This window comes from Mastigoproctus giganteus, chromosome 6 (assembly GCF_048544385.1).
Source record: "Mastigoproctus giganteus isolate SK-2022 chromosome 6, ASM4854438v1, whole genome shotgun sequence".
NCBI classification, from domain to species: Eukaryota; Metazoa; Arthropoda; class Arachnida; order Uropygi; family Thelyphonidae; genus Mastigoproctus; species Mastigoproctus giganteus.
The window spans coordinates 60,165,540-60,304,899 of record NC_143580.1 but is presented as its reverse complement, the minus strand read 5'-3'; the positions used below and the strand labels follow the sequence as shown (position 1 = coordinate 60,304,899).

The following is a 139,360-nucleotide window of genomic DNA, read 5'->3' as shown; positions in this document are numbered from 1 at the left end:
AAGTTAAGCACCAAAATATCTATTCATGTTTAATTTGGCCCCTTTTTTTAGTTTCCTGATAATGAATTTATTATTGTATATTTCTTTTTTAAATTAAACTTCTCTTTTATGAAATTGCTGTTTCAAACCCAAATTTTTTTTTTTTTTTTCAAATATGGCTTAAATATTATTTCTTTTGTCATTATTTGCAATAGGAGATGCAACATGCAACTGCCCACTTGTACAGCTAGTTATTTGACACAGCTAAAAATGCTCAACCATTGTATGTTTTTATTATTTTTTTAACTTCAAATGAAATCATTTCAGTTTATGTTCATTTCAGAGGTATGCCAATAATGTTCTTAAATTAAACCAAAGAGGGGGGGGAGACTTTCCTATTGGAGAAAACAACAGCTGGTCGAGCAAATTTTTAATTTAGAAAATGCAAAATCTAAAGTCATACTTAGTCCAGTGACAAACAGCCTAAACATTAAAAAATAAATCAGATATATGCAGTTGTGAGAAAAAATGATGGCAAAACAAAAGTTTTGTCATTATTCATATATTTACGGCAATTTGAATACCTGGTTAAACAAGAAATTTCTGCCCTGCTACATGAAAAGGGCTCAGTAATTATTCATTTTGCTGCAATAAAGTTAGCACCTTCACACTAAAAATTACTACATACAAATTTTGGTTTTTGAAAAAAAATTTCAGTTAACAACTTATCACTGACAGTTTGGAAATAATTCCACGACATTATGCAACAAAATTATTTAGATGGATAGTTGTAAAAAAGGTTTTCAATTCAAAAATCTAATTTCCACAAATGTAATGTAATTCATGCACAAACTACCCTCTTTATGGTTCGTTGAACACTTTTTTTTCACACCAGAGCCATTTTTCATTGAACATCACCATTCTTTCATCTTTCTGAATACCATCTGCCACAGTGTATTTTGGGAGATTGGGATGAGGCATGATTGTGCATACACAGGAATATATCAAATTATATCAAAATAAGCCATGAGAGGTAAGCAAACCTTTAGTTATAAGTGCATTTAAGGGAGGTCCTTATAGGTTATGTAAATGTCTCTTGTTTTCATAAACAGGGATCAAAGGCAGAAGTGAAAAATTAGACCTGTAAGCTTGACTTCTGTACCTGGAAAAATAATGGATTTGAGTGGTTAAAGAAGTATTGCAAGATGTAAACCACAGCATGGATTTATTAAGGGAGTGATCTTGTTTGACCAATCTAATACTTGCACTTCAGTAAAGTTTTTGACATTTCTGCATGCATTTTTGCTATGGATAAAGGGGATGGTTGAGTGGCAGAAGACACAGGGTGGTTATAAATGGGTCTGCTCTTCTTGGACTATTATTAGTTGAGTCCCTCAGCTACAATCATGGTCCCTTAACATTTTCAATATTTATTAATGATATGTAATGAGCTTAATGCCTCAGTTTGCAGATGATGCAAAGATTGGCAAGATGGTTATTGGCAGGAATTAAAGAATTTTACTTATAGTACATTGATAAATACAAGGTACTGCATATAGGCAGCAGTAATCCCAGAATAACACCCCAATTGTGTGGTATAATTTTCAGAGTGGTGGTGAACAAAAAAAAAGACTTGGGGTAATTGTACAGTCTGACATTTTCTGAGCAATGCAGGCAGACTGCTTGGACAGCTCATTGGATTCTGTCAATGGTATACAGGAATTTTGCCAGCAGAGCCAAGACGATTATCCCATTGTATAGCCCAGTGGTTCCCACCGGTGTGCCGCAAGATTAGAACAATTCGATCACTATTTTGGTGTGCCGTTAATATTATGACTTATGGAAGTTTCACTTCCATAAGTCATGGTTGGGAGTATACATTGGTTCATTTTACGTTTCAGACAAACTGGGATATTGCTCTTCAGTATGTGACTATATTTCCTGAATGCTATACATCCAAAATTTATTCTTCTCTTGACTTCCATCCATTTATTATTATTACAGCTAATGACTTGTCCCAGATAAGTATATGACTCCACCTTTTCAATTACTGCTCCTTCAATAATTATATCCCTTTCTGTGGCATACTTGTTCATTACTTTTGTTTTAGCCATATTCATCTTTAGTCCAAAATCCTTACTAACTGTGCATAACTGATTAACATTTTCCTCTAATTCTTTGGGATTGTAGCTTATGACCACAATGTCATCTGCAAATTGTAAGTGGTTTAGGTACTCTCCATTCACATTGACTCCTTTCTGCGGCCAGTCTAATCTTTTGAAAGCTTCCTCAAGGTCAGCAGTAAACAACTTCGGAGATATTGTGTCTCCTTGTGGAACTCCTTTCTCAATTTTAAATTTATTAATGTCTTTGTCTAGTCTAATAACGGAGGTAGCATTCTCATATATTTTCTTCAAAATCACGATATATGGGGTATCTATGCCTTGTCTTTCCAGTGTGCCCGAACCATTGCCATATGCTGTATGGAGCCAAATGCCTTTTCATAATCCACAAATGCCAGGCATAATAGTGTTCTATATTCATTTGCCTTTTCCATTAGCTGTGACATTACGTGAAGGTGATCCATAGTTGAGAATCTTGTCCTAAAGCCAGCTTGCTCTTTCAGTTGATTCTCATCAAGTATTCTTTCTAATCTGTTAGTACTGACCCTTGTGAACAACTTGTAGATGTGGGATAACAAGCTAATTGGTCTATAATTTCCAATTTCTGATTTATCTCCTTTCTTATGCAGTAAAACTATGATTGCATTGTTCCACTCCTTAGGTACCACACACCTTTTCTAATGTATTTTGTGAAGAGTCTTGCCAGTTTTTGTGTCATGTCTCTTCCTCCCAATTTTAACAACTCTACAGTAATTTCATCTTCCCCCGGAGCTTTCTGATTCTTCATTTTCTTCAACGCGTGTTCTACCTCATCAGGAAGGATATCAGGTATGTTGTATGCATTACTAATTTGCGATGCATCTTCCCCACTGCTGGCATCATTCCCTAGCTTATCGTATGACTCTTTATAGTAGTCTTCTGCTATTTGAATTATGCTTTCTCTGCTATTCATAAGTACATCATCGCTGTTCTTCAGTTTCAGTATCATTTGTCTTTCTGTATTACTGCTGATTTAAATCCTTTGTTTTCCCTTAATGCTTGTTCTACTTTTCTTGTGTTCTCTCCGAGTCTCTTTCTAATGACTTTGCATAACTTAGTATACTCCTTGTCAGTTTCTCCTTGTCAGTGTTTATCTTGCTCTTCATTTGTTGTCTTCGGTTCATCATGACAAGTTTCTTGACTAATTTTTTCTTCTTTGGATTTCTTTTTACCTATAGGTTTCTTGGGCTTTATCACTTTCAGAAAGTTGTAATATTCCTTGTCGATATCTTGGTCCTGATCAGTCTGCAGAAGCTCAAACTTGTTCTTAAGTTTCAGTACATACTGCTTTTTCTCCTCTTCTGTTATCTCAAAGACCTTCGTATTATTTACTCAAGTCAATTTTTTCCTTTCTTTTCTTATATCTATATCAAGTGTGCATCTTGCCATTCTGTGATCACTTCCAACATTTACCTTGTTCAGGACAGTAACACCATTCACAATATATCTTCTGTTAGTGAGAATGAAGTCGATTTCATTAGTTGTTAATCCATTTGGACTCTTCCATGTCCACTTTCTGTTCACCCTTTTCTTGAAAAGTGTTCATTACTGACATTCCTCTAGATTCCGCAAATTCCACAAGTCTTTCACCAATTCCAAAATTCCTATAGTTCCTCTTTCTGCTCTGTTTTGTCTCTTTCCCACCTTAGCATTGAAGTCCCCCATAATGATAGTGTAGTGAGTTTTCTGTTCATCTAGAAGGCTCACAATTTCGGTGTACATTTCTTCAACCTCTTCATGGCTCGATGTTGGTGTATAAGTCATTATAACCTTTAGCTTATACCTCTTAGAAATCCTGAGTAGTAGTCTTGACACCCTTGGTGATGTACTTTTGAATTCCAAAATGTTTTTTATATCTTTATGGACCAGAAAGCCACCTTCACTCCTTTCACTGTTTCCTTTGGTGTACAGCAGATTTCCACTTGATAAACTTATAAGTGATTCATTTCTTCTTCTTGTTTCAGCCAAACTGATGATATTCCAATTTACATTTTCTAATTCCTTTTCCAGCTCTAGTATCTTGTCTTTACCGATGAGCGATCTTACATTGTAACAGGCCAAGTTCAGTTTCCGTGCAGAGCAGCCTGATCGTACCCAGAGGTTCTTAGCATACTCTGATTCTCTCGCTGCCGTAAGAGGGGGAGTGAAAGCTGCTGGGGACTGAGGGCCATTCGTTTCGTTGTGCTGTCATGTGCTGGAGGATTTGGTCTTTTCCTCTTCACGCTGACCAGGCGTCTTGAAGAGAACCACTCTACACGTTCGTTGCTACCTGAGTTACGTAACAGGGCTTACCATCAAGGTGTGCATGAGTGGATTTTAGGGAGGCAGGCCAACCGGACTTCTCCTAAAGCTTCTGAAATAGAAAGATATTGGATCTATCAGTGTTTTAGACTGAGAGTCTGGTAACAAACAGAATGCCTGTTCCCCTCTAATCCCCTATGAATATTTTTGATTTTTTTAAATCCTGCTTGCAACGTACCACTCCTTGACCATTTGTTAATGTAATGGCTTACATTAATTATTATAACCCCACGGGCTCACATCTGGTGAGTATGGGCTTGGCGTACCCAGAGTCCTGAGCTGGATATCATCATTCTTCTCATTCCTTGGTGATTCCCTTCTACTTCTTACTCTTGTTCGTTCTCTCTCTCGGGGCAACTCAAAATTTTTTTTTTTGCTGGTGCACTAAAACCTCAGGCTTCCTTGCGCCATATGGCTAATAATAATAATAAATAATAGGCAATATTTTTTTTTTTTTTACATGTCGTTTTCAGTGAAACAAAGTTTGAGTTCATTTCGCTCAAAATAAAATAAAATTAAAATCTAAACAAGAAGTATTTAAGCCTTTCCATTTTCAAATTTATAAAATCACAAAGGATGCAATATTTAAAAATTGTGAATGTGCACATATTCCTGCTTCATGTACTTGTGCTGATAAACATTTTAAATATATATTCTTATGTATATACACACATATGTTAGATACTATAAGTCGCTTCCAATTCCAAGTTTCTCCTTCTTCAGGTTCTGTTTTCAGTTTGAAACCAACATTTTCCAGCCAACTCTGTTCCTTGTTTTGTGAAATAGTTCTTGTGCTGAAAGACCCCCTGTCCATTCGTTGATGTTATCAAGCCATATTTTTCATGTTTTCCTTTTGTTCTTCTGCCCTTAATTTTCCCTTGCAGGGTTAGTCTCTGCAGGTCATATTGATGGGCCTCTTATATGCCTGTGGTAGCCAGTTGTCCTCCTTGCAGTTGTAGTTAGTAGTGTTCTTTTGGTCCTTGCCCTCTTAAGGACCCACTCATTGGTGACCCCATCTGTCCATGGAATTTGAGCATTCGTCTGAGAGTCCACATCTTGAAGGGTTCCAGCTTGCCTGATCTCCACTTTCTGCATGCCCCAGGTCTCACATCCATATAAGAGGGTGCTGCACTAGTAGCATTTGGCCATTCGATATCTTTTCTGAAAATACAGTTTAGTGCCGCAGAGGAAGTTCTTAAGATTCTTAAATACCTCTTTGGCCATACTGATTCTGATTCTAATTTCTGTGCCTTGGTGATTACTATTTGTAAAAACCTTCCCTAGATGTTTAAAGCTATTAGTTTGTTCAGTGGAGGAGTTGCCGCAGCATACCCAGGGTCCTGAGCTAGATATCATCATTCTTCTCTTTCTTGGTGGTTCCCTTCTAGATGTTTAAAGCTATTAGTTTGTTCAGTGGAGGAGTTGCCGCAGCATACCCAGGGTCCTGAGCTAGATATCATCATTCTTCTCTTTCTTGGTGGTTCCCTTCTACTTTTGACTCTCTCTCTCTCAGGGTTACTCGGGAATTTTTAATAAGCCTCAGGCTTCCTTGCATCATATGGATGATAATAATAATAATATTTTGATTCTAGGTGAGGTGAAAATGCTTATGACCATAATTTTGGTCTTTTTGGCATCAATTGGTAAGTCTATCTGTTCGCTGGCTGTTTATAACTTTGTTGAGGAGTATTTGTAACGTTTCCCCTGATGTTGCAATGAGAGCAGTATCGTCTACATATCGCAAGCTATTGATAACTGAACCATTAACAGTAATTCCTTCTTTAGGTTCTTGTAGTATATCTATAATGGTTTCGGCATAGAGATTGTACAGCATAGGAGATAACACACAACCTTGCTTCACTCCTTTCTGGATTTGTATCCAGTCTGTGTTTTCTCCCTCTACAGTAATTGCCACTTCTTGCTCAAGATATAATAGCTGTAGCATCTTTAGTTCCTTTGGATCAATGTTTAGTTTGTTCAAGAGCTAGAATAGAATATCATGTCTCAAGCAGGTGCCTCCGTAGCCAGGTGGGCAGGAACAGCAGTGCGTAGCACACACTTCTTGATTAGACCGGGGTTAGAGTCCGTGACCACCAAATACAGAGGATACGGAAAGGTCAGGGAATGACCACCGCATATCCCCGGGGCAATATGGATTTCGTTGCTAATGCTCCTAAAAACCAAATAACATGTCTCAAGCAGTCAAATGCTTTGTTAAAGTCAATGAAGCAAACAAATAGGTTCTGCTGGTGTTCAATTGCTCTTTCTGCCAGTATATTCAGAGCAAATATTGCTTCTCTTGTGCCATCCCCTTTTTAAAACTCATCTGGTCTTTTCCAATTTGCTCTTGTATCTTGCCTTCAATTCTACATAGAATCATCTTCAAGAGAACTTTCATGGTATGGCTTATGAGGCTTACTGTGCAGTGGCCAGCACATTCTGCTGCTCCTATCTTTTTTTGGTATGGGAATAAAGATGGATCTCAGAAAGTCCAGGGGAAGGTTTCCTCCATTGAGGATATTATTGAAAATATTGAGGAGCTGTTGTTTTCCCTCTTGTTCCAAGGTATTGACTTCATTGCTTGCCCCAGTTCTTCCATCAGAAAGTCTTGATGTGAATTCACCATCTGTTTGTGTGTTGCCATTTCTTAGTTGTCTGTCCTCATTGCAGTATAGTTCCCTCAGATTTTGCTTGTCCACTATTTTCCTGTTGTTTTTATCTAGAATATAACCTCTTGCACAGTTTTTCCTGATGTTGCATAGTTCCATCACTTTGTGGACTAGATGTTCCTTATGCTCATTTTGTAGATATTCAGTTCAGTTCTTTTGCATCTCTCCTCCATCCATATCTGTTTTGCTTTCCTTATTTCTTATTAGTTCTAATCAAACTGTCATACATCTCATATTTTTCTGTGCTCCATTAGCTCTAGTATCTCACTTGTCATCCATTGCTGTTTAGCTTTTCCTTTGGGCCCATCCAAAAGTTGCATTTGCACTGTCTGTCATTATCTTCTTGAACTGGGTCCGCCCTGATTCTGGATCTCTATTTAGCAGATCAAAATTACTATTCTCCATTTGCTCATCAGGCACCTCCGTAGCCAGGTGGGAAGGTAGCAGCAGTGCATAGCACACTCTTCTTGATTAGACCGGGGTTCGAGCCATCATCACCACCAAATATGGAGGATGTGGAAAGGCCAGGGAATGACCACCGCATATCCCGGAGCAATATGGCCTTAGTTGCTAATGCTCCTAAAAAACCAAATAACAAACAAAACATTTGCTCATCCTTGATTGTCTCTAATTTTATAACCAGTTTCCTTATTAGTGGGTGGTGGTCTGAGCTGACATCAGTTCCAGGATAGGTTTTGATGCTTTTAATTATGTTTCGGAATCTCTGATTGGTAATGTAGTCGATCTGATTTGATTAATCTTTGATTTGGCATCATTGGGAGCCTTCCATGTGTATAGTTTTTTGTCGGTGGTAGCTTGAACCAGGTTGTTTGTAATGACTATTTCATTCTCTTGGCAAAAGTCAACCAGTGCATCTCCCCCTTTCGTTTCTTGTTCCCAGTCCAAAAAGGCCAGGCAGTGTTTGTCAACCCTGCCCTGGTCCATCTTTGGCATTGAAATCTCCCATAATTACATTGATTCCTTTTATTTTGGCCCAGTTTAGGATGTATTTGAGGTCTTCCAGAAAATCTCTGTATTCTTCATCAGTGTATGATGTCATTGGTGTATAGACCCTTCTTTGATGTTAAGTGATATTGGAAGGGTATTAAATTGGTCTAAACAATTCTGCCTGAAAAAACCCAGTATCCATTTAGGAATCTAATATTTTCATCCCCACTCCTCTGTGATCGCTCTTTTCCAGCAGAGTTTGTGTCCTTTCACTGTACTCTTTTCGTCTTGTTCTGGCCATTGCACCTCCCCTAAGCCCAGGATATCAATGTTCGCGACATTTTCTAATTTCCCTGCTTGATACAGACTTCAGATATTCCACATAATGTTGCAATTTTAAGTGGTTGATCTTTGTTTTTAAATTTAGTTCTATAAGCTTGAGGAAATGAATCGGGGATTCTTTGCACCCTCTGGCCATTTTTGTTTTTTTGGCTAGCCATGTTGTATTCTTGGGATTGTTAATGTGGTAGTATCCCCTTGAGATTATTACTATATTTAATACCACATGAAATTAATAATATAATTTAAGCTATTTGCCTAAACTACTATACATTAAGGTGACATTTCAAGTATCTAACTGATACCATCATCAGACCATGTTGCTGACAGACTGATGGGTATCAGTAAGATACCTGAAACGTCACCTTAATGTATAGTAGTTAAGGCAAATAGCTTAATAAACTATGTTAATTTCACGTGGTATAAGAATGGTATTAAATAGAGTAATAATCTTAATGGAAAACAACCATGTAACATCCATTGCTAACTGTAGTAGTTTCCCCTTGCTTTCCACGTTGCAGTGCTGTAGCCATAGGCTTGCCCAAGTCTTGAGGTTTCCAGTCCTGATTCTAGTTGTCCAGGTTGGTAACAGTGAGTACTGGTGCCCACCACTATTGTTTTGTATTGCAGGCTTCCTTCTAAGTCTCTCTTAGTCTGGCTCCTATCCATGAGGATCTGTCCAACTTGGGTCTCTTCTGATAGTCACCATTTTCCACATCCCTAGGCTATTGCTGGTATAGCTCCGGTGTTATCAGATCCTGCACAATTGCTAAAGGATAAAAAAAAAAAAATTGCATGCAACAATAAGCCCAAACAAATTCATTGAGATTATTTAATGCTTGACAACTGGTATTCCCTGCAGCATGGTACATAAAGCTTTATAGTAAGGCCTCCACCTGTTTTCAAACATCTGCATTATTTGGATTGCAAGACTATCAAAACCATTGTGATTTCACCTAATTGATGATTGGCATGGTTGTACAGGGTCCAATGGATCTGCATTAGGCACAAATAGTTGAATTTGGGATATAAAAGCCCTTGTGCATGTTGAGAGTTCACTCCACCAGTTAAAATATGCTGTGGATTTGTTGGTCTACTTGGATCAAAATTATCCCAGAGATTAATCAATGCAGTTTACATGTAAAGTATTTATGTAGATGGTACTATTCGCCATATTAATAATTATGTCAAACAATGCCAAGAAACTTTCACATAAGAGCGAATTATTTGGTCACCATTTTCCATGGCCCTCACCTGACACTGCCTTATGTAACTCCAGCAAATTTTTGGTTGTGGGGATATCTGAAACACTACATTTACTGAGAGATCCATTTCAAATTCATTGAGATTATTTTAAGGTGGTGAACATCCCATCAAAAATTTTGAAGGCAGCTGTGGAGAATATACGTATTGCCTCATCTTAATTGCTTATTAGAAAATAACTGTGGACACTAGGTTTAATACAGATTAGTTAGTATGAACTAGAGCTGAAATGCTCTATACGTTCTACGTTGATATCAATATTTGTAAAAAGTATTGATATCAAAACTCCACTTATTATTTTACAAATACAGATTAGTGAAAATTTTACCTTCAGTATTATCTAAATTAATCACTTCTAGCCCCTCTGAAAGTTAAGATTTTACACTAATTTTTTATTGTTAAAAAAATCCCCCCATACTGATTCAAGTCTATAAAGATGACTTGATTTCAAATTTTAACCATTCTTTGGTTTGCTATCATATTACTGATTCAAATTGCAAATAAGGTTGAACTGAGTACCAATCCCTATGGGGCTCCTGAATTTGAGATGTAGCATGTTTTACAGCAGACCTAAAAGATACACATGCAGGGGAAATTCTAAATTATTCAAGTCAGATGGCCACTTAGCCCAAAATAATAAAGATCCATAATAACATCTTATTGAGTAGTGTCAACCTTTCAATATTCAAGTTAACCATAACCACACGTTTCACAACAAAGGCACTGCAAATAAGAGATTCTAATTATATGTAGTTGTATATAATCCCATGGTTATATATATATATATATTTTTTTTTTTTTCTTCTTTTCTTTTCTTTTCTTTTCTTTTTATCAAACCTCAAGCACTAAAGGTATTAGAACCTATGTGCATGAGTTGAAGGTTGAGAAGCTGAAGATACCTGTTGACATTACATTGATTTCTGTAAATTGTAGAAAATGCGTGTGAAGGCTGGTTGTTCCAGTAAACAGAAGTCAACAAGATAAATAAGGAAGAAGAAAAGTTGGTTCACATGAGATATACATGATCTTGTCTAGAACTCTGAGTTCATTGAAGATAAGCATAGGAGCAGAAGACTCCTCTGCTTATCTTCATTATTTTTGCAAAGTGTAAGATAGGAGACTAAGTTTTATAAGGACTGAAATTAAGTTATATTTGTCCCACAAGTTACGTGATTAGTGGAGTTGGGAGGACAATAGAGGCATTGAGTGAATTTGATAGAATGGGGTAATACATTTTAAGCCAGAGAAGACTGAAAGGGGCAATTTTAAATTAGCAAGTCCTTATCAAGAAATATCAGGATGGACACATGCACAAGTACCAATTTTCAAGCAAAAGGAATCAGAGTGAATAATTAGGACAACTAAGGTGAGCAGTAGTTAAGGTAACAAATAATTTGGATTCTATCAGAAAAAATAGAACCTACCAGACTGTAGGTGGAAATAGACATCAATGAAATTGGAACTGAGACCACATACATTTGTGAAATGAATACCAGCCAGTGGAAGAATGTCATTAATATACAAGGGGAAAATAGTCAGAGAAAGAATTGAACCCTGAGGAATACCAGCATTAATATGCATTATAATTACATTCTTCCAAAAGCTGTAATTATGAATAAATCATAAAGTGTTTTGGACCATCTTTTGACTGTAATGACTGCTTCTGCATGTTGTGGAAAACTTATCCTTTTAAATCATTTGCCTTCCCTCCGAGGCCAAGACAACCCTCTTCATTAGAAGAGGATTGTCTTAGCCTTGTCCTAATTTTGCATTATAATTCACCTTAAATATGTTCAATTAGGTTAAGCCCAAGTTTCTTTGATGGTCATGGCAATGTTCCGATGTTATTTTCTTCAAATCAAACATTCAAACTCCTTGCTGTGATGTGGAGCATTGTCATGCTGGAAAGTGTTAAGGCCACTTGCATAAAATTCCCACAACACAAGACACACAGAATTGTAGGAAGCAGCATTCTTAGTTCTATGCACTGTGACCACTGAACCTAATCCATACCACGAGGGCAAAATATGTTTCACAGCTGAGACAATATGCTCCAATAGTAAGCATTCTCCAGGCTCTACTTACAGATAACACATAAGCATAACTTGTAAGAACATGCTTTTGGAATAACTTTGTGGGATAGTTTGTTCACAAGGCTTATAGAAAGTGATGCCCAAAGTTTTCTGAATAGAGAGATGCAGAAAGAATTTATTCCCAAATTGTCACTGCAAACCAACCTTCAGTGACAGTCTTTGAACAAGATGGTGAAAGAATTGGCAGAGAATTAAGATTTGTAGACATCTGACTAGCATTCCATTCAACTAGTTGTATAAAAAATTATTTTTATGGGGCTACTACACTGAGTGGACGGAAATTATGGGATACCTAGCCCACCTTTTTCCTGGATAATGGCAGTCACACTGCGAGGCATTGAATCGAAAGCGTTCCACAGGTATTTCCATCCATGCTTGCTGGACTGCTCTCCATAATTCCATTGCATTCCTGGGGGGAGGATCCAAAGCTCAAATGGACCTTTCCACAGCATCCCAAATATGCTTCACAGGGTGTCCCATGAACAGGGGAGGCCATTCCATGGTGGTAAAATCTGCAGAATGCTCTTCGAACCATGTTCTAATCACCACAGCTCTGTGGGGAGGCGCATTGCCCTGGTGCACAATCACCACAGTACCGAAGGGATGCACATGGTCTGCAAGGATGGACACGTAACCTAGACCATTCAGAGATGCATCTAGACATAGCAGAGGTCCCAACATCTGCCATTTGAACACACACCCCAGACCATTACCGACCATCCACCTGCCTGAACAGTTCTTTGGTGACATTACAGGTGCATAGATTTGTGTGGTTTCTGCCAGATATACACCCTCCCATCTGTTCGAAATAACTGGAAATGGGACTCATCAGACCAGGAGACCCGTCTCCAATCATCCAAGGTTCAGTGCCGACGTTCTTTCGCCCAGTTGAGGTGTACAGTCCTGCGTTGTGATGTTAGCAATGGGACTCTAGTAGGTCAGTAGCTCTCATAACCTATTGCAGCTAATGCTTGCCTGATGGTCTTGATGGAGACGTTTCTGGCACCTCCCTCGTTGAAGTTTGCGGTGATTTGGGCCACCACTGCTCTCTGGTTGGCTGAAACAGTGCGAGATAGATGTCGACGGCCACATTCATCCACCACCTTTCTCTCCCTGCAATGAGATGTTATTCTGTAAATGTATTCCCAATACACTCTTGATACTGTCTAATGGGGATAATGCAATTTCTGTACCATCTCCCCAATAGAGTAACCCACATGTCAGGCACCAACAATCATCCCTCTTTCAAAGTTGGTTAACTCACGTTTATCCATACTGACATCGAATTACTGTCTACGTGAATACAGCGATGCAGTGTACCTATATACCTGTCAAGCAGTGTGTTCATCCACTAGCAAGAGGGGTGACAGTGTTGCATTACCCAGGCATCCCATTAATTCTGTCCTTTCAGTGCAAGTCCATATGAATAGGCAGCATCTAAGAATAAATTAGCCTGATTTCATCTGAAGCACTTCTTACATGAAAACAGATTTGCATACCACAACAAAATGCTTCTTTTTTTCCATAATAAACAAAACACAACTTGCTGTTAATGACGTATTCGAAAAAAAAAAAAAAAGACTCCCATGCATTTAAGTTTGAGCCAGTCAAGAAGTTAACATATCTGGGACCTTGTGAAGTGGTCATGGATATTCTTTGAGGGGAGTTGGGAAAAGATATCGGTGTCAGTCTCTTACCTAGAAATCTAAATGTTAATAGTCGATCCAGGTCTTGTACCTAGAAACCTAAAGTTAATAGAGCTGTTATTTTATACTACCTTTTTTAAGTTAGATGAAGAATTTCTGAAAATACCAGGTTATCCAAGGATGCATATTCTACACAAAAAGCATAAAAACAGGATTTCCAAATGACTGGGTCAACTGCAAACCACTCTAACCCCAATTAGTATTAGTAGTGAAGAAACCAAAAACAAACTTATAAAGCATCAGCCAAAAAAAAAAAAACACTATGCAGTTCATCCATCCATACCATTCAAGAATTTATCTTATTCTTTGAATTTATTTCAACTCCCACTTTCACAACAGATAGAAGTTTGTTCCAACAATAAACCAGCTGGTAGCTGAAGGTAAACTTCCACACATCTATCCTGCAACCATCCCTCCTCAACTTGAATTTATGCCTCGTGTGTTGTCACAGCAAGAGGAAGAATGCCATCAGCATTTGGCTTACTCAATCCATTCAAAGCCTTAAACACCTCAATCAGATCTACCCACAGGTGCCTAGTCTCCAGACACTTCAATTTAAAGAACTGAAGCCTTTCTAGAAAAGAGCCTTTTGTTCCCTTCACTAATGTGGTTGCCCTTCTTTCAGCAAATTAACATCCTTTCTAAAGTGAGGCTTCTAGATCTGTATACAGTACTCAAGGTGCTGCTTAACCTTGTACAAAGGGACAATCACCTTGTCCCTGCTACTGAAGTTTCTGTGTTATCATTGACAAAACCCCTTGAGCTGTCCTGGCATCCTGTCTGTACTGCTCAGAGAACAACATAACTAACTGCACAATTATCCCCAAGTCTTTAGTCTTTTTCATTCTCCACTTCCTTGATTATGGTACTGCACAGTTGGTACGTTACTCTGGGATTACTGTTACCTATATACAGTACCTTGCATTTGTCAATGTTAAATTTCAACTACCATTTCACAGCCCATTAACCCAAGTTTCCTAGATCCTTTTGCAGTAGTTTGACTTGTTTACTGTAATTAACCACCCTGCCAACCTTTGTATCATCTGCAGACTTAGACGGGAAGCCTGGTATACCTACATCAGTAACATTAATAAACATTGAACTCAGCCATCCCTTTATTCCTATAGCAGTAACTTGCCTTTAAGGTGACATTGCTCATCTTTACAGCAGTGTTTTATGTACAACAGTATCAACATACCTTTCTGAAATCCAAGTTATATGATATCAAAAGTATTTTTTGCATCCAGTTCCATGGTCACTGCATCATAGTATCCAATCAGATTGGCCAGACACGACTGCCCCTTAAGGAATCCATGCTCACTGCAGTACAAGTGCATTCCTGTCTAGGTGGTCCTACATTAATTTTTTAACCAGTGACTCCATTATTTCCTCAGAATAGACGTAAGCTAAGAGGACTGTAATTACACATCACCTTTTGATTCCTCTTTGTGAATTGGGGATACATTTGTACATAGGGACCTTCACTAAATCAAAGGATGCTCTCATAATTATGGCTAAGGGTTTGCTTACATCATTTGCAGCCTCCCTTAATATAACTGGATAGATGCAATCTACTCCAGACACTTTTATGTTTAGCTTCAACTTTTCTCTTCCACTTTCCTCTGTTATCACAAAATCATTTCGCTTCGTGTTAGAATTTGATAAACTTCTGGCACTCCTCTAAACAATTCCTCAAGTATGAATGTAGATGCAAAATACCTATTCAATTTTTCCAACCTGAGCAGGGTCATCAACAGTTGATGCACTGACTTCAAGTTGTCCAATGTGATTCAATCCCTTCCTTCTACTGTTAATATAACCATAGAAGTCTTTGCTAGAGACCTCATAATCTACCTTAGATTACAAACTTCCTTTGTGATAGACTAATTTATATACACTGTAGGTGTCTGTATCATCTGATAATTTATATGCATCTTTCTTCTCTGCTACGAGTCTCATCAGTTCATCTGACATCCATGTAGGTCTAAGCCTTGAACAGTATTTCTCTGTTGGCATGAAAAACTTAGTGGCTTCTATGATTACTTGCTTCCCATTTAGAATTGGCTATTAGTAACATCATCAGTTGGTCCCACTGCATAGAATTTAAAAACTGTATCCCTGTAGTCACTCTTACAAAAGCTAGCCTTTACAGTAGTTATGTCTTTAATTAATTTCCACATTATTGCACTGTGATTACTGCCACCCAATGGGTCTTTTACCTGCAGATTCTTAATGCACAAAGAAATACTGCTGATAACCAGATCAAGATTATTCTTTCTCTTGTTACCTCTCTACCATGCTGCTGTACAAAACAGCCATCCAATAAATCTACAAGAGTTGCTAGTGAGTGACCAATCTACAAATTCCAGTCATCTATAAGACATTCTGATTTACTCACCAACTCTATTTCTCTTTGCAGTTGTTTGTTATACTCATCACAATCATTAGGCCTATAGCACATTCCAACTCTCATTTTTGTTTTCCCAGTGATTATGTCACTAAATAACTCAACATTGCAGTGGTTCATTGCACTTCCTTAGATTTTATATGGTTAATTAAGAGCATAACTCCCCTACCATTCATCTCCCATCTGTACTTTCTGTACACATTGTACTCCCCAAATATCAATTCAACACTGCTTATATCTGTGTGACACCCCTCTCTGATATCACAACAATATCTGCCTTTGATGTCTTGACTAGCACTTTTAAGCTCATCAAATTTATTTACTATGCTCCTAGCATTGGTGTATATTCAAGTATAAATGCACATGTTCTTACTCTTAGTTACCCTAACACAGCCCATGTGTTTAGTTGTTCCATGATGATCCACAGCAGGGCTTGAAATCCCAGAGACCTTGCTTTCCAGGCTGCTGCATGTCCCAATAGAAGCAGTACACAAATCACTTTCACCTTTGCCTAGTTTAGCTTAGCTCTGGTTAATCTTTAGTCTGTGTATCTCCTCAAGCTACCAGTTTTCTGATCCACCTAGCACTACCTTGATAGTATCAGCAAATATTCTTACGCCCTTCTTATTTAAGTGTATCCCATACCTATGGAAGTAGTCTCTCCTATTAAGAAGCACAGAACACACCGAGAAAATTTTACCCCATGGGCCTTGCACATTCCCTCCAGGGACAAATTGATTGACAAGGCTCTCAACCTGTACTCCTATTGTGCATACGCATTTATGCATATGCACAATATTTATGCATTAAGTGAAATGAAGTGGAAGAAAAAATATTTTAAGAGTACCATTTTTCTATTTAAATCCAATCTCTGAATTAGGCAGGCTATTGTTTCCTTAGAAGGCCATTTCATTCATTAGCACCAGGTTAGTTGTAACAAGGAGCTTTGGAGTCTGTCTTTATGGAGATATGAATAGTAAGAACGAAAACAGACTCAAAAGCTGCTGACTTTATTATAATGAATGAAGTGGTCTTCTAAGAAAATGACCTGTTCCCCCTGAAGGTATGCATACCTTCAGGGGGAACAGATTTCAGTCTAGCATATTTTACTTTTTTCTCCTATTTCATCTTATTTAATGCACCATGCAAAATTGGAGGTAAGTTTTGTCTAAATATTAGATGCACTGGCTGTTTTTGAGGTATATTGGGGAAGGCTCTGAAAAAAAAAATTCCCAAATAGTATTCAAATTAATCACTGATTTCTCTTACACAAGGTGAAGTGAAAATGATGCAAGACATCAGTAATTAATGTAACCTCCACTTTTATTAACATAAATATTATTTTTGCTTCATGTTGCAAATATTGCCATTACCAGTGTTATTCAAATTCCATCCACCCAATTCATTACCATATGAGGAAACAATCACTCATTCCTAGATTAGTTCCACTCCCAATCTTTCTTCTTCATTCATTCACTCTGCTTCTGTTTTTTGAAGTAATTTTGAATGCAACAATTGCAAAAATATATTCGTTGCCATGTACATTTTTACCTCTCCAAAGTTCCAGTTCTTCATAAGTAAATCACTATCTTGATTTATCATAAATCCAATATATTCATACTAATTAAGGGCACAAAAGGTGATATAGTTGTACACATTGGCACTAATGATATCAAGAGTAGGAGACCGGCAGAATTACATAACAAGTACAGGTCACTGTTGAAAAAAAGCCATGAATTAGGGTTGAATTTGAAAGTGTCTGCAATTCTGCCCAGACACGATAGGAGGGAGTATATGATGACAGCCTTGTCGATCAATTCGGCCCTAAAAAGATTGTGCAAGGCTCAAAGGGTAGAATTTTTTTCAGCCAGGACTGTACTTGTTAACAGGAGAGACTGCTTCTACAGGGATGGGATACACTTAAATACAAAGGGTGCAAGAATATTTGCTGATGCTATCGAGGCAGTGTTAGGTGGGTCGGAAAACTGCTAGCTTGGGGGGAGACAAAGACTAATAGATTAACAGTAGCCACTGGCAGAGGTCAAAGAGATTCTTGCACTGCTTCTATTGGAATGAGCAGAAGCCTGAAAAACAAGATGCAGGATATTTCAGAGACTGCTGGGAGTCATTGCAGTACAAATAAACACATGGGTTGTGTTAGGGTAGCTAAGAATAGAAACAGGTGCATGTATACTTGCATGTACACCAATGCTAGTAGTTTAGTAAATGAATTTGAGGTATTGCTCAAAACATCAAAGGCAGATATTGTTGGGATATCAGAGACGTGGTGTCGCAGATATAAGGAATGTAGAACTGGAATTTGGGGAGTACAACATCTACAGAAAGGATAGACAGGATAGGAGGGATTATGCTATTAGTTAAGAAACACATAAAACCAAGGAAGTGAAGCCAGTCGACATCGCTGGACAGTGCTGAGTCAGTTTGGTGTGACATAAGCATTGAGAGTAGGAGTGTGCTATAGGCCAAATGACTCTGATGAGTATAATAAGAAACTGTACAGGGAAATAGAGTGGGCCAGTAAATCAGAGAGTCTTATAATGGGGGATTTTAATTTCTCAGATATTGACTGGAATTTGTGGGTTGGTCACTCACACACTAGCAAGGCTTTTGTGGATTTATTGGATGATTGTTTTCTACATCAGCATGTTCGGTAGGCAACTAGAGGGAGTAATGTTCTTGATCTGATTATCAGTAGCGATTCTTCATGCACTAAGAATCTGCAGATAAATGAACTACTAGGTGGGAGAGATCACAGCGTGCTGAAGTAGGATTTACTCAAAGAGGTAACTACCATTAGGGGTAAAGGGAAGGGCTATTGCTTTCGTAAAGGCGACTACGATGGACTGAGACAGTATTTAAATTCTATACAGTGGGATCAACTGATGATGTTACCAAGAGCAAATTCAAAACGGGAAGAATTCAGAGAACTTATTTTGGAAGCTACTAGGTTTTATATGCCAACTAAGAAATATTGTTCAAGGTTTAGGCCTAAATGGATGTCAGATGACCTAATGAGACATATGGCAGAGAAGAAAAATGCATGGGATACATGCAAATTAACGCATGACACAGAAGCCTATGACAGATACAAGTTGATCTGTAACCAAGTTACAAAGGAGGTTAGGCAGGCGAAGGCAGATTACGAGAAATCTTTGGCAAGGGATGCAAAGAGTTCTTTACTTATGTAAACTCTAGAAGGAAGGGGATGAATCAGATGGGTCAACTGTTGATGATCCTGCTCAGGTAGCTAACAAACTAAATGAATATTTTGCATCGACATTCACACATGATGAGTTATTCAGCGAGGGGAATGCCAGAGGTGTATTTAACTCTGGCAGTAAGCTAGAGAATCTTGTAATAACTGAGAGTAAAGTGGAGGAGAAATTGTTGAAGATAAACACAAGAAAGGCACCTGGGGTGGATGGGATCTATCCAGTTATATTAAAGGAGGCAGCAAACCCTTAGCCATAATTATGAGAGCTTCCTTGGACTCAGGGGAGGTACCCACAGACTGGAGATGTGCAAATGTGACTCCAATTCACAAAGGAGGATCAAAGACTGACACAAGTAATTATAGACCTGTGAGTTTAACTTCTGTTTCAGGAAAATTAATGGAGGCACTGGTTAAAGAAGCACTGCAGGATCATCTAGACAAGACTTCAGTTATAGCTCAGACACAGCATGGTTTTGTTAAGGGGAGAAGCACTGCAGGATCATCTAGACAAGACTTCAGTTACAGCTCGGACACGGCATGGTTTTGTTAAGGGGAAGTCTTGCCTGACCAGTTTGATTGGATACTATGATGCAGTCACAAAAGAACTGGATGCAGGGCATAACTTTGATATTATATACTTGGATCTTAGAAAGGCTTTTGATACTGTTGCACATGGAAGACTGCTACACAAATTGGAGCAGTGTGACATTGGAGGCAAATTGCTTCTATGGATAAAGGGGTGGTTGAGGGGGAGAAGACAGAGAGAGTGGTAATCAATGGACACTGCTCATCGTGGACTAATGTTATTAGTGGAGTCCCTCGGGGTTCAGTGTTGAGTCCATTATTGTTTTCTGTATTTATAAATGATATTGATGATGGTATATGAAGCTTAATGTCCAAGTTTGCAGACGATACAAAAGTTTGCAGGGTTGTCAAGGACACTACTGACACTATGCTGTTGCAACAGGATCTGGAAAGGTTGAGCAGATGGGCTGAGAGGTGGCAAATGAAGTTTAACATTGACAAATGTAAAGTACTACATGTGGGAAACAGCAATCCCAGAGCAACGTATCAACTCGGTGGTACTACAATGACAGTGGTAGAGAATGAAAGGGACCTGGGGGTGGTTGTGCTGGCAGATATGAAGTTCTCTGAGCAGTGCAGACTGGCTGCAAGAGTAGCTCATGGTGTATTGTCAATGATATATAGGAATTTTTCTAACAGGGATAAGGAGGTGATTATTCCCTTGTATAAGGCAATGGTCAGGCCACACCTTGAGTACTGTATACAGGTCTGGAGGCCTCATTTCAAGAAGGATGTAGAGCTGCTGGAACGAGTACAGAGAAGGGCAACAAGATTAGTGAATGGAACAAAGGGGTGCTCTTACCAAGAAAGGCTTAAGTTTTGCAAATTACAGTGTCTGGAGACTAGGCACCAGCAAGGTGACTTGATAGAGGTGTATAAAGCCTTGAATGGTTTGAGCATGCTCAATGCTGATGAGATTCTTCCTCTTGCTCAGAATAATCACCTGAGAGGGCATAAATTCAAATTGAGGAAAGACAGATGTAGGATAGGCATGCAGAAATTTGCCTTTAGCCAGCGGGTGGAACAGACTTCCATCCCTTGTCGTGGAAGTTGATAGCCTAAATAAGTTTAAGGCTCAGCTGGACAGGTATTTCGAACGAACAGTGGGGTTAAGTGGAAGTGGTTTTCTTTTTTTTGGCTGATGCTGCATAAGCTTGCTTTCTTGCGTCAAATGCCTCTACTAATGCTAATAACTGAGCATAAAGTTTGTTGTAATGTTAAAACACTTGTTTTATTTAGCCTATACTTATAGGGTAATAATACAATACTTATACAGTGTGTTCATTTTAAAAATGAACCCAAAAATCATCAAAAGAAAATACATTCATTATATATAATTAATAAATAATAGTTTATGAACAATGCTGACAGTATCCTCCATTATTAATCATACATAAATTCACTTTTTAGATGATGTTGCAAGCAATACACAAAGTGTATCAATATACTCCTCTCTGTATTTTGAATGCTCACTTTATCTTAACATTATCCTGAAATTGAAGCTCATGCATACCATGGATTCAGTATGAAAAAAATATTTTTGGTCTTCTCTTACAGCAAAATGAGCTGAACAAATTGATAACTATTCTTTGAAGCTGTTTCTGTAGATTTATTTGGAGACTGTAAAATTATCTGTCTAATGTCATCTAAAGTATCATGCATAAGAACACTTCTTTCATGTTCCTTATTTCCAACTAATCCACACTCAAGGAACTTCTTTATTATCTTGAATAACTGCAGCTTTGTATGGATCAGTTAGTACAAGAACTAACTCCCCAACTTACATATGGGTTGTGTTCCATAGAACTCTACATGTCGGAATTTCATCCATGCTTGTACAGAACTTGCAACTGTGCTCGCTGAATTGATTGAATCAAAAACAGAAATGTTCGACGAACATATAAATAGAATTACAGTCAGTCCTCGTATAGCACGATAGCTGTGTTCCTAAAAACCCTTGTGCAATATAAATAACAAGCCCTATGGGAAAAATAGGGTTAGGTGCCAACCACCCAAGATTGAACACACATTTGTAACCAAACCATTACCAAACAATAAATAATAGTAATAAAATACTTACGTATTTTATTAGTAATATATTAAGCATTAGCAGTATTTTATTACATAATAGTCGTAATAAAATATGTATTTTATTACGACTATTACGTAATAAAATATTGCTAATGCTTTTGGTTCTATCGTAAACAAACTTGTTCTTTGTTTGATTTTCTAACCAAACAGATGACAACCATTCCAATTCTTGTCTTGATCTAATAGATTTTATTACACTTTGAGTTGTTGCTGCTATGAAAGTTTTTATTTTCTCTGCATTCTTTCTAATTCTCGGCGTTGCCTCATTTAGGCCTGTAGCAAGTGCAATATCACGTTCTTCCGTTTTCCTCAAAGTGTTTCACAATTTCATATATTTTTTCTATAACAGAGGGAGACTGGCCATAAGCCTTACCGGGGAAACCCCGGTGGGCCAGAGGCCAGAAGTGTGATTTTGGCCATAAATGCTAGTATGAGGTTGCTACACATTTTCCCAGGTAAGGATTTTTGACCCAGTCTGCCTCTGTGTATCGATATTGCTTTCCTTTTTCTTTCTGAACCTGTAGTGTCTTCACTAGGACGCTTCCTTTTCACACCTTTTATGTATTTTATTGAGTTTTAGAGAATAAAGCAGAATTACAAAATGAGGATGCATGCTTGATACACATAAACAAAGCTGCGCACATGTAACAACTGAATAAACAACACAATAGTGTGTCTCTGCCATAAAGCCAGACACCTCACAAGCCCAATTTTACTAAAGCACATTTCTGGGGGTTACTACCATAAAACAATAAAAACAATTTCCAGTTGCATTTCTGCTAGTGGAATCTGTTATAAACTGGTAGCAAACTCGATCTAATTGCATTTGCGATAATACTGATAGCTGCAATTGTGTGGGTTTTTACGTTGTTGTGGTGAAATGTGTATCCGCTTCACTGATATAAAAAATATAAATACATTTTTAGAATAATATAAATACATCTTCTCTTCATTGCTATTGTGTTGCGTCAGTTGGGGCAATTCCACATTCGACTGCCGTTTCTTGTAAACACAAAGACGAATCGTGCATAAGCGAATTTGGTTCGTGTTATATACGATATCATTCCCCTATTTATAAATCGTGTATGATCAAATTCGTGTAGCGTAAACACATGTTATATGAGGACTGACTGTATTTATTCAATTTTTTATCTCCTGCATAAGAAAAATTACAAAAAAAAAAGAGAGGAGACAGCATAACATCAATAAGTTTTACCTCTCGAGCATCATTGCCAGAATCGACATCTTCGGCTGATAAGTACGCCACTTATCAGCCGAAAGATAGTGGAGATTTAGAAGGGTCGGCCACCCAACCTTATGAAAGAACATTAATGGTTGCTTTTTTCTTTTCATCGTAGATTTATTTGTAGCAAGCAAGCCCCTCTGTTAACTTTTAAGAATCATTCGCTGTCAGGATCCATCTTCTCAAACCTCGCCATTGCCTATCTGGTAGCAAATCTGATGAAGCCAAGATGCTTCATCACCATACTGGTAATGAAGCATCTTGGCTCTTCATTTGGTTCATCTTGAGCTTCGTCAGCATTTTCTTCTTTTACTATCACTACAAGTCAATAAGTTCTTTGTTAGATAATTCTTTCTCTTCCTCTATTAACTCCTCGTCTTTGGCATCAACCTCCAACTGAAGTAGGTCTGCAACCTTTACAATCTTATCTGTAACCTCTTCATATGATTAGTCTTTTTTCAAATTCTTCGAAGCCTTTTACGTGCCGTGGGCATATTTTCTTCCATGGGCCATTTAAACAACTTTTAGCAGTTTCTGGCAGGCCTTATTAATGTTTAAGATGGCGTGGTAAATATTGTAAGATTTCCAAGTCTCCTAACATAAAATTTTTCTCACCATCTACTGCAGACGATGCCTGAGCAAATGTTGTGCATAAATAGTATTTAAATTCGAAATAACACCCTGAACCATGGGTTGGATGAGTGAAATCCTGTTTGGTGGTAGAAATGACTCTCGTGTTCAAATTGAAATCATCTAGATGCATAGAATATCCAGGAGCATTATCGAATACAGGGGTCGCCAAACTTCTTTGACCGTCAACCCCTTCAAGAGTATCTTGAGTTTTTATTGACCCCCTCTATTTTACTATTACGTAATTATAATAGGACAAGCAAAAAAGATGCTTATGTGAGTTTTTAGATTATTTTATAGTTAGTGTTTATTGTATGTATAATATAGTATATATTATTATATTGGCTTAACATCAAAGGGATACGTTTTTGACTTCCTTCTTAACATTACATATTTGATAGGAGGGATAAATAAAATATAAAATTTAATTTAGATAACAAAATGACAATAATACAATCTTCCTTATATATATATGAAAATAAGACTTTTATTAACTTAGTATAATATTTACTAACGCTGTCAATGTGAAGGGTGTGCTTCGTGACTCTTGACAAGATTAGTAATGTTGGGTTCAAAATTAGTAAGTTTCAGCCTTAAATCGCCACAGAATTCTATATCTAGCTTATTTCTTTGTTTTTTTAAAATGGAATTAACATGGCTGAAACCAGCTTCAACCATGTACGAGCTTGGAAATGCAAGCAAAAAGGGGAGTACCACTTCAGAAAGTTTTGGATATTTTTCTACATTTATATTCGTCCAAAAGTAATTTAAAATCCTATTTTTAAAAAGCACCTTAGCTTCAAGATCAACTGACAATTCAATAAGTTCATCTTGTAAGTTACATTCGATATTTTCAATATCTGCAGAAAATGGCGTGTTAATCCAGTCTGGAATGTGCATGTTTTCAAAATCTGAAAAGCGCAATTTTTCTAAGTCTTCATCTTTTACTTCCAATTGCCGTAGATTCAAAAAGTACTGAAAATCTTTTCGTAACAATGATGATTTAAATAAGGCTAATTTAGCTTGGAAGCCTAAAAGAATTGTCCAAACTTGAATAATCGTGATATCTTTACCTTGTAGACGGGTCTGTACGTCATTAAATTTTGAAAATAAGTCCACCAAGTAGAAAATATGATTCTTATTTCTCTTCAGTTCATCACTCAAAAACAAATTAACATCTGTAAGAAACTCTAGGGTTGAGTTGAACAATTCAACAAATCTTTGTAGACTTGCACCTCTAGACAACCATCCTATTTCAGTATGCAATTGGTCTGATACTTCATTTTTTTCCGCAAAGTTTAGCAAAAAGTCGCGATTTAAGAGGATGAGCTCTAATTTGATTAATAGATTTAATACACACTCTTAGAGTATCATGCAGTTCATCACTGAGAGTTTTTGCCACCAAATGGTTTCGGTGCAACACACAGTGAATAATACGTACACTTTGAACTTTTTATTTCAGAAAAGCAGCGAAACCTCTATAACGGCCCACCATTGCAGGTGCTCCATCTGTGGCTACTGCTGTTATATTAGTAAATGGAATATCATACTTATTTAAATATTCCTCCAATCGCTGAAAAATTGTCAATCCCGTTCCATCACTTTCAAGATATTTTGCAAATAAAAATTCGTCAATAATTTGATATTTGGTTTTACTATAATATCTTACATAAGCCATAAAATGGAACTATCAGATGGAGAACTTACTATTTTTGAGTTCTAATATTACAGTTTTTTCTACATCTTCAGTCATTTCACCAATACGCCTTTTCACGGTATTCGCACTCAATGGTAAGCATTTTAAAACGCCAGAATCTTTTTTTCATTATGGTTTCAATTACTTCTTTGATTGTGGGTATAACAATGTCCTCTGCAATTGTATATGGTTTTTCTTTTTTTGCTATATTAAAAGAAATATTGTAGGAGGCTGTTAATCCTTGTTTATTGTCAGCTTCAGCAGGTGCTTTCATAAATGATTTTATAGTTGGTCGATGTGTGTATTTCTCTTTCAGTTCTTTAAAAAAGTCAAGATCTTTATCTTTCTTATTGGGATGGAGTCTTTGAAGATAATCTTTCATTTTTGCATCGTTACTAAAAGTTTTTTCACAAAGAAGACACATAGGCCTCGTTTCGTTTGTTAATGAAGCAATAAACCCAAGTTTCAAATATTCTAACAGATATTGTCTGCATTTCTTTTTAGAATCTGAAGCTGCCATAGTGGTTACTGGGGTTGTAACAAAATAATTAAAATTGAAGTCAGTAAGCAAAAGTAATAAGTTTAAAAAATAAACCTATTCACGTATTTCTATAGGATGTACAAAACTACCAGCCCTGCTCAACTCTTCAACATAGAAGTTTAGTTCGTGAATGAATAACGATTGAATTATAATATGTATGTTGATGAATTTCAGAACATTAACGCTCACTTGTATGTTGATGCTCAAAAATGAGACTGGGATCGAATACGTGTAAGTATACGTAAATAAATAAAAAAACCGCGTACGTGTTGCAATCTCGCTCCTGCCGTGCTAGCCGGGCGGGAACCACCAACGTCCAATTATTGGTAAATGCGTCATTTTGGCCTCCATAACTATTTTCGTGACCTTGCTCCATCTTACAGGTCCTATTCATATCACTGTTCCCAAGATTCGCTGTTAATTGCGTTGTCATTCAGGATGGAGATAATCCAAGTTAACCGAATTAAATATTACACGTACAACGATGTCATATTTTTCTATCAACCCCTGAGCCTGAATCGACCCCTAACAATGTTATATCGACTCCTGGGGGTCGATATCGACCACTGATCTAATAGAAGCAAAATCTTGAAAGGAATGTCGTTGTCTTTACAATAATTTTCAACCTTGGGAATGAAGCAGAATTTAAACTAATTCTCAAAGAGAAATACTGTTATCTACAGGCTTGATCAGAAATGCACGGGTAGGGTGGCTTTATTGATGCCCTTAAATGCACGAGGATTTCCAGAATGGTACACAAGCAGTGGTTTTAATCTGTAATCTTCTTCTACTGCATTAGCCCCAAGCAAGAGAGTGGCCCTATCTTTTGACGCCTTGTAACCTGGCACTGTTGATCTTAAATGCTTTGATACTTTAACATGTTCTTTTATACATGCACTGCTACCACTTGCACTTTTCGTTGGTCGCTTTCCCTTCATCATTGTAATACTTAAATAGGACTGAAGAGAAGTTTCTGAAAATTTGTTTTTTATATAATTGAAGATTTCAGTGAAAGGGAACACATTTCACCATAATAAAAACCACACAATTGCAGTTATCGGTATTATCGCAAATGCAACAGGATCGAGTTCACTACCTGTTTATAATTAGATGCACTAACAGAAAAGCCCAATAAACCGGAAAGTGCAAATTGTTTTTATTGTTTTTTGGTAGTGACCTCCAGAAACGTGCTTTAGAAAAATATCACAAAGGCATTCAAAATTTATTCTTATAATTATGGTAGCATATGATGACGATGAAAGGGTAGTGCAATTTCCATTATAAATATGACCTTTTAGAGAGATAAATAGCTTAGTAATACAGCAAAAATTTCAACTTCCAAGGACTTGGAACGAATTACAAAAAAAAAAAAAAAAACTGTTATTACAATATTTTCACAATACCTCTATTTATTCCTACGGGATGTAAAATACGTTTCCACGATTTTTTTAAGTTTGCACCATCTGGCAAAAACTTATATAAAGTCAAATTTCTATAAGTTCCTGTATTAAGGATTTTAACAAATTTTTGTTGGCATTCACTGTAAGACTTCATTTCCAAGTACAATTCCACTAAAAACATATTTCTCAATGTGACAATACAGTATGACATTTATTCAGCAATATGCATGCAATTTTAAACTGACTGTAAACTGAACATTTGAAATGCAAAATGTCCTCCAGTTATGTAACACCCTCCACTATTGCCCTCAAGACAATTACACCAATGACTGTTACGTGGTAGCATTTACTTACAAATAATGTGTGTGTGTGTGTATGTGTATATATATATATATATATATATATATATATATATATATATATATATATATAGTGAAATCCAAGACAATAACCTAATTAAGCTATTGGCTGATGTAATAGTCTGCTACTTACTCTACCGAATCAACATTAGTTGTGATTAGAAGCAAAGCAATTAATGTTTTGCTTCTAATCACAAACTGTAATTTCAAGTTTTTTTTTTTTTTTTTTTTTTTTAATATTTCATGGTTGAAACAATACAAGTTACAGTAATTCACCTCTGGCAGAAGCTGCAGATTATGTCTCCCCCCCCCAGGATGTTTGACATCAAATATGCCAGTTAGGTTCCCAACTGGCAGATTTTTCCAAAGTTAAGACAGAGATGAATCTTGCATGCATAATATAATCAGTTATGAATAGCAAGCATGGACACTTTATATATCCAAACAATCACAGTAAACTGGTAAGAGCTGGAATGTACAATCAAACTGCCAGCTTACTGGCCAGACAGTTACTCAAAGGGTCTACTCTTATTAAAAACAGCTTCCTTCACTCCTATCTTAAAATGAAGTCACATTTGAAATTTAAATGGTCTTCAAAGAATGAGTCAAAATATATGATTTCATAAATATTTATTGCTGAATTTAATCCATCCAACATATGTGCTTTAGCAATAAATTAAGAGCAATGATTAGTAATATTCTCTCTCTGAAAAGGGTTAAAATCTTGAGCATACAAAGCTGATTGCTGTTTAACAATACTACTAAAAATAAAGCACATGTAGAGCAAGTGAATAAATATTTTACATTTTTTTGCTGCAAAAAAATGCAGATATAAAAGGAAGACACAATCAATATGCAAAATGGACTTCTAACTTGTCACTGTACAGTACCAAACATTAAAATGACAAGTTCCAGTTGAAATGTTTTACATTTCTTGCAATTTCAAAAACAAGCAACACAAAATAAAAATGGTTCTCTAAATGTTGCTGATATATTTATTACAACATCCATTTTACTAAGGCAATTTATGAAATAATTTTTATTGTGTACATCAACTTTCTGTTACTTATTATCCCAGCAAAAAAATAAATAAAACAGAATGGAAATTGGCACTATTGTTGGCAACATTTCCAATTTTTTTGTGTATAAAAATTCATCTGAAAGAAAAACTAATTAATGAAAATATACATATTTTGAGTTAAATCCCATTAAAAACAAATCATTAAAGTACAGAACTCCTCTTAAAATCTACAGAAAGCAAAAACACATTTATTAAATTACTATTCAGTTGTATAAACAGAGTATATGAATATAGAAACACTATTTCCAAATTATTTTGTCAAAATAAAGATAACCTCTCTAATTTTACAGAAATGATGTACTTAACATTTCTGAATGTTTCCAACTTTAAAATGCATAAATATTTTTGGTGGATGGGAGAAGGCAATATGAAGAAAAAACTTTTAGACTATCAGTGTAAGGTAAATGCTATCAATGTAAGACAGATATTTTAGGAGCCTTCAGTGTAAGATAAATGCAGCCCAAGTTTACACTACACCAAAACAAAAAAGTTTAGTACCTTGGGCAATAACAATCTGGAAAATATGCATATAATATAGGCACAAAGGGGAATCAAAACAATTCGCCAAAGCATGAAATAACATTTAACTATAAAAATGCTTTGCTATGGTTTCTCCAACATTCATAGTTCTCTTAAGATTGCTTCCAGCTGCTGTCTTGTTTACATTATCAAACCACAATCAGTAGCAAATTTTGAAGTAGCCCTTCAAAGTTGGCTGAATATGCCATTTCTAATTTGGAGGGAGTGGGGTGGGGATCACAACATGGGAACAAAAGTAAAATTATGACAAAGAATTTTTTTTTTTTTTTTTTTTTATGAAAACCCCAAACACGAAAGGTATCAAACAGTATAGTACTTAGTACCATGCATGGGTTGGAGAAGTATGGGGGGAGGGGGATGCCGGAAACCTTGCTCTAGAGACTAAACATGGGTATACATGGGGAAGAAACAGAATGGACTGGCCAACAGACAAGAGAAATGGCATTAAATTAGATAATTGTTTAAGGTGGAAGATCAAGACTAATAGGAAAATATGCTGGAAAGCATAACATTTCATAAGTCATTCACAGGGGCAGATTAGGCTGCCAGAACGTGGGAAAATTTTCTGGTGCCCCTCCACCTGAAAATACCACAATGCAGGGCCTACTGTATAACACAAATTATACTTTATTTTAATCTTAAATTTATGAAAACATTCTGATAAAAGATATAAATTTGTTACAGTTGTTCTTGTTTCAGAGATTTTTGGTATGAAGTTGTACATCATAGTATGTATGTTAAACCCTATGTCTGTGCAAGTGTATATTCTTTCAGCCAGATTTGCATGTTGTGGGAGCTGAAAAATCCCAAACTGCAATATTATCTCATAATGAACTCTATCATCCACTCCACCCACAATTGAGTGGGCATATACACTTTAAAAAAAAAATATCTAAATTTTTAAATTCAGTTTGGTTTTGAATTTCCTTTTTATGTAATAATCAAATACATGTTTATCTAAGAATACATTTTTTTTTTTAATGAATATGTCTACTTCAGTGTATTCTTGTTGCTCTCGTTTTGTTATCAACAACAGAAGCACTGGATTTCTCGTGAGATCTTGTGGTCGTTCTGTTTAACTAAATGGGGATGGTTACTGCATAGCTATTAGGATTTCACTTGGCTTTCTTCTCATATTTAGAATTAAATAGGAAGTGATCTTTATGTTTTTAATTGCACAATGTTTCTAATATTAAAGGAGGACCACCACAGAATAATCCTAGATGAATTTCTTTTTAACTGTATAACTGAGACGATGGAAATGAACAAATTTGTTCTCCAAATGATAGTTTAGATATGTGGTACTGGTATTTAAACAATGAGTAAATTTTACAAACTGAACCTTAAGTTCTCTACATATCAATAAGCTTTGTAGATAAGAACTGCAAGCATTTAAGTGAAGTTTGGGATTCCAAATTTGGCTGTGTTTGTTAATAAAAAATATTTTATTTAATCTGAAAAATATAGCAACACTAAAAGATTTTGTGCCAGCAATTCCTAAATACATACACATATATGCTCATATATTGTAACGCTTACAAAATAAACAAATATATATATATAAAGCATACAGAAAAACGTATAATCAGTAATAAAGTGTATACACTTTAGCAAAGATGTTTCGGGTTTTTTTTTTTTTTTTACACTTCTTTAGTATAAGAAAAGTATACATTCCTTGCCACAAAAAGCATAATTCACCATAATAATATCACTAACCACAGTTAAAAAAAAGACAAATGTTTTCTTCAGAATTGGTGTATATGCAGGCAGGGTGCATCAAAATTTGCAATTTCATTTTTATTGCATTGAAATATTTTATTTTTTTATCTTCAGCGTTCTAATTCACAAGTAGACGTTTCATTGACACCCCTCCCTTGTATAACTGTTTTCAAAATAGCTATCCCATAACTGCAACTCAGTCAGTTTAATGAAGTAAAGTAAAAGTAAAGTGCAGCCATTATCAACCCACTGCAGGATGGAAGCCTCCTCAGCAATTCATGCTGAGGGAAATGGACCATAATCTGCCACGCTGGTCCAGTGCAGGTTGGCAGATCGACCGTATTCAGCAGTCAGGGGCTTGAACCCCGGTCTACTCAAAGAGCGTGTGCTACTGCACTCCCGCTCCTGCCCACTCGGCTACGGAGGCCGGTTTAATGAAGAAATCATATTAATTACTCCATATGAACAAGTCTACACAGATTCAGTGAGCACCGCTGCAAATATACAACAATCGGGTATGTTGCATCCCTCAAGCACTACAAGGGAAAACTGAAAAATGCAGACATGTTTCCTGACAAAAGTAAATTTGCCTATGAGATCTTTTGACCATTTTGTGCTCTTTAAAAAAATTAAATAAAAAAAAAAGAATGGGCGGTACAGGACCTGAAGAAGAACATTCAGGAAGTAATATGTAACATTACTCATGTCCGTTTAAAGAAAGACACTTGAAGAATACCAGAGCCTCCCGATTTACAAAATACAATATTCCTGAAAAGTAGTTTGTAAAGTGAAAGTTCACAAACAAGCAGCAAATTTCCCACGGTTATAAAGGTATAACAAGATGTGTTCCAAAAAAATAAAATCATTTGTGCCCAAAAATGCCTTACAACTGGATAACCACAAGTTACATAAGACAACAAAATATAACATTTTAACAATAAGATTTTAAAATATCTGTATTGCAATATACAGTAGAGTTGGGTTACACTTAAGGAACAACTATTACTGTAATTTCAACAGAAATAAACAATCATAGTGCATGCTTATGATTGGTTACCTCCCAACATACCTACAACCCCATTCTACAAGTCAAAATGTAGTGTGACTAACCTAATGGGCCCTGTTTGCACTTTGTGCAACGGCAATAAAATTATCAAAAAGCTGCTTATTCACTCACTAGAAATATGAAATGACTTTGGAAAGGACAGCAGTTTCCCTGTGAAATAAACTATTCTAAACAAACTACTTTTATTAATAGTAGACACTGTTGGTGATTTACACTTTCATCACATATGCTTGATAGTAAATTTTACCAAGAACACAATTTAATATGTTAGTTTAAATTGCACATACAGTGCTTTTTAATATACAAAATCAGCACGTTTTGCATATGCTAATTATGCAAAATACAACGCATAAAAAATGAAATCCTAATGGACCCTCTTTGCACTTTGTGCAACTGCAATAAAATTATCAAAAAGCTGCTTATTCACTCACTAGAAATATGAAATGACTTTGGAAAGAATAAGTAGACTCTGTTGGTAATTTACACTTTCATCACATTTGCTTGATAGTAAATTTTACCAAGAACACACTTTAATGTGTTAGTTTAAATTGCATATACAGTGCTTTTTAATATACATAATTTACAACATTAGTAATTTTGCATATGCTAATTATGCAAAATACAGCGCATAAAAAATGAAAATATTTCATTTTTATCCATTTAACTTTCAAAAGGCAATGCTTTAGGAAGTTGCAAAAAAAGTTCATAAGATCAAGATATAATTTGTAAATCAAATGTTCATAAACCAAGAGCTCACTATACAACAGAAAATGCCGACTGGGCTAGCTGGGTGGGTAAAGTGCCTGCCTGGCAACCCAAAGGTCATAGATTCGAATCCCGCCTCAGGCTTGGATCAGAGTAGAAAATGCAAAAACCTTGGGAGGTGCAACATGGCCACAGAAGCCAATGTGCCAACAACTAACAAAAAAAAAAAAGAAAACAACACAAAATGTTGTTCCATGAATTCTATAAGTGGGCCTTCAAGAAAGCTAAATAAAATTTCACTTAGTTTCTTGATAATCAAGTAATTTGCAGATGTTCTGAATTGAAACTGGTTTATAACTTTTGAGCACCCTAACAAGTATATACACACACAAACATGCAAACTGCTCAAGATTATAATTCCTACTGAGAATAACATAACTAAAATGTCAGAATCTGACTGAAATTCCTAAAATAACTTAGACCACTAAATATATTCATTTCATAAAATAACAAGTACCACACAATCTATACAAATTAAATGAAAATATAAAGCAACCTACACGAATGCAATAAATTATCTGTTAAATAGAAAGCTCAAATTAATTTACATAATACTTAAAAAATCACCAACTGCTTTGAGATGGCTAAGATAAAATCTGATAAAATAAACTATTAACAAAACACAAAAAGATAACAAATAAACATTAAATTGTAATAAATTATACAAAATCATTTCTAAATCTAGATAAAAATAGCACTTTCTAACTTGGTAATACAATAATCTATCTTATATTTTGTATTCAGAGAAATTTAAAAAAGCATTGTTATTCAGTGACTGGTTGTATATATCAGAACTTCTTTTTAATTCCCTATTTATGTATTTCAATATAATGTAAATTTATTAGTTATTTTTATAAAAAAATTTCTTTCAACATTTATTACAGTTATTTCAAAAATTTTCAAATGAAAAAACTACAACTAAAAATTTCATTTCCTCTCCAGGTATGTAATGTTGGAAATACATTAATGGTTGTATGGGAACTTTAATTTTATTTGGCCCACAAGCAATATTTACAGTTATATAAAGATTAATCATATCTTTCCTGATTATTTCATGATACTGGGAATTACCATGTCAAAAACCATATGAAATCTTGTAATTCAAAGAGAACCTTAAATCAGCAATTAACCTAGCTACAAATTTACAGTGATGCTAATGAAATTATGAAAGTTCCTGATAACATTTAAGCCCTCTCAACTTTAAAATTCACTAAAAAAAATAATTTCTTAAAACTATTAATGAATGCTACCATTCTTAAGAACATCTAAAATAATCAAATATCCGACAGAAAACCGTAGGTATAGTTACAGAAATTTATCATTGCATTAAATGATAACTTTCAGTTCAGTAAGTCCAGTGGCTGTACCAATTACTATATAAAAATCATATACAAAATGATTCTACACTATAATGGGATATTTACATTCATGGAAAGTGCAGACACGACAAACATCATTTTTGATTGGATGTTAATGAAGGATGTCATGGACTGGAACAAAGTTAATGAAACTATCAGATTTAAAAAAAAAAAAAAAAAAAAACAGCCATCTGTGAAAAATAATGGGCAAAAGAACAATAATAAAATGCAAAAAAAAAAAAAAAAAAGGTTGAATTCTGCTTAAGTGGAGATGATTTCTTCTGTTTAGAATGAAATGCAAATAATCAATTTTTACTTGCATGTTTTAGGAACAAATTCTTATGGGAAGCAGTTAGGGTTTTTTTTTTTGTTTGTTTTTGTTAAAGAACTTTTTGCTTCATGTAAAACCAAGGGGAAAAAAAAATCACAGGAAAAAAAAAAAAATGTTGAGTATCCAATACAATGCTTTATGAAAATTGATTAAAAAACTTGTAACAAAAAAAAAATAATGCATTAAAATAAACTTTTAAATATAAAAATTAGCAATTTTTTCTTTTTTATATATATATTTGAAAGAAAAAAGGTAGTCACTGCTTATTAAATTGCCTCAGAAACAACTTTTTTTTTATTAACTTCCAAAATTCTTTCTATATACCTCTAAACATTTTCTGATTTTGCATTTAGTCATAATGATTCATTAGTCCCAATACCGCTGAGTATATTAGCAACTGCTTATAACTAAGTTATAGCAATTTTAAACTTAGAAATAACTGCAAATATCTGACTTGATTTTGGCTTTTAGCTTCCTATCAACAATATTATTCACCAATGTGTTATGAAAATAAATTTATTCATTGCAGTTTCATTCAAGTTCATATCTTGAGCAATGCCTCAAGCTCAAGACTCACTAATGAAATACAAAATACAGAAACACCAAACAAACCAAGGTATAGAATGGTGACTATTAGCTGACCATATGAAACCTTTTGTCACTGCCCATTCAGCTGTTTAGTGGCAACTCATCAGTGAAAGCTAGGCATATACAAAAAAGAGCTAAGGATGAACAATCAATGTCTTTTATATAACTGGGTACAGTTATATAAAAGTACCCAGTACTTTTATATAACTATGTACGGCCATTTTAATCCAGATGACTGTTAGATTACATCAAAGGTGCATGGGTGAAGAGAAGGGGAAGGAAGGGAAACAAAAATAATCTCAATTTTAAACCAATAAAAACAAACTAATTTGTAAAAAAAATATACGTGAACTAAACCATAACATGAAGACTGGAACTGACAAAATCTTAGAGAGGCATCATATTAATGGAATATATAATGCCAAACTATTTGTTAAATAACCATAAAATAAAAGCACTTATAAGCTACTGTCTAGTAAACTTTTCTTTAATCATGGTAACTGCAGAAGATCTGACAGGCACCCTTTGAAAAGTATCTGTTGTGCATTAATCATTAAGTAATAATTAAAAATCTGAATTTTTTTTTTTTCTACCTTCCTCAATAGAGCCAAACTTTTATTTGGGATGTTTTGGAAGTGAAACATTGTTTACTCAGAATTTAAGAATCCAAAGAACTAGGGAAGTTCTGTGTGACCAATTTCATCACTTTCTGTGCTCTATAGTTGTGCAGCACTTCACAGGTTGCAACTGTATCTCAAGCAATTGCTGTTCTAGCTCAAAGTTAAAACCAATATAATAATAACTTCCTAATGAAAACGTTCTTTTACTTAACATGCTAGCTTTGTTTTCAGGGTCTTGTAAACAACACATTACTCACACGTGTAATTTGAAACTGGTACATAATTTGAATTTCACACATCCATTCCCTCTAAAAGTATGTCCAGTTCCTCCATGAATTTATTTAAGCTATCAACTTCCACAATGACGGATGGAAGTTTGTTCCAGCAATTAACCACAGGCAAATTTCCACACATCTATTCTACAACTGTCTTTCCTCAATTTGAATTTATGGCCCCTCAGGTTCGTAATCTGAGCAAGCAGAAGAATCCTTTCAAAATTCAGCGTGCTCAACCCATTCAAGGCCTTATACACCTCAATCAGATCACCTCACAGGTGCCTAGTCTCCAGCCACTGCAATTTGCAGAAGTTAAGCCTCTCTTGGTAAGAGGATCCCTCCGTTGCCCTTCTCTGTACACACTCAAGCAATTCTACGTCCTTCTTAAAATGAGGCCTCCAGACCTGTATGCAGTACTCAAGGCATGGCCTGACCATTGCCTTATACAAAGGGATAATCACCTCCTTTTCCCTACTAGCAAAATTCCTGTATAACGTTGACATAATCACACAGTGGCTTGCCTCATATTTGGTATTTCTCAAGCATCTAACTAACTTATGGAATGTTCTTGTTCACAAGGGTTCAAACTGTATGTGTGTGTGTGTGTGTGTGTGTGTGTGTGTGTGTGTGTGTGTGTGTGTGTGTGTGTGTGTGAGAGAGAGAGAGAGAGAGAGAGATTTTTAAAAAGGCTGCTAATTTCATGCACAAAATGCATAGTGAATCCAAGGACAACGGCAAACTCTTCTCACATTCTGTAAATCTATTTTGAGCGGCACAATGCTAATTTGAAAATGTAATGTTGCCATTTGAAAGAAGTAATGATTTTATCCCAAGCAGTTTTTCACTTTGTTTCTTCAGGAATCTGTAATAAATTTATTTTATTATTAGCAAATAATGTCTCAGTGTCCATGTGTGAGCATGGCTTTTGCATAAAGTCCCTATGCACCCACTTATGAGTTAGATGTGGGAATTATTGTTTTTCCGAAAGAAATTTTTCCAGTGGAGGGTGATGAGCACATTATAGTTTCATAAGTGAAACAAAGTTGTGCAAAGTAACAGTTCTTAATTCTTAACTTTCATCCCTCGACTATTAACAGAATTTCAGTTTATCACATACTTGCAGAGCAAAAAATAATAATAAAAATAATAAATATACAAATAAATATATATAAAATAATAGTAATAGTCATAGTAATAATAATAAAAAATAACAAAATATTGTAGTATACATATACTAAAATTCTAATACACTGTATATAATTTAGAGAATACATATTTCATCTATTTTAGGAGAATTTAAGTTTCATTTGCTGTCAGTTTACCCAAAAAATATTAAAAGTGAACAAAAGGATAAGTTAACTTGAAAGTTAAGCCAAAAAAAAAGGAATAACAAACACTATTTAAAGAACATTTAACTCTGAGATCAATTTTTAAGTAAAAGACTATTTTTTCACAGTTCTAATGACTGAATAACAGTCATATTTCATTGAAAAGATTTAGCAAAATTATATAATTTAAATGTCCTATCTATATCTTCCAGAACATTGTGTGTGTACAATGCAACCTCCAAATAATACAGTTTGGTACATAGTAGTTTATTTTAAACCATAGATCAAATCATGTTCAACTGGAAAACAAAATGCACTACTATAAAATAAACTCAAATTCAATTGTAAAGGTGGTTAAAGTGGCAATTCTATTCTTCAAACAAGGTTTGGTCCAAGTGAATTCCACATAATAGGTGTATTATTTTTCATTAGTTACAATGCCATATGTTAAAATGTCAAAGAGCAGGGTGGCCAGCCAATCCTTTAACTCTGTAACCAAAGTGTACAGATGGTCACAACAAAAATTTTAGAAGCTTATATAGAGTGGCCCTACATCAATATTTCTTTAAAATTATTTTTTCTTAGTGAAATAGAAATGGTTATAAGTTATTGTTATACTGGTGTTATTTACACCAGTATAAAGAGTAATAAGTATAAAATGTTTATCTAAAATTAACAGCTTTTTAGCCGTTGTATTCACTAAATGTGAATGCATTATATCATCTCAATTTCTTATATGACAACTTCGGCAATGAGAAACTCTCAGATTCTTTACTGTTAAATAAAAGATTCTAATCTTGCTCACAAAGAGCATTCTACAATCCTACAAATCTTCCCCATTCCATAACACAATTAGAACATTTAAAAAAAATAATTTGTTAACTTTCCTTAATTCCAGCAAAATTGTAATAAATACAAGGTGTTTGTTTCATAACACATGGAATGCAAGAAATTCTTTTTACAATCTTGAAGCGAAATTTTCGTCCATGACCAGTAAAGGGTAAAACTGCTGAATATCTTTTGTAATAATGGCTACAGTGGGTTGAAAAAGCAGTTTTATTATTATTATTAGCCATATGGTGCAAGGAAGCCTGAGGCTTATGCTGCACCAGCCAAAAAAAAATGAGTACCCTGAGAGAGAGAGAGAAGTAGGAAGGAATCACCAAAAAGGAGAAGAATGATGATATCCAGCTCAGGATCCTGGGTGTGTCAAGCCCATACTCACCAAATACCCCATACTTAAATTTTAAGTTTTTAGACTTAGATTTTAAAAAGTAAAGTACAAATAAAATAATATATCCAACTGAGAAAAAAAAAAGTTGACATTATAACAACTTAATTTAAGAGTTTGTTTATGCATGGGTACTGCACAATGTTATTTCTACTACCCAGGTAGTATGAATGCATCGTTTAATTATATCTCATACTGTGAATACCTTTACAATGAGTGGCTGAGGTATTGCACTGCTTTGAATAAGTAACGCTTCACCAGTGGAGAAGACTAATGTTACTTATTCTAGGCGGATACCACCACCCAGACAGCACAGTTTCGAAGCTTGTTGGCTTACTCATCGGTGGGTGGGCAGGTACCAGTTATTGCAATAGTGGCAACCCAGTTATGAAGAATAAGTCCACAATATGAGAGATGCTTGATGGTGTGCACAGTTTAATCTAAAAATATTTCTTGACTAAATGTCTAAGAGTATAAACCAACTCTTTCATACTCTTAGACAGTTAGTCAAGAAATATTTTTAGATTAAACTTTAATTTAGTTAACTCAGTGACACATGATTTGGGAAAAACAGAAGCACAGGTAGTGTACACTGGAAATGACTGTATAAAAACTATGCCATGATAAAAACAATAGATAATTCCTAAATTTAATTTATATCAGAATCTACCTTTATTCCATATACTTTAGCAAATTAATTTGTTTTGTAACTTGTATAACACAAGGTTTAAAAAGTTTGCTGACCTTTTATGTATATTTCATTATAAAGCAGATAGCTTATGAAGGTGCCATTCCACCCCCCTCCCCCCAGACATCCAATATTCTTAGGTTGCACTGTAAAAGAGAGACAGAAATAAGAAATACTAAAATTTTTCTTACTACTAAAATACTTTTGCATATAAATCATAACTATCATTAGACATAAAATGTGCAGCTTTTATTTCTCCTCCATATGCAAAAGATACTTATATCCCCCTAATATAATTTCATATTAATAACATAAAAATTTAGAGATTACATAAAAAAAATAATAATAATAAGTTTGTCAATATAAAATTCAAATTAAATTGGCACATTAAGCATAAAATAATCCTTAATGTTTACATAGCTGCCAACTTTTGAAAAGCTGGAGAACTGTCAACAAGAAGAACACAGATTTCTGGCTGAAACAAGTTTTTTGAAGTCCACACTACACTAGAAATTAAATTCCATTGGCAGCATACAAGTTTTATATTTAAATACACCATAAGATTGTTTACCAATGCAGTATGTTTTCAAACACTTCTGCTTAAACTGTCTGTTAGATACTAAGTGATTATGATTTCTTCAATGTACAGATTCTGCTACGAGTTTAAATACTTGAAGTTGTAACACTTCATTGGATCACATCAGGAAACAGCACCACGACAGCATAACACTGGTAGAACTGTACTACAACAGTGTGTGTGTGTGTGTGTGTGTGTGCGCGCGCGCCATATGTTAAAAATGCTTGGACATCACTATGAATGTTGGGCAACACTATCGATTAGTCCTTTATCCATCAACCTGTTTTGATGTTTATGACACTGTCTCTCACTGGTCTTTTATAACTGATTAATTTGGCTCTTATTTCTAGATCCTATGGGCAATGCAAGTTGGGGGGTTTCCACATTGTATATTTATTTATGTTTCTCTGAATATAAATCTTTAATTGTAATAGTTTTTAATAAACTTTAAGTTATTTTATTAATCTATTTTTATGCTTTCTAAACTGAGATATGATAGCATAACACATGCACTGTACTGGAAGTGCAACACCTGCAGAATAGTTTGCTTTTTTCCTTTTTCTAATGGCTAACTGAGCAACTGCAGAAAACAATTTTAAGGTGTTTATTATGTCTTTGTTTATTGTTAGCAAAAATAAGGAGAAATTCACAGAATTTTTTAAAAAAATTCCAATTTTAATGCAGTTTTATTATTTTGCTGCAAAATGAAAAAGAGTGAGAAAAACTTCTTAAAAAACATAGAGGAAACTAAGTTAAGACAGTGAGATGGATATGAGGTGAAATTCAGTCAAGAAGACTGATTCAACATTGTAAACCCACAGAGTTGGCAGCTATGTGTTTAAGATAACATAACAAAAAATAATAATATGGGCACTAAAGATTTACTGGTTAATATCTGAACTTTGTAAGTTCACTGTAAAAAAATAAAATAAAGTTATATCTGCTTAAAATTCACACTTATATTAAACTTCTAGAAATAAGAAAAATTTATAATGACAAATAATTGAACTAAAAAGCACTTCCCCTGCATAAAATTTTAAGAACTTTTTTTTTTTTTTCAGTGGTAATCCCACCAATAAATGAAAACACAAGACAATCAGTCCCCATAAATGCAACCTTCCTGTTCACATGTTCACCCAAAATTTTTAACACTAAACAATGTTAAAATTGATGTTTATCCCTAATGTGGGAAAACTATTATACAAACACATTAAAAGTTTAAATGTAAAAACTTACTACATAAAATATAGAAGTAGTGCAAAAGCTATAATGGGGGAAAACAAATTCTGGTTCTAAATTTATATAGAAAGAATAAATTCCCACAGTACAAATTACTTTTGACAGGTAAATCCCCTGTATAAGTATTCACAAAAGTTTTAAAACTCTACATAAGATTTATATATTCAGTTAACACAAGTTTTCACCCAACAGAAACATTAACCATGGGGCGGAAAAAAAAAGTTTTCTGAAGATTATATTTTACTTTATCACATGTTTTAGCATAGATGGAACTATGTTTAAGTGAATATTAAGCCTCAATGAAAGTCATAAGCAGGTATACTGTTGCATGTTTTAGGGGGAAAATGGTGCTCCTGATGATTTCAGTCTTTCTTCTGATACTATATTGGGGGGTACACATTTTCCAGCTACTCCATTTCTGACATTGTTGAAGCTGAACTCAAAACTATCAGAAATTAATATGCATGGGTACATGGTACATTTTTTATGCCATAGTATCTGCAATTTTTTTTGAAGTCATACATCTCCAATTAAAAAATGACAAAATGCAGTAGACTGAAATTGGAGATGATGCTGGTAGAATATTAAAATTCACACCAACATAATTATAACAGATATTTTATTTTATATTCATAATAACAGCACAATCATACACCAACCGTTATTAAAAATATAGTGTTATGTTATATTAAAATAATGATGTAGATAAATGAAATAAATAGAATGATATAATTCCACTGGATAAAACTGATAAAAAGGTAACTGACTGTACAATAAAATATGAAATTTTAAACTGCAAAAGAATTATTTACAATAAAACAATGTAGATAAAACACAAAATGATAAAAGCACTAAAACACCGTAGCTTTCAGAGGCATCCGCCTCCTTTTTCAACAGTGAGGTTTATCGTACGGCACATCCTTAAATATCAGCAGGCTCATGGTTCTCAGCATGTGTTTCTGCACGACCAGCTTATATCTATCATATGCTTCCATGTCACCCATTAATTTATATGTATCCCATGCATTTTTCTTCTCTGCCATATGTCTCATTAGTTCATCAGACATCCATTTAGGCCTAAATCTTGAACAATATTTCTTAGTTGGTATGTAAAGTATATGCAGAGTACAGTGTTTCTAACTAAATACTAATAAAATTATTTTACTGAATTTAATTAAGTTTAAGTTTTAAAAATGGAAAGTCTATGGGCCACACAGAATTTTTAAGTTTATATTAAAATGAACAGTATAAGGCAATTATCAGTAAAAAGTTTTCTTAGTAAAATTTTCTTAAAACATTAACCATTAAACTGAATGACAACTTTTATCAAATAAAGATAGTCATTATTCACAATGTTGAAGTTATTATTTTTTTCTCAACCTTAACCTAAAAACATTATCCTTAATTGGGGGAAAAAGAAAAAAAAAAAAAACATATCTTGGCTCTGCAGAAGGGCAGCTTTGTCTGTGTGTAACATATGCTAGAAGAACCAATTTGATAATTCCGATTTTCTACCACAAATCCAAATTACTGCCAATGCCTACCTAGTATCCAACAAACAAAACAATTATTTTTTACTTTCTAATGCTTCCAATTTTATTCTAATGCACAACAAAAATAAATAAATAAAAAAAAAATTAGAGAACATGTGGATATTATTTAGGCAATGGCATACCCCCCCACCCCATTCTTCAGCATTTTTGTTCCATTTCCCGTTAATACAAAGATTTTTTAGCTGCCTTCAACTGTCCATGCAAAAAACATAGTGATGTCAAGTCAACACTAACCTTACATGTCTGACATTGACCTTTTTTTATTGTCATACTAAAAGCAATTTCACAGGAAACCATGTTTGTTGAAAAATGAAGTTATATTCCCCTTCGTTTAAATACATATGAATCCGTGGAATATATGCTTTCGATCCAGCTCTGTCACCCGTGACATTCACAAATCAAACATTTCTTCCTCATTTCCACTACACAGTCTTGTGATATAAATATAGTCTTTCATTTTTCATCTTTCCTTTCTTAATTGTGAAGCCTTTAACTTAATTTCATCTTTTTCAATAATCGTTTTGTTTTCTTCGATATCAAGATTTTTAAGTGCTGCTTCATACTCAAGATCTTTTCTTTTCTTCTCAGCCTTTCTGATACAATCTTTCTCTTTTCTATTACTGCCATTATTAACAATATTGCTAATAGCTGAAGAAACTTTTGAATTAATTGAATCGTTGCCTTGAGACATGTAGAATTCTAGAGACAGACCTGTCAATCACTTTGTTGCAGTATGGCACAATAGCAATTAGCCCTGCCTTGAGACAGCCCTGTCAATCACTTTGTTATAGTATTACGCAATAGCAGTTAGCCCTGCCTTGAAGAAAGCAAAAAGTGTGCATGTGAAAAAGCAAAATATTCTTTTATATATAGACAGATAGATAGATGAATGATAAAAGCTCCTTGCATTATATTCAAAACAAGATAATATACTGTTAATATGTAGATGTATTAGTAATGAAATGGTTAAAAGTTTCAACATGATCTGATTTACTATGTAAATAACACAGCAGTATAAAATATGAGTGCAGCTGATAATGAAAAGGTAAGTTCTTTTACAACTGAGTATCATATTGTTAAAAAAAAAAAAAAAAAAAAAAACCTTATCAAAAGAAGGGCAGATTTTGCAGTGCAATTTAAAAAATTAGCTTTGTGGACCCATATACACACACTGATAACAAATACTCTTGTTATCAGTGTGTGATAATAAGAGTATTTGTTATCAGCGAAATATGAAAGATAACCAACTACAGCATTACCTGCCTATATAATAATTCGTACTTTTATTGCTATGCTGCTTATTTAACTATCTAGTAGATATATCAAAAGAAAAAGTTACATCTACAGACACAATTGTATTACACGGGTGGTTACCAATCAGCATTTTGGAAATACAGTAAACCCCCGTTACGTTCCTGAGAAATTCCGCAAATACCGAAAACGCGAATACTGAGGTATGGCTCCCATAGTAATAAAGGGGTTCCGTTCCAAAGTATGAAATATATAAGAAAAACTAGTCTAAAATTTTGTCTATGTATGTATTATATGTACCTTCATAATATGACTATGTACATAGACAGTACACAGTGAAATGCAAGCATAAGGCATCGAAATGAAAATAAGAAACAATTTAATATTAAATGTAATATTTATTAGAAATTTCAATCCAGCGCCCTTGCTATAGCTAAAAAACTTATCCCGCCAGTTCTATCACCAGTTTCACTAAAGTGTTGATAAAGGAGTTTTGCCTTTTCACGAATGATGAGTGAACTTAAGGGAATTTTATTTTGAGTTCGGTCTTCTATCCACTGATTTAAAGCTTTTTCCATTTTTTCTAATTTAACATCACGAGTTACAGAGCAAATTTTTGAAGCAATTAGCGCGTTTTCACGGACACTACAGCGGATTTTTACTTCCAATTTCTTTTTTTTTTTTTTTTTAATGAGAACCCCAAACACGAGAGGTATTATAACCTATAGTACTTAGTACCGTGCTTGGGTTGGAGATTGAGAAGACGAAAGAAGATATTTGTTGACATTGGACTTGAACTTCTGTAGATTGTAATTTTCAGAAAATACGTATGAAGGAAGGTTGTTCCAGAAAACGGCAGTTGAATGAATAAATGAGGAAGATGAAAAGTTGGTTCTGTGGGTTTGAAGTTGGACAGTAAATGGATGTTGGCTGGTGGCGGCACGTGTTCGGACTGTTTTGAAAGAGAGCAGGAATTATAGAAGCCAATTCAGAAGAACAGTGCCCATGGAAGTATCTGTAGAAGAGGCATGCAGCAGAAACAGTGCGTCTATGAGACAGCGAGTGGAGAGAGACTGTTAGAGATGAATCATAATTAACCTAACTGCCCTCTTCTGAATGGAATCAAGAAGCCTGAAAGAGGTTTTGGGGGCACCACCCTAGATGTGGGAACAATATTCCATGGCAGGGCGGATTTGCGATTTATACAGAGTGAGCAGCTGATTGGGAGAAAAGTAACGCCGAGAGCGAAAGAGAAAACCAAGTTTTTTAGATGCAGAGGAAGCAATATTTGTAATGTGCTTGTGCCAAGAGAGATTAGAAGTCAGGGTAATCCCCAAAAGAGATATATCATTTTGCCTAGAAATCGGAGTGTCACTAAAGATAAGCACAGGAGCAGAAGAATCCTTTTTGCGAGATATAAGACAAGATTGAGTTTTAGAAGGATTGAAATCAACTAAGTTGTCTTTGCCCCACTGGAGAATTACCTGAAGATCGGCATTTAAGGAATTGGCAGCAGATTTTCGAGAACTTGAAGCTGATTGAGCTGGACAAGGTTTCTCAAAATGGCAAGTTGAATGCAATGTGCTATCATCGGCAAAACTATGGATAGGATTTCCAGTCAATGGAAGAAGGTCATTGATATACAAGAGGAAAAGAGTGGGGGAAAGAACTGAACCTTGGGGGACACCGGCATTAGTGGAGAAGTTAGAAGACAGAGAGCCATCTACCATCACCCTCAGTGAGCGATCAGAGAGAAAACTGGATAACCAATTACTAAAAACAGTTGGCAAACCATAAGATGGAAGCTTGTTCTTGATTGATCGTACCATTGACTTATTGATTTTATAATGTTTTGCCACTGACGAGACACTTTCACCATTAGAAATTTTGTCTAATAACTAAATTTTACTCGCTAATGTAATCACCTTCTTTGATCTTTTCACAATTCCCTTGTTATTCGTAGCCATTTCGTAGGGGTTAGAAAAGAATTTGTCCACAATAAAGTCACTTTCTTCCATTAACACACTCGAAAATGCTGTTTACACTAACACACCGCAAAACGGTAGATTTTTCACTTTTGGAAGCATGTAAATTGATAAATTATTTATTCAATTTATAAGCATATAAATTAAAAGCAAACGATGAAACCTTCCATGACAAGCGCATAGCACATATTGAACAAGGATTAGCGAGAAATATCCATGCTTGCGATTTTGTCACCCCTCTCTCCCCACCCACTGAGCGCTGTTTTGACCGGGAAAGATGATTTTAGCCACGCCCATGTTTTTTTATGGTGGAAAATGTTCACGACGATTGAAAAATTCACATTTTTTTTAGGTTTCATTTTATATTAAATCAGCGAACGCGAATACGTGAAACGGCGAATACAGATACCGCGAATAGCGGGGGTTTACTGTATTTTAAAGCAGTGCACTTTAAAACTGTTCTTTATTCTGGCACTCTATTGGATAATAAGGTCAAATAATATTTTTAGTAATAGCCATCTTGTTATCCAAAAAAATATATTTTCTAACAACCTTATGGATAAATCCTAATTCCACAAAATGGGCAAAATTAAAACCAAAACCAATATTCTATGGAAAATGAAGTGTGGTCACCAACTGCATATTTTGCACAAACACAGAGCAGCACTAAAGAATTTTTTAGTCATATTTCTGCAACTAAAAAACAATCAATGGTGTAGATCGAAACAAATGAAGCCTATACTGGAGGAATAATAAAATTTAAAATTCTAGTATTCAATTCTAAAGCAAATATTTAGTTATAGTTTAATGTTATTTCAAAAACCCAAGTGGGGTTATTTTATTTTAGACCAATCAGAAAATATGGTGTCAGTAAAACAAATGTTTTGGAAATTTTTGAAACTGCAGCACTTCTAATGATCTGTGATAAGTAGCATTTTATGGTATTAAAAAAAGAAAGGAAAGAAAAGAAAATTAGTAATAAGAAAAATTTTATTTTTATAATACCTCAGTTAGTACTCAAGTTAAAAAATGTCGAAAACACTTGGTCTATATTTGATTTTGGCTCATTTTATAGATTTAAAATGTGGTATGCTATTTTTAAAAGTTTGGGAAATTTTTCATTTAAATTTTTCAATCTGTAAGTAAGACAATCTTGAAATGTATTACTTTTATTAACAACAAAATACGAAAAAAAAATTAAAAAAAAAAAAATAAATAAATAAATAAAAAATATATATATATATAAAAGGGAAATTCATGCTTACATTTCTCTGTCAAATCTTAAAAGTTTTGTGTTTAATGAGGATTTTTTAAAAATTTTACACATTATCATATTTTATTCTTTCATATACAAATTATGTTTGGGTAAGGACCAACATGAAGGTAATATAAACATTGGACAGAATTTTGGCAGTGGCCAAAACAGTCAAAAACAAGTATAATAAAGGATAAAAAAAAAAAAAAAAAAATTTGTATCAGTTTCCAACCTTATCCAGATAATTTTTACACCATATCTTCAAAAAGGCCTACGAGGTTGGGAAAGTTCACATACACAATAACTACACTCAACACCAACCATGCAATTAAATAGTATTCAATTTTACTATAAAATTAAAATATACATATAAAATAAATAAAAACTGATCTATTACAATAATTATAATAAAAGCGCTAAAAATTAAAATGATGTAACTAAAATCATTAAAATACCGGTAACCGTAGCTTTTGGAAGCAACAGCCTCCTTTCTCAACAGTGTACTATTATTGTACAGCACATCCTTAAGTAGCAGGCCCACAGCACTCACACACGTGGTTCCACAGGAACATGATCAGAATTCCCCGCCTGCGTACTGGGACCGGAAATGGCTCGGGTTTTTTTTTTTTTTTTGATTTGGTAGTTGTTGGCGCATCGGCTTCTGTGGCCATATTGCACCTCCCAAGGTTTTTGCAGTACTTTGATCCAAGCCCGAGGCGGGAATCGAACGCGCGACCTTTGGGTTGCCAGGCAGGTACTTTACCTACTCGGCTAGCCCGGTCGGCAAATGGCTCGGGAGCATGTTATACGGAACCGATTATCCCGTCTGAGGACAACGGCCTCAAAAAGGGGATGCAAACAAACACCCTTATCTCTATTAATAATGTTGTTAGATGCACTGATTCGCAAGCTCTCGAGGCACTTGCAGTCCCAGAATCCATGTGCATGGTCCACAATGACCGCTCCTTCTGGGGCTATCTATTGTTGCTTCTATCAAAAATGTTATAGAAGTGTTCTGTATAACACGGTGGAACCACGTGTGTGAGTGCTGTGGGCCTGCTACTTAAGGATGTGCTGTACAATAGTAATACACTGTTGAGAAAGGAGGCTGTAAGCTCTGAAAGCTACGTTTACCGATATTTTAATGATTTTAGTTACATCATTTTAATTTTTAGCACTTTTATTATAACTATTGTAAATAGATCAGTTTTTATTTATTTTATATGTATATATTTTAATTTTATAGTAAAATTAAATACTCTTTAATTGCATAGTTGGTGTTGAGTGTAGTTATTGTGAATTTTTACACCAGCTATGTAGGTACAGACATTAAGAACTCAAACATATGAAGACTGGGGCATTCTGAAGAATCACTATAAAAATGTTTTCAGAGAAATTAAATTTTCTGTATGTAGTCAGATTAGAGTAAATTATTGCGAGTGTTTAAAAAAAAAAAAGTGTGCGTGTGTGTGTGTTCACTGAGTGGTACACAATTCTGATAGAATTTTACTTTTTTTAAATGTTTTGCATTTGCTTAGACATTCAACTTTTATGTAAAGTACTCAAAGTAAAACTCGGTAGCTAAGGTTTCTAAATTTTAAACATTTCTTACTACAAATGAAAATGCACAGGTATGCAACTTGCAAAACATTTTCCAGCAGGTGATACAACTAAACTGACAGACAGGAAATGTTGTATACTCTGAAAAACTAAAAATGTAATGTAATGTACAATTATGCATCCAGCTGACTGACTAACAGATGGCTGTATCAGATGATAAATCAGCAGATGGCCAGAGGTTATAAAATCACAAGTTAAACTGATGAACTGAGACAAATTAGGATGTAGCTGAATGGCTAGTTAACAATAGTTTTTGCAGTCCCTATATCTCTTAATTAGTTTTAAATCTGCTGAAATAAGGAAACATTGAATAAGACTCCCAAACAAAACTGTTACAGAGACATCATCTCATTAAATAGAAATAAATGCTGAAATTATTCTGAAGTACAATTAATTTTCTTCAAAATTCCAAGGTTCATCAGAAAATTTTGCTATAGAGAAAATTTAATTATAAGGACGTTCAATATACAAGGGTTTGACTATTATTCTATAATGCTTAAATCAGAAAACGATGATTAGTTAATCATCAAAATTATTAAGGTTATTTAAACAGGCAGTGATTGCAACCCTGATCATAACAACTTGTGCAGCACATGACAGGTATATCCAATTTTTTTTTTTTTTTTTTAATTTCTGAAAAAGCTTCTGGTTTTCTTGAATTCTGCTTAAAGGACATCAATGTCTAATCTTTTACTAATGGATTGCAATATTTAATGTGATTTTTAATTTTTCTAATGAAATATTTGAAAATTTAAAAATATTCTGTATTTTTACACATTGTTTTCAATGAAACAAAACTTTTACGAATTATGCTGAAAATGAAAAAAATAATTTATAATCATGAAACTAACAGTCACTCCATTTTCCAGCTCAGAAATCCATTAAGATGCAAAAATTCAAACTTACACATACACATATATTAATATTTTGTCAAATAAATAAAGGAATACACAGATATACATAATAGCTAAAACCATTTTACATCATTAATGAAAACAATCAAGACAAAAAAACATTTTGTACATAATTAAACATAAAACAGAGTACCTAATTTCTGTAGCAAATGCATCAGCCAATGGGAAAGCAACATACTGTTTATGCTGAAACTAGTATGCTCAAGTGGAAGTGAAAAAATAGTGAACAGTTTCATGGGATCTGAAAGGTCCTTTATACATATAATTCCAACTAAAGGGCAAGTTACTGTTCTAGATAAAGGAATGGTTGAGTGTGACAAGACAGTTGTTATTAATGGCCACTGCTCTTTGTGGCCTAATGTTTTTAATGGAGTCCCCCGGGTTCAGTGCTGGGCCTTGTTGTTTTCTACATTTATTAATGATATTGATGAAGGTAAATCAGGCTTAATGTCTCAAGTTTGCAGATGATATCAAGGTTGGCAGGGTGGTTAATAACAGTATTCTACTGCAACAGGATCTAGAAAAGTTAGGCTGATGGGCTGAGAAATGGCAGTTGATAGGACAACTCATGGAATTTTGTCTATTACATACACAGGAATTGTGCTAGCAGGGACAAGGAAATGATTATCCCATTGTATAAGCAATGGTTAAGTTGCATCTTAAGTACTGCATACAGGTGTGGAGGCCTCATTTGAGGAAGGATGAAGGAAACGAAAGGGTGGTCTCACCAAGACAGGCTTCAGTTCTGCAAACTATATCTTGCGACTAGGTACCTGTGAGGTGATCTGATCGAGATTTTTAAGGCTTTGAATGAATTGAGCAAGCTCAATGCTGATGGCATTCTTCCTCTTGTGCTTGCTCAGACTACACACACAAGAGGGCATAAATTTAAATTGAGAAAGTATGGTTGCAGGATAGATATGAGGAGGTTTGCCTTCAGTCAGCAGGTGGTTGAATGTTGGAACAAACTTTCATCTAGTGTTGTGGAGGTGGGCAGTTTAAATAAACTCAAGGAAGAACCTGACAAATTATTGGAAGGAGAGAGTTATGGCAAGTGATGTGGAATTTTTTTTTTTTTTTTTTTCTTTTCTCCTTTTTTTGGCTGATGCTTTATAAGTTTTAAATTTGCTTCCTTGCATCATATGCCACTAATAACAATAATTACACACTTCAAAAACTGATCAAATAAAAGTATGACTATATTTAGGTAGGTACTCTTAAGTTTTATCCATTAACACTAAACTAACAATGTGCAACAATTATTCTGGAGAGGAACCTGCGAAGTCCCACACAACCACCACCAGATTAGCCATCAATAATAATGAATTTGGCAAACTAACAGCATCGATGAGTGTCAACTTCAAATTTGGAAGATACATAGTACTTCATACACCAGTCAGAAAAACATTTAATAAGAATTTTTTTTCTTTTGGTAACACATGGTATACGGTTTACCTCACTTTAAACACCCTGAAATAAGATTAAAATAATCAACTTTCTAGGATCAGTATATATCAAATTATCAAAAATTCAGTGTGCTGGCAATGGAAAAATTGCAATAATTTTAATTTAATTTTTATTTTTCTCCAATAAGGCAAAATTGTTATTAATTTTCACCCTTCTCTCACCTAATTTTGGTACTAAATCATGTCTGGTAAACAAGCTAACAGCAATAAAGTATAACTGTAGTTTATTTTCAATCTGTACACTAGCCAGAACAGTAAAGAGTATACTGATTAAGGGCTCAGATAATTCACCAGTTCTCCATTGCAATATGCTCAATTCAGCTCCATCTTCGACATTCTTTGTGTGAACTTTCATTTTAAGAGAAATTTAAAAATAAACTTCCTAATAGTAAAGGCACTTAATAAAAATACTAAGCTCTAATCTGTACTATATTTTTTAGATTCTTCAATGATGTCTGCAAATTAAATGAATTGCCACTATTCAAATGCACTTCTATGAGTAGCAAAAGTAAGCCAAGTGTAAACAGAAACATTTATAAACTGAAATTATACTTTATCAAAATGACACAAAGGCTGAAACTATGCATAAAATTTCTGTTCATTTCCATGAAAACGTTAGTATGTCTAAAAAATATGAAAATTACAAGGTCATCATAGCAGACTATAATCTCTAACTAGCCTCCTTCATGAAGGATGGTCTGAAGGTGAAGAGTTGTTTTGGCATACAGGGTTCAAGAGTACTGTATTTTATTTAATCATCAGTGTATACCTATATAAAATTCCTTATCAAAAAGTCCATACTAACACATAGCACTATTGTGTGTTAGGCTACCAAACTTTTGTCATTTAAAATAGAAAAACATAAGTATAATTTTAATAAAATATGGAGTTCACTTATTCAGACAGGCCATTTCACAAAAGCAACTTGCTGATGACACATCTGACGCAGCTGTAGCTCCAGCTTCTTCATGATCTATCAAAGCACCCATCTTTTGGAAGTTTAGAGCTGCAGAGTTGATACAGTATCGTTTACCTGTTGGCTTGGGACCATCATCAAAAACATGACCCAAGTGTGCATTGCAACAAGCACAAGAAACCTCAGTTCTGGCTAGACCAGGATTTAGGGCAAGGAGAAGCAGATTGCAACCAACTAAAATTAGAAATTAAAAAAAGTAATAATAAAATTTAAAAAAAATTAATGCTAATAAAAAAATACATACTCATCATTACAAACTACTATCTTTTTCTAAAATAAAATGATTAAAGAATATATCCGTACAATATACCAGCAGAAACCTTATCACCCTTTAAATGGCACTGCAAAGCTGTGGAACAAACTACAACAAAAGACAACACTCAAATAAAAATTATTCACTCTGTCTAAAATTCACTTTGAGCCTTCTCTGAATGTTCAATCATTATTTTGAGTAATAGTTGTACCAGTAATGTAGCAACCTGTTATGTGTGGGTGTGGGGGGATGAAAAATTCAACTTTTGGGCCCCAGACTCATGACCTTTAGATAGGCCAACAAAGAAACTTTGTTGCATCCCCTCTGGACTGAGGCTGGTGATGATTGCTTTTATATGTGCTCTTGCTAAATAGTTTATAAATATGGTTTTAAGGTGTTTAAATTCTTTTGTGAAACTCGAGTATGGTGTGATAAGGTTCATCAGGCTTCGCTATTTATAATTAAGGAAAGGTAATATTTATGCTAAATTTACGATAAGTCTGTTTTGGCATTAAAGCATTCTTTGTTCTTACTGTCAATTCCAGCTGCCTATGCTTTAGCATAATGCTGGTATTTGAAAATTTGAAGAGCTGCTTTTTAAATTCTATAAGTTATGGATGCAGGGGACTATAATTAGGTGGAGGGGTTTGTCACATTGATTAGTTGTACCTAATTTTGGGACAAAATATCATCTTGTCGGAAAAGATATAGATTTTTAAAGACTAAGTTTTAATTATTAAAGCCATTGTTATATTAAAAAAAAAAAAGTCTGTCAAATCTCCTCGGGTTCGCACAGGGGTGGTCTCGTGTGATGAAAATTGCGGTGTGGAACTGGAGGATATTGCAGATTTTAAGAATTTAAAAAAAAAAAAAAAAAGGAGTAATGTTGGTAGAGAGACCACTAAGACAGCAAATTTTACACATAAATTGAGGAAGAATTGAATTCTTCGTGTTAAGCTGGAATTTCAGGATCAAAATATATGTTAAAGGATGTAAGCAGAGAATCTTCTGAGGCTTCTGTCCCTGGAAGTGCAGGTGAAAAAAATGATGGGATGGGAGGAGGTTCTCTTGGGTAATGCTGTTATGTTTGCAGAACTGAATAGTGAGAATGATATGGATGATGAGTGCACTACACTTTTGACACCACATAGATCGTCTGAATATCCCATCAAAAAACGCCACCAAAGGTGGAAATGTTATGGTGGGAAAGAAAGCTCAGTTGGATCACTGTGTTCATTGTGCAGTAGGTCTCCTGTTTTAAGCAGCAATAGGAGAAAAGTCAAGATCAATACTCCTGAGAATGATTCAGATAAGAAATTAAGTAAAGTTAAGAGTTAAGTTATTTGTTCAGAGTGATATAGACTTGGCCAAGGAAAATAAAATTTCTTCAGTTAAAGTTGAGACAGGAAATGACACTGAAGTGAGTATTTTGTTGTTGTTGTCTTCAAAGGGAATCAGGAGCAAAAACATGAAATTTAATCCTAATGTCCACAAATATAACATGGCAGTCCTTGTAAATGAAGTGTCACCACAGTCTAGTGATCCAACAACCCAAAGCAATGAAACAATGTCGCAAGCTACACAGTTTCCTGAACCAGCACCTATTCTGGACCAAAAAATGCTGTCCGAGGGCTTCATAATTGCACAAGTCCAGGCCCTATGTTCAATATCAAATAAACCAATCTGATTCATCCTCTTCCTTCTAGAGTTTATATAAGTAAAGAAGTCCTTGCTGTTTTTCTTAGCATCCTTTGCCAAAGATTTCTTGTAATCTGCCTTTGCTTCCTTTGTGACTTGATTACAGACTAGCTTATATCTGCCATAGGCTTCTGTGTCACCTGATAATTTATATGCATCCCATGCACTTTTCTTCTCTGCCACAAGTCTCATTAGTTCATCTGACATCCATTTAGGCCTAAACCTTGAACAATATTTCTTAATTAGTATGAAAAGCCTAGTGGCTTCCATGATTAGTTCCTTGAATGCTTTCCCACTTAGAATTTTCTGTTGGTGACATCATCAGTTGATCCCATTGTACAGAATTTAAAAACTGTCTGAGACCACTATAGTTACCTTTACGGAAGTAAAAACCCTTCCCTTTACCCCTGATGTGGGACTTACTTAATCTCACATCAGTACACTGTGATCACTGCCACTCAGCGGTTCCTTTATCCGCAAATTCTTTATACATGAATAATCACTGCCGATAACCAGATCAAGAGTATTACCCTCTCTGGTTGCCTCTCAAACATACTGCTGCAGAAAACAATCATCCAATAAATCCACAAAAGTCTTGCTAGTGTGTGAGTGACCAATCCACAAGTTTCAGTCAATATCTGGGAAGTTAAAATTCCCGATTATAATACAATCTGATTTACTGGCCCATTCTATTTCTCTGTACAATTGTTTGTTGTACTCATTAGAGTCATTAGGCCTATGACACACTCCTAGTCTCATTTTTGCTTTCCCAGTGCTTATATCACACCAAACTGACTCAACATTGCACTGTCCATCTATGTCAACTGGATGCACATCCTTAGATTTTGATTTTCTTAATTAACAGCATAACCCTTCCTATCCTGTCTATCCTTTCTGTACACATTATACTCCCCAAATTCCAATTCTGCACTGCTTATATCTGTGTGACCATGTCTCTGTTATCCCAACAATATCTGCCTTTGATGTCTTGACCAGCATTTCAAATTCATTAAATTTATTTACTATACTTCTAGCATTGGTGTATATACAAATATATGTGCACCTGTTCTTATTCTTAGTCACCCTAACACGGCCAGTATATTTATTTGTTTCATGACGACTACAACCAGTCCCCAAATCCCCTTTCACCCTGTCCCCTGCTCATTCTAATAGAAGCAGTGCAAAAATCACTTTCACCTCTGCCTGTGAATCCCCCCCCCCAAGATAGCAGTTTTCCAACCCACCTAAAGCTGTCTCAACAGCATCAGAAAACACTATTGCACCCCTTCTATTTAAGTGTATCCTATCTTAATCTTTATCTCCATAAACGACTCCATGATAAACATTCTCCATGTTTATCAATAATGTGTCACAGTTGGAGTGTGAAGTTGCAAACATGCTCCAACATGAGAGAATGGGGGGGGGACATCATAAACAATTAAAACACCAAAATATGTACTATAACTCAGTTACACAACTCTTAAGCAAAACTGAAATTACAGCAATGAATCCAAATGCTAGGCAGTCATTATTTTCTTGGAAAAAAGTGAGTGATTAACTACTATATAAAGACTATCAATGAAGAAGTCTGCAGTCTTTTTATACTTCCAACTATATAAAACATATTCTTAGCTCTGGAATTTTCACATGCCATTGTACTGAGAAATTTCCTGAACAGTGGCACGTGCCATGGCAATGTTGGTTCAGCACATACTACTATTAGTAAGGTTGTTGTTATTTGGTTTTTAGGAGCATTAGCAACTAAGGCCATATTGCTCCGAGGATATGCAGTGGTCATTCCCTGACCTTTCCACATCCTCCGTATTTGGTGGTCACGGGCTCGAACCCCGGTCTGATCAAGAAGCGTGTGCTACGCACTGCCGTTCCTGCCCACCTGCTATTAGTAAGGAATCGCATATTCAAAAATTGCATGCTCAATTGCTGTTTGATGCATATACATGTCAAATGGTACCCAAGTATTGTGCATTGAAGCATATATACACCTTTCTTAAAACATTCAACAAATGACTGCTGTCATTTGTTGAATGTTATTAATAGCTGCTCAATATTGGCACACTGACCAAAGTTTGCACTATTTGCAGTGATGCTTGGATTTTGTTTATTCAACTGCACAGTCAAGGGGCACTATAAAGTCATACTTAGTACACAGTTTTATTTGTTCTTTGCTTGTGTTGTGTTTGTTTATGTACATACAATAATAAACTTATGATAAAATTGAGATTTATTCTGATTTACAGCTCAGGCCATAAAAAGGTGTTTGCTTTTAGATATAAGAGTAGGAGACCAGCAGAATTACTTAACAAGTACAGGTCACTGTTCAACAAAAGCCGAGAATTAGGGTTGAATTTGAAAGTGTCTGCAATTCTGCCCAGACATGATAGGAGGGAGTATATGATGAGAGCCTTGTTGATCAATTCGGCCCTGGAAAGATTGTGCAAGGCTCAAGGTGTAGAATTTTTTTTCAGCCTGGACTGTACTTGTTAACAGGAGAGATTGCTTCTACAGGGATGGGATACACTTAAATAGAAAGGGTGCAAGAATATTTGCTGATGCTATCGAGGCAGTGTTAGGTGGGTCGGAAAACTGCTAGCTTGGGGGAAGACAAAGACCAATAGACTGACAGTAGCCACTGGCAGAGATGAAAGAGATTCTTGCACTGCTTCTATTAGAATGAGCAGAAGCCTGAAAAACAAGATGCATGCTATTTCAGAGACTGCTGGGAGCCATTGCCGTACAAGTAAACACATGGGTTGTGTTAGGGTAGCTAAGAATAGAAACAGGTGTAGGTATACTTGCGTGTACACCAATGCTAGGAGTTTAGTAAATAAATTTGATGAATTTGAGGTATTGCTCAAAACATCAAAGGCAGATATTGTTGGGATATCAGAGACGTGGTGTCACACAGATATAAGGGAGGCAGAACTGGAATTTGGGGAGTACAACGTCTACAGAAAGGATAGACAGGATAGGAAGGGTGGAGGGGTTATGCTATTAGTTAAGAAACACATAAAAACCAAGGAAGTGAAGCCAGTCGACATCGCTGGACAGTGCAGTGTTGAGTCAGTTTGGTGTGACGTAAGAATTGGGAGATCAAAATTGAGAGTAGGAGTGTGCTATAGGCCTAATGACTCTGATGAGTATAATAAGAAACTGTACAGGGAAATAGTGGGCCAGTAAATCAGAGAGTCTTATAATGGGAGATTTTAATCTCCCAGATATTGACTGGAATTTGGGGGCTGGTCACTCACACACTAGTAGGGCTTTTGTGGATTTATTGGATGATTGTTTTCTACATCAGCATGTTCGGGAGGCAACTAGAGGGAGTAATACTCTTGATTTGATTATCAAGAGTGATTCTTCATGCATTAAGAATCTGCAGATAAATGAACCACTAGGTGGCAGTGATCACAGTGTGCTGAAGTGGGATTTACTCAAAGAGGTAACTACCATTAGGGGGTAAAGGGAAGGGTTATTGCTTCCGTAAAGGCAACTACGATGGACTGAGACAGTATTTAAATTCTATACAGTGGGACCAACTGATGATGTTACCAACAGCAAATTCAAAATGGGAAGCATTCAAAGAACTTATCTTGGAAGCTACTAGGCTTTACATACCAACTAAGAAATATTGTTCAAGGTTTAGGCCAAAATGGATGTCAGATGAACTAATGAGGCATATGGCAGAGAAGAAAAATGCATGGGATACTTACAAATTAACACATGACACAGAAGCCTATGATAGATACAAGTTGATATGCAACCAAGTTACAAAGGAGGTTAGGCAGGCGAAGGCAGATTACGAGAAATCCTTGGCAAGGGATGCAAAGAAAAACAGCAAAGAGTTCTTTACTTATGTAAACTCTAGAAGGGAGGGGATGAATCAGATTGGTCCACTTGATATTGATGGGTCAACTGTTGATGATCCTGTTCAGGTAGCTAACAAACTAAATGAATATTTTGCATCGACATTCACACATGAGGAGTTATTCAGCAAGGGGAATGCCAGAGGTGTATTCAACTCTAGCAGTAAGCTACAGAATCTTGAAATAACTGGGAGTAAAGTGGAGGAGTGGAAGAACATCACAGAGCAAGTCCGAAACCCTGCGGCACCTACAGCAGCATACTGGTTGCGTGGCCAACCGCCTCCCCCAGCTGCCAGCTAAGGACCAAAGAAGAAAGAAGAAGAAGAAGAAAGTGGAGGAGAAACTGTTGAAGATAAACACAAGAAAGGCACATGGGGTGGATGGGATCTATCCAGTTATATTAAAGGAGGCAGCAAAGGAAGTAAGCAAACCCTTAGCCATAATTATGAGGGCTTCCTTGGACTCAGGGGAGGTACCCATAGACTGGAAATGTGCAAATGTGACCCCAATTCACAAAGGAGGATCATAGGCTGACACAAGTAATTATAGACCTGTGAGCTTAACTTCTGTTCCAGGAAAATTAATGGAGGCACTGGTTAAAGAAGCACTGCAGGATCATTTAGACAAGACTTCAGTTATAGCTGGGACATAGCATGGTTTTGTTAACGGGAAGTCTTGCCTGACCAATTTGATTGGATACTATGATGCAGTCACAAAAGAACTGGATGCAGGGAATAGCTTTGATATTATATACTTGGATCTTAGAAAGGCTTTTGATACTGTTGCACATGGAAGACTGCTACACAAATTGGAGCAGTGTGACATTGGAGGCAAATTGCTGCTATGGATAAAGGGGTGGTTGAGGGGGAGAAGACAGAGAGTGGTAATCAATGGACACTGCTCATCGTGGACTAATGTTATTAGTGGAGTCCCTCAGGGCTCAGTGTTGGGTCCATTATTGTTTTCTGTATTTATAAATGATATTGATGATGGTATATCAAGCTTAATGTCGAAGTTTGCAGACGATACAAAAGGTAGGCAGGGTTGTCAAGGATACTACTGACACTATGCTGCTGCAACAGGATCTGGAAATGTTGAGCAGATGGGCTGAGAGGTGGCAAATGAAGTTTAACATTGACAAATGTAAAGTACTACATATGGGAAACAGCAACCCCAGAGCAACGTATCAACTCTGTGGTACTACACTGACAGTGGTAGAGAATGAAAGGGACTTGGGGGGTGGTTGTGCAGGCAGATATGAAGTTCTCTGAGCAGTGCAGACGGGCTGCAAGAGTAGCTCATGGAGTATTGTCAATGATATACAGGAATTTTCCAGCAGGGATAAGGAGGTGATTATTCCCTTGTATAAGGCAATGGTCAGGCCACACCTAGAGTACTGCATACAGGTCTGGAGGCCTCATTTCAAGAAGGATGTAGAGCTGCTGGAACGAGTATTGTCAATGATATACAGGAATTTTTCCAGCAGGGATAAGGAGGTGATTCCCTTGTATAAGGCAATGGTCAGGCCACACCTAGAGTACTGTATACAGGTCTGGAGGCCTCATTTCAAGAAGGATGTAGAGCTGCTGGAACGAGTATTGTCAATGATATACAGGAATTTTTCCAGCAGGGATAAGGAGGTGATTATTCCCTTGTATACGGCAATGGTCAGGCCACACCTAGAGTACTGTATACAGGTCTGGAGGCCTCATTTCAAGAAGGATGTAGAGCTGCTGGAACGAGTACAGAGAAGGGCAACAAGATTAGTGAATGGAACAAAGGGGTGCTCTTACGAAGAAAGGCTTAAGTTTTGCAAATTACAGTGTCTGGAGACTAGGCACCAGCGAGGTGATCTGATAGAGGTGTATAAAGCCTTGAATGGTTTGAGCATGCTCAATGCTGATGGGATTCTTCCTCTAGCTTAGAATAATCACCTGAGAGGGCATAAATTCAAATTGAGGAAAGACAGGTGTAGGATAGACATGCAGAAATTTGCCTTTAGCCAGCGGGTGGTTGGTTGGTGGAACAGACTTCCATCCCTTGTAGTGGAGGTTGATAGCCTAAATAAGTTTAAGGCTCAGCTGGACAGGTATTTTGAACGAACAGAGGGGTGAAGTGGAAGTGGGTTTTTTTTTTTTTTTTTTTTTGGCTGATGCTGCATAAGCTTGCTTTCTTGCATCAAATGCCTCTACTAATGCTAATGAATTCCAGACCTTTCACTTTTCGACCATTATTTATTTTTAGGCAGATTTTAAAGGCGTTGCTCCTCAATGTTCCAAAAATTATGACACATGGAATGCAGTGTCTCAAATGTAGGTAGCAGCAGCAGCAAATATGTTAATAGCAAGACTGTAGGAATTACAGTGTATTCTGTTCTTCTTGAACGGAATAAGAATGAAGAATACACATTCTTAGAAAGCATAGTGACCAGTAATGAATTGTGGGTGCACTACCACACACCAAAAAGCCAATATGTAAGTTCAGAGATCATACTAGAATGATACTTGAGCAGCATTACTTGGAGAGAGAAGAAACAGAGATACTGTTTTTTAATTATAAAAAAATTATATATATATTTAAACTAAAATCTGATTCAATGTTGTTCAAATAATTAGTAGGTCGGATTAGCACGAGTTCAAATTACCACAACTGCATTTTATTTGTTTAATTCATATATCTGCTTTCAGTATTTTAAATTAGGTAGTTTATATGCAGATTCAACCTTTTAATCTTGATTTTATATTTTAAGTATAACTGTAGTTATGTGAAAATTCAATTTTTATTTTGCCTAAATTTATCATATTTTTATGTAATTATTTTTATTTAGTTGTCTAATTATTTTTCTAAATTTATCAACTGATGCAGAGTTTTAGTTTTTAGTAAATGGCATGGCCATATATTTAATTAACTACTTCCAGATTTCATTCAGTGCAAGTGGTTAGTCTTAAGGCAGCATTGCAAGAGTCATTATTTTCAGATTTTTACCCCTTTAATTTCAGTTTTGGCCAGTCAGGCCAGCATGACCAATAGTGTGGTATATTTAAACTTTAAGCCATCTTTAAACACTCTAAACTACTCGCAAGGTGTGCTATTTGGATACATATATTCCCATTAGCCTCTTTTAACGTTTCATGTGCTTCCTCTGATGTTTTCTTGGGAGAGAAACAAAATTTGAGAGCATTATAATGTTCCTCGAGTGTCATGTCCATTGTAATGTAGGTGAAACCGAATAGGCACAAACTTGACCAACCACCAAGGTCAAACCATGCACATGAGTCAACTGTGAAGCTGCTATGTGATGCAGCTTGGTTTCTGCAGCTTAGAAATAACAAGCAGTATGGTTGTTTATGCAAAATTCATCCTTTATTGAACAGCTCTCTTAAATAAAAATTAGCCTTAACACAAAATTCTTCAAATTAGATCCAAGTTTGATTTACTAAAATTTAATTCTACTAAAAATTTTAAGAATTCCATAATAATCCTGTCTTCTAGTTGTATGTACATGTAGCACAAATATTAGATAATTCAACAGCACATGAATTTTAATAATGGTCATGATAACAACAAAGTAGTGTATATGATAGACCAGCAGACAAAGGACCTTAAGTCGGCACACACAGTGAATAATTAGACACACTGGCACTTTCATATTTACCCCTTTAATTAAGTTATCTATATATATATATATATATATATATATATATATATATATAATCTTAATTGAATTTTGGATTATAACTGAAATAAATAATTATATATTATAACATTTAAAATAATTAAAATTACCGATAACACTGGCCAACGTGGTTTTTACCTTCACAGCTGTTCACAGTCAATTTTTATGTGTAAATTTTTAAAATAATTCTTAAAATTTCGCATCCTATCAGTTTCAACATATACAGGTTTTGCTGTTTACTCATAACATGAATATCTTAATACAATTAAGGGCAGTAGATATGAAACCAATATGTTGTATTCCCTGCAAATAATAATGTTTGCACTTGCTCATAGATGGCAGTAATGTTAGGAAGGGTTAACATGTTCATCATTGTCTACATCCCACCTCTTTCATTTAGTAATGGAAAGATTGGGTTTTTTTTTTTTTTTTTGTTAGTTGTTGGCACATCAGCTTCTATGGCCATATTGCACCTCCCAAAATTTTTGCATTTTACTGTGATCCAAGCCCTAGGCGGGAATTGAACCCGCGACCTTTGGGGGCACTTTACCTACCTGGCTAGCCCGGTCGGCTAAAGATAGTTGTGAAACTGTGCATGTACTGACATTAACTGTGTATCTATTGCATATTGTTTGTTTCTTTGGTGTTTTGATTAGCATTGTATTGTTAAAATGTTTAAGCAAAAGCACAGGAAGGAGCAAATTTCTGAATCATTCTGAAAATTTTTGTTACATGGGCGGACGGTTTACAACAAAAACTCAAAGGAAGAAAATCTACAGTATTATTAAACATGCATATTCTTTGTGCTTTGGTTGCAAGATTGGTGATCAGGACAAAACTTCAGCCCTGCATTATATGCTGTATTACCTACCCTACAAATCTGAGGATGTCACTAACTGGGAAAATTAAAAGTATAGTGATCATCATCGATGTGGTGTTTGTGGTGAGAACCACACAATCACATTGATAATCACTATTTTTTCACAACAAAAATGTCAGACATTTTTGTCTGACAAAAATCAAATATCCTATCATATCATCTGAATTAAGGCTTATTCTACATAACGAAGATAATGTTCATCATTGCAACATTAGGGTACCTGCCCACTCACTGATGAGGAGCCAATAAGCCAAGAAGCAGTGCCATATGGGTAATTGTATCCACTGAGAATAAGTAACAAGTTTTCTCCTATGGTGAAGCATTACTTATTCAAGGTAGTGCAATATCAAGGCAACTCATTGTGAAGGTATTCGTAACATGAGATATACCTAATGATGCCAATTTATAACTACTTAAGTAGTTGGCTATGTACAGAAATTATTATATTATACATTTGATTAATATATTTTAAAATGAATCTTATTCATTTTAAGACAGCATATGTATTATTGTATGATATTTAAACTTGATTGTGCAAATTACTAAAATTTCAGTATATCTTTTGCTGGAAATAGGATTACAGGCATAATTTTGGTATTTCTTTAATCAGTGGATTAATTTCCTTTAGAATCTACAACTTTTGCTTTGGAGGTGGGTTTTTTTTTTTTTTTTTTGTCACACAAGAGAAGCAAAGCAAAAAGGCTCAAAGCAGTAGAAATGCTTTCTCTTGGGAGAGACCAGTCAATGGTGGTTCTCTTGTGAATCGGCTACTTTCAGTATGCAACATGTCTTTCTGCAGAATTACCTATTGTTGGGCATGATATGGCCAAAGGGCAAATCTGTTTGCTTTCATTGCAGAGATTGTTGAGGAGATTAAGCCAAAGCATTGCAGATATTGTTGTGGAGATTACACCAAAGCAATGCAGAGATTGTTATTACATGCTGTATTATAATGCACAACACTTAATTAAGTATTGACACACAAAACATGCAAAAACAGATATTCCAAAATGTTTCACTATAAAATAATAGCATTTTTTTGTTATGCTTATATCTCAACAATCATATATGGGAAGAAGTAATATCCCAAACCCTTAAAATCACTTCAAATTCAATTTTCTTACCATGTGAAAGATCAGTCTTGAACTTGACTTTTGAGATATCAGTAACATCCCAAAATGATGGCCAACCACATGTGGAATCAAATTTTGTTTCAGAAGAGAATAATTCTTCTCCACACACTACACATGCATACATTCCATTTTCCTTCAACTTATAATATTTTCCTGAAAATGCCCTAATAAGAAAAAAAATAAGTAAATAAATAAATAAAACAAAAAGATCTCCTCTACTTAAGTACAATTTAATACTAATATATACTGTTCTGCAATTTTGTACATGCCCACTTTTAGAAATAAACAAAAAAAAAAAAAAACAAGACTTTGAATAGAGATTCTGTTTTTGCCTGAATGCTTTGGAACTGTGTAGAGCAGTGGTGGCCAACCTTTTCTCGTACAGAGGCCATATTCCAAGTTATATGTTTCATGGGCTGCACCGAGTGATTCGAGAAAAATTAGTGTGTTACATTTTCAATGAAGTATACTGTGCATACACTTTTGTGCTGCCACCAAGGTCAAGCAGAAGGCATGCCATAATTGAAGCCCCGGAACATTTTGATAGCACCTCATATATATATACACACACTTCCGGTCGGGCATGTGCATATTTTATACAATACATAGATAAAAGATACAGAATTCAAGACACCAACACATGGTTTCATAACTTCAATGCTCTCACATATGCACTGCAATGAGCGCGCCACAGTCTTTTAAATTCGTTTTTCCACATTTTTTAACATCAAATGTACATGGTTCTTGATATAATTAACAAAATTTAAAATGCTGTTTTAGTTCCCTTTCTGTGTGGGCCATATAAAAATTATTCGCGGGCTGTAGGTTGGACACCACTGGTGTAGAGTAATGCAATGTGATGCACATGTGGCCATTCTTAAGTCGCCAGTAAACAAGTGCTGTAAAAGTAAAGCTGCACGAAATTAACAACTGCTTGATATTGGCACACTGATAAGCAACACATGGTTTTGTTTATCATCAACTATGTGCTGTTAAGACTTGATGTACAGTTTCATTTGTTCTTTGATTGTGCTGAGATTAGTTTTTTGTTTATGGAATAAACATTTGATAATAGTTTGAGGTTTGTTCTGATTTACAGTTTGGCCCAAAAGTAAATGTTCACTTTTAGTCAGGAATTCCAGACTTTTACTTTTCAGCCATTATTTATTTTTAGGCAAGATATTAAGGGAGTTGCACCTCAATATTCTGAAAATTTGGCACATTGAATGTACCCTTTCATATATATGCAGCAGCATTAACATGTAAATCAACAGTATTTGTGTTAGTGAGAAAATGTAGCCTGAAAACAATTGGAAAACTATATTAATAATACACCTATTTGGTGTATACACAAACCTCCTTTACAAATCTAAACTGTTATTGTGTGAATAGAATACATGATACAAATCTGAAACCACTTCCAGGTGATAGAGGAAGGGAATATAAATAAAAGGGAATATCTGATTAAGGAATAAAAGCACTCCATGCTTTCATTCCCTAATCAGAAAATTTGTACATTGCAGTAGATGGGAGCATAATTGCAAAACTGTAATCTGGTGGAATTTACCAAAGGATTGTTAAATTCCACCAGACCCAATTTTGGTCCAACAAGCTCTAGTCTGCTGCTGCTATGCATAAATTTCAAACACAGTACAAAAGGAAGCCATTGAGTACACTACAGTTCTGCAATGGATTGAAAAATTCATAAAGGGCACTTGTTTGTGCAATAATCCCAGCCGAAGTGGTGGGCAAACAAAAGTCAGTGAGGATGCAATGGAGTTGGTTCCAGGAGGTTTTATGCAAACCCCAAGTAAATCCATATGACATGCCAACCATGAGCTTAATATGTCAAGGTTAACATGTTATATCTTGTTTTCAGTCAAGTTCATTTTAAAATACTACCCAAAGATAAAGCACTTAAACTTTATTACAACAACGGTGATAGTGTTATTCTGGTCCTTAGAGCATATCAAAGAGAAAAATGTCTCGAGGACTCCACCTTGTACAAGAAGAACCATATTAAATACTGTAAGGCATTTTGAAGAGGGCTAAGTAACTATTAAACCTAAAAGTAGTCATCCATCAGTATCACAAGAAATGATTCAAAGAATTAAAAAGGTGCAACAACAAGTTTATAAAATTCACTGAGATTATTTAGTACTTGCCATACATCTTACACAACTAATATTCTCTGGATCATGGTACATAAAAACTTAAAGGCAGGCCTACACCTGTTTCTCTAAAAATCAAACATCTGCATTGATTGAAACCACACAACCACAAGTCGTCATGATGGCACTCAATGGATAACTGCCAAGTTTACACGGGATCCAGAACAGTTATTTAATATTCTATGAACGGATGAAGCACATTTTCATTTTGATGGATCTGTGATAGGCACAAATTGTTAAATTTGGGCAGGCTAAAAAAAAAAAAAAAAAAACCTCTTATGCACATTGAGGAATCACTCCATCCATTAAAGGTTAAACGTATAATGTGAATTTATGGCACACTATTATTGGTCCTTTTTTCTTAGAAACCATTAACAACTGAAGGCATTTTGAGGCATGCCCAATAGTACAAAATATCCTAACCTATAGCAGACAAAAACTGGTCCAAAAATTAATGAATGTGGTTTACATGAAAGCATAATTTTTATGAGGAAGAGTAGTAATATGCCCCACACCGATAATAATGTCAAACCTCTACATAAAACCTCCATAGAGGAGCAAATTACCAGTCACATATTTTGTCACATCATTTGCCTGAGATCACCTGACCTAACTCCAGCAGACATCTGCTTGGGGATATCTGAAACACCATGTTTAAAAAGCATTTCCTTCAACTCTTTCAGATTTGAAGGACACAATTTGTCAGGAGATAGAAAACATTCCACCAGAAATTTTGAAAGTAGTTGGGGAGAAAACAATGTCTAGTCTTGAGTGCCTATTGGAAAATAATGGTGGACACAGAAATTTTATCGTCAGCAAAGATGGGTGAAAAATTTACCTTTACATTATTTTCTAACACAAAAGTAAACTTTTCTGCATGGCTCATGGTCAAACGGGGAACTAATTTTTTATTGTTATAATGTGGAATTTTTTATTGTTTAAAAAATTCCACATATTTTTATTATAATGCAAAAATCTGTTAATTACAACCTATAGTAAAAGAGAATGGGCCTGTGGCACTGGTTTCCATAGTTTTTCAAAAGAAGAATACAGTAGAACCAGTGGATATGGTAACTAAATGAATTTTAACACAGTTAAGAAGCTTTCGGGGTAACAAACCCCTTCCTCAACTAAGTACAGACTCGTAGAAATGTAAACATAACATAAAACATTAGGAATGGAATAAACTAAATAAGCAGTGCATGCTCAGATTGCTGGGAGTGCACACATGAACATGAGTGTTCAATCGCTTACTATGTCAGATCAGATGATTGCTGTTGGTACCCAGCGCATATATGGGATGACTTCCAGCGTTTGTTGTGCTTTAACACTACAGACTCCAAAATTGGGTGTAGTCTTGTGCCTCTACTGCGATTTAAAACTTTGTGAGATATGTTATTATTATTAGCTATATGGTGTAAGGAAGCCTGAGGCTTATGCTGCACCAGCCAAAAAAAAAAAATTCCCGAGTTACCCTGAGAGAGAGAGAGAGAGAGAGAGAGAGAGAGAGAGAGAGAGAGAGAGAGAGAGAGAGAGAGAGAGAGAGAGAGAGAGAGAGACAAAAGTAGAAGGGAATCACCAAGAAAGAGAAGTATGATGATATCCAGCTCAGGACCCTGGGTGTGCCAAGCCCATACTTACCAGATGTGAGCCCCTGGGGTTTTTAGGGACTCGAACCATAAACGGTGATAGTAGGGCCGAGATCGGTCGATCATCTCGCTGTCATGGCTGGGATTGAGGTCATGTTGAGTTGACCAGAAATGCTTTGCGATTGCAGAGTGCACAGAGTCACCCAAGCGGATGGTTCTATCATGTTCCTGGAGTCGTCTGGAGTTTTCCTCCATGTAGCAGCCACAATCGTGGCAAGTGATCAGGTAAAGAATACAACTGCATAAGAGAGCGGCAATGGGTGTTTTTACTCTAGAGACCAGAGATTGTAAACTTCTACTAGGAAGTTGTAAGCTCTTCACATGAACTCACATAAGATCTTAGAAATCTGGTCTGAGGTGCCCAGGTAATATACAAGGGGACCAGAGCCTTAGGCGAGTTGCAAATTATTGTGCTTGTAGTGAGCATTGGTCCAACACATGGGCTGTGTAGCCATAGTTGGTGAGATCACCTATCCCCCTTCATCAGTTCACTTTAGAATCTGAAGCAAAGAAGACCCTTTCTTTCCTGGATATCTTAGTGAGACGAGTGGGCCCTTGTCTGGAATCCTCGGTATACTGGAAATCAATGTGCTGCAGGCAATTCACGAACTACAGGTCAGCGCATGCCCCTTGTCACCTGAACAGCACTGCACACACTCTGCTCTATCTGGCTTGGAGTCATTCCAGCTCAGAAGCAGCCAGGCACACTGAGGTTTCTAGGGTAAAAGCTGACCTCACCAACTGTGGCTACCCAGCCCATGTTGGACAAGTGCTCACTACAAGCACAAGAACTTGCAACTGGCCCAAGGCTCTCGCCCCCTCATGACAGCGAAACGGTATCTACTGCTTATACCCATATTAACCAGGCAGCTCAGACCAGATTTCTAAGATCTTACGCAAGTACCGCGTGAAATGCTTACACCTTCCTGGTAGAAGTTTGCAATCTCTGGTCTCGAGAGTAAAAACACCCATCAACCCTCTCTTACGCAACAGTATTGTATAGCGGATAACTTGCCATCATTGTGGCAGCTGCTGTGTTGAGGGAAACTCCAGAAGTCTCTAGGACTGCCTCGCGGAACATGATAGGTCCATCCACCTAGGTAACTCTGTGCACTCTGCAATTGCAGAGCATTTCTGGTCAACTTAACATGACCTCAATCCCGGCTGCGACAGTGAGGTGATCGACCAATCTTGGCACTACTATCACTGCCTATGGTTAGAGTCCCTAAACATATCTCTCAAAGTTTTAAATCACAGTAGAGATACAAGACTACACCCAATTTTGGAGTCTGCAATGTTAAAGCACAACAAATGCTGATAATCATCCCATACCCGTGCCGGGCACCAACAACAATCACCTGATTTCACATAGTAAGTGATTGAACACTCACGTTCATGTGCGCACTCCCAGCAATCTGAGCGCGCACTGCTTATTTAGTTTATTCCATTCCTAATGTTTTATGTTATGTTTACATTTCTGTGTGTACGTACTTAGCTGAGGAAGGGGGGTCGTTACCCCAAAAGCTTCTTAACCGTATTAAAATTCATTTAGTTACTGTACCCACTGGTTCTACTTGCATTCTTTTACAACCTATGGTGTTTGAGTTATTAATTTTTAAAAGTGGGAAATGCCTTCCTAACCACCCTATATTATTAGTATTAATAGTTACAAAGATGTAGGAAAGCAAGCATAAATATAGCATCAACAAAAAAAAAAAAAAAAAAGGAGCTAACACTCCCCATTCACCTGTCCATCTCTTCTGACAGTTTGTCTAGTGCTTTCTTCAATTTATTCAAACTACCCATCTCGACATAACCAAATGGGAGTTTGTTCCAATGAGCAACCATCTGTTTGCTGAAGGCTAATGTCCATACATCTACCCTACAGCCATCCACCCTCAGTTTGAATTTATGTCCCCTCATGTATGTAATCTGGGCAAGAGAAAGAATTCCATCACAAAGTTTGGATCAGTGAGATTATGCAATTCATTCAAAGCTTTAAACACCCCAATCAGATCTCTTCACAGGTGCCTAGTCCAAGGCACTGAAGTTTGCAGAATTGAAGACTTCCCCATAAGAGTACAATTGACTCTTACTTCCCCAGTAAGTTTGTTTGTTTGTTTTAGGGTTTTATGGCGCATTAGCATCTAAGGCTATAATGCGCCACTTCCCCAGTAAGAGTCAATTGAAAGGAATAAAAGGATGTGCAATTTGTGCCCTTTTATTCCTTTCATTAATCTCTGCACCCATTACAAAAAATCTATATCCTTCCTAAAATGAGACCTCCAGAGCTGTACACAGTACTCATGATATAGCATGACCACAGCCTTATACAAAGGGATAATCATTTCCTCATACCAGCTAACAAAATTCCAGTACATCATTGACAAAACCCCATGAGCTGTCTTGGCAACCTCTCTGCACTGCTCAGGGAACTTCACTGACTGAACAATTACCCCGAGATCTTTTCGTTCTCTACTACCCTGAGTGTGGTACTACACAGTTGGCACATTAATCTAGGATTATTGCCGTCCATATGGAGTAACCAGAATTTATCAATATTCAACTTCAGTTGCCACTTCTCAGTCCATCTATCTAATTTGTCTAGATCTTGTTGCAGTTGTATACTCTGATTAGTGTGATTAACCACCATGCCAAGCTTCATATCATCTGCAAACTTAGACATTAAGCATGATATGACTTCTTCAATTTCATTAATAAATACAAAAAACAACAATGGGCCCAGCACCGAATCCTGGGGACTCAACTAATAACATTAGTTCAAGAAGAGCGGTGTCCTTCTAAAGTGGGAAATGCCTTCCTAACCATAATCAGATAATCAGTCTGCCCTCTCCCACTTAACAACCCCTTTATTCATAGCAGTAATTTGCCATTAATGCCACACTGCCTCAATTTACACAGCAGCCTTATCTGAAACAGTACCAAAAGCTTTACTCATCCAGTTCCTTTGTTACTGTCATAGAATCCAATCAGATTGGTCAGACAAGTTCATCCCTTAACAAATCCATATTGTTACTGCAGTTTAACTGCATTCCTGTCTACATCGCCATACATTACTTCTTTAACCAGTGACTCCATCATTTTCCTTGAAAAAGTCTATAATTATTTGTGCCACCCTCTTATCTCCTTTGCGAATTAGGAATAGATTCATACATCTCCACAGGGACTCCCCCCAAGAAACCAACGATGCTTTCATAATCACAGCTAAAAGGGTTACTTACCACTTTTGCTGTCTCCTTTAATATAATTGGATATATCCCTTCTACCCAAGGCCTTTTTACATTTAGCTTCAACAATTTGTCCTACACTCTCCTCTTGGTTATCACAAAATCATTTAGCTCCCTGTGTTAAAATTTGACATACTTCTGGCACCCCATCCCTAAAAAAATTGCTCCTGTGTGAATGAAGATGCAATATACCTATTCAGTTTGACAGCAACCTCAGCAGGATCATCAACAGTTAAATCATTCATATCTAATGGACCAATCTGATTCGTATCCTTCCTTCCAGTGTTTACATAAACAAAGTCTTTGTTGCTTTTCGTTGCATTCTTTGTCAGAGACTTCTTGTAATCTGCCTTAGCTTGGCTAACTTCTTTTTGTGACTTGATTGCACACCAGTTTGTATCTACTGTAGGCATATGTATCACCTGATAATTTTTATGCATCCCATGCATTTTTGTTCTCTGCCATATCCCAGTTCATCTGACATCAACTTAGGTTATATTGAAACGCCAGTGGTGCATTTCAATATAAAATTGACACCCCCCCCCCCAATGTAAACCCCGAGGTAGGATAACCAGATTTTTAGAGAAGAAAAATGGCATTTTATAAATTATATAGTAGAAAATTTTATTCGAGTACTAAGAAAGGAATAAAAAAATTTGTTTCCTTTTTAATTTACACATTAAAATAATTGTTTAATATTTTAATTGAATATAGCAAAAACAACAAATCAAATTCTTATTCTTTAATTAAGATTACAAAACAATAAAAATGAACAATTACAAAACAAAGCAATTAATTAATGAGAAGGATGAGCCTAGATAACCGATAATATTTGGTCCATATTTTCCGCAATGTTTGAAATTACTAATCTCGTGTCATATTCTGGATCAAGTCCGGAACGCTTTTTTGTTTTTATAACTGTTAATTTTGGGAAACTAACCTCACATAAATATGTAGAAGCAAAAGGTAGCTATCTTCATATCACCATTTTCGATAATTGTGGATACTGATCTCTAAAAGAAAGAAAAAATTTGTCCAATTAGTCTTAAAAGGAGCATGTAATGCTTGATCAGCGACAGGTCGATGAGATCTTCCTTTTGCTCAATGGTAATTTCGGGGCATGAAGAAATTTCAAAAGCAAAGGGATCACGAATCCAATACAACTTTTTTTCTGGAGATACATTAAATCATTTGGAAAAATTCTTAATTAGCATTGTTAGGTGGGTACAAATGATATCCCTAAATAGTAAAATGTCAGTATTATAACAAAATCAGAAGAGCATGAGAACATTTTCAGTATTATTATGCTCAAATTCAGTTTTCCAAAGATTAAGCTTCCCTTTGACAGTTTCTATTTTATCACTGAATATTAATATATTTGTTCCGTCCTTGAAAGCCTTAAATTTAAATCATTAAGTTTTTCAAATATATCAGCAAGGGAACTAAATTTTCCGAGCCATTTTTGATTTGTAAACAATTGAGCAAGGTTCTCATTTTTATCTCATAAAAACAATAAAACTTCATGTTTGGGGTCAAAAAGACATCGCAACACTATACCACTGGACAATCACCTCACTTTCATATAATAAAAGAAGTATTTCATTACAAAAGCATTGTGAAAAGTCTGCTATTTAAGCTTTTATTTTTTAATAAAGTTGATCACACTTATCGCATATTTCAAAACTTCATGCAAATCAGTTTGCATTTCCTTTGCTACCAATCTTCCCTGTGTACTGTATAATGCAATGATTCAAAACTGTATTTGGAGCAATTTCCTTTACTTTGCACTTTACACCTTTATTTTATCCTGTTAATGCAGCCACACATTGGTATAATTTGCAAAGCAGTTGTTCTGCGTTAGATTATTTGTTTGAAAGAAAATATTTATAACATGAAAAAACTTCGCCATCGTTCTCCCTGCCAAAGCTTTGCAAAATAGAAAATTCTCTAAAATATCTCCCTTATAGCAGTATCTGACATATACAATAAGTTGAGCAAGGTCTTAAATATTTTTGAATTCATTTAACTGTATTGCAAAAATTGGACTTTCTCTCAATCGATTTAATAAACTGAATTTTATGTTGTCCGCGATAACTGTTATACGCTGTGAGACTGTGGTGTTGCTGGATAGAGGAATGGTATTTAAATCGTTGCTGTACTTTTCTCCATGCATAATTGAAGTCATTTTTACAGCAGCAGGAAGAATAAGAGATTCAGCAATAGTATGTGATTTCTAATTTTTTCTATTAAATATGAAACTTCCAACAATGCTCTTAAAGCTTTACAAAGAACTGCTGTATATTTCTTTATGAAAGATTTTAGACCTTGTGTGGCATCGGCGTGTCTTTTGAAAAGGATTCAGTATTTTCCATTAGCTTTGAATGTTTGTATGCAAGTGTCTTTCACATTTAATAGATTTCATGCTTTCTTTAGCCAGTTTTTTATAACAGATTACGCACAAAGGACTTTGCTCATCATCAACAACAGTAAGTAAAGCCGTACTTCATAAATTCTTCTTGATATATTCTATTCTTTTTCATTCTTTTTGATTTGGAATATGATGGCTCTCTACCAGAAATTGGTGGTTGCACTACACTTGAAATAATGTTAGTGTCCAAATTTTCACATGATACATTTCTTACCCTTTCAGCTTCTGAAGTATCTGTAACAACATTATTGTCGTCATTCATCAACTTGTTCTGATTACCCAATTGTCCATGGTAAAATACATAAAAATATATTTTTTTTTCATTCTTAAAAAAGTAGCAGAAGAATGAAAACACATCCAAGTTGACATGAAAGCACCAAATTATGAAGCATGCGTGCAACACACTTGCTATTTAATGCCACCACATTATTCGCACCTCTGGCCTTTAGGCAATTTCAGAAATTTTTGCCGTAGGAAGCATGAATTAAGAGATGAGGAGATTACAGTCCAGCAACTGAGTAGTACTGAGAAGTATTAATATATACTGAGAAGTCACACTAGTCAGCTGCTTTCTGTGTGTCCATAGCCAGTGAGCAAATTAAGGTGAATTATCCACATGGACAATAAGTAAGAAAGTCACCTGCATCCCACGTGAAACCACCCTAAAAAATAGAGTGGCAATAGGGTTCATTCGAGTAGTAAGGTCTCTACACCTTCATTACTGAAAAAGTAATCTTAATAACAGGTTTCTTAGCTTTTATGTACACAATAACTAATTTTATTTAAAAATTGCCACAACCCCTTTAATTTATCCTGCGACCACTCTAGGGGTCATGCCCCACTGGTCTAGGTCTTTTTGTTGTTATTTGGTTTTTAGGAGCATTAGCAACTAAGGCCATATTGCTCCGGGGATATGCGGTGGTCACGGGCTTGAACTCCGGTCTAATCAAGAAGCGTGTGCTACACACTGCTGCTCCTGCCCACCTGGCTACAGAGGCACCCTAGGCCTTGAAAACAGTATAGCTTAGTTGGAATAAAAAGCCTAGTAGCTTCTATAAGTGAATCCCTGAATGCTTCACATTCAGAATTTGCTGTTGGTAACATCATCAGTTCATCCAACTGCAGAGAATTTAAAAACTGTCTGAGACCATTGCAGTCACCTTTATGAAAACAAAAGCCCTTTGCTTTTCCTTTGACAGTAGTTACATCTTTAAGTAAATCCCACATCAATACACCGCATTCACTGCCACCTAGTGGGACTTTTATTTGCAGATTCTTAAAAAGGTCATTACTGATAATCAGATCAAGAGTACTGCTTTCTCTTGTTGCCTCTCTAACAAGCCGGCGTAGAAAACAATCATTCAAATAAATCTACAAAAGTCTTGCCACTGTGTGAGTGACCAATCCACAGGGTCCAGTCAATATCTGGGAAGTTGAAGTCTCCCAATATAAGACATTGATTTAGTGGCCCAATCTATATGTCTATACAGTTCATTATACTCATCACAATCATTAGGCCTATAACATACTACTAATCTCGTTTTTTCCCCCAGTGCTTATGTCACACCAAACCGACAATGTTGCACTGACCACCCATGTCCAGTAGATGCACTACCCTTGATTTTATTTAACTAAGAGAACCCCCCCTCCTCCTCTCTGTATACATTGCACTCTTCATATTTAAATTCTGGATCCCTTATAATTGAGGGACATCATGTCTCTGAGAGCCCTACAATGTCAACATTTGATGACTTGATCAGTACTTCAAATTTATTTACTATATGCTCCTAGCATTAAAGTACATGCAAGTGTATATGCAAATATTGCAGCTGTTTATACTTTTAGTAAACCTAACTGCTGGGGCCCTCATACAAGCAAATATAAACATGTATTTGCTTGTTCCGTGAGGGCCCCAGCAAGTCTTGAAATCTCCTATTTGGAAACAGGGCAAGAATCACTTTCATCTCTGCCTGCAGCTGCTATTAATCTATTAGTCTGTGCATTGCCTCAGGATTTTCCATTGACCAATGGAACACCATCAGCAGGTATTTTTCTAACCCTTTTCAATATCATCAGCAAATATCCCTTCTACTTAAGTTATCTTATCCTTGTAGAAACAAACATAATCCTGTTGATGAGCACAGACCATGCTGCGAGAAATTTTACGTGGTAAGCCTTACACAATCTCTCCAGGACAGCATTATGTGGATAAGCTGTGATGTAGCTCATAATGCTATATCATGCACTAGAGCAGCGTTTCCCAAACTGGGGTTCATGGAACCTCTGTAACTGGTCAATTTATTCATTTTAAGTACAGCAAATTGATGATAAAGTTATTAGTATATATTTATGTAAAATATAAGAATAAAATGAGTTGTTTTAAACATAAAACTTTAAATTTTCTTTTCAGAAAACCATGTTCATACATATATACACACACATAGAAACACATGCATATATATACAGTGGCGGGAAAAAAAAAACTGCATCACCTTAAAAAAATTAACATTTGTAGTGAAACGTATAAGATATTGTTTGATTACAGTCATATTGTTTGTCGTAAAGCAAACGTATTGCGTCTGATAACGCTTCTACTGCATCAGACATAATTGCAAGATATTACATCAGCCATTTCTATAAATACGGTGATGGAAGGGTATACACGCTCATTAGTATCTTGTTTTCAAGAGGTATAAGCATGGCTACATATGTTCACTTGACACCAAGAAAAAAAAGTGTAGCTGTTGCTCAGTCCCAGGAAGGGGACAGAACACCAGTCAACAGTATCCCAGGTGCTGAAATTAAAGTGTGAAACCGGTGATGTGAAGAGAAGACCTGGATCAGGCTGTAAGACAGTGACTATGCCTTCCCAAGATCGATATTTGAAACAGCTATGCCTTCGTGATTGCCATGCTACTGCTCCTGATCTAAAACTGGACTTTAAGATAGCCTCTGGTGTTGAAACAAGTGCACCAACTATCCACGGCTTTCGGAATGTGGTCTGCATGCCTATCGGCCCAAGAAGAAGCATTTGTTGACCCAACAAACGAGGAAGAAGCGACTTGCTTGGGCTAAAACATGTTTCGTAGACAAAAGACCAATGGAACACCATCTTTTCTGACAAATTGAAATTCAACCTGCATAGCTCAGATGGGAAGCGATACGTCAAAAGACGAAAATCGGAGGCGTGCCATCCTGACTGCATAACACCAATTGTAAGATTCCCCACCAGTAAGATGGTCTGGGGATGCATAACAAGCAAAGGGGTGAGGCAAATTAAGTTTATTAATGGAACAGTGAATGCAGAAACCTACACTGCTATCTTGCAGGAGTGCCTGAAACCCGTTATTAGGGATCACCACACGGACGTCCAAAACTGCATTTTTCAACAGGACTCAGCACCTTGCCACACAGCATGTAAGTTTTATGCTCTTTAGATTTAATGATGAGTTTGTCTTGTCTCATAAGGCTTAAAACATACTTACACCAATGTTTTCCCTCATCTTTCTCCATTAAGGTGCAGTCATACCTCCGAAATGCTGGCATTAGTGTTGGACTGGCCCGGCAACAGTCTATAGATTTGAACCCTATTAAAAATTGCTGGTACATAATGTCATCTAAAACTGTTCATAAGAAGCCAACAAGTAAGATTCAGTTGTAGGAGAGCATTGTAAGGGTGTGGTACCACGAAATTGGATAACCGTATATCCAGAAGTTGATTAACACTATGTCAGATCTTTACAAAGCTGTAATTGCAGCTCTAGGAGGAACAACAAAATATTGAGGACTTATTTTTGCTGATTTACAGTACATAATACTATCACGCAAACTTCAGTTTTCATTTCAGTTTGTAAATGCAATAGAATGTATGTTTGGTTGTCGTGATTGCTATTTGCATCATTTCTCAAATATCCATTAATTACGCATTTTACCCTTTGGGAAGATATTTATAACATTTAGGCATCAGTCTTTTTATTGGATTTCATTCACAGAGATACATATTGCATCTAACAAATGCATTTCAAACATTTCTGCAACCCACAATGTAGCATAACACATTATTTGCAAAATTCCCAAGTGATGCAGTTTTTTGTCTGCCACTGTATACAGGGGTCCACAAACTTTTTTTGATTTTTGAAAGGGTCCGTAGATCTTAGCTTCGGGACCACTGCACTAGAGGACTACCAGTAGAATAGCAGTTTCTCCTAAGAAATTAAAAAATATATAATGTACAAGATTTCTTTTTGGATGCGAGTAAATATATAAGGCTGTCATGCACGGAAACTGAACTTGGCCTGTTACAACGTAAGATCACTCATCGGTGAAGACAGGATATTAGAGCTGGAAAAGGAATTAGAAAATGTGAATTGGAATATCATTGGTTTGGCTGAAACAAGAAGAAATTAATCACTTATAAGTTTATCAAGTGGAAATCTGCTGTACACCAATCGAAACAGAGAAAGGAGTAAAGGTGGAGTTGGATTTCTGGTCCATAAAGATTTAAAAAACAACATTTTAGAATTCAAAAGTACATCACCAAGGGTGTCAAGACTAATACTCAAGATTTCTAAGAGGTACAAGCTAAAGGTTATAATGATTTATGCACCAACATCGACCCATGATGATGAAGAGGTTGAAGAAATGTACACCGAAATTGAGAGTCTTCTAGATGAGTAGAAAAACCACTATACTATTATTATGGGGGACTTCAATGCTAAGGTTGGAAAAAGACAAAACAGCACAGAAAGAGGAACTATAGGAAATTTTGGAATTGGTGAAAGAAATGAAAGAGGCGAAAGACTTGTGGAATTTGCAGAATCTCAAGGATTGTCAGTAATGAACACTTTTTTCAAGAAAAGGGTGAACAGAAAGTGGACATGGAAGAGTCCAAATGGATTAACAACTAATGAAATCGACTTCATCCTCACTAACAGAAGATATATTGTGAATGATGTTACCGTCCTGAATAAGGTAAATGTTGGAAGTGATCACAGAATGGTAAGATGTACACTTGATATAGATGTAGGAAAGGAAAAACTGACTCAAGTAAATAATACAAAGGTCTCTGAGATAACAGAGGAGGAGAAAAAGCAGTATGTACTGGAACTTAAGAACAAGTTTGAGCTTCTGCAGACTGCTCAGGACCAAGATATCAACGAGGAATATTACAACTTTCTGAAAGTGATAAAGCCCAAGAAACCTATAGGGAAACAGAAATCCAAAGAAGAAAAAATTAGTCAAGAAACACTTGTCATGATGAACCAAAGACGACAAATGAAGAGCAAGAAAAACACTAACAGGGAGAAAATTGAGTATACTGAGTTATGCAAAGCCATTAGAAAGAGACTCAGAGAGGACATAAGAAGATTTAACACAAGAAAAGTAGAACAAGCATTAAGGGAAAACAAAGGATTGAAATCAGCAGCCATGAGCAGTAATACAGAAAGACAAATGATACTGAAACTGAAGAATAGCGATGGTGTACTTATAAACAGCAGAGAAGGCATAATTCAAATAGCAGAAGACTACTATAGAGAATTATACAAGGAGCGAGGGAATGATGCCAGCAGTGGGGAAGATGATTGCAAATTAGCAACACATACAACATAGCAGATATTCTTCCTGATGAGGTAGAACATGCATTGAAGAAAATGAAGAATCAGAAAGCTCCAGGGGAAGATGAAGTTACTGTAGAGTTGTTAAAATTGGGAGGAAGAGACATAACACAAAAACTGGCAAGGCTCTTCACAAAGTGCATTAGAAAAGGTGTGATGCCTAAGGAGTGGAATAATGCAATCATAGTTTTGCAGCATAAGAAAGGAGATAAATCAGAAATTGGAAATTATAGACAATTAGCTTGTTATCCCACATCTACAAGTTGTTCACAAGGGTCATTACTAACAGATTAAAAAGAATACTTGATGAGAATCAACCGAAAGAGAAAGCTGGCTTTAGGACAGGATTCTCAACTATAGATCACCTTCACGTAATGTCACAGCTAATGGAGAAGGCAAATGAATATAAAACACCATTATGCCTGGCATTTGTGGATTATGAAAAGGCATTTGACTCCATACAGCATAAGGCAATGTTTAGGGCACACTGGAAAGACAAGGCATAGATACCCCACATATTATGCTTTTGAAGAAAATATATGAGAATGCTACCTCCTTTATTAGACTAGACAAAGACAGTAGCAAATTTAAAATCGAGAAAGGAGTTCGACAAGGAGACACAATATCTCTGAAGCTGTTTACTGCTGCCCTTGAGGAAGCTTTCAGAAGATTAGACTGGTCGCAGAAAGGAGTCAACCTAAACCATTTATGATTTGCAGATGACATTGTGGTCATAAGCCACGATCCCAAAGAATTAGAGGAAAATCTTAAATCAGTTATGCACAATTAGTAAGGATTTTGGACTAAAGATGAATATGGCTAAAACAAAAGTAATAATGAACAAGTATGCCACAGAAAGGGAAATAATGATTGAAGGAGCAGTAATTTGAAAAGGTGGAGTCATACACTTATCTGGGACATGTTATTAGCTGTACGATAAATGGCTGGAAGTCAAGAGAAGAATAAATTTTGGATAGATAGTATTCAGGAAATATAGTCACATACTGGAGATCAATATCCCAGTTTGTCTGAAACGTAAAATAATGAATCAATGTATACTCCCCACCGTGACTTATGGAAGTGAAACTTGAGCACTCACCAAAAGAATGGAAGAGAAGCTGAGAACTACACAGCGAAAATGGAACAAATTATATTGGGAATCAGACTGTTAGATAAGAAGAGAAACAGATGGATTAGGCAGCAAACTCAAGTAAAGGACATTCTTATCAAAACTAAAGAACTAAAATGGTCTTGGGCAGGACACATAGCTCGAAGACATGATGACAGATGGACTAAGAAAATAACAGAATGGTACCCAAGAGGAGCTAGAAGAAAACCTGGAAAACAAAGGCGGAGATGGATAGATGAAATTCATGAGTTTTTGGGTAGTAAATGGATGGCCAGTGCTCAAAACAGAAGGAACTGGAAAGTTGCTGGAGAGGCCTTCATCCTGCAGTGGATTGAAAATGGCTGATGATGATGAAATATATAAGCGATTATTCCATCCCCCCTTATAAAAAGATTCAACACTATATTTTTCTGTTCCAGTTCACACTCAATTAGTAACAAGAAATGTGAGCTATTTGACAGTCTGCAGATTAGTAGCAGGGTCATGCTAGGAGAAAAAATTTCACAGAAAATAAGAAATTTGTTTAGATTGATTACTAAGTATACCGATGATTTTAGGAAGAACCAGAGACCAAGGAGCTCTGAGATGAGATTTTTTCTCAGTATCTTAATGGTTCAGCCCAATCCTGACAACAAGAAACTTGAGGCTGCCAAATGGTGGCTTCTGTCAAGTAACTGACAAAAAAAAAAAAAAAAATTCATCCCCAACTACAGCAGAATTGACACATTCACATTAATCAATGATTGTACAGAAAGCACCAACTAGCATCTTGTGCATGGCACAATTGAAAACCAGAGAACACCATATGGCAGCATCAGCAGTGAAAGTGTTAAATGTAAGCAGAGCATGTGTTAGAGATGGAAGGAATCTGTGTAAGAGAAGTCAGTTTTTACTAAGTTTTTAATTTTAAAACAATATAGAGTACTTATAAACTGTTTTGATTTTTGGGCTTAGGCTGCAGATTTATTTATATTTTTATTTACAATGACCACCTATACTGTAAGAAAAAAAAAAAAAAAGAAAAGAAAAGGAAAAAGAAAGAGAGAGTAGCAGTAGTAGTAGAAGAGGCATGTGATGCAAGAAAGCAAGCATATGTAGCATCAGTCAAAAAAAAAAAAAAAGCAGCGCCAATTTCACACATCCATTCCCTCTAAACATTTGTCTAGTTCCTCCTTGAATTTATTTAAGCTATCAACTTCCACAACGACAAATGGAAGTTTATTACAGCAATCAACTACCAGCTAGCTAAAGGGAAATTTCAACTACAACTGTTTTTCCTCAATTTGAATTTATGTCTCCTCAGATTATTAATCTGAGCAAGAGGAAGAATCTCATCGGAATTAATGCCTGCTCAACCCGTTCTACGCCTTATACATATCCATTTTCTCAATCAGATCGCCTCGCAGGTGCCTAGACTCCAGTCACTGCAATTTGCAGAACTTAAGCCTTTCTTATAAGAGGACCCCCTTCATTCCCCTCACCAATCTTGTTGCCCTTTTCTGTACTCACTCAAGCAACTCTACATCCTTCCTAAAATGATGCCTCCAGACCTGCACACAGTACTCAAGGCATGGCCTGACCACTGCCTTATGCAAAGGGATAATCACCTCCTTTTCTCTACTAGCAAAATTACCAATCTTGTTGCCCTTCTTTTTACTCGCTTAAGCAACTCGACATCCTTCCCAAAATGAGGCCTCCAGACCTGTACACAGTACTCAAGGCATGGCCTGACCACTGCCTTATACAAAGAGATAGTCACCTCTTTTTCCCTACTAGAAAAATTCCTGTATATCATTGACAATACCCCATGACCTGCTCCGGCAAGCTGTCTGCAGTGCTCAGAAAACTTCATATCTAACTGCACAATTACTCCCAGGTTTTTTCATTTTCTACCACCCTAAGTTGGTTTGTTTCTTTGGGATTACTTCTACCCATATGCAGTACTTTGCATTTGTAAATGTTAAATTTCAGTTGCCACTTCTCAGCCCATTTGCCCAACGTTTCTAGATCCTGTTGCAGTTAGTGGACATTTGGGATAATTTGTTATATTTCAAGCTTTCTCACGTACTTTTCAGTTCCACAACCAAGGACCAGTGTACATCAATACTTTCTTTCACAACAGCATTTGGTTACCTACCAAATGCTGTTGTGAAATTAAAACAGACAGAACTGATCAATTTCTTTATTTTTAACACCAAGAGTAATGAAAACTTGTTCGCAAAAAATTTTAGATTTGAAAATAATGCACTACCAACTGATGAAATTGTGCTACCTCAGCATTTATAAGAACGTTTTTCAATAGTAGCCTGTGCACCATGAAGTCACATGCAGCAATAAAGCACTTTCTCATTGAACAAAAGAAGAGAATCTTTGCCTCTTGTTTTAGTCTCCATGACCTTGGCAGAAGAAATGCCCATGACTAAGTCAGAATCAATCTTCTGGTTTAATCTGTTAAATCAATCAACTTCCAAAATGGAAGTGGAAGATTTAAAAACTGTTGGTATGAGACAGTATGATAAATTTGCACATAATATTCTTCAAAATATCTAGGAATAATGACTTGAATACCTGGATGTGAGGTACACTGAATTAAACAGCTATGTTTGGATTTTCAAATGTTGGCATAACATGTAAAAGAAACCAGAAAAACGCTTTTTTTAAGCCAGAAAAGAGGAACATGAACAGATGTTCTAAATGAGTAAGGATAACATGCCTAACAGTGATCAGCTTGTGTGACCTGTTTAGGACTGCTTTCTCAAGAAGTTCTTTTTCTTGAGTTCAATTTGTCTTTGTTTGTAACTTTTCGATCATGAAGTGAATTTAAACAAGAGTCAGTGCCAGTTGCTAGTCATTTCTCATAGTCTTTTTCCAATTTGGCAACTTTGTAAAGTACTCATATGACTCTTACCACTTCTAACTTCTTTTTTTAAAGACTTATCAAGGTTGTCACTATTCTACCAATCTAGCTACCCATTTAACCAAAAGACAGCTAACATGTGTGCACATGCTTCAAAATCATTTTTTACTTCAGATGCATCAGATGAAATTGTTGAAATCATTTCCTTCTTTTTGAAATTAAAAAGCATATCTACATACAGTAAACAAAGGCCAACATATTACATTTTTCATATTTCACAATACATGGAAAATCTTAAGTGCGTCTTCTGAAACACCGAGTCATTTCTTTTTCATCTTACTAAAAGACATAAATTACAATGAAATGATCACATGGTACAGAGAACAAGACTATCATCCAACATTTCTATTTTGCAATGTAGATTAGTACCTAACAGACAATTTGTTGATGAAAACAAGCAGAATTTCACAGTATTTTAAAAACCTAATTCTAATATGGTTTTACAATTTTTTATGGAAAGAAAAGACAGAAGAAAACCTATTTCCATAAAAAAAATGAAGAAACTCTTTCAAACAAACTGTATTAAAATAGTGAGATGGAGAGGGGGGGTCAAATTGAGTAAAAAGATGCTTCTCCATTGTAAATCCAGAGAGCTCGTAGCTACGATCCATTTAATATTTCTAACATACTCTGGTACCATAACTGACTAATCTCTAAAAGTGCTAAAATTAACAGTATTATTCATACTGGCATTAACATAAGCAAGTACCTGAATCACTGCACCTTAACAAGAATAAATCATAAAAAAAAGAACTGATAGTCAATCCGAACATATAAATAAATGGTGCCTTCTATTTCATGAAATAAATACAGGGTGTTTCAGTTAAACGTTTCAGAACTTCTAAGAGGGGTAGGGTACATCCTGACAACTCGAAATCATATAGCAATGTGGGGTCGGAAATGCTTTCCTGAAGCGGTGTTGTACACAGAAGCACCATAAATAGAAAAGAGACCGTAAGTGAGAAATCGTTTTAATAATACATGAAAAGAAGCAAAAGGTACATGGATTAAAGTAAGTGTTCGAAGTTTCTTCCACGGGCTACAATGCACGCCTCACATCTCCGACGCATGGACATCCGAACATTCTGGAATACTCCAGGCGAATTTCTTCGGCAGCTACTGCGATTCTTGCAACCAGCTCCTCAGCATTGTCAACAGGGGTGTCATAAACTAGCGATTTCATATGACCCCAGAAATAAAAATCAAGACATGATAGGTCGGGTGACCGAGCAGGCCAACGCACGGGACCACCACGTCCTATCCACTGTTGACCAAATGTGACATCCAGGTAGTTACGAACATCTCCGCTATAATGGGCAGGTGCTCCATCGTGTTGGAACCACATTGTCTGTTGCATCGATGCAGAAATCTGTTCATCTCTCAAAAGTTGTGGCAATACTTGCTGCAGAAAGATCAAGTAGATAGGTCCGGTTAGACGACACGGTAACAGGTAAGGTCCGATGAGGTGATCTCCCATAATACCGGCCCATACATTGACCGAAAATCGAATCTGTGCTGCACGACGTCGTATTGCATGCGGGTTCTCGACCGCCCAGATATGGTCGTTATGCGTGTTGAAAATTCCTTCCCTTGTGAAGGATGCCTCATCGGAAAACAACACTTCAGCAGGAAAAAGGGGATTTGTAGCACATTTTCCAAGGTACCACTGTGCGAAAGAAATACAAGGTTGAAGAAACTTCGAACACTTACTTTAATCCATGTACCTTTTGCTTCTTTTCATGTATTATTAAAACGATTTCTCACTTACGGTCTCTTTTCTTTTAATGGTGCTTCTGTGTTCAACACCGCTTCAGGAAAGCATTTCCGACCCCACATTGCTATATGATTTCGAGTTGTCAGGATGTACCCTACCCCTCTTAGAAGTTCTGAAACGTTTAACTGAAACACCCTGTATATTGCGCTATCTTAATGTCATATGAATACTGTTTAGTGGTATTATTCAAGATATTAGCAATAGTAGAGGCATATGATGCAAAAAAGCAAGCTTATGCGGCATCAGCCAAAAAAAAAAAAAAAAAACCCACTCCAATTTCACCCCTCCATTCATTCCAAATATCTGTCCAGCTCAGCCTTAAATTTATTTAGGCTATCAACTTCCACAACAAAAGACAGAAGTCTGTTCCATCAATCAACTACCTGCTAGCTAAAGGCAAACTTCCACACATATATCCTACATCTGTCTTTCCTCAATTTGAATTTATGCCCTCTCAGGTGATTATTCTGAGCAAGAGCATCAGCACTGATCATGCTCAAACCATTCAAGGCTTTTTCACCTCAATCAGATCACCTCGCAGGTGCCTAGTTTCCAAACACTAATCTGCAAAACTTAAGCCTTTCTTCCTAAGAGCAACCCTTTGTTCTATTCACTAATCTTGTTACCCTTCTCTGTACTTGTTCCAACAGCTCTACATCCTTCTTAAAATGAGGCCTCCAGACCTGTATACAGTACTCAAGGTGTGGCCTGACCATTGCCTTATACAAGGGGATAATCACCTCCTTATCCCTGCTAGAAAAATTCCTATATAACATTGACAAGACACCATGGGCTACCCTTGCAGACCATCTGCACTGCTCAGAAAACTTCATATCTGCCTGCACAATTACCCCCAGGTCCTTTTCGTTCTCTACCACTGTCAGTATAGTACCACACAGTTTATATGTTACTCTGGGGGTTACTGCTTCCCATATATAATACTTTACATTTTTCAATGTTAAACTTCATTTTCCACCCCTCAGCCCATCTGCTCAACATTTCTAGATCCTGTTGCAGCAGCGTACTGTCATTAGTGTCATTAACAGCCCTGCCAACCTTTGCATCATCTGCAAACTTGGACATTAAGCCTGATATGCCATCATCAATATCATTTATAAATACAGAAAACAACAATGGACCCAACGCTAAACCCTAGGGGACTCCACTAATAACATTAGTTCACAAACAGCAGTGTCCATTGATTATCAATCTCTGTCTTCTCCCACTCAACCATCCCTTAATCTATAGCAGCAATTTGCCTCCAATGCCACACTGCTCCAATTTGTGCAGCAGTCTTCCATGTGCAACAGTATCAGAGGCTTTTCTAAGATCCAAATATATGATATCAATGTTATTCTTTGCATCCAGTTGCTTTGTGACCACATCATAGTATCCAATCAAATTGGTCAGACAAGACTTCCCCTTAAAAAACCCATGCTGTGTCTGAGCTATAACCGAAGTCTTGTCTAGATGATCCTGCAATGCTTCTTTAACCAGTGCCTCCATTAATTTCCCTGGAATAGAAGTTAAACTAACAGGTCTATAATTACTTATGTCGCCCTTTGATCCTCCTTTGTGAATTGGGGTCACATTTGTACATTTCCAGTCCATGGGTACCTCCCCTTGAGTCCAAGGAAGCTTTCATAATTATGGCTAAGGGTTTGCTTACTTCCTTTGCTGCCTCCTTTAATTTAACTGGATCGATCCCATCCAACCCAGGTGCCTTATGTTTTTCTTCAACAATTTCTCTTCCCCTTTCCCCTCAGGTATTACAAAATCATCTAGCTCACTGCCAGAGTTTAGTTCACCTCTGGCATTCCCCTCCCTGAATAACTCCTCATGTGTGAATGTAGAGGCAAAATACTCATTTAGTTTGTTAGCCACCTGAGCAGGATCATCAACAGTTGAACCATTGATATCCAGTGGACCAATCTGATTCATCCCCTTCCTTCTAGAGTTTACATATGTAAAGAATTCTTTGCTGTTTTTCTTTGCATCCTTGCCAAAGATTTTTTATAATCTGCCTTTGCCTGCCTAATCAGCTTTGTGACTTGGTTACAGATCAGCTTATATCTATTGTAGGCTTCCATGTCACCCATTAATTTATATGTATCCTATTTATATATATAATACACTACAGCCATCCATCATAATTAAAAATTATGTAATACAGTTAAATTATGATATATGGAATAATCTGTGATGACAATTTGTGCATTAAACTTTATAGAACATTTGCTTCATATAAGCCAATACAAACAATCAGTAAAAAAGCTATACAAGAGAGTCTATAACAATATTACATTACACAACTTAATCCACCCAAAAAAAGCTTCAGCAAACCTTTCAGTGCATCCTTCTTGAGTGACTTGATATTGGAGAGGAGTTAATTTTTCTTTTAACTTCTCTTTTGCAAAAGGATCATCTTCAGATTTATCAGTTTGGTGCCCATTTTCCAGCACACCATTCTCCATAGTATTCTGGCATTTCTTAGACATCACTAATAACTGTGATCATTTCTTACACAGTAATTCATTATCTACAGCTAATAAAATAAAAATAAACACTGTTTACAAAATAAGGTACATTTGTAAAAATCACATATACCGTATTTCCCCATGTATAAGACGCACCCTTTTTCGAAAAATTTGGGGTCTAAAAACTGGGTGCGTCTTATACAGTGGTTGTAGTTTTGACTTGCATTTCCCGCTTTTTCACGCTTGTTGTCTTTGTGCTCATTGTTTCGCACTTGTTACTGGTATATTAGGTTAAGTTTTGCCACGTTCTGCCCAGAAATGGCTCAGAAAAGATTTTCGTACAGTGCTGAATTCAAGTTAAAAGTGATCCAGTTTGCAAAAGTGAATGGAAATCATGCTGCTGAACGTAAGTTTGGTCCTCCTCCAACTGAGAAAACAATCCGAGACTGGCTACGGGAAGAAGAAACCCTACTGAAAATGCCACGGCAGAAGAAGGCCATGAGAGGCAAGCCAGCAAAATGGCCTAACTTAGAGAGGGAATTGAAGATATAGATTGAAGAGCAAAGGGCAATGGAATTCCTGTGTCCACAAAGATGGTTCAGCATTAGGCAAGAAGAATTGCTGATGAAAAAGAAGTTACTGATTTCAAAGGATGACACAATTGGTGATTCAGGTTCATGAAACGGAATGGACTAAGCATGCGTACATGCACCAGACTTGCCCAAAAGATGCCTGAAAGCTATGAGCAGAAGGTCCTTGAATTTCATCGTTTTGTCATTCAATGTCGGAAGACACATCAGTTTGAGTTGGGACAGATTGCAAATATGGACAAAGTCCCCCTTCAATTTGGTGTCCCAAGTAACAGAACTGTTGATAAGAAGGGGGTGAAAACTGTAACTGTGAAGACAAGTGGACATGAAAAGAGCCATCATACAGTTGTTCTAGCTTGTTGTGCCGACGGAACCAAGCTGCCTCCTATGCTGATTTTCAAACGCAAAACAATGCCTAAAGAAGACATTCCTCGAGGAGTGATTGTCCATGTTCATGACAAGGGTTGGATGGATCAGGATGGGATGAAGATCTGGTTTGAGAAAGTTTCGAGCAGGAGACCAGGTGGGCTCTTACACAAACCTGCCCTATTGGTGCTTGATCAGTTCAGGGCACACATAACAAAAAACACAAAGAAGATTGCTGCAGAGCAAAAAACAAAACTTGCCGTCATACCTGGAGGTTTGACATCCCAGCTCCAACCACTTGATGTCAGCATTAACAAACCCTTCAAAGCTGCCATGAGAGACGAATGGATGAAGTCTTCTGGGGACAATTTGACACCAGCAGTAAGAGTGAAGAAACCAACTATAGGAGAAGTTTGTACCTGGATGAAAATATCCTGGGATAATATCAAGATTGAGATCGTTGTCAAGTCATTTAAGTGTGGCATTTCAAATGCCATAGATGGAACTGAGGACAAGGCAATATATGAAGACAGTGATTCGTCAATAGACAGATGAGGACAAGTTAATGGATGGGAGTTTTGGCAGTGATGAGGAGTTGTATGAATTTGATGATGAATAAAACTTGAGTTCAATAACTTTATGTAATACATTTTTTTTCAAATTTCGGGCCCCAAAATTAAGGTGCGTCTTATACATGGGGAAATATGGTAAATGAACAAAAACAAATAATTCATCTAGCAAAACTAAACCATGTCTGTCGTAATTTTATATTAATTATATAAATACAGTGTATATTTATATGAAACAGATAATTATGCTATATACAAACCATACAATAAATTATAATAGCAAAATAATTTAAGATGAATTCTATAGTGTTATTAATAAAACTGCAAAACAAACAGTTACAATATCTGTAGTTCTTTTACAAGATCAATTTTTTGGACAAATCACCACTAAGAAAAACAAATAAAAAAAACCTGCTACTTTATGTTGCTAATAAAAAAGGTTGTATGCACTGACCCAGGGGTTAATATTGTAGGTGGCATAATTCCTGAAGTTAACAATTTACCTATTAACTGTATACTGGCATTAAGACATTGCCTACCAGCTGAGTAATTCTGGGTCCCCACAGTTCACAAAACTGATTCATTAATAGGACCAAATGGAGTGAACTGATAAGATGTACACCAAGAATTTTTAATTTAAGATTCCTATTATAGAAACACTGGCTACTTTCATGTCCCCCCCCTTGTAAACCCTTCTGTCTGCTGTGTCAGTGTATTGCCTTTTGTAATTTTTTCACAGGCAATAGAGGACTGATAAATCACACACACCCCAATTCATTAGTCAATCAGCACCCATGGCCAGGAATAGAGAAATTACCTATTGTTATATATTTACTATTTTTATTTTTTAATAAAAATTACCATAATAAAAGGTTAAATTAAATTATTCGCCAGTTAATTTAGCTAATTTTCTAATTTGCTTAACCAATTAATGATTGCTAATTTGCTTAACCAATTAGTGATTGCTTATTAGCTATCACCAATGAATGCATTCTGTGGTGGTAGTGGTACCATATTCTATTGAATATAAGAAATAACACCACCAAACCAAAAATTTCTGAACACTTACTAGCAGACTAATGTTGAATTGTAAAAGCTTTTCACTTACCCATAGTAAAGTGACAAAATTGCTGCATTTTTTAAACTTTCCCATGCAAAATCTTACTCTCCAATCCCTCTAAAATGTAATCCATCTTTCAGGTAAAGTATGAAGTTTAGGTCAGAAGCAATAAAGTTTTACGTTAGGAAAATGAAAAGCTCAGCTAAATCACATATTATAACAATTTTTTATAGCTGAGTATTATCCTTAGTCAATCATAGGGTTCTAAGAAACATTTCAGAGAATATGGCTCTTTGTTGTAATTAATCCATTCACCTTAAAAGGGTTAACAGAAGAATGCAACAGATATATTTAGACATATATACATAGCACCATCATAATAAGAAAAGCTCAATGGCCTTCCTTAATTCTGGTGCAGTGGCGCGCAAACTTATTTCACTCGCAACCCCCTGTATTAAATATAAAATTAACGCAACCCCTCAACAGTGGCGGATCCAGAAAAAAATGACAGGGGGAGCACCATTTTGTGCACTAGAATGGCGATCACTTTAGCATCAGTGTTGCCAACTGTAGTCCATTGAAAATAGCTGAGCCACAATGCAAAGATAGATAAAATCCTACGTTAACAATGAAACAATAATTTTTTTTGTAGCTAAAGGGAATTTAAACGATTGGTGTATATTTTCCGAAAAACAACAGAGGGGGGGACACATGCCCCGGTGCCCCTAACCTGAATTCACCACTGCTCCTCAATGTAAACCCCGAGGTAGGGTCACCAGATTTTTAGAGAAGAAAAATTGCACTTCAAAAATTATGGAGTAGATAATTTTATTCGAATACTGAGAAAGGAATAAAAAAAATTGTTTCCTTTTTAATTTACACATTAAGATAATCGTTTAATATTTTAATTGAATAGAGTAAAAAAAAACAAATAAAATTCTTATTCTTCAATTAAGATTACAAAACAATAAAAATGAACCATTACAAAACAAAACAATTAATGAGAAAGATGAGCCTGGATATTTGGTCTATATTTGGCACAATGTTTGAAATTACTAATCTCATGTCATCCTCTGGATGAAGTCTGGAATGCTTTTTTGTTTTTATAGCTGTTAATTTTGAGAAACCAACCTCATAAATATATAGACCCAAAAGGTAGCAATGTTCAATAATTCTGGATACTCGTCTCGAACACAAAAATTTTCCTAAATAGTTGAAAAGAGCACAATGCTTCGTCAGATGACAGTCGATAAGACCTTCCTTTTGCTGAATGGTAATTCGACAAACAAATAAATAAATAAATAATTTCGGGACATCAAGAACTATCAAAAGCAAAGGGATCGCGAATCCAATAAAACTTTTTTTCTGGAGATACATTAAATCATTTGGAAAAATTCTTAATTAGCATTGTTAGGTGGATGGCAATGATATCTCTAAATTGTAAAATGTCAATATTATAACAAAAGCATGGGAATATTTCAGTATTATTACGCTCAAATTCAGTTTTCCAAAGATTAAGCTTCCCTTTGAATTGTTATTTGTTATTTGGTTTTTAGGAGCATTAGCAACTAAGGCCATATTGCTCCGGGAATATGCGGTGGTCATTCCCAGACCTTTCCGCATCCTCCGTATTTGGTGGTCTTCCCTTTGAAAGTTTCTATTTTATCACTGAGTATTAATATAATTGTTCCCTGTGCTTGAAGACTTAAATTAAAATCATTAAGTTTTTCAAATATATCAGCAAGGGAACTAAGTTTTCCAAGCCATTTTTGATTTATAAACAATTGTGCAAGTTTCTGATTTTTATCCGATAAAAACAACAAAAAACTTGATGTTTGGGATCAAAAAGACATTGCAACACTTTACCACTAAATAACCACCTCACTTTTGTAAATAAAAAGCATTTCATTACAAAGCATTATGAAAAGTCTGTTATTTAAGCTTCTACTTTTTAATAAAGTTGATCACACTTATCGTATCTTTTAACACTTCGTGCAAATCAGTTTGCCTTTCCTTTGCTACTAATGCTTCCATATGTACTGCAATGATTCAAAACTATATTTAGAGCAATTTCCTTTACTTTGCCTTTTAAACCTTATTTTATCCTGTTAATGCAGCCACAACATCAATACAAATCGCAAAGCAGTTGTTCCACTTTAGGCAATATTTGTTTGAAATAAAATATTTATAACACGAAAAATCTTTTTACCATCGTTCTTCTTTCCAAAGCTTTGCAAAATAGAAAATCCTCCAAAATATCTCCCTCATAGCAGTATCTGATATATACAATAAGTTGAGCAGGGTTTTAAAAATATCTGTGAATTCATCTAACTGTATTGCAAAAATTGGACTTTCTCTCAATCGATTTAATAAATTGAATTTTATGTTGTTCACAATAACTGTCTCTGGATGAAGGAATGGTATTTAAATCGTTGCTGTACTTTTCTCCATGCATAATTGAAATCATTTTTATTGCAGCAGGGAGAACAAGAGATTCAGCAATACTATGCGATTTCAAATATGAAAGTTCCAACAATGCTCTTAAAGCTTTACAAGGAACTGCAGAGTTTCTTCATGAAAGATTTCAGACTTTGTATGGTGTCGGCATGTCTTTTGAACAAGGATTCAGTTTTTTTCATTAGCTCTGGATGTTTCATATGCAAGTGTCTTTTTAATTTAATTGCTTGCTTTCGTTAACCAGTTTTTCGTAACATATTACGTACAAATGACGTTGTTCATCATAAACAACTCCGTAAGTAAAGCCATACTTCATAAATTCCTCTTAATATTTTCTATTGTTTTTGATTTGGAATATGATGGCTCTCTAACAGAAATTGGTGGTTGCACTACCTTTGAAATAACATTAGTGTCCAAATTTTCGAATGATACATTTCTTACTCTTTCAGCTTCTGATGTATCTGTAGCAACATTACTGTATTCACTCCTTGACTGTTTTGTTCTAATTACCCAATTGTCCATGGTAAAATATATAAAAATTTTAATTTTTCTTCTTAAAAACAACAATGATATAAAAAGTAGCAGAAGAATGAAAAACACATCCAAGCTGATGTGAAAGCACCAAATTACAAAGCAGAATAAAGCATGTGTGCAACAGACTTGTCATTTACTGCCACCGCATATTTGTAACTCTGGCCTTAGGGGCAATTACACAAATTTTTGCTGTAGGAAGCTTGAATTAAGAGCTAGAGGGATTACGGTTCAGTAACTGAGTAGCACTGAGAAATATTGATACATACTGAGAAGTCACACTAGTCAGCTGGTTTCTGTGTGTGTCCATAGCCAGTGAGTAAATTAAGGAGTACTATCCGCAAGGACAATAAGTAAGAAAGCCAACTGCATCACACGTGAAACCACCCTAAAAAATAAAGAATGGCAATAGGGCTCATTCGTATCTCAGACTTCCTTTGAGTAGGAAGTATAGTAGTGAAAAAGTAATTTTAAGAACAGGATATTTGGCTATCATGTACACAAAAACTAATTTTATTTAAAAATTGAGGCGATCCCTTTAATTTATCCTGCCCCATAGTTTGCGCACCACTGTTCTGGTGTATTAATATAGGAGTATTATGCATGCAAAAATAATTATTCTAAACACAGGCTATATAAATATAACTACCATAAATACTGTTAAGAGTTTTTTGCAAAAAGTAACCAACAAAGAAAGAGAAAATTGCTATTGTTCATAGTAGTCATTTATTGATATGAAAAATTTAGAAAATGTTACTTGCTGAGAAAGCTAGAGGTGGCCATTTCAAAATGCCCACCCCTAAACTTTCTCAGAGTTATTCAATACACCAGACCATTCATCTATCACAGTATGCAAAGTGTTAGGTAAAATATTCTTGCTGATCTCACCAACCGTCACTTCAGGCAGTCAAATATTATGAAGGCTTTTACATGATGCTCCAACTCTGACCACAACTGATAGTCTAATGTGTTCGACAAGAGCTCTCTGAAGGCCACTCCAAAACATGATGAAACCTGGGATACTGCCCAAAACCTATGTATGTGATTCCTTACATTTACGAGTAAGCAATCCAATAGCCTCCATGAAACATGGTCTGGTTAAGAGAAAGTAAAGCTTCCGTAAAATGTCTACAAAGGACTCTGAGTTTTAACTCCTTTTTAACAGAAATGCAGGTTTGTAATACTTTATAGCTCACATATTACAAAACCAACACTGATACAGGAAGACTGTTTAATATCTTATCCAACTGCCTTCCTCAAGTTGCGAACACAAATTTCTTCATTTGAACAATTAAATTTTTCTTATATACATTTAAATTTTTGTAAAATGTATTATTGTGTGTTATTTGCATATTACTACAATAATGTTTTCATTGCAATCTTCTAATTTCCTTTAAAAGAGCAGTTAACATCTGTTCTATGAAAGCCAAACAATCCTATATCTGAATAATCTGTGCTAGTACAGCAGTTTCACCACATTACTTATTTGGAGAGGTATGGGTTCAAGTACTGTCAATTAATGGTCAGAGAAATTGAATTTTTCTGACAATTACTTCTTATTCATGGAGAGGATATCACTGAATTCAGTTTCTAACAACATTGATCACCTCAAGTTCAGACTGTTACTGTATTTGTTAATGGTACAGTATACAAATTAGAATTAGTAGTAATAGTGGTAAACGATGCAAGAAAAAAACAAGCTTACACAGCATCAGCTAAAAGAAAAAACCATTTCACTCACCTATCCATTAACTCCAATAGTTTGTCTAGTTCTTCCTTGAATTTATTCAAAATATCCACTTCCACAACAACAAATGTAAGCCTGTTCCAACTACCCAACTTCCACACATCTTTTCTGCAACCCACCTTCTCAATTTGAATTTATGCCCCCTCCTATGCAAATTCAGGGTGCTGAATGTAATTGCAATTGGATGCAGTGAAATTCGAGCTCCAAGAAATAAGTTTTGGCCATTTTTATTTACTTAATTGTTATATTATATTGTACTTTATAAGTAGCTTTATAGACCTAGTTATGCTTATTATTTTTATTTCTAATTTAGATAGAGATTTTGTAGATTACTACTTAATATATGTAAAACCATTGTTTTGTTTGAATCTTGCTGCCATTGTTATAAAATAGAGTGAGTGGTAGGGAATTCAAATTTTTAATTGTGGTAAATAGATAGCTAACATAAAACTAGATAGCGTAGTACATATCACTGCATTTAGAAATCTATTATATAGTGTAGTACTGATAATTGATTAATTAAATTAATTAATCTTATAAATTTTCATTGCATTCAATCAGATATCATGCCCCAGACTAGAGCAGCAAATCAAACGAGCAAAAAGTAGCAGGAGTGCTGTGGCTTGGGGGAGAACCAAGGGGGGGGGGTTCTCCAACACATCACCTTTTGAAATCTGATATCCCAACAATATCCACCTTTGATGTCTTGACCAGCACTTCAATTTCAAATTCATTTATACTCCTAGCACTGGTGTACATGCACCTATTCTTATTCTTGTGAAAAAGAATAAAAGGCTTGTGAAATGTTTGCAGATCATTCGGGAACAGGACATGAGTTAGCCAAGGGTGTGTGTGTGTGTGTGTGTGTGTGTGTGTGTGTGTGTGTGTGTGTGTGCTAGGTGCAGAGAGTGTCAAGAAATTAGGCACCAACTCAGCATTCTGATAGGAGTTTGAAGAGTTGGGTAGATGCCCTCAAAGGTATTAGAAAGTGGGGAACCCATCAAGCTCTCAGCTTCCCAACTCAACACCTCTTGTGCATCAAGCTACACAGCAGCAATCTCCAAGGAAGAAGGCACTGATTCCTCAGGAGATAGTTATTGTCAGTGACACCATTATCGGGGAGGCTAGTAATATATTGTGTAAAAAGGATAGGTGGAATAAGACCAGGTTATGTGTGCATGGGCAAAAGTTGATGACATTGTAGAGCAGATATCATCTTCTGAGGGTACAAAGGGTGACATTGTTGTACACAGTGGCATTAATGACATTAAGAGTAGGAGATCTGCAAACTTATTTAACAAGTATAGGACAATGTTGATAAAAAGTCATGAGTTAGGGTTAAATATGAAAGTGTCTGCAATTCTGCCCAGACACAATAGAAGGGAATACATGATGAGAGCCTTGTCAATCAATTTGGCCCTGGAGACATTGTGCAAGGCTCATGGGTTAGAGATTTTCTCAGCGTGTTCTGTGCTTGTTAACAGGAAAGACTGCTTCTACAGGAATGGGATACACTTAAATAGAAGGGGGTGCAAGAATATTTGCTGATGTTATTGAGGCAGTGTTAGGTTGTACACCAATGCTATAAATAAATTTGATTAATTTGAAGTGCTCGTCAAGACATCGAAGGCAGATATTGTTGGGATATCAGAGGCATGGTGTCACGCTGATATAACCAGTGCAGAATTGGAATTTAGGGAGTACAATGGGTACATAAAGGATAGACAGGACAGGAAGGGAGGAGGGGTTATGCTGTTGGTTACGAAACACAAAATATAAGGAAGTGCATCCAGTTGACATAGATGGTCAGTGCAATGTTGAGTCAGTTTGGTGTGATGTAAACACTGGGAAAGCAAAAATGAAAATAGGAGTGTGTTATAGGCCTAATGACTCTGATGAATACAACGAACAACTGTACAGAGAAATAGAGTGGGCCAGTAAATCAGATTGTCTAATAATAGGGAATTTTCACTTCCCAGATATTGACTGGAACTTGTGGATTGGTCACTCACACACTAGCAAGACTTTTGTGGATTTATTGGATGACTGTCTTCTGCAGCAGTACGATCGAGAGGACTACTGCACAAATTAGGGCAGTATGGTATTAAGGGTAAGTTTCTATGATGGATAAAAGAGTGGTTGAGTGAGAGAAGACAGATTGGTAATCAATGAACACTGCTCTTCATGGACTAATATTATTAGTGGAACCTCCCAGTGTTCAAGTGTTGGGTCCACTGTTGTTCTGTATATTTATCAATGATATTGATGAAGGTATATCAGGCTTAATGTCAAAATTTGCAGATGATACAAAAGGTTGGCAGGGTTGTTAATTACAGTAACGGCAGTGTGCTACTGCAACAGGATCGAGAAAATTTGGAAAGATGGGCTGAGAAGTGGCAACTGAAGTTCAACATTGACAAATGCAAAGTACGGCATATGGGTGGAAGTAACCACAGAGAAATGTACCAACTATGTGGTACATTTCTCTGTGGTTAAGTACTTATGGTGGTAGAAAATGAAAGAGACTTGGGAGTAATTTTGCAGTCAGATATGAAATTATTTTCTGAGCAGTGCAGACAGGCTGCCAGAGCAGGTCATGGGGTATTGTCAATGATATACAGGAATTTTGCTAGTAGGGAAAAGGAGGTGATCCCTTTGTATAAGGCAGTGGTCGGCCACACCTTGAGTACTGTATACAGGTCTGGGGGACTCATTTTAGGAAGGATATAGAGTTGCTTAGCTTGTACAGAGAAGGGCAACAAGATTGGGGAGGGGAACAAAAGGGTGGTCTTACCAAAAAAGGCTCAAGTTGTGCAAATTGCAGTATCTGGAGACTAGGCATCTGCTAGGTGATCTGATTGAGGTGCACAAGGCCTTGAATGGGTTGAGCATGCTCAATTCTGATGGGATTTTTCCTCTTGCTCAGATTACAAACCGGAGGGTGCACAAATTCAAATTGAGGACAACAGATGTAGAATTGACATGCAGAAATTTGCCTTTAGCCAGCGAGTAGTTGGTTGTTGGAACAAACTTCCATCTGTAGTTGTGGAAGTTGATAGCTTAAATAAATTCAAGGAGGAACTGTGTTTGTTGTTTGTTTGTTATTTGGTTTTTAGGAGCATTAGCAACTAGGGCCATATTGCTCCGGGGGGGGGGGATATGCGGTGGTCATTCCCTGACCTTTCCGCATCCTCCATATTTGTTCATCACGGGCTCGAACCCCAGTCTAATCAAGAAGCGTGTGCTACGCACTGCTGCTCCTGCCCACCTGGCTACGGAGGCGCCCAAGGAGGAATTGGACAAACATTTAGGAGGAATGGATGTGTGAAATGTTTTTTTTTGGCTGATGCATCATAAGCTTACTTTCTTGCATCGCATGCCTCTAATACTATTACTACAGTCTGAGCAAGGAGAATCCCATCTGCATTGAGTTTGCTCAAACCATTCAAAGCCTTAAACAGCTCAATTAGATTGCTTCACAGGTGCCTAGTTGCAAATGCTGCACTTTGCAGAAATGAACTTTTTCTTGGTAAGTGCACCCCATTGTTCCCCTCACCAATCATGGCGTCCTTCTCTGTACCCATTCTAACAGCTCTACATGCTTCCTAAATTTAGGGCCTCCAGATCAATACGCAGTACTCAAGGTGAGGCATGATCATTTCCTTATACAATGGGAAAATCACCTCCTAATCCCTGCTAGCAAAATTCTTGTATAGATTTGACAAAACCACATGAACTGTTCTGGCACCTGACTGCACTGCTCAGAGAACTTCGTATTAGACTGCACAGTTAACCCTAGATCTTTTTAATTTGCCACTAACCTGAGAGATACCACACAACTGGTATGTTACTCTGAGGTTACTGCTACACATATATAGTGCTTTGCATTTGTCAATGTTAAACTTCAATTGCCATTTCTCGGCTACCCATCTGCCTAACTTTTCTACATCCCGTTGCAGTAGCCAACCATCATTACTGTCATTAACAAACCTGCCAACCTTTTGTATTATCTGTAAACCTAGACTTAAGCCTGATATACCCTAATCAATAGCATTAAGAAATAAAGAAAATGATGGGAAAAGAACTGAACCCTGTGGGCCTCCACTAATAACATTACTCCACAAAGAGCAGTGCCCATTGATAACCATACTGTCTTCTGTCACTCAACCATCCATAGCAATAACTTTCACTTAATGCCACCTTGCTCCACTTTGTACAGCAGTGTTTTATATGCAAGAGTATCAAAAGCTTTCCTGAAATCCAAGTATATATCAAAATTATCTTTTGCATCCAGTTCCTCTGTCACTGCATCATAATATCCAATCAAGTTGGTAAGACAAGATCTCCCCTTAAGAAACCCATGCTGTGGCTGACTGCTCCTATCTAGATGGTCCTGCATTACATCTTTAAACAGTGATTCCATTAAATTCCCTGGAAAAGAAGTTAAGCTAACAGGTCTGTAATCACTCGTGTCACTCTCTGATTCCCTCTTTGTGAATTGGGGATACACTGCACATCTTCATAGACATGCGCTAGCCTCGAGAAAAATGCCTTCTGAGCTTATGATAGCGATGAATGATGCCATATAAATAATAAACTTTATAAAATCGCAACCTCTTAAAAGCAAGCTCTTCAAATTAATGTGTGAAGATATGGGAAGCCACCATGAATCCCTCCTGGTGCACACTGAAGTAAGGTGACTGTCTCGAGGAAAAGCGTTGACACGCTTGATGGAACTGCGTGCAGCGGTAGCAGCATTTTTAATGGATCATAGCACTCTATTGGCGATGGTTTTAAATGATAAAGACTGAGTGTATGCAAACTGGCATACTTAACTGACATTTTTAGAAAAATGAACAAAATGAATCTCTCATTGCAAGGAAAAACAGCCACAGTTTTTGATGCAAACACCAAAGTGTCTTCTTTCAAAAGGAAACTTATGCATTGGTTGGAGTGCGTGGAAAAGGAAGATATTAATTGCTTCCCTCTTACAAAAATCTTCTTGGACAAAAATAATATCAAGATTCAAGAAAAAATACAGAAAAATATTCAGGCACATCTCGAAGCATTGAAAGACTCATTTGAACATTATTTTCCGACAGCTCAAGAGAAGGCACTTGATGACTTTAATTGGGTATTGAATGTGTTCAGCGTGAACAAAAAACCACCTAGTTTAAATCCAGCAGAATAAGAGTTCCTCATAGATTTGACGTCTCACAGCAAACTAAAAATCACGTTTCAGAATCAGTCTACCAGAGAGTTTTGGTTGCATTTGCAAGATGAATTCAAAATCTTGTCTCAGAAAGCAAAATTAATATTGCTGCCTTTCTCAACTACATATCTCCGTGAGGCAGGATTTTCTGCCTATATGCGTACCAAAACAAAATACAGAAGTCGCTTAAATGCAGAACCAGACATTCACCTGCAATTATCATCAATTGAACCTGAAATAAGAAAACTGTGCAAAAAAATACGACCACAGGTGTCTCATTAAATATTTATACGTTATTAGCATAGGCATTTGATGCAAGAAAGCAAGCTTATGCAGCATCAGCCAAAAAAAAAAAAAAAACCCACTTCCACTTCACCCCTCTGTTCGTTCAAAATACCTGTCCAGCTGAACCTTAAACTTATTTAGGCTATCAACCTCCACTACAAGGGATGGAAGTCTGTTCCACCAACCAACCACCCGCTGGCTAAAGGCAAATTTCCGCACGTCTATCCTACATCTGTCTTTCCTCAATTTGAATTTATGCCCTCTCAGGTGATTTTTCTGAGCTAGAGAAAGAATCCCATCAGCATTGAGCATGCTTAAACCATTCAAGGCTTTATACACCTCTATCAGATCACCTCGCTGGTGCCTAGTCTCCAGACACTGTAATTTGCAAAACTTAAGCCTTTCTTCGTAAGAGCACCCCTTTGTTCCATTCACTAATCTTGTTGCCCTTCTCTGTACTCATTCCAGCAGCTCTACATCCTTCTTGAAATGAGGCCTCCAGACCTGTGTACAGTACTCTAGGTGTGGCCCGACCATTGCCTTATACAATGGAATAATCACCTCCTTATCCCTGCTGGAAAAATTCCTGTATATCATTGACAATACTCCATGAGCTACTCTTGCAGCCTGTCTGCACTGCTCAGAGAACTTCATATCTGCCTGCACAACCACCCCCAAGTCCCTTTCATTCTCTACCACTGTCAGTGTAGTACCACAGAGTTGATACGTTGCTCTGGGGTTGCTGTTTCCCATATGTAGTACTTTACATTTGTCAATGTTAAACTTCATTTGCCACCTCTCAGCCCATCTGCTCAACCTTTCCAGATCCTGTTGCAGCAGCATAGTGTCAGTAGTGTCCTTGACAACCCTGCCAACCTTTGTATCATCTGCAAACTTGGACATTAAGCTTGATATACCATCATCAATATCATTTATAAATACAGAAAACAATAATGGACCCAACACTGAAAACTGAGGGACTCCACTAATAACATTAGTCCATTATTTTATGTTATGTCTTAATTTAGGCTTACTGTAAAATATAATTTTATTGCATGGACATTGTACAATTGTTTAAATATCTCTTTACTTTACACTCCCTTATTATCTATCCCCTCTTCCCCCCACAACACTACTCTTAAATATCATTAGCTTGAAAACATAGGGTAAGCCTAAGGGGCTCCTCCATAGAAATTGATTCTAAAAAGAGCTCCACGGGTCAAAAAGATTGGGAATCGCTGCTCTAGAAAGAATAGATGTAATGGGATAACTGGATGGGAGAGATTTGTCACCCATCATTTTGCAAACTGGCTGGATATGAGCAAATTGTATTCATTTCCAGTACAATTTGCTCATATCTAGCATTGCAACATATTCATTTCCAAGCAGAAAGAAAAACACCAGTGGAATAACAAAGTCTTAAAAAGAGACATAAGAACAGCTGGAAGCTCAGCAGCATCGGTTTTGAGAACAAGTGGAGAAATGCCATCAGGACCTGGAGCAGTCTTGCACAAGACTCTTCAAAATTCTGGCAAACTTTTGAGGGAAAACCATAAGAGGTATTGAGTGGAGTGTACTGTTAATGGTAAGAAGTGATTTATTTTGATTGTCAATACAAGAGTTCGAAGAAAAGTAGGATGGTAAGCCAGCTTATCTTTAACCATGGAAACAACAGAAATCAGTTAAGAGGAGTATAAATGGACAAAAGCTACAGCCAATAGCTTTGGTAAGAGACCAGAATGCTTGACAATCATTTGGGCAAGAAACAAGTTTTGTACTCTTAGCCTGTTCAAAATCAAGTTTGGATTGATTACTAACTGCAGTACAATTGTTATGGGCTTTAGCATACTCAAAAAATGAAGCTGGAACTTTGAATGCAAGCCGTTTCTGATGTCAATATTCCTATCTTGAACAGCTTTAACACATTTATTGGAAAACTAAGATTTAGATAAAGGATGAGATTTTAAGGTAGTGCGGAATAGATGATTTCATTCCTACAAGAATAATTTCATGACACAATCTGAGAAAGCAATGAACTCAAAAGATTTAAAACAGTAATCCGAACAAGTTGAAGAATGCAGACCTCACAGAACACCCATTTCACATTCTTGTCGTGCAAACAGCATGAGGCTGAGCATAGCCATGAGAGAGAGAGAGAGCTCCACTGGAGAAGAGGCCATCACAAAGTTGTGATCTGGGATACAAGAGGGAAACTAACATTGACCATATACTTTGAAGGGTAGTTTGTGAGAAAAGGATAGAGTAGTGTGTGTGTGGGGGGGGGGGGGGTTAGAATTGTCTGGTATTCTGGTAGGTAAATGAACAATCTGTGTAAAGTTGTTAGTAATTGCAAAAGCCTCAGCATCCTCAACCAGCTGGGTCCGTGTGACTAGAAAACTGAAGCTATCTGGAGTTGCGAACAACAGATGAATCTGACACAAACGAGTTGAGATTTTAAGCCAAAAAACGAAAAGAAGAGATTCCAAATTACAAGTCAATGACAGCAAATATCAGAGCAGACAAATACACACAAAACCACCTCTGAAACGAAATTAATCATAGAGTGAATAATTAGGATAATTGGGATGAGCAATGATTGAGGCAACCAATAATGGGATTCTGTCAGAAAAAGTAAGTAGCACTTGGCAGACTGTAGGTGGAAATTAATGCCACTGAGATCACATATATTTGTGAAATGAGTGAAGTTTTTGGAAGTTTAGTTCTTTTTGCAGATAAGTTTGTTCCATTAGTTTGACTATTCATGAAGTATTCGGTAATAAAATAGTTGGCTATGGCGCACGCGCACTCATACACATGGCAAAAATATACTGAGCTCCTCGATGTAAGATGGCTTGTTCCATGTTTCTACAAAATTCATCAAATAATGAAAATTAAAAGGAAAACAAAGCAAAAATGTCAAGAATATATAACCTGAAACTCAGTAATCCACACACAACTAATTAATATTTTATATTATTTTTGTTATGATTGTAAAAATATTTTAATACTTTATACCAGTTTGTGTTTTCTAACATACGTGTTCCACTAACCCAGCCAAATTTCCTCATATGGTCATCCGGTCCTGGTCTCGTATAACTAAAAGATCGGTTTTTTTTTTTTTTTTTTTTAAGCTCATGCTGTGCTGTCCATTTTCTTGCCTTTCCTTTCCTTTTTTTTTTATCTGAATACTATGTCACACTGGGTAGCAGTAATCTGAGAGCAGCATCTATTCTACAATAACAAGTTTAATTTATGCACATAAATTAAACTTGTTATTAATAATCTAAAGGGTGTCCAAAAAATCCTTCTACCCTCTGCAAAAATTAATTTATAATAAATATGGATGTGTAATGTATACAACCCTCTAACATCAACTGCGTGGTCCACATATTATAATGTCACGAAAGCAATGGGTGGCAATTCACTTATGGTTATGGGAATTCATGAAAAATATCTAGACGGGTTTGAACACAAGATTCAGTAAGACAAAGCCACCAATTACATTAATATGGTATTACACTAAAATAAGCACTCTTAAAATCAAACAGATTAACAGACCCTGCTTTTGTAATCTGTATTCATAATGAAAATAAAGATTAAGTTAGCTTTTGCCCTACATGCAGTTTCTGTCCTTGCTGAGTTTTCCTAAACCTGGTTGAGGAAACAATCAACCTGAGCAAAACAAACATGCAGGCATGTTCATTTGTGATTTATTCACAAAAAGAAATCACTTTGGAAACAATCACAGTAGAATGGCATCTCCATTTCCAGAATAAAAGACCACATTACCAAAGACCTTTGCTTATTGCCATAAACCTTACTGCCCTTCATTTGTAATGGATTAAGTGAGGCAGAAATAATATTAAGACTTGGAATGTTTTGCAGAAATACTAACAATGGCTTTAGCAGTAGCAAAATGATGAAAGGAAGAAAGCTCTAATCATAAAAAAATAATAATAATAAATATAAAAGTAAAAATTACCCAATTTATCTGCCCATCCCTTCTAATAATTTATCCAATCCTTTAAATTTACTGCTCTAAACAAACATCTGCACAACTACTGTATATTCCAACATACAATCCAACCTTTGCAGCATTAAAAAACACCTAAAATTTTAAGGTTAATTCAGACATCTTAATGACAATAACATCTTAACCTTGAATAAAATGCAAGTGCCTAGAGTTACAAAGGCATGAAGTAACATCAATTAATTACATATATATTTTACACAAATATGTACATTGTTGCTTGTGCCTTTTAAAACTAAAAGAATTTGTTGTTCTTCAAATGAAAGAGTTCATGAAATTTATCAGAATTTTACTTTGGAAGCTTTCAAGACTGTCAAATATCTTATACCAAACACTTCCATATTGAAAAACTGAACAACAAAATCAATTTGCACTACAATAGTAAACAAGCAACATATGCTTACTGTTTTCTTAACAATTTACTGTGCAGTGTAATAAAATACAGGGTGTTTCAGTTAAACGTTTCAGAACTTCTAAGAGGGGTAGGGTACATCCTGACAACTCAAAATCATATAGCAATGTGGGGTCGGAAATGCTTTCCTGAAGCGGTGTTGTACACAGAAGCACCATAAAGAAAAGAGACCGTAAGTGAGAAATCGTTTTAAAAATACATGAAAAGAAGCAAAAGGTACATGGATTAAAGTAAGTTCGAAGTTTCTTCCACGGGCTACAATGCACGCCTCACATCTCCGACGCATGGACATCCGAACATTCTGGAATACTCCAGGCGAATTTCGAATTTCTTCGACAGCTACTGCGATTCTTGCAACCAGATCCTCAGCATTGTCAACAGGGGTGTCATAAACTAGCGATTTCATATGACCCCAGAAATAAAAATGAAGACATGATAGGTCGGGTGACCGAGCAGGCCAACACACGGGACCACCACGTCCGATCCACTGTTGACAAATGTGACATCCAGGTAGTTACGAACATCTCCGCTATAATGGGCAGGGGCTCCATCGTGTTGGAACCACATTGTCTGTTGCGTCGATGCAGAAATCTGTTCATCTCTCAAAAGTTGTCACCCGACCTATCATGTCTTCATTTTTATTTCTGGGGTCATATGAAATTGCTAGTTTATGACACCCCTGTTGACAATGCTGAGGAGCTGGTTGCAAGAATCGCAGTAGCTGCCGAAGAAATTCGAAATTCGCCTGGAGTATTCCAGAATGTTCGGATGTCCATGCGTCGGAGATGTGAGGCGTGCATTGTAGCCCGTGGAAGAAACTTCGAACACTTACTTTAATCCATGTACCTTTTGCTTCTTTTCATGTATTATTAAAACGATTTCTCACTTACGGTCTCTTTTCTTTATGGTGCTTCTGTGTACAACACCGCTTCAGGAAAGCATTTCCGACCCCACATTGCTATATGATTTCGAGTTGTCAGGATGTACCCTACCCCTCTTAGAAGTTCTGAAACGTTTAACTGAAACACCCTGTATAAAACAATGCAAACTTTTAAAAGAAATGTAAAATAATTGACTTAAAAAGTAAACAGCAGTTCTTAATGTGTGGTTCTTTCATATCTTGCATAACGGTGACATTGCATGAGGCATGAAAAATAACTAAAAAAGAGATCAACTTATATGGCAAAAATATGAGCAAGCACAAATTTTCCAAGTAAAAAACTAGAAATTAACTTATAAGCTAGACTATGTGGTATCCTGAAGCCATTCTTTTTTTCAATTTAAATTTATATCCTTTTTGTGTGTTGGTAAAGAAAGAGTAATGATGACATCAACATTCATTTTACACAACCTATTTAAAGCCTTGAGTACTTCAGGTCTCCTCACTTATTAGTTCCCAGACACTACAATTTACATAACTCAAGTCCTTCTTGGTATAAGTATTCCTTTGTGCCCTTCATTAATCTTGTTGCTCTCCTCTCCACTAGTTGGAACAGGTCTACATCCTATCTGCAATAAGACTTTTAAACCAGAATGCAGTACAAAAAAAAAAGTGACCTAACCATTGCCTTATACAAAAAAGAATAATCACCTCTTTGTCCCTGCTGGGAAAATTCTTGCATATCAATGACAGATACCCCCATCAGTTCTAGAAGCCTCTTTGTTCTGCACAGAGAATGCAGTGGGAGCAAACTACCAAGAACCACTCCCTGCCTGCTGACATCATGTCCACATTTCTGAGGCATGACATGGGATTTGCTGACACTAGCCAATGTGTGGGATTACCAACAGAGAAGCACTGCATGTCCACAGTTGATCTCCTTCCCCCCACATAGGGACCCCACTGGCCCTCTGACTTTAATCCCTACAATCCCTGTCTCAACCTTTTTGCCTGGTAGACTATCACAACAAATCTTTTCCTGCTCTTAACCCTCTGTGGGTTTGGGTTTGATTGGCGCATTAGCAACTTAGGCTATAATGCGCCAAGACCAGGTCATGTATAAAAGATTAAACTTTCAGTGACCTAATTGGTTAGGTCACTATGTCAAAAAATATAACAAATGTATAAAAGGTAAATCAAGAGAAAATCACAATAAAATATAAATTTTATATATAAGCAAAAACGTTTATTGATTTTAAAAAACTAAAAACAGCAGACACGTGGTCATTTTCGGATAAAATCTGCCTGAGTGTATAAGGCTCAGCCAGATGACTAAAGGCGGTAAAATAAAAATCACGTTCAGGTCTAAAACGTGGACACACAGTTAAAATATGATGAATAGTTAAAATGGTGCCGCAATTCTTGCACATAGGACAGTCATCTGCCCTCAGCAGAAAAGCATGTGTAAGATGACTGTTTTTCTAGTTTTCCTGCGCAGACTAGACTGCCACGGTTCAATTACAGGCTTTATACGATATAATTTATTCGCAGTCTGTCTATTCCACGAATCCTGCCATTGGGAATGTATCTTTTGATGTACTATTGGCCTGTAGTCTGTATAGGGGACTAACAGGCAGTGGTTATTATTGGGAATTGCTGATTTGGCTGCGGCGTCAGCCAAATCATTTCCCCTAATCCCAAAGTGGCTGGGAACCCAGCAGAAGCGGATGTCATATTCGCGTTCATGGAGAACATGAATCTTCTGCTGGATACTAGACAGAACTGGATGAGGATTATACCTCACAGATATTAAAGCCTGTAACATGCTAAGAGAGTCGGAATATAAAATGAACCGTCGGTATTGGCATTTACTAATTTGATCCAAGGCTAACTCAATTGCGTGCAGCTCTGCAGTAAATATGCTGCATTCAGAGGGAATCTGCTCTGATATAGTGCTGTCTGTAAAGACAGCAGCAGATCCCACATGTGATTCTGACTTCGAACCGTCTGTGTAGACTGGCGCGAAGTCGGAATATTCAGTTCGGTGTGCTGAATGAAGCTGCAGGTAGACATATGATGGAGTGTCCGACTTTCCCCAGTTTCTAAGCGACAAGTCGCATGCCAGGACACGAGCATGCCAGGGTGGAAAGGGTTGCTTTGGTGTTTGGGCAACCTTGTCTACCTTGATATTGAGTTCGTTGAGTAGCTCTTGGACACAAATACCAAAAAGACGATTGGCAGTCTTACGGGTTTTGTACAAGTTTTCCCATCGTGGCTCAAAAACGAAGGGCCACGTAGGATGGTCTGGCAGGGATTTCAGTTTTAAAGCATACTTTAAAGACAATTGCTTACGTCGAAACGATAACGATGGTTCATTTGCTTCAACGTATAAACTCTGGACAGGAGATGTTCGAAATGCTCCAGTAGCGATACGTATAGCCTGATGATGGACAGGATCCAGTCATCGAAGTACACTGTCTCTGGCTGAAGAATATACTTGGGACCCATAATCTAATTTGGATCGCACAAGTGCACGGTAAAGCCGTAGAAGGGTGCATCGGTCTGCACCCCAAGATAAGGAGGACAGCGAGCGGAGCATATTAAGTGCTCTTGTGCACTTTGTGCGGAGTTGGCGAATATGATCCAAAAAGGTCAATTTTTTATCGAATATGAGTCCCAAGAATTTTGTGTTCGCTGCTACTGAAATAGCATTTGGTCCGAGCCTTAATTCAGGTTCAGGATGAAGATTACGCTTGCGACAAAAGTGTACGCAAACGGTCTTCTCCGGCGAGAACCTGAAGCCATTAGCAAGTGCCCAGGAGTTCAGACTATCAATGGCTTTCTGCAGTTGTCTTTCAATAACCCTCATGTTGCACGACTGGCAAAAAATGCTAAAGTCATCAGCATAAAGGGCACTGTTTACACTCGGAGGAAGTTTTTCTGTGATGGAATTTATTTTGATGGCAAAAAGCGTGACACTTAATACTGATCCTTGTGGTACTCCCTCCCCTTGGCTAAAGGAGCGAGAATCCCACACGAACTTGGAACGATCGATTGGCTAAAAAGGTTTGAATAAAGAGGGGGAGATGCCCTCTAAGGCCTAGGCTATGTAAATCTTTTAAAATGCCAAATCTCCAAGTTGTGTCATACGCTTTTTCCATGTCAAAGAACACCGACACCAAGTGTTCGCGTTTTAGGAAAGCATCCCGGATGGATGCTTCCAATCTAATAAGATGGTCCAAAGTGGACCGGTTCCTTCGGAAGCCGCACTGGATGTTGGAGAGAAGGTCATTTGACTCGAGATACCATATTAAGCGAGAATTAACCATTCTCTCCAGGATTTTGCACAGACAGCTAGCCAGAGCAATAGGACGATAGTTGGTGGTGACTTTTGGATCCTTTCCTGGCTTAGGGAAGGCAAGAACGATTGCCTTTCGCCAGGAGTCCAGAAACTGCCCTTCAGTAAAGATTCTGTTATACAGAAGGAGCAGACAATCCATAGATTTTGGTGATAGATGTTTAATCATTTCATAATGGATGTCATCTGGCCCAACGGCACTTGCTTTGGAAAGAGCGAGGGCTCTTTCCAGTTCCTGAATAGTGAAATCCCCGTTGTAGGGATAAATGCTTTTAGATTTAAAGCTAAGTGCCTGTTTTTCGATTTTATATTTCAGGACCAGGAACTCTGGGGAATACGAAGATGTTGCAGAGATGTTAGAGAATGTTTCCCCAAGAGAATTAGCTATTGCAGTTGGACCTGCAATAGCGCATCCATTATAATCTAGGATTGAAGAAGGGTGGGATGTATATTTTCCCTTCATTTTCCGGATTTTATCCCAGACTACCTTAGAGTTGGTAGACTGGTTAATAGATGATGTAAAACGGATCCACGATTCCTTTTGACTCTGACGGCGGATATATCGTGCTTTGGCTCGTGCACGTTTAAAGGTTATAAGGTTGGTCGTGGTGGGATATCGGCAGAATATCCCCCACGCTTTGTTTTGAGCCTTTTTTGCTGCTGTGCATTGTGAATTCCACCAAGGTTTGGGAAATGGTGGAAACCGGGCAGATGTTTTTGGAACAGCATTCACAGCTGCTTGGACAATATTTTCTGTGATGTACTTAACTGCATCATTGATAGGCTCTTGACTGACCGTGCTAAGATAAAAAATTGCCTGATGTTGGAAGGCAGTCCAGTCAGCCTGATCAATCTTCCACCGTGGTAACATGAAGGGAAGACATGGTCTCCCACTGTGTAACGAGGTTATCACAGGGAAGTGATCACTTCCGTATGGATTCTCCTCCACTTCCCAGGTGAGTGAAGGGAGTAGAGAAGGGGAGCAGATAGAGAGATCAATGGCAGAAAAAGTACGGGTAGGCATGTGGAAGAAGGTGTTTGTTCCAGTATTTAGAAGGGAAAGGTCATTGTCATTGAGCATACGCTCTATGACTCGTCCCCTTCCGTTGATGTTAGCACTACCCCACAGGGTGTTATGTCCATTCATATCTCCGAGAAGTAAGAAAGGGGGAGGCAACTGCGTTAGAAGATCATCAAGGTCTGCCTGGGAGATGTCAGTCCCAGGTGGCAAATAGATAGAGCACACAGTTAATAAAAATCCCACCGTAAGGCGAATTGCAACAGCCTCTATGCTAGTTGTAATTAGTAAGGGCTGCACTGGGGTCTGGTTACCCACAAGGATAGCCACTCCCCCATGTACAGAGCCATCCGCAATTCTATCCTTACGAAAAATCGTGGTGTTATGCATCGTGGGATCGTCATTTGCCTTTAGGTATGTCTCCTGCAAGCAAAAGCAAACTGGCTCGTGCTTTTGCAGGAGGGCCTTGATGTCATCTATTATTTCGCCGGAATCCACGACAATTCCGCTGTAGGAATTTAGCCATTATTTTGGCTTGGTGGGTCCATCAGGCGGCTTCCGAGGTGCTGAGGGCTTACTTTTATCAGTCTTGGATTTGTCTTTTTTGGGGAAGAATGGACGCTGTCCCGTGTCCATTTCCTCCTCCGCAAAGAGTTCCAAGACTGACTCTTCGGGTACCTCCTTCTGCTCGACATCCATCTTTTCTTGGGTACTAGGGGGGACTTCCCCTTTCTTATTCTTTTCTTTCATAACTACCTTTGTAATTTGTGGAGCATTAGGAGGTACCGATATAGGAGTGGCAGCTGATTGGTCCTTTTGTGTAGGTTTTTGAGAACTTAATAGATACCGTGCGATGGGAGTGAAAGACTCCTTTGGAGGAATGGTCATGTCCGTCTGAGTTCCGACAGAACATCTCCCTGCTACCTTCTGGGCGTAGGTAGGTTTGTTGATATTCAGGGGTTTGACCGATTTCCTTGCCTCCTGGTATGATATGTTAAGCTCTGCCTTCAGCCGTTGAATCTCTTTTTCTTCTTTCCACCTCTGGCATGCTCGTGAGTAGGCCGGGTGTTCGCCTTCACAGTTAATACAGGTGGGTTTTGCGGCTGAACATGCTGTTGTTTCGTGGTCCTTTGCACCGCATCGAGCGCATGCAAGGACTCCACAACAGGCCATTTGAGAATGTCCATACTTCTGGCATTTAAAACACCGTAAAGGATTCGGAACGTATGGACGCACTGAACAGTTGATGTATCCAGCTTTAATCTCATCAGGAGGTTTTGGAGAGTTAAAAGTCAGGATAACGCTCCTGGTTTTAACAATTTTTCCATCCCTTCGCGCAGTAATTCTCTTGAAGGCAATTACTCCCTGGGGTTTTAATTCAGAGCAGATTTCCTCCTCGGTTACGTCGAGAAGGTCCCACTCTGAAATGACACCTCTCAATGAATTGAGTGTTCTGTGTGGTGTCACAGTTATAGGGATTCCTCCGATTGATGTTACTCGGAGTAGATGTTCAGATTGCCTGTCATTTTTAGATTCAATTAAAAGGTCTCCAGAACGGAGCCTCTTAACTGATTTGGGTGAACCTACTAACCCATCTAACCCTTTCTGTATGAAGAAGGGCGACATTTTACCAATCGGTTTTTCGGTGGTAGAGTGTATAATTAAAAATCTTGGGACAGGCCCTGATGATGTTTCAGTTCACTGCCTCTTTGTAGCAATAACGCTATCTGCCTCTAAGTCTGTATTTTCAGATAGGGACCGGGTTGGGGCCCCTGAAGAAGTAAGTTTCTCAGGATTCATGAAGTTTTTTATATGGTTCAGTGCCCGGGCTCCCCACCCACCACGGAGCCCAAAGGGATGCCCACTACCCGGCATGCAATAAATGCGCTCGGGAGTGGGACGCCAGGGCTACCCAGACACTATACCCGCACCGCCGCCAGCTTGAATCCTGTCCCACGGACCATGAGGGTAGGGGCGTGGCATTGACACGGTTGACCCTCACAGGCGAGCCTACTAGCCGATTGATCCTAGCCGGGCCTTCCAGGACCACCCGTCTTGTCGAAGCAGGGGCCAAAGTGGTGTATTGAAGCTGGGCCCCTCAACCACCAGGATCCCCCTTTCCGAATTTCCACGGGTCGCAGCATACGGCAAACACGCCGGATTCCATTGATGTAAGCCTGGAACCTGGGCTGTGGGCGTTGGATCCCAGTGATGCTAGTCTGGAAGTCCAGCAGTGTCACTGGGAGGTCCCCTCACCACGTACAGGTGCCCACGTCGAGGGGTAACCCTCTGTGGAGAATGGGCTCCTTCCACATGAGTGCTCATCTATATCCTCAACTTCCTATTTCCAGGAAGAAGGACTTCCTCTATCATCCACCTTCTTTATCTTCATTTATTCGTCTCCTCATCTGTTTTCCCACTCCCTTTTTCGCTTTCCAGAGAGGTTTTTTTTTTTTTTTTCCTGGGGGCCCTCCCTGGCAAGCTCAGGCATCATCCATGGTTTGCTCCTGCCAGAGACCTTTCTATACCCTACTACACTCAGCCTACCTCCCTGAGGCAGAGGACAGGCAATGTTGGGTCCCACTAGGGTTCCTGCAGCTAAATGGCTAGAGGAACAACAGACCAACACTAAAACATACTATCTCTGGCTTTTACAGAGTTTGTAATGCACCACAGAGTATATAAAACAGAGTATACAAACAAGTTTAATTTATGTACATAAAATAATAAATAATCTAAAGGGTGTCCAAAAATTCCTTTTACCCTCAGCAAAAATTGATTTATAATAAATATGGATGTGTTATGTATACAACCCTCTAACATCAACTGCATGGTCTACATATTATGATGTCATGAAAGCAATGGGTGGCAATTCACTTATGGTTATGGGAATTCTTAAAAAATGTCTAGATGGGTTTTAACATAAAGACGAAGCCACCAAATTTGGTCAAACTAATTGTGGAGCAGGGGGGGGGAACCCCAGTGCTGCTTGACAATCAACACTAACTCCTAGGCCTTTTTCATTCTTCACTACCTTGAGTTTGGTACCACCCAAATGGCATGTTATTCTGAGATTACTGCTACCCAAATGAAGTGCCTTGCATTTTTACCCATCCAGTTAATTTATTATTATTCCAGTGCAGCAAAAGCCTGTGGCTTCCTTGCACTATATGGCAAATACTATTATTTATTCAGTTCTTACTGCAACTTAGAATTTTTCAACAAATCTTGAACACACAAAAAAAAAAAAAAAACACCATCATAATTTACTGTTGTGCAAAAATGAGAAATGTTTATTTCCGAAGAAAGGAAAATCCATGCTCTTCGGAATCAATTTTATTTTTTCTCTTCTAAGCATTCGAGTGGTAAGTGCTGCAAGAAGCAAATTTTTATCACTCAAAGTTATTTAATGCACCCCTTATATTTTAGAAATGTTTACTTACTGGAATATACAGTTATAAACAAAATATAATTTATTTATAATGTATATTTTTACTTGTGATAAATAATGAATAAAATATAAAAGTAGCAAGAAATTACTTTACCATACTTTATTCCAAGGTTCCGCTTCTTAATATTCCTTTGATACTATATAGAAAATTAATTGTAGCATATCTGTTTGAAGCATAACATATTACAAATGTTGAATAAGGGTTAAAGTTAAAAATAAAGCCAGCAAAGCATTTGTCATTAAATGAATTTCAATTCAACAGCATTTCTGGAGAATCAATATCCATTTTAAACTTCAAAACACTAACAGCTAAAATAGCAATGCAGGTGGCTAAGAAATAACCTAAAAGAAGCTAAAATTAAGATTCTGATATTTCAAGATATTGAAACTAGGAAATTAATAATGATGAAATTAATTTAAATGAATAATGTAATGTAAAACCCAGGGGATTCTTAAAGTAAAAACAAACATTTTCCAAGAAATACTCTAAACATACTATACAGTGTGTATGTGCATTTTTCTTATTGTCAAATCTGGATAAAAAAAAAATTGTTTTAAGTTGTGGATTTCTTCTTTTGAGGAGGGTGATTCATATTTTACTCAACTAAATACCAATAATTAAAATATAATTCTTTTACTATCAGATTTTTCAATAAAGTAAATATAATTATAGTGATAATATATAATTATAAAAATTATATTAAATGTTTAAAATTTCTTCCTTTTTGAATACATGCACACACTCTTTTCATCTTATTCAATGACACCTTCTTGCACCATGTGGATAACTAACTACATGTATATGGGAATATACAAACTAAATGAAAGTAGTTTTTGGTTAAAGGAATTATCAATAAGGCAAGTTTGCACATACCATTTTGGTTCCCTCATATTATTAAACAAAATATTTGATGCAATTTGAAAGTTTTATACTACTTGTGTTTACATGATATATGTTATTTGCATTTTATTTGCTAGTATACCAGTTGTTAATGATGAGCATATTTTCGGTTAAATATGTGTACCTGAAAAATTTTAGGTTAGTGGATGTGATGTCTGGTTCTCCCCCACATTACACTCACTAGCTGTGTCTCCAGAATAAATCTGTCTAGCTCCAACAACACTAGAAGGAGAATGTCATGGAAGTACATTGATGAGCCAAAACATTATGACCAGCGAGTTGTTATGCAAATTGAACCAACTGCAGGTGAACTATGGTACATGTGTGGGTCGGGACACTGTATAAAAAACACCTGATACGGAGCTCCATTAATCAGTGTTACTCTTGTTCTTCAGATGGGAAACAAGAGTAACACTGATTAATGGAGCAGTGTTACTCTTGTTATTCAGATGGGAAAGGCAGTGGACTTAAGCGAGTCTGACAAAGGCCAAATTGTAATGGTTAGACGACTGGGTCAGAGCATATCTGAAATGGCACGGCCGGTGGGATGCTCATGGTCAGCCTTGGTTAGTACCTACCAAAAGTGGTCCGAGGAGGCAAAACCCACAAACCGCCGACAAGGTTTTGGATGACCACAGCTCATCGATGCTCGAGGTGAGCGATGGCTCTCCCGCATTGTACGTGCCAACAGAAGGGTGGCTGTGGCACAATTTGCCGGTAATTGGAATGCTCGTGATGGGAGAATGTGTCACAATGCACAGTACATCAAAGCCTGCTGAAAATGGTGCTGCATAGTTGCAGGCCGCTCTGAGTGCCCACTAACCATGGTTCACTGGCAACAGCGCCTACAATGGGCATGCGAGCATCGAAACTGGACCTTGTGTGATTGGAAGAAGGTGGTCTGGTCTGATGAATCACGTTCCCTGTTGCACCATGTGGATGACTAGGTATGTGTGCATCGTTTACCTGGGGAAGTTATGGCGCCTGAATGCCCCGTGGGACAAAAACAAGCCAGTGGCGGCGGTGTCATGCTTTGGACGATGTTCTGCTGGGATACCCTGGGTCCAGTCATCTATGTGACAGGCACTCTGATGTCTACCACCTACCTAAACATCATTGCTGACTAGGTACACCCTTTCATGGCAACGGTCTTCTCCTCTGGCAGTGCCATCTTTCAGCAGGATAATGCGCCATGCCACTCCGCCCGGATCGTTCGAGACTGGTTTGCGGAACATGAGGAAGACTTCCAGGTATTGCCCTGGCCTCCAAATTCCTCAAACATAATCCCATCGAGCATCTGTCATTTGTGTTGGAACAGCAACTTTGAATCTGAGGCGTCTCAACCACAGACCTTACAGGAGTTAAAGGATCTTCTGGTTACATGTTCGTACCAGATACCACAAGACACATTTAGAAATCTTGTAGCGTCTATGTCTCGCCAGGTACAAGCTGTTTTGACTGCACAGGGAGGACCAATATCATATTAGGTAGGTGGTCATAATGTTTCAGTTCATCAGTGTATATTCTCACACTGGCGTCTGAAACTCCTGAATTTATTCTTTCAGCTTCTACTTATCCACCCTTAGCTGATAATTACAATCAGCTAACTTAGCTGATAAACGTACGATCACTCATCGGTGAAGACAGGATATTAGAGCTGGAAAAGAAATTAGAAAATGTGAATTGGAATAGCATCGGTTTGGCTGAAACAAGAAGAAGAAATGAATCACTTATAAGTTTATCAAGTGGAAATCTGCTGTACACCAATGGAAACAGTGAAAGGAGTGAAGGTGGAGTTGGGTTTCTGGTCCATAAAGATTTTAAAAACAACATTTTGGAATTCAAAATGTACATCACCAAGGGTGTCAAGACTAATACTCAAGATTTCTAAGAGGTACAAGCTAAAGATTATAATGATTTATGCACCAACATCGAGCCATGATGATGAAGAGGTTGAAGAAATGTACACTGAAATTCAGAGTCTTCTAGATGAGCAGAAAACCCACTACACTATTATTATGGGAGACTTCAATGCTAAGGTTGGAAAAAGGCAAAACAGCGCAGAAAGAGGAACTATAGGAAATTTTGGAATTGGTGAAAGAAATAAAAGAGGTGAAAGACTTGTGGAATTTGCAGAATCTCAAGGATTGTCAGTAATGAACACTTTTTTCAAGAAAAGAGTGAACAGAAAGTGGACATGGAAGAGTCCAAATGGATTAACAACTAATGAAATCGACTTCATCCTCACTAACAGAAGATATATTGTGAATGATGTTACCGTCCTGAATAAGGTAAATGTTGGAAGTGATCACAGAATGGTAAGATGTACACTTGATATTGATGTAGGAAAGGAAAGGAAAAAACTGACTCGAGTAAATAATTAGTATTAGTATTAGTAACGGCCGTATGGTGCAAGAAAGCCTATGGCTTATGCTGCACCAGCCAAAAAAAAAAAAAAAAAAAAAAAAATCCGAACAAAACAATGATAAAAACAAAAATTAAATAAATAAATAATAATAATTAATAAATAAATAAAAATAATAAAATGAAATTAAAAATTAAATAAAAAGGAAATTAATCCTATCATCCTATGCGCTTCCCTTACCCGAAAGTACTATCCAGATGACCTTTGAATTTCCCCAAACTGTCGGCCTCTACCACCCATGAAGGCAACTTATTCCAGTAATTTATAACTCGCTGGCTAAAATAAAACTTCCTGCAGTCCAATCTAAACATTTCCCCGCGTAACTTGAATTTATGTCCCCTAGTTCTAGCATCATTTATAATCTTGAAAATTTTGTCCTCATTCATTTTACTGATGCCTCTCAGAGCCTTAAACACCTCAATCAAATCTCCTCTAAGGTGTCTAGTTTCCAAACTCTGCAACCCACATATTCGAAGTCTTTCTTCATAAGGACGCCCTTTTGCCGATCTCACCAGGCGAGTTACCCTTCTTTGCACCCTTTCAAGAAGCTCGATGTCTTTCTTTAGGTGCGGTCTCCATACTTGAACACAGTATTCCAAGTGTGGTCTAACATAGGCCTTATATAATGGGATTATCACGTCCCTATCTCTACTTGCAAAAGTTCGATAGATCATCGATAGGACACCATGGGCCTTCCTTGCAACCTGTTTACAATGCTCAGAGAATTTCATGTCTGACCGTATCGTAACACCCAAGTCCCTTTCCTCCAGTACTGGGTTTAGTTGAACTCCACCAAGTGAATAAGTTATTTTGGGATTACTGTTTCCCAGGTGTAATACCTTACACTTTGTTGGATTAAAGCACAGCTGCCATTTTTCTGACCATTCTTGAAGTCTATCTAGGTCTCTCTGAAGAAGCTCAGCTTGACAGTGATCATTAACTACTCTACCAATTTTAACATCATCTGCAAATTTAGACATCACGCCCTCTATCCCTTCATCAATGTCGTTTATGAAAATTAAAAACAACAGTGGTCCTAATACTGATCCTTGGGGAACCCCACTTCTTACATCAACCCAATCTGAGGAATAGCCATTTATCACAACCCTCTGCCTCCTGCCCTGAAGCCATCCTTCTATCCATCTAAGGATTTTCCCAGTGATTCCAACCTGTTCCAGCTTATAAAGCAACCGCTCATGTGGGACTGAGTCAAAAGCTTTGCTGAAATCTAAATAAACAATGTCGAAATTATTCCCTAAATCCAACTCGTGAGTGACCCTTTCGAAATAGCGAACCAGATTTGTTAAACATGATTTTCCCTTTACAAAACCATGCTGAGTATCCTTGAGAATTTCAATTCTATCCAAATGATCCTGAATTCCACCCTTGATCAATGCCTCCATGATTTTCCCTACTACTGAAGTCAGACTGACAGGTCGATAATTTCCCACTTCACTTTTAGAGCCACCCTTATGTATGGGAGATACATTTGCACTTTTCCAATCCAAGGGAATCTCCCCAGAGTCTAGTGATGCTCGCATAACCAGCCTCAGTGGTTCAATGCACTCGCTTGCCGCCTCTCTCAAGATTATAGGGTATATTCCATCAACTCCAGGAGCCAGGAAATGATCACAAAATGGCAAGATGCACACTTGATATAGATGTAAGAGAAAAAAAAAAAAAAGGAAAGGAAAAAAAACTGACTCGAGTAAACAATACAAAGGTCTTTGAGATAACAGAGGAGGAGAAAAAGCAGTATGTACTGGAACTTAAGAACAAGTTTGAGCTTCTGCAGACTGCTCAGGACCAAGATATCGACGAGGAATATTACAACTTTCTGAAAGTGATAAAGCCCAAGAAACCTATAGGGAAACAGAAATCCAAAGAAGAAAAAATTAATCAAGAAACACTTGTCATGATGAACCAAAGACGACAAATGAAGAGCAAGAAAAACACTAACAGGGAGAAAATTGAGTATACTGAGTTATGCAAAGCCATTAGAAAGAGACTCAGAGAGGACATAAGAAGATTTAACACAAGAAAAGTAGAACAAGCATTAAGGGAAAACAAAGGATTGAAATCAGCAGCCATGAGCAGTAATACAGAAAGACAAATGATACTGAAACTGAAGAATAGCGATGGTGTACTTATAAACAGCAGAGAAGGCATAATTCAAATAGCAGAAGACTACTATAGAGAATTATACAAGGAGCGAGGGAATGATACCAGCAGTGGGGAAGATGGATTGCAAAGTAGCAACACATACGACATAGCCGATATTCTTCCTGATGAGGTAGAACATGCATTGAAGAAAATGAAGAATCGGAAAGCCCCGGGGGAAGATGAAGTTACTGTAGAATTGTTAAAATTGGGAGGAAGAGACATAACACAAAAACTGGCAAGGCTCTTCACAAAGTGCATTAGAAAAGGTGTGATGCCTAAGCAGTGGAATAATGCAATCATAGTTTTGCTGCATAAGAAAGGAGATAAATCAGAAATTGGAAATTATAGACCAATTAGCTTGTTATCCCAAATCTACAAGTTGTTCACAAGGGTCATTACTAACAGATTAGAAAGAATACTTGATGAGAATCAACCGAAAGAGCAAGCTGGCTTTAGGACAGGATTCTCAACTATGGATCACCTTCACGTAATATCACAGCTAATGGAGAAAGCAAATGAATATAAAACACCATTATGCCTGGCATTTGTGGATTATGAAAAGGCATTTGACTCCATACAGCATAAGGCAATGCTTGGGGCACTGGAAAGACAAGGCATAGATACTCCATATATTATGATTTTGAAGAAAATATATGAGAGTGCTACATCCTTTATTAGACTAGACAAAGACAGTAGGAAATTTAAAATCGAGAAAGGAGTTCGACAAGGAGACACAATATCTCCGAAGCTGTTTACTGCTGCCCTTGAGGAAGCTTTCAGAAGATTAAGACTGGTCGCAGAAAGGAGTCAATGTGAACGGAGAGTACTTAAACCATTTACAATTTGCAGATGACATTGTGGTCATAAGCCACGATCCCAAAGAATTAGAGGAAAATCTTAATCAGTTATGCACAGTTAGTAAGGATTTTGGACTAAAGATGAATATGGCTGAAACAAAAGTAATGATGAACAAGTACGCCACGGAAAGGGAAATAATGATTGAAGGAGCAGTAATTGAAAAGGTGGAGTCATATACTTATCTGGGACAAGTTATTAGCTGTAATAATGATAAATGGCTGGAAGTCAAGAGAAGAATAAATTTTGGATGGATTGCATTCAGGAAATATAGTCACATACTGAAGATCAATATCCCAATTTGTCTGAAATGTAAAATAATGAATGAATGTATACTCCCCACCATGACTTATGGAAGTGAAACTTGGGCACTCACCAAAAGAATGGAAGAGAAGCTAAGAACTACACAGCGAAGAATGGAACGAATTATATTGGGAATCAGACTGTTAGATAAGAAGAGAAACACGTGGATTAGGCAGCAAACTCAAGTAAAGGACATTCTTATCAAAACTAAAGAACTAAAATGGTCTTGGGCAGGACACATAGCTAGAAGACATGATGACAGATGGACTAAGAAAATAACAGAATGGTACCCAAGAGGAGCTAGAAGAAAACCTGGCGGAGATGGATAGATGAAATTCATGAGTTTTTGAGTAGTAAATGGATGGCCAGTGCTCAAAACAGAAGGAACTGGAAAGTTGCTGGAGAGGCCTTCATCCTGCAGTGGATTGAAAATGGCTGATGATGATGATGATCTGATAATTCTGACAAGTAAACATTTCCTATTTTTAATTCATTAAAAATTACCAGCATTAATCAAAAGAGCAGAAATTGCCTTTAATCACTGGTGATTAAATACTATCGTTTAGATATAACTTTAAAGTAATGCTGGCAGCCAGGTGTATAATAATATTGGCAAAATGACAAAGAAACACACAGGGTTATTGCTCATTACTATTCCCATTTTTGTATGGTTATATGTCATTATTTTTTTTTTTTTATGTCATTAATAATTAAAATGCTCTAAATTATAAATTAATGACTGTATTAACTAGCAGACAAAAGGAGTGGGTTTACAAGTTTATAATAGTGTATGTCAAAAAATTACAATTATTTAAAATGACAAAAATTTACAGAAAATTATTGAATTACTAAATTATAAGTATATAAAAATTGAATTGTATCTTTAAATGGAAAAGTATTTAAACAAATTACAATTCAAGTTACCACATCTATTGTCATCTGATACAGTTTAATCATTGTCCAAGGTCTCCCAAGCATCATACCCCATAACAATTCATTCTGATTGTTGCAATGTGTTCATTGTTCTAACCATGGACCTCATGATATTTTCATTAGACCATTCTAACCATTCACATCTTGCTTCTATCAATGTGCTCACTTTGTCCTCATCTGATGTCTTGTTCTCCCCCATTTAACCCCAGGGGGGCTCACATCTGGTGAGTAAGGGCTTGGCACACCCAGGGTCCTAAGCTGGATATCATCATTCATTCTCTCTCTCTCTCTCTCTCTCTCTCTCTCTCTCTCTCTCTCTCTCTCTCTCTCTCAGGGTAACTCGGAAATTTTTTTAACTTGCACAGCAGAAGCCTCAGGCTTCCCTGCAGGTTGTGTTGTAGTGGAGGTCAGCAGCTTAAATAAGTTCAAGGCAGAACTAGACAAACATTTGGAGTGAATGGATGGGCAAAATAGGAAGGGTGTTTTTTTTTTTTTTTTTTTGGCTGATGCTATATAAGCTTGCTTTCTTACATCATATGCCTACTAATGCTAATATAATACTTCAGTTTTGCAAATTCCAATGCTTGTAAACTAGGCACCTGCAAGGAGACTTTATTGAAGTGTTTAAGGCTTTAAATGAATTGAGTAAAAGTGCTGAAGGCATCCTTGCTCTTTCTTGGACAACACACATAAGGAGGCATTAATTTAATTTGAAAAAAAAAATGGTTATAAGACAGATGTGGAAAAATTAGATTTCAACCAGATAGTGACCAACTATTGAACAAGCTACTATCTGTTGTGGAACTGGGTGGAATAAATGAAAGAATTAGACCAATTATTAGAGGGAACAGAAAGATGAGGTGGGGTAGGTTTTTTTTTTTGGTTTTTTTTTTTTTTTTTTGTTGCTGATGCTGTATATGCTTTCTTCTTTGCAACATTTACTAATACTAATTTTGACAGTGGAAAATGTTAGAAGACATAGCTAACTACCATCACCTACTGTAAGCAGTCAGAAAGATGACTGAACCCTCAATCACAAAAAAGCAGTCAGCAATTGATAAGATGTCAGCTTGTTTAGAACACCTTTATGTCAAACATGACTATAAGCAACAAAAATGATAATAGCAACTGCTTCAATTTTACCAAAATGTTTCCATCAAATCTGCCCAAAGATACAAAACATTAGCCAATGCATTACCAGCAGATTGCACTGACAGTAACCATACTGGGAACTGCCAATCATATGGAACTGAGAAAGTTTATTTATTATGATGATAAATAGAAAGAACAGATTTTTCACCCTGTCTAATAACTGGTTGGATATAAACAGATATCCAATCAAAAGGTAAAATGCCACTGGAACAAAAAAGTGTATAAAAGACAATTCAAGGGAGAGGTCAGAAGTACAGGTTATGAGAACAAATGGAGCTATACCATCATTATCTGCTCAACAACCATCTGGACAAGTAGCAAGCTTTTTACTCTTGGCCTCTTCAAAATTAAATTTGGACTGATTAATAGTTGTTTTGCAACTGCTACAAATTTCAATGTGAGCAAAAAATGAAGCTGGAGATTTTGATACAAGCTAACTGCAATATGATATTTGAAAAACCAAGGTTCAGAAAGAATGAGATTTTAGGGTGGAATGCAGAATAAAAGTATTTCATCATCAAAAGAATAATTTCATTGACATGATCTGAGCAAACACAAAGGTCACATTTTCATATTGTTGTAATGCAAAACAAGATGAGAGTGCCCATGAGAGAGGCTCTATTGGATAAGAGATGGGCCATCACCAAGTAGTGATCTGAAATGCTTAGAAGACCACTAACAATGACTGTAATTTGAAGAGTTGTTATTAAGGAAATGATCAAGAGTGTTGGCTATGTGGTTAGGACTGTCTGATATTCCAGCGAATAAATGAACAAGATGTGGGAGATATTTAGTAATGACAAGAGCTTCGGCATCTCAATTCGACTAGCTGGATCTATGTAACTAGAGAACTATAAGCCATCTGGAGTTGTGACACTAAAATTGTCAAGGGAAATTATCTCCCTGTTATACTTGATCTGTATTTCTTTAGGGGCTCCATTACCAAAAGACCATACCTGAACACGTTAAAGGAATGGTTTACAATGTAACCATTTATGTCTTCAACAAGATGTGGCCTCAGCTCATTTTGCCATCAGTCTACAAAAATTCCTCAATGAAATGTTTTAATAAAAACATTTTTGCCATGACTCAAAAAATTTATCTGCCTCTCTTAACTGCCCACCCTAAAATTCAACTCTGCATTGTTATAATACATTGCCATTCCCTAAACTGAAAGTGGCCTAGAGGTGTTACCACAATGAGAAATTCTCATTGCAATTTCTGAGTTCTAAACTCAAAAATTGCAATGAACTATCCAGGGTATGTTACGCACAATCACGCTGACAATGTAAAGTTGATCCTTATACCAAACAGATATAAATTTGTGTTACAAAAGTAGTGGTGTATATGCACAAGCAATCTGGATGAGTAACTACTGTGACTTTTTTCTTGATCTATACTATATTTATGACATTTTGCTTTTATGGGCAGACAACAGCAGTTTCCAAACATAGCAGGTTCTTTCATATTATACCAACACTTATTTAAGTTTTTTTCTTATTTTTAGTGAACTTCCATCAACGATAATTACCCAACTATGTATCACATGTTGGCTATACAGTACTCATTTTATTAGTACACCTTGTCAATGCGTTGCCGGCTTGGCCAAGGAACGGAGTAATTGTCTGGCCAAGTTCTGTAATTAGGTGATTGAAGTGAGTTTTCTTTGTATTCATGTAGTCATTTTAGTTTAGTAAAAAAGGGTTAGGTTTTTGCACAACTTCGGAAGGGATTCAGGGAAAAAAAACAGTTGTTGGCCATGGCCAGGACTAACTACCTCTTCCTCTCTTTCTCGCCAAAGACCTGTCGGTTATACCCATAATCTGGAGTATAACCGACAGGTCCACAAAACCAGATAAAAACAAATAAAAGTCTAAAATAGGCTTTCTGAGTTAATACACATATATAGCAACATGTCAACGTTATCCAAATATAGCGTATCACATATTAATTAACAAATTTCAGCATTAAACTGCAATCTGATCCAAGCGGAATTTGATTGATTCTTTTCTGTTTTCGACCATACACAGAAAAAATATTTATTATTATTATTATTTATTTTTTTTTTTATTTCTTCTCATACATAACGCGTAACTTTCTGTTTATGGGACGGTTTTTATATTTCCAAAATTAAGAACAGTAATCCAAGAAGAAATTGCAGCAGTCTCCAAGTTGTTACTTTGTTATTCAAATACGCTACTTGAACAAAAATTATGAATTGCTTATCTCAAAAATCGAATTTCTATTCAGAAAGCGAGGGCACGACTAAATCATCTGCTTCACCATCTAATCCCAAAACTTAGTTATTCCAATTTTTTTTTTTTTTTTTTTTCCTCTGCCTGCCCACCTCCAGTAAGACCGCAAGGAATCGTTATGCGGAAGTTGAATACTATGGGTAAAAATAGCAACAATAACAATCTGCCAAATAAGATGATAATTTAAGGAGAAAATTGAGAAATGACAAAACTACACTCGGGAAATAACAAACAGATAATTTAATTTTATTATTTGATTAAAACTCGAATTAGGGAAAGAAAATTAATCCAAAATATTATTACTAAACTGATATTTTATATTAGGCAATTCAGCAATTGTGCATACACACATAATAAAATCCATGCTTACTTTTTTTAGGTGGATGCAAAACGCATGCCGAAATACGGAAATAAGGTGAACAGTGGGTAGTATTCAGACGTTGTCAAAATACAAAATGACAAGCTGCGTGTGATATGTGTACCGCTTATACCTATACCGCTACACGCACAAATCCTACTACACATGTAAGCAGATATACCAATTCCTGGATCTACTGGTTTAGCGGGCTCCAAGCTTCCGGCAGTAACTAAGGCTACTACTATACCCTCTAGCGTTAAACATATTACGCAATAACAAAAAGGGAAGAAAGAAAAAAAAAAAAAAAAAAACAGAACGCTCCACTACACATAATTCTACTTTTATTTAGTCCAAATTAATACAGTAGTTCTCAAAATTTAGTCACCTAAAGATGCCCTTTTTGTTTCAAAAAAATTTGGATAACATAAGATTTATTTCGATTTATTTGTCAGATATGAAGGTAACTTCACATCTGACAAAATCAAAAGTAAGAAACTATACATGATCTTAGCAACCAGACATTGCCAAATTAAATAAATTAACACTTCTTTACCAAGTGGAAAATTTTCTGAGTTGTTTCAGGATTTAGAGAGTGTCTACTATTCTCCACAGTAATATTTTTCGTTTTTTAAGTACTATATTTATAAGAAATTCTGGGCTAGAGAAATTCCGTATTACAGCGATCACAGAGAAACTCATATAGATAAGCTAATCATCAGGATATTAAATACTCTTTTTAAATATTAAAATGAAACTAAAAATCATATACTATATATTACGGCTGATTGTGGTCAGTAACATACGAGGACACATATGCATATTAAGAGGTTGAGCCCATACGCTTTTACAAAAAAAAAAAAAAAAAAAAAAAACGCAAAGTCTAAATGTTAACTGTTGAGGCTGGGATGTATTGGCTGCTTGGGTAGAATTGAATTACGAGGAATATCGGAAATTCCCTGGTGGGTCCCAAGTACTTATTAAGACCAACTGAATACATATTCGCACAATTTTTAAACTTTATATCTGAAAAAATCAAAAGTAAGAAACTATACATGATCTAAGCAACCAGATATTGCCAAATTAAATTCTTCTTTACTAAGTGAAAAATTTTCTGAGTTGTTTCAAGATTTAAAGAGTATTACCCGTGCTTACTATTTAAGCACGGGTTTTGAGCTCCGCGATCTTTCCCACTTATACAGACATTCTTGGTCGTTTCGCTTTAAAAACCATGATTGAAATACGACCGATCGCGACTCACAGTACATCATGATTCCATGACGAAATAATTACTGTGGTTATCCAAAACATTCTTATGCTATTTTACTTCTTTTTTTTTTTTTTTCTTTTTTTTGTGGCGGGCGCTGATAATAGCTTTAGGGTTCGCGCACGGAGATGAAGTTCATACCTTATTCCGGCTGCAGTTGTGCCATCCTTTGCATGGTTCTATGCTGTTCTGTTTCACTAGGAGTTTTTTTTTTTTTTTTTTTTTGTGATATTAGGATTGACCGAAAACAACCTCATGTCCTCGCCTAAGACTTACTAACTGAGCCACGCAATGAAAAAAAACCAACAAATGTTTGTCGCGTCGTTGATGAGATTCGAAGCCGGGCCATTTCCAACTAGAGAAGGGTAAAGGAAAAGTCCCAGCTTCAAACCACGTCAATGGCGTGAGGAATCGCAAGTAGCACAATGATTATAACACTGACTAGCTATGAGGTCCCTGAGAGAGAATCGGCACCTGTCAACTAATAAGTATGCTGCTCCATAAAATTAACAGACCACATAGAAAAAGTCGTGTAACTCGTACAGCTTGCGAAGCAGCACAAGATTTGATATGGCGACGTACCACAGAATAACTGAGAAATGAGAAGACGTCGAGAAACATCGAACAGATATAAGAACATTTATAGGAGTTGTACAAGAATTACCAAAATAATGACATTAAAGAAGTCGATAAAAAATGCTCAAATACACGGTCACATGACATCAGTATGGCGTATGATCTCCTCCAACGGCTAAACAGCCATGACAACGGCAAACCATGCTCTATATAAGATTCTGTGGCAACAAATCCCATTATTTAGCATTAGCAGAGGTATATGATGCAAGAAAGCAAGCTTATGCAGTATCAGCCAAAAAAAAAAAAAAAAAAACGCTCCCATTTCATCCCTCCGTTCGTTCCAAATACCTGTCCAGATCAGCCTTAAATTTATTTAGGCTAACTTCTACAACAAAGGATGGAAGTCTGTTACACCAACCAACCGTCCGCTGGCTAAAGGCAAACTTCCGCACATCTATCCTACATCTGTCTTTCCTCAATTTGAATGTATGCCCTCTCAGGTGATTATTCTCAGCAAGAGGAAAAATCCCATCAGCATTGAGCATGCTCAAACCATTCAAGGCTTTATACACCTCAATCAGATCACCTCGCAGATGCTTAGTCTCCAGACACCGTAATTTGCAAAATTTAAGCCTTTCTATGTAAGAGCAACCCTTTGTTCCATTCACTAATGTTGTTGCACTTCTCTGTACTCGTTCCAACAGCTCTACATCCTTCTTAAAATGAGGCCTCCAGACCTGTATACAGTACTCAAGGTGTGGCTTGACCATTGCCTTATACAAGGGAATAATCATCTCCTTATCCCTGCTAGAAAAATTCCTGTATATCATGACAAGACATCATGAGCTACTCTTGCAGACCATCTGTACTGCTCAAAAAACTTCATATCTGCCTGCACAATTACCCCTAGGTCCTTTTCGTTCTCTACCACTGTCAGTGTAGTACCACAGAGTTGAAAAAATCACTCTGGAGTTACTGCTTTCCATATGTAGTACATTGCATTTGTCAATGTTAAACTTCATTTGCCACCTTTCAGCCTATCTGCTCAACTGTTCTAGATCCTGTTGCAGCAGCGTACTGTCATTAGTGTCCTTAACAACCCTGCCAACCTTCGTATCTTCTGCAAACTTGGACATTAAGCTTGATATACCATCATAAATATCATATATAAATACAGAAAACAACAATGGACCTAACACTGAACCCTGAGGGACTCCACTAATAACATTAGTCCACGATGACCACGATGATTACCACTCTCTGTCTTCTGCAACTCAACCATCCCTTTATCCATAGCAGCAATTTGCCTCCAATGCCGCACTGCTCCAATTTTTTCAGCAGTCTTCCATGTGCAATAGTATCAAAAGCCTTTCTAAGATCCAAATATAAGATATCAAAGTTATTCCCTGCATCCAGTTCCATTTCACTCACCAGTGCAGACCTTAGCTCACCAAGTGACCGAGGAATTGGCTGTTGGCGTGCAACGCGACGCCCATGGGCTTCCCACACATGTTCGATTGGATTTAAGTCTAGTGATGGTGCTGGCAACGGAAATCGCTGGTTATTTTCAGTTTCCCCACCGCTTCAGCACTATGTGTAGTGGAGTTGTCCTGCATGGAAAGCATATGCAGCAGTTACATTATTGATTTATTAAAGGGCATGTTGTCTAATCAATCTGATTAGATACTATGACACAGTAATAAAGGAACTGGATGCAAAGAAAATAAAGTTTGACATCACCTACCTAGATATCAGTAAAAATGTTGACATTGCTGCACATAGAATAGTGATATACACTAGTGTGCAAAAGTTAAGGAATAACACTATTTCTAAAGGTTACAACCAAATCAAATGGGCAAGTAAGCGTCAATGTCTTATTATGGGTGATTTCAATTTGCCTCTAATTAACTGGAGTAAATGGAAAGGAAACTCGACAGGGAGAACAAAATTTTTAAATCAACTAGATTAGCATTAGCATTAGTAGAGGCATTTGATGCAAGAAAGCAAGCCTTCACCCCTCTGTTCGTTCAAAATACCTGTCCAGCTGAGCCTTAAACTCATTTAGGCTATCAACTTCCACGACAAGGGATGGTAGTCTGTTCCACCAACCAACCACCCGCTGGCTAAAGGCAAATTTCCGCACGTCTATCCTACATCTGTCTTTCCTCAATTTGAATTTATGCCCCTCTCAGGTGATTATTCTGAGAGAGAGGAAGAATCCCATCAGCATTGAGCATGCTCAAACCATTCAAGGCTTTATACACCTCTATCAGATCACCTCGCTGGTGCCTAGTCTCCAGACACTGTAATTTGCAAAACTTAAGCCTTTCTTCGTAAGAGCACCCCTTTGTTCCATTCACTAATCTTGTTGCCCTTCTCTGTACTCGTTCCAGCAACTCTACATCCTTCTTGAAATGAGGCCTCCAGACCTGTATACAGTACTCTAGGTGTGGCCTGACCATTGCCTTATACAAGGGAATAATCACTTCCTTATTCCTGCTAGAAAAATTCCTATATATCATTGACAATACACCATGAGCTACTCTTGCAGCCCGTCTGCACTGCTCAGAGAACTTCATATCTTCTTGCACAACCACCCCCAGGTCCCTTTCATTCTCTACCACTGTCAGTGTAGTACCACTGAGTTGATACGTTGCTCTGGGGTTGCTGTTTCCCATGTGTAGTACTTTACATTTGTCAATGTTACACTTCATTTGCCACCTCTCAGCCCATCTGCTCAACCTTTCCAGATCCTGTTGATTGTTTATACCAGCATGTCAGGGAAAGTACTAGAGAAAAGAATATCCTAGACCTCATCATTACCCATGAATCAGATGACATAACAGGGCTAACAGTAGAGGAACCAGTAGCAGGAAGTGATCACGGAGTTCTACGGTGGATGATGACGAGAGAGGTAGCAGTAGTAAAAGGCAAAGGAATGGGTTTTAATTTCAGAAAAGGAAATTACATAGCCTCTATTAACTGGGTAGATATCGCACAGAGAATGAATACAATTTAACTGTGGTATGCTTTTAAAACATTAATCACAGATGCCTTGAATGCGTATTTACCATTAAAAAAATACTCCATGAGGAAGGTTCCAAGTTGGATGAATAGTGAAGTTGCCACATTACTTGAGCAGAAAAAGGTGGCATGGAAAGGTTACAGAGCAATAAAAAAGTACTGAAGCCTATAACAGCTACAAGATGTTCTGTAATAGAGCCACAGAAAAGGTTCGACAGGCAAAGGCAGTTTATGAGAAAGCACTAGCAAACAGAGCAAAAAGGGGGGATAAGGAATTCTTCACATATGTAAATGCCAAGAAGAGCAAGACAAACCAGATCGGACCTTTATGTAAGGGAAAGGGGAAAGGGGACAGTATTAAATACACCAGCTGCCGTTGCAGATGAACTCAACAGTTAGTTTGCATCGATATTTACAAATTAAAAACCTTTTGTGGCAATGGGAAATTGTGGGAGCGAAGTTGAAAGAGGTTATTTAAGATTATTTAATGAAAAAACTTTCGAGCCTACAGGCCAGTAAGGCTCCTGGAGTTAATGGAATATACCCTATAATCTTAAGGGAGGCGGCAAGTGAGTGCATTGAACCATTGAGGCTAATTATGCGAGCATCGCTAGACTCTGGGGAGATTCTGTTGGATTGGAAAAGTGCCAATGTATTTCCCATACATAAGGGTGGCTCTAAGAGTGAAGTGGGAAATTATCGACCTGTCAGTCAGACTTCAGTGGTAGGGAAAATCATGGAGGCAATGATCAAGGGTGGAATTCAGGATCATTTGGATAGAATTGAAATTCTGAAGGATACTCAGCATGGTTTGTAAAGGAAAAATCATGTTTAACAAATCTGGTTCGCTATTTTGAAAGGGTCACTCACGAGCTGGATTTAGGAAATAATTTCGACATTGTTTATTTAGATTTCAGCAAAGTTTTTGACTCAGTCCCACATGAGCAGTTGCTTTATAAGCTGGAACAGGTTGGAATCACTGGGAAAATCCTTAGATGGATTGCAGGATGGCTTCAGGACAGGAGGCAGAGGGTTGTGATAAATGGCTGTTCCTCAGATTGGGTTGATGGATTTCCCCAAGGATTAGTATTAGGACCACTGTTGTTTTTTCATTTTCATAAACGACATCGATGAAGGGATAGAGGGGTGTGATGTCTAAATTTGCAGATGATGTTAAAATTGGTAGAGTAGTTAATGATCACTGTCAAGCAGAGCTTCTTCAGAGAGACCTAGATAGACTTCAAGTATGGTTAGAAAAATGGCAGCTATGCTTTAATTGTTATTTGGTTTTTAGGAGCATTAGCAACTAAGGCCATATTGCTCCGGGATATGCGGTGGTCATTCCCTGACCTTTCCGCATCCTCCGTATTTCGTGGTCACGGGCTCGAACCCCGGTCTAATCAAGAAGCGTGTGCTACGCACTGCTGCTCCTTCCCACCTGGCTACGGAGGCGCTATGCTTTAATCCAACAAAGTGTAAGGTATTACACCTGGGAAACAGTAATCCCAAAATAACTTATTCACTTGGTGGAGTTTAACTAAACCCAGTACTGAAGGAAAGGGACTTGGGTGTTACGATATGGTAAGACATGAAATTCTGAGCATTATAAACAGGTTGCAAGGAAGGCCCATGGTGTCCTATCGATGATCTATCGAACTTTTGCAATTAGAGATAGGGACGTGATAATCCCATTATATAAGGCTTTTGTTAGACCATACTTGGGATACTCTGTTCAAGTATGGAGACGGCACCTAAAGAAAGACATCGAGCTTCTTGAAAGGGTGCAAAGACGGGTAACTCGCCTGGTGAGATCGTCAAAAGGGCGCCCTTATGAAGAAAGACTTCGAATATGTGGGTTGCAGGGTTTGGAAACTAGACACCTTAGAGGAGATTTGAATGAGGTGTTTAAGGCTCTGAGAGGCATCAGTAAAATGAATGAGGACGAAATTTTCAAGATTATAAATGATGCTAGAACTAGAGGACATAAATTCAAGTTACGGGGGAAAATGTTGAGATTAAACTACAGCAAGTTTTATTTTAGCCAGCGAGTGATAAATTACTGGAATAAGTTGCCTACTTGGGTGGTAGAGGCTGACAGTTTGGGGAAATTCAATGGTCATCTGGATAGTACCTTCGGGTGATAGAAGCGCATAGGATGATAGGTTTAAATTTCCTTTTCTTTTGTTATTATTTTTTTCTTTTTTTATCATTGTTTTATTCGGTTTTTTTTTTTTTTTTTTGGCAGCATAAGCCATAGGCCTTCTTGCACCATGCGGCCATTACTAATACTAATACTAATAGCTTTGAAACGAATATACAGAATATACAGAATATTTCACTTTTTACTTTCTAAGTCTAAAATTTCATATCTCAAGATCTATTAGAGCAATTCGAGGGAAATTGAGGTACTATTACTATACTTATTCTTACCTCCTTTCTCCTTATGTCAGCATAAGCTTTCTTTTGCACATGTATAATATAAATAAAAAGCACCACATCTGATGTGAAAATTATGGTTGGCACTCTTTTTCTGTATTATATTCTGTATATTCGTTTCAAAGCTATCTGTCAGGCTAGCTGTTATCTTGCCTGTTTGCTGTAAAATTTAAAGTTTAGCATAGATTGCTTTCATGTTTAATTATTCGGACGTAGTTAAACAGGCAGATAACAATCAGAAACAGATAGCCTTGCTAATTATTGGTGGGATATATTGAATGGTGTTAGCCTTCGAAAAAGTGCCATTCAATGTATCCAATTATCAATAATTAGCTGCATAATTATTATATTTTTATTTTATTTTATTGCTAATTATTTGTTTATTTCTAGGGTATAGCAATATAAACCATCTTAGTCTTTATAGGTTCTTTTGGCCGTATGACCCGCTGAGTATACTTTAAGGCCTTTTATATTTGTATACAAATATGCTTTTATATTTTTGTGTATATGTATACAAATGCATACATATACACATATGCCTTCGTAGACATCACAGTTGGTAGGCTCGCCTTCCTACCGACACCAGATGAAAAAGACCTCAGTTCGGGTCCCGTCAATGACGTGAGGAATTTTTATGTACCTCTTTCACAACGTGGCTGAGTTAATCAGGCGCGATTAATTCAGCTACGTTGGAGAAAAAAACCCGAAACTCTGGTTTTTCGTCCAGCAAACAGAAAATCGACCACAGAACACACGCAATTTACAGACAGTATACTCGTAAAAATATGGATTTAGTCGCGGACATTCCTAAAACCCCAACTACAAAACAACAACCCGAAATGCAACCATATTATTTTCTGTATGAATTCTTTCGTTTCAAAGGTAGCACTTGTGCATATGTCCGCTCTGATATTTCCTATTAGAGATTCAGTAATTTGGAATCGCCTTCTTGTAATCTCTGACTAAAAACTAAAAACCTCTCTACCTCAGTCTGTCAAATTTATTTGCTGTCGCTATTGTTCTCCCGTCTCTACAAATCGCTTGGAAGTCTGACTTCCTTTATTTGAAACTCGACTTTCTCCAGTTCAATTCTTCTAAGAGAGAGAGAGAGAGAGAGAGAGAGATGTAAATTTCCTTAGCGATTTTCGTGTTCAAAACTCCGGCTGGCTGCCTTTTACTAGTTACAAGGACCCAGCTGATCGAGATGACAAGGGGTTTGTGGTTACTACTGACCGCGCACAGATTTGCCAGAATAAAAAAAAAGTCCTGCTTTTATTATTATAACAGGTAAACACACACACACACACACACACACACACACACACACACACACACACACACACACTGCCCTTGATCTTCTTACGATTCTTCAATTTTGGAGGTCAGAGGTGAATGGTCTTCTAGGTACTCAGATTACAACTTAGTGATCGTCGCTTCTCCAACGGAGCCTCTCTCTCTCTCTCTCTCTCTCTCTTTGATTTTGTTAGGTTTTAGGCACATCAAAGACTTAAACCATACTGCATTGTACACATTTCTCTGTAAATTGCCTGTGCTGTGTGGTCAATTTGCTTATTTTCTAGACGAAAACCTGAGTTTCCGCGGGTAAAAACCAGATTAAGTCAGTGCCAGATTAAGGTACAAGCTCTGCTAGCTTGTACCTTAATCTGGCACTGACTAACACAGCCACGTTGTGAGAAAGGCACCCTTTTCTTCGTGGCCATTCTCAGCCTCGTGTTGTTTGGCATTACAAAATGCAAAATGGAATGATCTGCGAGATTTCTATTCTTCTTTTCCTTGCTTGGATTACTGTATTAAATCTTTTAATGTCAATATTTGCTAGATCATGTCAGCGAAATTATTCTTGTAGAAATTATTCCACACTTCACCTTAAAATTTTCAAGTTTTAAATAATAATTAACGATAACTGTGCTACGGCTGTTCACGATAAGAACGTTGCATATTGCAAGCTCCAGTTTTATTTTCTGCCTACACTAAAGCTCGCAACAATTGTAAAGCAGCTATTAATCAGTCTATACTATATAGACTGATTAACAGCTGCTTTTATTATTATAACAGGTAAAGAGTAGAAAACTTGTTTCTTATCCAAATAATAGTCAAACATTCTGGTCTCTTGCCAAAACTATTGGCATTGGTGTCAACTTTTGTCCATCTATAGTCCCCACATCTTATAAAACTTGATGGTTCTATTGCCTCCTCAACTAAAAATAAAGCCGCCTTATTAGCCTCCTACTCTTTTTCTAACTCTTGTATTGACAACCTTGGTGAACTACTGCCTACCATTCCCAGTACATCCCACTCAGTGCATCCTGTGGTCCTCCTTTAAAAGGATGTCAGAAGACTTTTAAACAATCCATATGCCAAGGAAACTCATGAACCTTATGGTATTTCACCACGTCCTGTAAACATGTGCTCCTGAGTTTACTCCTGTTCTGTGTCGCTCTTTTACACTTTCTTATACTACTGCTGTTTTTGTTTTGGAAATTTGCTCATATCAAGGCAGTTCCTAAAATGGTTGACTAATCCCTTCCGTCCAGTCCCATTACACTTACCTCTACTCTTTCCAAAGTAATGGAGAAATCCAATAACCACCAACTCCTAAACTATCTAGAAACCTTCCATTTGATTAATGACCGCCAATATGGATTAGGCCAATTTCAATCCGCTGTTGATATTTAGTTGATAGGCTTATGTTACTCATCTATGGCCAAATTCAATAGGAACGTTTCGTGCATCTCAAGCAGTAGCTTTTGATATTTCTACGGCTTTTGATCATGTTTGGCAAAAAGCTCTTCTAAACAAGTCCTCATGTTATGGATTCCCAAGCGTTTTTTGCAACTGGGTATCCAGTTTTATTTCTGACCGCTCCCTGCGGGTGATGGTAGATGGCTCTGTTTTCTAACTTCTCCGTTAATGTGGATGTTTCCCAAGGTCCAGTTCCTTCTCCCACTCTTTTCCCCTTGCATATTAATGACCTTCTTCTATTGTCCAGAAATCCTATCCATAGTTTTGCTGGTGCGCATATCATCTTTTAAGGGCACTAATGATATTAAGAGAAAGAGACCGGCAGAATTACTTAACAAGTACAGGTCACTGTTGAAAAAAAGCCGTGAATTAGGGTTGAATTTCAAAGTGTCTGCAATTCTGCCCAGACACGACAGGAGGGAGTATATGATGAGAGCCTTGTCGGTCAATTTAGAAGCCTATGGCAGATATAAGCTAGTCTGTAATCAGGTCATAAAGGAGGTTAGGCAGGCGAAGGCAGATTACGAGAAATTCTTGGCAAAAGATGCTAAGAAAAACAGCAAGGATTTCTTTACTTATATAAACTCTAAAAGGAAGGGGATGAATCTGATTGGTCCACTTGACATCGAATATTTTGCATCTACATTCACACATGAGGAATTATTAAGGTTTGAAAATGGCAGAAGGTTTTCAAATTGTAGCAGGATACTTAATGATTTTGTAATAACTGAGAGCAAAGTGGAGGAGAAATTGTTGAAGTTAAACATAAGAAAAGCACCTGGGGTGGATGGGGATCTATCCAGTTATATTAAAGGAGGCGGCAAAGCAACTAAGCAAACCCTTAGCCATAATTATGAGAGCATCCTTGAACTCAGGAGAGTTTCCCACGGACTGGAGATGTGTAAATGTATCCCCAATTCACAAAGGGGGATCGAAGGGTGACACGAATAATTACAGACCAATTAGTTTAACTTCTGTGCCGGGTAAAATAATGGAGTCACTGGTTAAAGATGCATTGCAGGATCATCTAGACAAGACTCCAGCAATAATTCAGACACAGCATGGGTTTGTTAAGGGAAAGTCTTGTCTGACAAATTTGATAGGATATTATGATGTGGTTACAAAGGAACTGGATGCAAAAAATAATTTTGATATCATATACTTGGATTTCAGGAAAGCTTTTGACACGTGCATGGAAGACTATTGTACAAATTGGAGCAGAATGGTATTAAGGGTAAGTTGCTACAATGGATAAAAGGATGGTTGAGTGAGAGAAGACAGAGGGTGGTAACCAATGGGTGCTGCTCTTCGTGGAGTAGTGTTATTAGTGGAGTCCCACAGGGTTCGGTGTTGAGTCCACTGTTGTTTTGTACATTTATCAATGATATTGATGAAGGTATATCAGGCTTAATGTCGAAGTTTGCAGATGATACAAAGGTTGGTAGGTTGTTAATGACAGTAATGGCAGTGCGCTACTGCAACAGGATCTAGATAATTTGGGCAGATGGGCTAAGAAGTGGCAACTGAAGTTTAACCTTGACAAATGCAAATTACTGCATATGGGTAGAAGTAACCCCAGAGAAACGTACTAACTGTGTGGTACTACACTTAAGGTGGTAGAAAATGAAAAAGACCTGGGAGTAATTGTGCAGTCAGATATGAAGTTTTCTGAGCAATGCAGACAGGCTGCCAGGGCAGGTCATGGGGTTTTGTCAATGATATATAGGAATTTTGCTAGCAGAGAGGAGGTGGTGATTGTCCCTCTGTATAAGGCAATGGTCAGGCCACGCCTTGAGTACTGCATACAGGTCTGGAGGCCTCATTTTAGGAAGGATGTAGATTTACTTGAGCGTGTACAGAGAAGGGCAACAAGATTGGTGAGGGGAATGAAGGGATCCTCTTACCAAGAGAGGCTTAAGTTCTGCAAATTGCAGTGGCTGGAGACTAGGCACCTGCGCGGTGATCTGATTGAGGTGTATAAGGCCTTGAATGGGTTGAGCACGCTGAATTCTGATGGGATCCTTCCACTTGTTCAGATTACGAACCTAAGGGTGCATAAATTCAAATTAAGAAAGGACAGATGTAGAATAGATGTGCGGAAATTTGCCTTTAGCCAGCGGGTGGTTAATTGCTGATACAAACTTCCATCTGTCGTTGTGGAAGTTGATATGTTGAATAAATTTAAGGAGGAACTGGACAGGCATTTGGAGGGAATGGTGTGAATTTTTTTTTTTTTTTTTTTTTTTTTTGGCTGATGCTGCATAGGCTCATACACTTGATTTCTTGCATCACATGCCACTACTACTACTACTAATAATAATAATAATTCGGCCCTGGAAAGACTGTGCAAGGCTCAAGGGGTAGAATTTTTCAGCCTGGTCTGTACTTGTTAACAGGAGAGAGACTGCTTCTACAGGGATGGGATACACTTAAATAGAAAGGGTGTAAGAATATTTGCTGATGCTATCGAGGCAGTGTTAGGTGGGTCGGAAAACTGCTAGCTTGGGGGTTACAAGGACTAATAGATTAACAGTAACCACTGGCAGAGGTGAAAGTGATGCTTGCACTGCTTCTATTGGAATGAGCAGAAGCTTGGAAAACAAAATGCAGGATATTTCAGAGACTGCTGGGAGTCACTGCGGGAATTCGACCGCCTCAAATCAATGGCAGTTAAACAACATATAGACGCTATTCTTGCAAAAGGACTTCGTCCCCATTCTTAGTACAGAAATGAGTTCTCGCAGCTGATTGATCCTGAGGAGGGGATCTCAAGTAAGTCAATCTCCGAATTTTTTTGATCACACCTCGTAAATGTCTAGAAATTCATTTACCCTTGACTTTTAGAGAATCCGCAACAAGACAGTAATTAGCTGTTACTTTTATTGCGATTTATATAACGCACTAACATTTAAGGTCATACTGCACTGAGTATCGTATCTCTCTACAAGTGTGTGTGCTCATGGCCAATTTACATGTTGTGCGGGGTAATTAGTTACAATTCTTTTTTATAATAGAAATTCAAATTTTAAGTTTGCTTGTTAATTGTGTTTGAAATCATTAGTTAAAATCAACATCTAAACTGATGCCCAACCATTTGGGAAGACTTGGCGAAACTCAATGTAGAGGTCTAAAATGCCTCAGGGGCCAGTGTCTCTGGTCAGTCTTGCAACTGTACTCACAAACATCGTACATGCAAACAAGCAAACTTAAAAGAAGCTTAAAAGCAAACTAATTTATTTTTATGTTATTATTATTTTTTTACTCCTGATCAAATACAAATGGTTAAAGACTGCATATCAGTCTTTATTCGGTTGATGTGCTTAATGCAGTATATCAACCTAATTTCAACCACGGATTGAAAAATCTTGAGTTTCCTATCGCTAATTGTCAGTGAGTCGCCAATTACCCTACAAATAGCAACAAAATACCATAAATTAATTACAGAATGAAAATGTGCCTTAATTCAAAACAGTGGCTTTAGAAGCCACTGACCGGGGCAAATATGCCCCGGTCATCGGTGCCAATTCATTGTAAGCGCCGAAAAGATTTAGACTTCGAATAGTTGAGTAATTTATTTTTAAAACATAACAATTGTTATCTAAATCAAATAAAAGCAGCTCTCTTTTTTTAATATAAACGTATCATCTCTTAAATAAATAATAATTTAATGATAATTATTTATTATAATTTTATTATAATTAATTCAAAATATTAATAAATTAATATTATAATTTAATAATTTTTATGAAACAAAGGCATATTTCTGATATTGGCCTTAAGGTACCAAAATTCCTAGTTATGCTTCTGATACAAAAACAACTGTTATGTAATTTTTTTTTTAAATCGGAATATTACGTAGTTCACTTCAAAATTCTAGCGCAATTCTATGCAATGAAATCTTCAAGCAGGAAAGAAAGGGGGGGGGGACACTGTGGTGTGATGTGTTGGCTGGTATACTCAGATAATGTACTGTATACTAGCCGGATTTTCCGGATAATCAGATGCCGGATTATTAGACTTTTACTGTAAATTTGAGATTTATAAAATTCTAGATATTGTACAAATTTTAAAATTTTCATAAATGTAATTTTCTCTTAGAGGGGTCTCGATAATCCTTCTGCCCAGGGTCTGCGGATTCGTTACGCTGCAACTGCAAAAGTCTAAACTTAGTTAGTTTTCATCTTAATTGACAATGAACATCTGTAGAAATATGTCACTTTAGGTATTCCATATTTAAAATTCGCGGTGTCACGTTTATTTCATCGAACAATTAGGCACATTCCTACCTTCATTCATTCATTCATTCTGAAATGAAACTGATGTCCAGAAGGAAGTCGTGCACATCACGCCAAAGCTGCACGCGCTACTTTTAACGGAAGTAGAACTATTATTGCTTTTTTATACCGGCAATAGCCACATGCCATTATAGCAAAATAATACTGCTACCCAGTACTTGTTGAAATCACAGGTTTGCACAACTGTTTAGAATACCAGTGGTGCGGAAAAGTGTCTTTATTACAAAGAACGATGCCTGTTTTCACTATCAGTGCAGAGTCTCTAAGGGCAGGAAGTAATAATAATATACCAGTGTTTTGTAATTTTACTGCAGTCATGCCTTGATGAGCACCTCCAGATTACAAAAGTTTCCATGTATATGTGATGCTTCTTTGTTTATATAGGGAACAGTACTACCACATGCCATTTTTCGTAAATATTTCCCTTAAAAATTACAATTTTAAACTTCGAAAAACAAATTTCGAGATAAAAGAAATATCACCGGGTCAAAACTTCCAGTAACACATATTCGCTTCTATGTAGTACAGACACTTGAAAGTAGTGAACTTTTCAGATCTAGCAATGTGATTCGCTTCTACACTGAACTGCAAAACTGAAAAATATACCAAAATTTGCTTTCCCCTCAAGATTTCAGTTTATTAAAATCCGTTTTATTTTATTTTTAATATCAATTATAATCCTAGAC

At 36.8% G+C, this 139,360-nt stretch overlaps 2 protein-coding genes across 2 annotated transcripts; one reads left to right on the top strand and one right to left on the bottom strand.

The window, feature by feature from the left end:
• Positions 1-51,251: 51,251 nt before the first annotated feature.
• SelR (methionine sulfoxide reductase SelR) lies at positions 51,252-113,116 on the bottom strand. Its single transcript, XM_090375176.1, has 4 exons — positions 113,066-113,116; positions 86,872-87,073; positions 63,589-63,761; positions 51,252-52,247 (listed from the first exon to the last, which is right to left on the bottom strand). Exons 2-4 carry the CDS (start codon positions 87,024-87,026, stop codon positions 51,988-51,990), a joined length of 588 nt encoding a protein of 195 aa, XP_090231302.1. The 5' UTR covers positions 87,027-87,073; positions 113,066-113,116; the 3' UTR covers positions 51,252-51,987.
• Positions 99,178-99,516, top strand: LOC150084332 (zinc finger BED domain-containing protein 5-like). Its single transcript, XM_090376185.1, has one exon. The coding sequence runs from the start codon at positions 99,178-99,180 to the stop codon at positions 99,514-99,516; it is 339 nt and encodes a 112-aa protein (XP_090232311.1).
• Positions 113,117-139,360: the final 26,244 nt, after the last annotated feature.

Excerpts from the sequence above, each read along its gene's own strand:
- LOC150084332 (XM_090376185.1), top strand. The coding sequence starts at position 99,178 with ATGAACAAAATGAATCTCTCATTGCAAGGAAAAACAGCCACAGTTTTT.
- SelR (XM_090375176.1), bottom strand. The coding sequence starts at position 87,026 with ATGTCTAAGAAATGCCAGAATACTATGGAGAATGGTGTGCTGGAAAAT. Across the intron at positions 63,762-86,871 it reads CAAGAAGGATGCACTGAAAG|GGCATTTTCAGGAAAATATT; the intron begins GTTTGCTGAAGC and ends TTTTCTTATTAG. Across the intron at positions 52,248-63,588 it reads CAAGACTGATCTTTCACATG|TTGGTTGCAATCTGCTTCTC; the intron begins GTAAGAAAATTG and ends TTCTAATTTTAG.